General features: G+C 34.7%; 19 protein-coding genes across 30 annotated transcripts; 8 read left to right on the top strand and 11 right to left on the bottom strand.

The window, feature by feature from the left end:
• Positions 1-11762: 11762 nt before the first annotated feature.
• LOC106394464 (transcription factor PIL1-like) lies at positions 11763-13936 on the top strand. Its single transcript, XM_013835035.3, has 6 exons — positions 11763-11945; positions 12070-12577; positions 12662-12769; positions 12878-12943; positions 13044-13109; positions 13384-13936. The coding sequence occupies exons 1-6, from the start codon at positions 11875-11877 to the stop codon at positions 13765-13767; spliced, it is 1203 nt and encodes a 400-aa protein (XP_013690489.2). The 5' UTR covers positions 11763-11874; the 3' UTR covers positions 13768-13936.
• Positions 13937-16547: 2611 nt separating this feature from the next.
• Positions 16548-18780, top strand: LOC106396655 (cytochrome P450 709B2). The gene is made up of 5 exons (XM_013837114.3): positions 16548-17019; positions 17113-17336; positions 17442-17689; positions 17777-18155; positions 18236-18780. The coding sequence occupies exons 1-5, from the start codon at positions 16737-16739 to the stop codon at positions 18662-18664; spliced, it is 1563 nt and encodes a 520-aa protein (XP_013692568.1). The 5' UTR covers positions 16548-16736; the 3' UTR covers positions 18665-18780.
• A 1801-nt stretch (positions 18781-20581) lies between these two features.
• On the top strand, positions 20582-21835 carry LOC106390988. The gene has a single exon (XM_013831555.3). It carries the CDS (start codon positions 20962-20964, stop codon positions 21679-21681), a length of 720 nt encoding a protein of 239 aa, XP_013687009.2. The 5' UTR covers positions 20582-20961; the 3' UTR covers positions 21682-21835.
• Positions 21836-45468: 23633 nt separating this feature from the next.
• On the bottom strand, positions 45469-48129 carry LOC106411723 (pectin acetylesterase 3-like). Its single transcript, XM_048754383.1, has 11 exons — positions 47725-48129; positions 47431-47513; positions 47231-47360; positions 47077-47150; positions 46918-47004; positions 46595-46719; positions 46443-46503; positions 46315-46368; positions 46154-46231; positions 45980-46085; positions 45469-45901 (listed from the first exon to the last, which is right to left on the bottom strand). Exons 1-11 carry the CDS (start codon positions 47915-47917, stop codon positions 45651-45653), a joined length of 1242 nt encoding a protein of 413 aa, XP_048610340.1. The 5' UTR covers positions 47918-48129; the 3' UTR covers positions 45469-45650.
• A 6228-nt stretch (positions 48130-54357) lies between these two features.
• LOC111205827 lies at positions 54358-57755 on the top strand. The gene is made up of 3 exons (XM_048754048.1): positions 54358-55762; positions 56063-57326; positions 57635-57755. Exons 1-3 carry the CDS (start codon positions 54358-54360, stop codon positions 57753-57755), a joined length of 2790 nt encoding a protein of 929 aa, XP_048610005.1.
• Positions 57756-58081: 326 nt separating this feature from the next.
• LOC106450465 (protein phosphatase 2C 32) lies at positions 58082-61870 on the top strand. The gene is made up of 5 exons (XM_048754384.1): positions 58082-58709; positions 58834-61000; positions 61065-61178; positions 61256-61520; positions 61611-61870. Exons 2-5 carry the CDS (start codon positions 58976-58978, stop codon positions 61760-61762), a joined length of 2556 nt encoding a protein of 851 aa, XP_048610341.1. The 5' UTR covers positions 58082-58709; positions 58834-58975; the 3' UTR covers positions 61763-61870.
• Positions 61871-62460: 590 nt separating this feature from the next.
• LOC106450466 lies at positions 62461-66373 on the top strand. The gene is made up of 13 exons (XM_013892128.3): positions 62461-63004; positions 63199-63480; positions 63567-63746; positions 63989-64124; positions 64218-64552; positions 64797-64926; positions 65051-65182; positions 65270-65314; positions 65396-65475; positions 65543-65639; positions 65735-65824; positions 65905-66036; positions 66102-66373. The coding sequence occupies exons 1-13, from the start codon at positions 62610-62612 to the stop codon at positions 66252-66254; spliced, it is 2187 nt and encodes a 728-aa protein (XP_013747582.2). The 5' UTR covers positions 62461-62609; the 3' UTR covers positions 66255-66373.
• Positions 66251-68159, bottom strand: LOC106450468 (probable plastid-lipid-associated protein 10, chloroplastic). Its single transcript, XM_048754386.1, has 9 exons — positions 67954-68159; positions 67653-67831; positions 67456-67575; positions 67230-67364; positions 67064-67159; positions 66912-66992; positions 66753-66839; positions 66613-66674; positions 66251-66534 (listed from the first exon to the last, which is right to left on the bottom strand). The coding sequence occupies exons 2-9, from the start codon at positions 67791-67793 to the stop codon at positions 66417-66419; spliced, it is 840 nt and encodes a 279-aa protein (XP_048610343.1). The 5' UTR covers positions 67794-67831; positions 67954-68159; the 3' UTR covers positions 66251-66416.
• Positions 68135-70496, bottom strand: LOC106396943 (transcription factor 25-like). Its single transcript, XM_048754385.1, has 3 exons — positions 70151-70496; positions 68607-70012; positions 68135-68534 (listed from the first exon to the last, which is right to left on the bottom strand). Exons 1-3 carry the CDS (start codon positions 70331-70333, stop codon positions 68282-68284), a joined length of 1842 nt encoding a protein of 613 aa, XP_048610342.1. The 5' UTR covers positions 70334-70496; the 3' UTR covers positions 68135-68281.
• Positions 70497-71136: 640 nt separating this feature from the next.
• On the top strand, positions 71137-72536 carry LOC106391299 (uncharacterized protein C594.04c-like). The gene is made up of 3 exons (XM_013831914.3): positions 71137-71407; positions 71500-71763; positions 71868-72536. The coding sequence occupies exons 1-3, from the start codon at positions 71180-71182 to the stop codon at positions 72351-72353; spliced, it is 978 nt and encodes a 325-aa protein (XP_013687368.2). The 5' UTR covers positions 71137-71179; the 3' UTR covers positions 72354-72536.
• Positions 72537-72838: 302 nt separating this feature from the next.
• Positions 72839-76072, top strand: LOC106395793 (probable inactive purple acid phosphatase 14). The gene is made up of 5 exons (XM_013836151.3): positions 72839-73162; positions 73380-73786; positions 73894-74168; positions 74262-74437; positions 74529-76072. The coding sequence occupies exons 1-5, from the start codon at positions 72889-72891 to the stop codon at positions 74576-74578; spliced, it is 1182 nt and encodes a 393-aa protein (XP_013691605.2). The 5' UTR covers positions 72839-72888; the 3' UTR covers positions 74579-76072.
• Positions 76073-76320: 248 nt separating this feature from the next.
• LOC106450470 (B3 domain-containing transcription factor NGA1-like) lies at positions 76321-77915 on the bottom strand. Its single transcript, XM_013892130.3, has one exon. The coding sequence runs from the start codon at positions 77353-77355 to the stop codon at positions 76462-76464; it is 894 nt and encodes a 297-aa protein (XP_013747584.2). The 5' UTR covers positions 77356-77915; the 3' UTR covers positions 76321-76461.
• Positions 77916-83145: 5230 nt separating this feature from the next.
• On the bottom strand, positions 83146-85018 carry LOC106454446 (soluble inorganic pyrophosphatase 3-like). The gene is made up of 9 exons (XM_013896565.3): positions 84902-85018; positions 84693-84828; positions 84580-84608; positions 84444-84509; positions 84041-84148; positions 83886-83951; positions 83633-83753; positions 83462-83543; positions 83146-83374 (listed from the first exon to the last, which is right to left on the bottom strand). The coding sequence occupies exons 2-9, from the start codon at positions 84826-84828 to the stop codon at positions 83332-83334; spliced, it is 651 nt and encodes a 216-aa protein (XP_013752019.1). The 5' UTR covers positions 84902-85018; the 3' UTR covers positions 83146-83331.
• Positions 85019-85745: 727 nt separating this feature from the next.
• Positions 85746-88866, bottom strand: LOC106416040 (protein CCA1). Of its 4 annotated transcripts, none has more exons than XM_013856872.3 (8): positions 88605-88866; positions 88412-88529; positions 88166-88277; positions 88007-88068; positions 87342-87536; positions 87158-87259; positions 86319-87080; positions 85746-86239 (listed from the first exon to the last, which is right to left on the bottom strand). In XM_013856872.3, the coding sequence occupies exons 2-8, from the start codon at positions 88448-88450 to the stop codon at positions 85916-85918; spliced, it is 1596 nt and encodes a 531-aa protein (XP_013712326.2). In that variant the 5' UTR covers positions 88451-88529; positions 88605-88866; the 3' UTR covers positions 85746-85915. The 4 variants fall into 4 exon arrangements, with proteins under 4 accessions (XP_013712326.2, XP_013712324.2, XP_013712325.2 ...); XM_013856870.3 differs by having other exon boundaries at positions 86319-87086; XM_013856871.3 differs by having other exon boundaries at positions 86319-87086; positions 88412-88468; positions 88605-88830.
• A 652-nt stretch (positions 88867-89518) lies between these two features.
• Positions 89519-91096, bottom strand: LOC106415795 (protein CURVATURE THYLAKOID 1B, chloroplastic). Its single transcript, XM_013856585.3, has 6 exons — positions 90757-91096; positions 90539-90678; positions 90372-90458; positions 90222-90284; positions 89901-89938; positions 89519-89814 (listed from the first exon to the last, which is right to left on the bottom strand). Exons 1-6 carry the CDS (start codon positions 90920-90922, stop codon positions 89757-89759), a joined length of 552 nt encoding a protein of 183 aa, XP_013712039.2. The 5' UTR covers positions 90923-91096; the 3' UTR covers positions 89519-89756.
• Positions 91097-92400: 1304 nt separating this feature from the next.
• Positions 92401-94455, bottom strand: LOC106412248 (transcription factor bHLH70). 2 transcript variants are annotated; one of them, XM_013853156.3, is made up of 4 exons: positions 93946-94455; positions 93140-93658; positions 92749-93060; positions 92401-92680 (listed from the first exon to the last, which is right to left on the bottom strand). In XM_013853156.3, the coding sequence occupies exons 1-4, from the start codon at positions 93979-93981 to the stop codon at positions 92609-92611; spliced, it is 939 nt and encodes a 312-aa protein (XP_013708610.1). In that variant the 5' UTR covers positions 93982-94455; the 3' UTR covers positions 92401-92608. The 2 variants fall into 2 exon arrangements, with proteins under 2 accessions (XP_013708610.1, XP_013708609.1); XM_013853155.3 differs by having other exon boundaries at positions 93940-94452.
• Positions 94456-95538: 1083 nt separating this feature from the next.
• On the bottom strand, positions 95539-97600 carry LOC106411745 (metal tolerance protein 1). Its single transcript, XM_013852560.3, has 3 exons — positions 97371-97600; positions 96864-96906; positions 95539-96773 (listed from the first exon to the last, which is right to left on the bottom strand). Exon 3 carries the CDS (start codon positions 96771-96773, stop codon positions 95628-95630), a length of 1146 nt encoding a protein of 381 aa, XP_013708014.2. The 5' UTR covers positions 96864-96906; positions 97371-97600; the 3' UTR covers positions 95539-95627.
• A 561-nt stretch (positions 97601-98161) lies between these two features.
• Positions 98162-100144, bottom strand: LOC106411701 (two-component response regulator-like APRR9). 3 transcript variants are annotated; one of them, XM_013852508.3, is made up of 4 exons: positions 99768-100144; positions 99524-99685; positions 99300-99430; positions 98162-99211 (listed from the first exon to the last, which is right to left on the bottom strand). In XM_013852508.3, the coding sequence occupies exons 1-4, from the start codon at positions 99919-99921 to the stop codon at positions 98420-98422; spliced, it is 1239 nt and encodes a 412-aa protein (XP_013707962.2). In that variant the 5' UTR covers positions 99922-100144; the 3' UTR covers positions 98162-98419. The 3 variants fall into 3 exon arrangements, with proteins under 3 accessions (XP_013707962.2, XP_048610345.1, XP_022557943.2); XM_048754388.1 differs by lacking the exon at positions 99768-100144 and having other exon boundaries at positions 99516-99687; XM_022702222.2 differs by lacking the exon at positions 99768-100144 and having other exon boundaries at positions 99502-99679.
• A 4816-nt stretch (positions 100145-104960) lies between these two features.
• LOC106412218 (probable RNA-binding protein ARP1) lies at positions 104961-107182 on the bottom strand. 6 transcript variants are annotated; one of them, XM_013853127.3, is made up of 7 exons: positions 106982-107182; positions 106624-106878; positions 106399-106534; positions 106156-106279; positions 106019-106055; positions 105608-105953; positions 104961-105523 (listed from the first exon to the last, which is right to left on the bottom strand). In XM_013853127.3, exons 2-7 carry the CDS (start codon positions 106807-106809, stop codon positions 105408-105410), a joined length of 945 nt encoding a protein of 314 aa, XP_013708581.2. In that variant the 5' UTR covers positions 106810-106878; positions 106982-107182; the 3' UTR covers positions 104961-105407. The 6 variants fall into 6 exon arrangements, with proteins under 6 accessions (XP_013708581.2, XP_013708577.2, XP_013708579.2 ...); XM_013853123.3 differs by having other exon boundaries at positions 106156-106285; XM_013853125.3 differs by having other exon boundaries at positions 106156-106285; positions 106624-106874; positions 106982-107122.
• Between the last annotated feature and the right edge of the window lie 29602 nt (positions 107183-136784).

The raw sequence follows: 136784 nt of genomic DNA on the forward strand, positions 1-136784 counted from the left end.
CTCTTTCATGGTACATGGGTATCATTCTATTTCTTTATCAGTTAATTTAGTAAAACTTCATATACTCCTTAATTTAGTGGCTAAATCACAATAAATTTCATATTCAAGAGAAACGGAGACAATAAAAGTTCCGAAACTCTCTGACAATAATCATATGTTAGTTATTGATACAACTATGCATTAAAAAAAATATTTTAATATTTTTTGAATTTTTCTCAAAATCTATGTGTTAACACTTACAAAATATTCAGTTTTCCGATAAATGGTTAATATGCTGAACCTATAATATTTTATTGTTGATTTAAAATTTCTAACAAAATTCTATATTTGTGTTAATGTATTCTAAACTCTCTTATATGGTACATGGGCATCATTATATATTTTTATAAATTAATTTAGTAAAACTTCACATGCTTCCCAAATCAGTGGACAAACCACAATAATATATCTATTCTAGAGAAACGGAGACAACAAAAGTTTCAAACCTCTCTTACCATCATCATATATTAGTTCATGATACAACTATGCATTAAACAATATTTTCATATTTTTTGAATTTTTCTCAAAATCTATGTATTAACAACCCTTACAAATTGTTCAGTTTTTTGATAAATGGTTAATATCCTGAAGCCTATAATCTTTAGTGTTTTTTAAAAAAATTTAACAAAATTCTACATGTGTATTAATTTATTCTAAACTCTCTTATATGGTACATGGGAATCGTTCTATTCTTTTTAATTAATTTAGTAAAACTTCATATACTCCCCAAATCAGTGGACAAACCACAATAAAATCTCTATTATTGAGAAACGGAGACAACAAAGGTTCCAAACCACTCTTACCATCATCATATGTTAGTTCATGATACAAATATGCATTAAAACAATATTGTCATATTTTTTGAAATTTTCTCAAAATCTATGTGTTAACCCTTACAAAAATATTCAGTTTTTCGATAAATGGTTAATATACTGAAGCCTATGATCTTTAGTGTTGTTTAGAAATTTTTAACCATTATCTACATTTGTATTAATGTATTTTAAACTCTCTCATATGGTACATGGACATCGTTCTATTTATTTTATCAATTAATTTAACAAAACTTCGTATGCTCCTCAAACCATTGGACAAACCACAATAAAATCCCTATTCTAGAGAAACAAAGACAAGAAAGGTTCCAAAATTCTCTGACCATCATAATTTGTTAGTTCATGATACAACTATGCATTAACGTCATATTGTAATATTTTTTTAATTTTTGAAAAATTATATGTGTTAACCCCTACAAAATATTCAGTTTTTCGATAAATGGTTAATATAATGAAGCCTATAATCTTTAGTGTTATTTTAAAATTTCTAACCATATTCTACATTGTATTAATGTATTCTAAACTCTTTTTCATAGTACATGAGTTTCATTCTATTTTTTTATCATTTAATTTAGTAAAACTTCATATACTCCTTAATTTAGTGGATAAACCACAATAAAATTCATATTCAAGAGAAACAGAGACAACAAAAGTTCCGAAACTTTCTGACAATAATCATATGTTAGTTCTTGATACAACTATGCATTAAAAAATATTTTAATACTTTTTGAATTTTTCTCAAAATCTATGTATTAACCCTTACAAAATATTCACTTTTCCGATAAATGGATAATATGCTGAACCTATAATATTTATTGTTGTTTTAAAATTTCTAACCAAATTCTATACTTTTGTTAATGTATTTTAAACTCTCTTATATGGTACATGGGCATCATTATATATTTTTATAAATTAATTTAGTAAAACTTCACATGCTTCCCCAAACCACAATAATATCTCTATTCTAGAGAAACGGAGACAACAAAGGTTCCAAACCTCTCTTACCATCATCATATATTAGTTCATGATACAAATATGCATTAAAAAATATTTTCATATTTTTTAATTTTTCTCAAAATTTATGTATTAACCCCTACAAATTGTTTAGTTTTTCGATAAATGGTTAATATCCTGAAGCCTATAATCTTTAGTGTTTTTAAAAAAAATTAACAAAATTCTACATTTGTATTAATGTATTCTAAACTCTCTTATATGGTACATGGGCATTGCTCTATTTTTTTCAATTAATTTAGTAAAACTTCATATGCTCCCCAAATCAGTGGACAAACCACAATAAAATCTCTATTATTGAGAAACGAAGACAACAAAGGTTCCAAACCACTCTTACCATCATCATATGTTAGTTCATGATACAACTATGCATTAAAAAAATATTGTCATATTTTTTGAAATTTTCTCAAACTCTATGTGTAACCCCTACAAAAATATTCAGTTTTTCGATAAATGGTTAATATACTGAAGCCTATGATCTTTAGTGTTGTTTAGAAATTTCTAACCACATTCTATATTTGTATTAATGTATTTTAAACTCTCTTATATGGTACATGGACATCGTTCTATTTATTTTATCAATAAATTTAACAAAACTTCATATGCTTCCCAAACCAGTGGACAAACCACAATAAAATCTCTATTCTTGAGAAACAGAGACAACAAAGGTTCCAAAACTCTCTGACCATAATCATATGTTAGTTCTTGATACAACTATGCATTAAAACAATATTGTAATATTTTTTGAATTTTTTCTCAAAATCTATGTGGTAACAACCCCTACAAAATATTCATTTTTCGATAAATGGTTAATATACTGCAGCCTATAATCTTTAGTGTTGTTTTAAAAATATTAACCACATTCTACGTTTGTATTAATGTATTCTAAACTCTCTTTCATGGTACATGGACATCATTCTATTTTTTTATCAGTTAATTTAGTAAAACTTCATATGCTCCTTAAATCAGTGGACAAACCACAATAAAATCCATATTCTAGAGAAACGAAGAGAAAAAAAGTTCCAAAACTCTTTGACCATAATCATATGTTAGTTCTTGATACAACTATGCATTAAAACAATATTGTAATATTTTTAAATTTTTCTCAAAATCTATGTGTTAACCCTTACAAAATATTCAGTTTTTTGATAAATGGTTAATATGCTGAAGCTTATAATATTTAGTGTTGTTTTAAAATTTCTAACCAAATTCTACATTTGTATTAATGTATTCTAAACTCTTTTATATGGTACATCGGCATCGTTTTATTTTTTGTCAATTAATTTAGTAAAACTTCGTATGCTCCCAAATCAGTGGACAAATTAACCACAATAAAATCTCTATTCTAGAGAAACAGAGACAACAATGGTTTCAAACCTCTCTGACCATCTTCATACGTTAGTTCATGATACAACTATGCATTAAAATAATATTGTCATATTTTTTGAATTTTTCTCAAAATCTATGTATTAACCCTTACAAAATATTCAGTTTTTCGGTAAATGGTAAATATATTGAAGGCTATAATTTGAGGGGCTGTATATCTCTTGTTGACAGGAACATCACACCAAAAACTCATCGCACATTTTGAAGGTGGCATCGAGACAAAGCTGGGCAAGGCGACAAAAAGAATCAATTCTGTCAATGAGGCAAGCCCTTGTTCTAGCGCTTAAGAATCAATTATAAATCATTAAACCATCATCATCTTCAAGCAATAACCTTATTAATCGGTGTCTTTGTTTTAACAGTCTCCGAGAGGAAAGATATGCAGCTGAAGTTGATTGTTTGTGGCAGAATGTTTAAAGGATGATGTGCATAGTGAGTCTCACAGAATCAATCACACACGTCGTATGCTCATTCTCCACTTACAAAAACTTCCCAAACATTGATTACTTTCAGTAGAGGACGCGTGTCTTGGTTTCCCTTTTCTTAGTAACTTACACAGAAATCAAGGTGATATATTCTGTGCAGTGGTCTCATGAGTTCACGTGAATAAAGATAAGTAGATTCATTTGCCTCCTCGTTTCAGTATTGAGATGCTTTTCGGTGTTTATGTCAAACCACTCACTACAAACAACTTTATAACCCAACAGCCTTTGTTCATTTTATGGTGGTTACGTTTTGGTTTCTCAACAAAAAATAATTAGACAAATGCATATTATCTCTCCTACTATCACTCATGATATTTTTATACATCTCTAAACTAAAACAAAACCAGTTTTTTTTTTCCTTTATACAGATATATGGTCTATCACTTGTGAGTTATGATATTTTTTCTTTATAAATATCGCAAAGAATTTTCATTTTTCGTATAAAAGATAAGAATATTAGTAGTTTTTTAGGACATGGGTGGAATAATGCGGTCGTGTAAAGGTATAATGCACAAAACGACGAGTTTATCTTTCTTTCACGTATAAAACGACAAGAGTGGTGGTAGTTAGACTCTGAAAGAGGGAGGGGGAGACAAAATAACACAAGGGGGTTGATAAATCACGAGGCTTCACGTGAAGTGCACGTGAAGGTGGCCAAAAAGCCAAATTGTGAGTCCCATCTAAACATGCTTTTACAATTGGACCCAATCTTTATGGCGTGAAGGTTCTTTCCACTCACGTGGACCTCTTTCCCGAGTTTGCCCGTCTCTCTCACTAGCACAACTACATTATCACTGTGTTAAATTCCATGCAGTATTTTTACTATTCGCTCACTAATCTCTCTAATTAATTTATAAATTATTTTGTGTTACGAAACTCAGAAGAAAAGGGAGGAGCAGCTTTCGTTAAAAATATAAAAGGATGTGGTGTCTACTGCACTATTTGCACAGTGAAATCCTACTTTTTAACTTCTATATAAACGATCGATTCGATCGTTTATAATACACACCGAAAACACTTCTATTCTCGTTAATAAGAAACACACTCTCTCTCTCTATATCAGTGTTATTATTTCTACGGGTATAATATTTTGCCCTTATTTAAATTCCTGCGATACAACAAAATACCAGTTCTTTTTATAACACGTTATCAGCACGATCACTCTGCGATTCGAAATACAAATGGCAAAAATCGAGAAACTTTAGTTTCCGGCATTGGAAGTAACTGGGACAAACTACACGACATGGGTTACAAACATGAAGCTTCATCTAGATTCTGAGGAAATACTCGGAACAATAAAAGACGGCAATATATCAACCTCTCATGAAAAGGCTAAGGCCGTGATATTTCTGAGAAGACATCTAGATGAAAATCTTACGCATGATTATGCGAGAACCAAAGATCCTTTAGATCTTTGGAAAGCTCTGAAGGAGAGGTCTGATAACCAAAAGAAAATTACTCTCCCCCATGCACTCGATGAGTGGAAAAATCTACGATTTCAAGATTTTGAAAAAGTGGAAACGTACAATTCCGCTATATTGAGAATAGCGGCGCAATTAGATTATTGCGGTAAGCCTGTCTCGGAAGCAGAAATACTCGAGAAAACTTACCAAACGTTCCACAAAAATCATTATGTTCTACAAGAACAATATAGAAATTGTGGGTATACGAGGTTCTCTGAACTCGCTGTGGCGCTTATAATAGCGGAGAGAAATAATGAACTCCTCATTAAAAACCACAATGCCCGACCCACGGGAACCAAAGCATTTCCTGAGGTAAATGCAACGGATATAAAAAATCCGGAAAAGGGAAATTATTCCAATCGTGGGCGTGGTCGTGGCCGTGGTCACAATCGTGGTTTTGGTCGTGATCGTGGTTATCGATTTAACCGCAACCATGAAAGGAGTAACAACCCAAGAGGAAGGGGATCCAACACATGGAATCGATCTGATCGGGTAAAAGGGAAAGAAACCCAAGAAAACCCTACTCATAAAAATGAGAACGTCTGTTACAGATGTGGATCGAAGGGACACTGGTCTCAAGTATGTCGAACTCCTCGGCATCTATGCCAATTGTACCAAGAATCTATTAAAGGCAAGGCAAAGGAAGTAAATCTCAATGAACATCTTGTGGGTACAACATCGACATACCTCGAATCCTCTGACTTTATGGGAGATTTCGACGAGGCCACTCATCAAAATAATTGAAGTGCTTGTACTGATCAAGCTTAACAATGCCTAATGATGCCATAAAATATTTTGTATTTCACTTTCAAAATAATGTTGTATTTCAAAATATCTAATGTATAATTATTGTGTACTTGTTATTGATGAATAATATGTTTAATTATGAAAGTTTATTTTCTTTATTAATATTAACTGTGTGTTACAGAAATGGATAAGAAAGCAAATGGAACAACAACTAAACAAATTGGTAGAGAAGTTTGCATACCAGATAGTGGCACAACGCACACTATACTGAAGGATAAGAGATATTTCTCTACTTTAAAGTCAGTAAAAATGACTATAAACACAATATCAGGTCCTACTGACCTGATCGAAGGAATTGGCAAGGCGAACTTTATGTTGCCTAATGGAACAAAGTTTTCCATAGATAATGCCTTATATTCTCCAAATTCTAAGAGAAATTTGTTGAGTTTCAAAGATATATACCGTCAAGGGTATAACACTCAGTCTGCAACTGAGAATGGAAAGAAATATTTGTATATAACAAAAAATCAGGCAAAGACCTTGTACTGGAAAAATTTCCAGAACTTCCTTCTGGATTGCATCACACTTATATTGATGCTATAGAATCACATCTTGTGATAAAAAGAAATCCAGAAGATGTTACATTATGGCATGATCGCCTTGGTCATCCAGGCACTACAATGATGCGAAAAATCATTGAAAGCTCACATGGTCATTCAATAAAAACCCAAGATATATACCAAAGTAATAAAATGACATGTGATGCGTGTGCTCTTGGGAAATTAATCATAAGACCATCACCAACCAAAATTGACAAAGAATCACCAAAGTTTTTTGAAAGAATCCAAGGTGATATTTGTGGACCAATACATCCACCGTGTGGACCATTCTATTACTTTATGGTATTAATCGATGCATCGAGTAGATGGTCACATGTTTGTTTGTTATCATCTCGAAATATGGCATTTGCGAGATTTCTAACTCAGATAATCAAATTAAGAGCACAGTTCTCAGATTATCCAGTTAAAAGAGTTAGATTAGATAACGCTGGTGAATTCACATCCCAAGCTTTTAATGATTATTGTATGGTATCAGGGATTGAAGTAGAGCATTCTGTTGCTCATGTTCATACACAAAATGGTTTGGCAGAATCATTAATTAAACGGCTGCAACTAATTGCAAGGCCATTGATCATGAGATCAAAACTCCCAACCTCTGTATGGGGACATGCTATTTTGCATGCAGAAGCACTAATTCGGATAAGACTAAGTGCATACCATAGATATTCCCCATTACAGTTAGCATTTGGAAAAGAACCAAAAATCTCTCATCTAAAAATCTTTGGTTGTGCGGTTGATATTCCAATAGCACCACCGCAACGTACAAAGATGGGACCGCAAAGACGGTTGGGAATATATATTGGCTATGATTCTCCATCAATAATAAGATACCTAGAACCACAAACTGGTGATGTGTTTACGGCACGATTTGCCGATTGTCATTTCAATGAGAAAGAATTCCCAACTCTAGGGGGAGACAATAAACAAGTAGGAAAAGAGATCAAATGGAGTGTACCATCGTTATTACACCTTGATCCTCCTACGAAACAGTCAGAACTAGAAGTTCGACGTATCATGCATTTACAAAATATAGCAAATCAGCTACCTGATGCATTTGCTGATACCAAAATGGTAACTAAATCACATATACCCGCTGCAAATACTCCTGCTCGTATTGAAATACCACAAAATGGTGGAACGGCAGTTGATACACGTGAATCAGGAACACGTTTAAAGCGCGGTAGACCTATTGGTTCAAAGGATAAACTTCCTAGAAAACGTAAGGAATGTGAAAAGCATGATACTCCCAAAATAACAGAAAATATTTTGGACGAAGAAAATTGTGAATCTAACGACAATATAAAGCATCTTGAATCTGAAGGAAATCATGAGATTTCTATCAATTACATCCATAATGGAAAGATATGGAAACGAAATGAGATGGATGATATTGATGACGTTTTCTCATACCTTTTAGCAAAAGAAATAAATGAAAAAAACGAAGATCCAGAACCAAAGTCTGTATATGAATGTCAAAAGAGACATGACTGGATACAATGGAAAGATGCAATTCAAGTCGAATTAGATTCGCTTAACAAACGAAACGTATTCGGACCTATTGTGCTCACACCCAAAGATGTAAAACCTGTTGGGTACAAATGAGTGTTTGTCCGAAAAAGAAATGAGAAAAACGAGATTACAAGATACAAAGCTCGTCTCGTAGCCCAAGGTTTCTCTCAAAGGCCAGGAATTGATTATGAGGAAACTTATTCTCCTGTCATGGATGCAATCACATTTAGATTCCTGATGAGCCTAGCGGCCAATGAAAATTTAGAAATGCGTCTCATGGATGTCGTTACGGCATATTTATATGGATCATTAGATACTGATATCTATATGAGAATCCCAGATGATTTAAAATGCCAGAAACGTTAAGTTCCAAACCTAAAGAGTTATGTGCAATAAAATTGCAAAGATCATTATATGGGTTAAAACAATCTGGACGAATGTGGTATAATCGTCTCAGCGAACACTTAACAAAAGAAGGATACACGAATGATCCTATATGCCCTTGTGTTTTCATAAAGAAAACAACATCCGGATTTGTGATAATCGCGGTGTACGTTGATGATCTTAATATTATTGGAACTCAAAACGAAATCCAAAAGGCATCAAACTATCTGAAAGGAGAATTTGAGATGAAAGATCTCGGCCAGACAAAATATTGTCTAGGATTACAAATTGAGCATTCTCGAAAGGGTATATTTGTACACCAGTCTACATATACCAAACGAGTATTGAAACGCTTTAACATGGATAAAGCAACTCCTCTTAGCACCCCGATGGTCGTTAGATCACTTAATGTTGAAAATGATCCGTTTCGACCATCTGAGGAAAATGAAGAAATACTTGGTCCTGAAACTCCATACTTAAGTGCAATTGGAGCTCTTATGTATCTTGCAAATTGTACTCGACCTGACATATCTTTTGCCATTAATCTTTTAGCGAGATTCAGTTCGTCTCCTACGCGAAGACATTGGAATGGAATTAAACATGTCTTTCGTTACCTTCAAGGAACAACTGATTTAGGCTTGTTTTATCCTAAAAGTTCAAAAGGTCAAATAATTGGTTTTGCAGATGCAGGTTATTTGTCAGATCCACACAAAGCTCGATCCCAGACAGGATATGTTTTTACAATTGGAGGCACCGCCATATCTTGGCGTTCTCAGAAGCAGACACTTGTTGCTACTTCTTCAAAACACGCTGAGATCATTGCACTCCATGAAGCAAGTAGAGAATGTGTATGGCTAAGATCAATAAGCCGACACATCTGTTCAAGCAGTGGGATTGACGAAAATACGGAGCCAACTATTCTATATGAAGATAACGCGGCATGTGTTGCTCAAACGAAGGAAGGATATATCAAAAGCGATAGAACCAAACATATACCTCCGAAGTTCTTCTCATATACTCAAGAGCTCGAGAAGAATAAAGAGATTGAAGTAAGATATGTTCGATCATGCGAAAATGCAGCTGACCTCTTCACAAAATCACTCCCTACCTCGGTATTCAGAAAACACATCCATAACATTGGAATGCGTCATCAGAAGGATCTATGACTGCTTATTCGAGGGGGAGCTTACGTAGTTGTACTCTTTTTACCTTACTATGGTTTTTCACATTGGGTTTTCCTGGAAAGGTTTTTAACGAGGCAACAAAGACGTTAAGCGAGAGCGGATAGTGACACCGGCCCCCAAGAGGGAGTGTTACGAAAGTCAAAAGAAAAGGGAGGAGCCGGTTTCGTTGAAAATATAAAAGGATGTGGGGTCCGCTGCACTATTTGCACAGTAAAATCCTACTTTTTAACTTCTATATAAACGATCGATTCGATCGTTTATAATACACACCGAAAACACTTCTCTTCTCCTTAATAAGAAACACTCTCTCTCTCTCTCTATCAGTGTTATTATTTCTACGGGTATAATATTTTGCCCTTATTTAAATTCCTGCGATACAACAAAATACCAGTTCTTTTTATAACATTTTGTTTATTTTCCATGGAAGATACATTTTTAGATCTACTGTGAACAAAAGAACAAATATAGTGGGGAAATTTTAAATATTAAATGGTTATTTGCTGCTTGCTAGACCATACTATTTACATGTCGGTACAATTTATTATTTATGAATATGGAAAAATGGAAATATAGGTTCCCAAATTATTTTTTAGTTTACGTTGGACATTTTTATGTCATTGCATATAAAACTTCATGTTGTAGAATAAAAGTGAATTTTGTCCTAAATCTCTAAATTAATATATAGATATATATATATATATATATATATATAGGCTTCGAAGAAATTAGTTGCATTATTGTTGGAGGATCGTCGGAAGAGATTTTATGGTCCACCGCTATATATTTGCATGGTCCACCGTTATATATTTTATACATACATGTATATCATGACAAAAGTATCATAAAGTGTAATTTCTCGAGATTTAGTTATTAAGAAACCTACACAAGAAAATATCTAAAAATATTTTACAGACTATGGTTAAGTACTATATGATAAAAGCCGAATCATAACATCAGATGTGAAGAGAAATGACCTTACTTGTAACTTATAAAACATGTTTTTACAGCAGTATAGTCACAACATTTACTTTTTTATAACAAAAGACCGTAGTTAACCGGGCCTCGTGGTCTGGTGGTATAGGAACTTCAGTTGAGGTGCTCGCCATCACGAGTTCGAGTCCCGGCCACAGCGGATTTAATATCATTTCTGTTGGGGCGCTGGACCCCCTACGAAAAGATAGTTGGAAATGTGGCTGTCCAGATAACAAAATTAAAAAAAAAAAAAACCGTAGTTATAGGACATTTGCTATCATTTTAAAATGGAGAAATAAATAAAATAATAAGTTGTCAGCGTAGATTTGACTTTCCTTATTTTTATCTGATTTAAACTCATAAAAGGTTCTCTCTCGGAGTCTTTCTTTGTCTTTCACTATCGCCCATACATTCTTGTCTTCTCCCACACTATCCGAGGTCGAGGTACGTATAGCTGCAGTTACCCTTTTGGCCTTATTATATGCATCCTCTTACATATCCATTCCAATAATATTATCTAGACCTATAACTATGAGATATACAGGTACTCTTTTATTTACTAAATAATTCTACTATTGGCTAAGAGCATCTTCGTCCCCACTTTGTAAGTGGATTCTTAAGAGGTGAGCCCCACAATTTTGTCAAAACTCAACTCTTCTTCCTCTTCTGCAAGAGGCGAGTTTGATGGAGTTTTTGTACTGGTCCCACTAACCTGTGGCGACTTGCGATTGGTTAGTTTTTAATTTTTTAAAAAAAATCAGATAAAAAAAAATTTTTAAAAAAATAAAAACCCCTAATGGGCTCTTAGGATTAAAGATGCTCTAAATGTCCAGTTAATTCGAACCTCTTCTTGTTATGATTTTCTTAAAATATTATAAAGCATTCAAAGCTTCATTTAACAAGCACAAATATACCTTCACTAGCGTCGATTGTTTGTGTTATGAAAGCATAGTGTATATCGAAGGCACAAATACGGTAAATATGAAATTTATCCGTCAGAACTCAATCCTAAAGTAACGAGGATACTACTTTTCAGAAAAGAAATAAATGCTTCTTTTTATTTATTAAAATAAGAATTTACAAAAAGGGTTGCAAGTACGGAATATAAGTATATATATATATACATAAATGCACCTCTTCATGAATCATGTGAACCCCAAGAAAGAAGACCAAAGTGTGAATTCTAAATCTCTCCCATTCTGCAACTCATAAACACCAAAAAAAGCTTCGTTCAATTTACTTCAATGGGAAAAAATCTCTGTGCATCGTCCTCCCAACCAAACATGATTTCTCCATCATCGAGCTTTAAACCAACGTAAGTTTTTTTTTTCTTATTTCATCTGTACTTTTTAAGATTTCTATATGCATATACACACTTATATATGTAAGTGGTACGTACGTGAAGTGATGTTTGTATATACGTGACTCTTTTTTCGCAGATTAAACGATCAAGATTATATGGAACTGGTTTGCGAAAATGGGCAGATTCTTGCAAAGAGTCGAAAAACCAACAACAACGGCTATTTTCAGAATCAACGAAGGCAATCGATATTGGATTTGTACGAGACCGAGTACGATGAGAGTTTCAAGAAAAACATCAAGAATCTTGAAGAGACACAAGTTGTTCCTGTGAGTGGCGAACAGACGAATAATAAAAAGAGGACTAAACCCTCCAAGAATGAATTAGAGAGAGCTCTTTTGACAGGCAACAAACGTTTTGAGTCACCAACATTGAATGATGATTCTTTGAAAGGTTTAAAAAATGTTGAAGTTATCAAAGCTCCTCCTGATGAGCAATCTGAAGCTGTTGGAAGATCCACAAAATTGTATTTTACGCCTTCATCTATGCTTTCTCGAAGAACTTCTAGAGATCTAAGTATTTCTTTAAAGAAGAGGAAGTGTGGAGACAATGAAGAAGAAGAAGAAGAAACAACTTATCTAAGTAATGTAAGATTAAGTGGATGGTTCATTAGTTTTTTCTTAATTCTCTTATATGTTGGATCCTCATTTTTTTTTTCTCTTGTTATGCAGAGTTCGGATGATGAATCAGATGATGCTAAAACACGAGTTCCTGCGAGAACAAGAAAGACTATGGCTAAGAGAAAACGAAGCACTGAAGTCCATAGGTTATCTGAAAGAGTGAGTCTATAGCATTATATACACTATTAACTCAAGAAATTTCACCTTAACAAAAAAAAATTATGAATTCAAATGAAATGAAACTAATGGAAATAATATGCAATACAGAAGCGAAGACACGAGATCAGCAAGAAAATGCATGCTTTGCAGGATCTACTACCTAACTGTTACAAGGTTTGAGATTACTTAAAACTAAATTACATTACATTGTTACTTAGAGAGTTAATCTTCTCTTGGTGGAGATTTCTGAATATATGTTTTATATATATTATAGGATGATAAGGTATCATTGCTGGACGAGGCGATCAAATGTATGAGGACTCTTCAACTTCAAGTTCAGGTAATCAAAATAATACATCAATTCAGTAAAGTCTCATGGACATTCATGTCTACAGAAAAAAAAAAAACTATTTAGTACTAAAGTGTTTTTCTTATCAAATTTTCTTTTGTTTTGCGTTTGGCTTTTAATTCTAAGATATAAAAATGATTCTCGATTAAATCACTAAAAATAATTGAAAACTATAAACGTAAACACTAATGAACAATCATAATATTTTGCTACAATTTTTTTAGATGTTAGATAGTACCTAACATGTCCTAATAATCGTTTACAGATGATGAGTATGGGAAATGGATTAATACAACCATCTGTGATGCTACCAATGGGTAATTACTCTCCCATGGGTCTAGGAATGCATATGGGCGCAGCAGCAACAACACCATCACTACCACAATTTATGCCTATGGACGTTCAAGGAACCGGTTTTCTTGGGATTAACAATGCATCATCACAAATGCTAAGTGCCTTTCTTAATCATCCCACAGGACTAATACCAAACTCTCCCATCTTTTCTCCATTAGAAAGCTGCTCTCAGCAACTGGTCACTCCTTCATGTTTTCCTGAGACTCAAACTACTTCCTTTAGTCAGTTTCCAATGTCTGGGTCGACCACGAACTTCGAAGATGCTATGCAGTTTAGAGGAAGCAGTGGTTATTAATCATTGTTCGCTGAACTTAAAGATTTGTAGATAGTTGATGATGTCTATTATTTTCAAAGTGGACGTACAATGTTCAACTATAAGCTATAACTTGAATCATGGAGTGTATAACAGTCTCAAATAGAGGATATGCATTTGCATAAATAATAACAAAAAAAGAATTGCACAATAAGTGAAAACAGAACATGAATGTATTCTAGATAATGTACGTACGTCTGGTCTGATCAGAGGATAGCAGATTAGGGTTTCTAAACTTTCCTAATTTCCTCAATATGGTTTTTTTTTTCCAGTGGTAATGAAATTAAACGGCTTCGAGAACCTCGGGCTTGACGGGCTTTTTAGTGGACTTAATATTCTTTATTAAGAAAATTCTTTTTCTGACAACCTTTATTAAGAATTATGAAACGCCGAAAACAGAGGAGTTAAGTGATGAAGATAAACTCAACCATTGGAGCACAAAAAAAATTGTTTAGCTAAGTCTTTTAACTAGCTTTTAATATTTTAAAAGTCATTAAAAGACTTTAAGTGGGTATATGGGTTAAAAGATGCTCTCACAAGTCTCATATGGACATAGAATTTCTTATATTATTTTCTTGAATAAAGGCTTTCAAATTAAAAAACATAAACTATTACGAGATAAAATTATGAGTTTTATAGTTGGATAAAGTTTGCATGAAACAAGTTTCATGAATCATTGAATCTCAACCTATGAAACGACAACGGTAAAGACTAGAATAACCAATAGAACAATGAAAGACAATATCTAGTGATAAGAACCACGGCCACGGCGACCACGTTTTCCTCTCCCTCGAATAGTCTTCCATTCTATATCTTGGTATTTAATAGGAAGTTTTGTCTCTCTCCCACCTCTTGTCAAGCTGAGCGACTGGATGGCTCTGTCACAACTTCATCCACGTGACCTAACACTTCAATTTCTTATATTATTAGCGGCTGGTATATGGTACATTAATGTGAAGATTCTTTCTTCAAAAACGATGACTCCTGTTTAAAAGTTAACATGATACTCAAAGAAAGTGGATGGTTAAATCTGAACCAATTCTTTTAGAATATAAAAATGAAAAATATTAACTACTTTTAAAATATGAAGCAATGCATAGTAGTAACTAGTAACACAGGAAACGGAAAAGGGTTTCATCTGGAACTCCACATCTTTTTTAAAAAAAATGTCTATTACGTAACAAAATATGCCACAGAAACATTTTGAAACTACGCTATCTTTTATTTTTTTATTTTTTTTTATTTTTGTAACACTGAATCTACGCTATTACATACCATATATGCAAGGTTCACTTTATTTAACTAATTACTTTTTCCCCAAAATGGAAATAAACAGACGTTTCTGCTTACTTCACATGTTCACGATAGAAGTCACTCTCCTTACACTCATTTTACAAATTCAAAGTACAGGATTTATATATGCATGTATGTATGTCATGTGTAAGCGTTAGAACACTAAAAAAAAATTATATACATAACCAAAAAAGTTTGTTCTTTCAATGGAGATCATAATATCACACTTGACGCTAAATTGGCAGTACTTGTCCTGCTCCTTGTTGTTCTCAGGATATTCGATGCTTTTATGATCCTTGTTTGGCAGCCATTAATGGTAACCATAAGATTCAAGAAACAAGGAATCGATGTGTTTAGGTCACAAGAAGAGCTTAAAAAGTGTTATTCCAAATCCTTCAAAGGTTCAGACTTGGCCTATCTGCCAAGTTTAAGCACGAACAGGTAGATTACCCCACTGTTCAACCTCAGTACGGCTTACCGGCCCGTAACACTCCAGCCTCTGGATGTCTAAATGAAAGTACTTATCTCTCCCTTATGTGTATTAGAACTTAGAAGTCTTCAAATCGTTCGGCCATTGAAAATCCTAGTGAGCTTAGACCTAATCAAAGAATTGGGCTTTTGCAATCACAATTTGAAGCCTTTGTGGGATTATTAAATATTAATCTATTAAGCGTTACAAGAGTTTAGTAGTGTGATGTGTGCTTGCTTTATACTGCTAACTGATATTACTTAAAAGCTAAAGGAGAAGCAAGACTATTGACATTAACATAGATAATTGGAAACTATAGTGTTTTCATCTTGATCTTATCCTAAATAAGAAAGCAACTTGAAACTATGAGTAATTGACAATTGGTGCGCTCAAAGAGAACTTTTTAAGACAAAAGACACTTTAACTGAAATAGCAAAACTTCTTTTAACTCAAAAGTTTGTCAAATAATCAAGGGAAGTTTACTACGTTCGTAGCAAATCCAAAAGAGTTAGGTTCTACTACACATCAATAATTGTTTCAAAATAACAGTCTTTATCAAATTTTATTACAGAATAGCAAAATACCAATGTTAGTGGTGCCTAATAACCAACAAACAAAAAAAGAAGTCTGGATCGGTGCTAGTGTTTATATTTGTTTATATTAAACATCGTTGTCCTTTGGAGAGGGCGACGTCTTTATAAAATGTAAGATTCTCTGCATGTCACATAAAGCAACATGTATAACTCTGTTTCTTACTTGTAAAGCTTCGAGAAGATAAGATTATTGCATAAGCAATGACCTCATATCTATTTCCTCCACTACCCAGCCAGAATAAAAACCTATTTTTCTTTCATAAACAGCATATTATTTTATGAGACTTATTTTTTTAAAAACAATACGTAAAAATATGCATTTACTGTTTCCACCACACATTTTTTGTTATAAATTATGGTCTTCAAAATGGGAAAAATACTTTATTTTCGGATGGCCAAGGTATCACAACATATACGTGTCAAGTTCTCATGAGATGCGTTAGATTTTCGTAACGTAAATAAATAGAAGTGTTTGTGCTCATCAGAACACACAAGTCACTGACCTTCCAACACTCACAACAACAACTTCAACACACCAAACCAAACTTGGGCACTCAAATAAATAAATATAAACTTTACTTTTGTTTTGTCTTTCGATGGAGCTCTTGAGCACAACCACTCTCTTAGCCCTAGCTCTCCTGCTCCTTGTAATTCCGAAGATATACAAATCTTGTTGGATCCTTGTTTGGCGGCCATGGATGCTATCCAGAAAATTCAAGAAACAAGGAATCTCTGGCCCAAAATACAAGATCCTGCATGGAAACCTCCGCGAGATAAGGACGTTGAAGCAAGAAGCTAAGCTTACGGTTCTTGATCTAAACTCCAACGATATCTTCCCTCGCGTTTTACCTCATTTTCACCAATGGAGGTCTCAATACGGTACCGTTTCCATTTCTCTCTCTCTCTCTCTGTTTCTCTGTCTATTCTAATGATGCGTAACTCACAAGTTAGCAACGGTATATGTGTTATTAGGAGAGACGTTTCTTTACTGGCAAGGAACAGAGCCGAGGATATTCATCTCAGATCATGAACTTGTCAAACAGATCTTATCAAACAAATTTGGTTTCTATGTTAAACCAAAGACAAGACCCGAGGTCCTTAAACTTGCTGGTAATGGACTCGTCTTTGCCAATGGTATTGATTGGGTTCGTCATAGACGTATCTTAAATCCTGCCTTCTCCATGGACAAACTAAAGGTGTTTTTAACAGACTTTTCTCTTACCATATTGACTATATATATATATATAACATAGATAAATATTTACTAAACTTTTTGTAATTTTTTTCATACTACTGATCAGCTTATGACCAAATTAATGGTGGATTGTACTTTGAGGATGTTCGAGGAGTGGAGAAAACAGATGAATGATGGTGAAAAAGAGCAAGTGGTGATGATGAACGTCGAGTTTAAGAGATTAACCGCTGATATTATAGCGACTGCTGCGTTTGGAAGCAGTTATGCTGAAGGAATTGAAGTGTTTAAATCACAAAGGGAGCTGCAAAAGTGTTGTGCTGCTTCTGTTACTAATGTCTATATCCCTGGAACCGAGTAAGTGTATATATAATCACTCTTTTTTCTCGTTTATCGATCAATTCTAGGGTTTTGAAGATTGAATTTGTTTTCTTGTGCCACAAGGTACCTTCCTACGCCTTTGAATCTTAAAATATGGAAGCTTAATGGGAAAATAAACAACTCCATCAAAAGAATCATCGATGCGAGGCTAAAAGCAAAATCCAAGAACGTAGAGAAAGATTATGGAAACGATCTTCTTGGAATCATGTTAGCATCTGCAAGATCTAACGTGTCTGAGAAAAAGATGAGCATTGATGAGATCATAGAGGAATGCAAGACGTTCTTCTTCGCGGGGCACGAGACTACTGCGAATCTATTAACATGGACTTCAATGCTGCTTAGCTTGCACCAAGATTGGCAAGAGAAGCTCAGAGAAGAGGTTTTCAATGAATGCGGTAAAGACAAGATCCCTGATTCAGACAACTGCTCCAAACTCAAACTGGTAAATGCACCTTGCAAAGTGTTTCTTGCGCGCGAAGAAACCTCTTCCATTTTTAACCTAACTGCAATTAACCTATGCAGATGAACATGGTGCTGATGGAAACACTTCGTCTGTACGGACCAGTGTTGAATATGATCCGGTCAGCATCACAAGACATGAAGCTAGGAAGCCTAGTGATCCCTAAAGGCACAACCATAGTCGTCCCCATTGTGAAGATGCACAGAGACAAAGCCGTTTGGGGAAGTGACAGTGATAAATTCAATCCGCTGCGGTTTGAAAACGGCGTTTCGCGAGCCGCTAATCACCCAAACGCCTTCCTCGCGTTCTCATTAGGTCCTAGAGTTTGCATTGGCCAAAACTTTGCCCTGATGGAAGCTAAGACCGTTCTCACCATGATTCTTCAACGTTTCCGGTTTAATATCTCCGACGAGTATAAGCACGCCCCGGCAGATCACCTCACTCTTCAGCCACAGTTCGGTTTACCAGTAATGCTTCAACCTATCAACTAGTGGAAGTAACAACAACAACTGCATCCACTTTTGTATATTGATCTTCAAAAGGCTTAAAGATATTGAGCTTAATTATGAAATCATTTTGGGCACGGCCCAATAATTACCGCTACAAATTGCTATCTAATTAATATGTGTCAGGTTAGCAGGCCCATTAAAGACTAAAGTCAAAGTGACCGGTCAAAACGATCCTACGGTCAGTTTGCTTCTGAATTTGAGCTACGAGCCACCATCAAATAAATCCACATCCTACTGATAATTTAGAAATATATCGGTGTCGTAATTATATTTTGATTAGAAATTGACCAATATAATAAAGAAATTAGTTGTTAATTTATAAGAAGACGTAAATATCTTATGGGTCCAGTCTGGTATACACGTTGGTTCATGATTCGATAAAAAAAAATCATTGAAAACGCACAAGGTTAAATAATAGAATAGGTATTAATTAAATGAATTATTTCGTTAGGGATGAATAGTGAAAGAAAATAAAATCAATTAAATACAAAAATGAGGATCCACATGAATAAACTTTTGGAGAGGAGTGACGGAGAAAAGTGTAGGCCACATATGACCATCCCTGCCGGCACCACTAACTCTCTTAACATTAATTGTGATATACTTTATGTGGCCTACACCACATACTTTATTTGATGCAAAATAAGCCAAACAAATAGATACACTTGTTTAGATGTAACTATTTCATTAAATTTTCAACTACATTTATGATTTTCCAAACGGTTTTTGTGTGTGTAATTGGTAAATGCAAAGATAATATATTTTACGATTTTTGGTTTTTCTTCGCTTAATTTTACGATATATCGTGGATTTTTTTTTGGATTTAAGAACTAAAAATCACAAAGAATTAATCAGTAAAACAGTTTTGTATATTGTATAAAACATCGCACAGTTTTTTTTTTTTTTTTTGCTAAAAATTGCATATGTGTGATATTATCAAATTATTAATTGACGGATATCTTTATATAGCTACAGAATTGCCTTCAACAAGCAAAGCATATTGGTCTGGACAAAATAACCGGAACCGAAGAACCGAACCGGAATCGAACCGAAAGACCCGAAACCGGAACCAGACCAATACCCTTAAATACCCGAACGGTTTCTATATTTTTATATCCGAAATAACCGAACCGAACCGAGAACCGAATGGGTACCCGAATATATAAAAATATTAATTACATATACATATAACATCACTAAATATATATTTTTAATTTAAAATTCTATTAATAGTATTTGAAAATAGTTGAAGATAACTAAATTATTATAAAGTATCCAAATTACCCGAAAGTATCTGAAACTATCTAGATAGTTTTATCCGAAATATCCAAAGTAATCCGAAATGTCCAAACTTCTTATCTAAATCATCGTAATTATTTTATATTTTACTCTAAATAACCAATATTTTATCCAAATTATCCGAACTACCCGAACTATCTGAATCCGAACCGGATCCAAATGAGAACCAAACTTTTTCCAGATATTTTCCGGTTCCTACATTTACTATCCGAACCGAACCGAACCGAAAATAGATCAAGTACTAAATGGATCCTCTAGCTCCTATCTAAACTACCCGAAACCCGAAATACCCGAACCGAACCGAACCGATACTCGAAATGCTCAGGCCTAAAAGCATATATATATGGGACCAACTTTGCCCCAAAAAATAAAAATAAAATAAAATATGGGACCAACCTTGGTTGTGTCAAGAAGGTGGCAGGTTTGAAACTTCAAAGGTCCTAAAGAAGAATCAGCGTTATAGAAAATACTAGTTCAGATCATATGATATATTATCCATACTAACAAAGATGTATCAAACGGTCGATTACCTAAAGCTATACTTTTGGATTATGTATCTAACTACGCGTTACAAGTGTCGCTAGTTATATCGCTGAGAATGATATATTTGTAAAATGTCTAAATAGTCAGTCAGTCTAAATTATTTCATTCTGAAAAAATATTATAGCGGTCACTAATCTGGTGACGTTAAAGACCAAAAAGTGTCAAATTTTCTAAACAAATTAGAAGACAGTCGATATAAGATAAAACAACCATGGTGAGTTTCTAAGAAACTCATTCAGATAATACGACATTGATTATTTAGTATTTAAAAAATTCAAATCAAATCAACTACAGAGGGCAAATACGTAAATCATGCAAAGTCCAAAACTCCATATAAATAGGACCGTATAGATATAGCTCGAATTGACAGACAGAAATAAAAACACTCTCAAAACGTTACAAAACCTCTTCACTTTCTTTTTGCTACCCTTTAATTAATGGCGTCTGACGAGAGCATGGTGATGAACTCTTCTTCGGTTCTGGACGAAGAGTACGACGATACAGATGATGGGTTTCATTACCAGACCAGACAAAGTAGTTTGTCTAGGTTATCTATCTGCACGAGCTCCTTCCACGACGACGACGACGAAGATAACTTCACAAGTCAACCTTCTGAACTGGGTACCTTCATTTCTGAGCTGTCTCTGGAGAGCTTCGACGACGTAGGAGCCGAGGCTGACGGAGAAATCTCCGACGGTGAAGATTCAGATTCCGATAAGGAATCTTCAGGGTTCTACTCTCTCCCGACGATCATGTCTCGCCGGAGAAGAAAAGTCAACGAGATGACGAACGTCGATGGCAGTACTGTAGTTAAGCAGAGAAGCTACGGTCACGGTTTTAACGGTGTGGAGAGAGACGGAGACGGAAAACGTTACGGAGGAGAGTTGACGGTGTTAACTAATGTGAAGGGAGGAAAGAAGTCGATGAAGATGGGTTTTGAGGAAGTGAAGGCTTGTAGAGATCTCGGGTTCGACGTGGAAGTTCCGGGTCGGGTTTCAGTATCCAACGGGTCAAACCGCGAGACTCAGACTAGTAGTGGAAGCAACTCTCCAATTGGCAACTGGCGTATCTCGAGCCCTGGAGATGATCCGAAGGAGGTTAAGGCGAGACTGAAGATGTGGGCACAAGCAGTTGCTTTAGCTTCTGCATCACGTTAAAGCTTTCTTATGTTAGGGTTGTTCGTTCGAATATTTAGGTTTTTATTAGTTTTATGAGTTATTATAAGTTTTTTTCTTGAATCTGTAAGTTTGTAAATACGAAAGGTATAACTATTTTTTTTTGTTCAATGTTGATAAAAAAAAGCTTTAAATTCATGCCACCTAATCCTTTGAAATTTTCTTAGCAAGAGCATCTCCAATGGGAGGTTCAGTTCTAAACATTTATATGTGTGTATGTATATATTATATAAGTGTATATATGTGTGGAGATCATTTTTTGGGAAGAACCTCATGCAAAAGTTCTAAAAATCAGCATTGAAGGTTCAATGCCCAGGTTCACACCATTCCCAAAAAAAAATATTATAACATTCCCATTTTTATGAACTCACCCCTTGCAGGTTCGCTGCGATGAAATCAGTTCATCACTGTAACGCGGGTCCCACGCTACGTGGCGACCTGCGATTGGTCCGCTTATTTTTTTTTTATTTTCTTACAAAAATCAAACGAAAAAAATAATAAAAAATAATAAAAAATTAAAGTTACGATCTCCTAAAAATTCATTGATGCAGATGCTTTAAATCTAGGCGAAATATGGGGGGAACGGATTGAATACTATAAATGGCACATGGATATGAAACTTTTCATCGCCACGCACTAACTAGATTAGCTGATTCAGTCAAAGATACCTTAATATTGTAAGTTTCACCAACTTTCATAGAAGAAATGCATACACTTTCAAGCTTTCTGCTGCAAATCACAATCGTGTGAGACAGGTAAATGTGATGATTTTGTGATCTATTTCCCAATTACTCATTTTATTTTGGATCCTCATTTTTTTTTTTTGCATTTTCTTGATTTATTTTGTGATGATTTTGTCACTCAAGAGCCACACACTACCATCCATGCCGGCACGGCTAACTCTCTACACATTAGTTGTGTAATTAATTATGAAAATGATATCTATGATTTGTTCACACCACACACTTTTTTGATGCAAAATAGGCCAAAAAAGCACATGCTTAAATGTAACCATTTCAATAATTTTTCAACTATATTTATGATATTTCAAACCTTTTTTGTGCGTTATTGGTAAATGCAAACATAATGTACTTCAATTCTTATAGAATGTGTATGAGTTAGGGTCATGGGAGATCAATAGTGGAAATTTCTTGGTTAAAACAATTAAAATCATAAGTAGTTATTTAGAGTTTCTCCAATGGTGGTATTTAAACATATATTTCATCTTTTAATAAAAGAAAAAGAAAAAGAAAATAGGAGAGATAAACATGAAAAGTTTTTAAATAACATACTTTCGGAATCGCTTCTGAAACTTTGAGACCACTTGTCCTTCTTTCAATGGTGAACTTTTATGTAAAATAAACAAATTTAAATAAATAACATGCATTAAAATAATATTTTTTTAATGTTTAGAACTCTAAATAATCATTTTTACCGTTGGTCATGCCCTTGTGAAATCTTTTTTATAATGTATCTGTAGAAAACATCAGAAAGGCTTTAGGTGTTGGTGCTATCAAATTATCAATTCACATAACTACTAAATTGCTCCCAACAAGCAAACCATATTGGGCCAACCATGGCTGTATCAAGAAGGGGGCAGTAACGAAACTTCAGACATCCTAAAGAAGATCTCAGGTTATGGAAAATTATAGTTTGTATCATTATGACATATTATCCATACTAACAAATATGTATCAGACGGTCGGTTACCTAAAGCTAACTAATGGATTATACATCTAAACACCCTTTAGAAGTGTCACTAGCTATATCGTAGAGAGCCATAGCTTTTGAAATGTATGAATAGTTAGTCAGTCAGCTTCTAAATTATGTAATCAAGATAAATTACTAATCTGGTGAAGTTAATAAAGACCAAAAAAGTGTCGAATTTTCTAAGCAAATTAGAAGGCAGTCTACATAAAATAAAACCACCACCCATGGTGAGTTTAAGTCGTGGAGATGATCCAAATGAGGTTAAGGCGAGACTGAAGATGTGGGCACAAGCAGTAGCTTTAGCTTCTGCGTCACGTTAAGCTTCTTATGTTGGGGTTTGTCAACGACCAAATGAAGAGGATAAGATGAGGTGTTGGGCCTAGATGCAATCCAGGCCCAATATTAATTTAGTTGTTTAGTTAGGAGATTGATCAATCGGAAAGCTTTGACCAATTAGGATTAGGAAAATTTTAGGGATATATTCTTGTTTGAGTTAAAGAAAATTTGTAAAACTCTTAATTTATAGTGAATAAAAAACAAAGACACTTTTGGTATCAAACTCATTTTAAAAATAATTAGCACTAACTAAGGTTTTAATTAGGTCTGGTGGGCTTCCGTATATTAACCATTTACCGAAAAACTAAATATTTTGTAGGGTTCAACACATAGATTTTGAAAAAAATTCAAGAAATATGACAATATTGTTTGAATGCATAGTTGTATCATGAAATAACATATGATGATGGTCAGAGAGATTTGAAACCTTTTTTGTCTTCGTTTCTCTAAAATAGCGATTTTATTGTGGTTTGTCAACTGATTTAGGGAGCATATGAAGTTTTACTAGATTAATTGATAAAAAAATAGAACGATACCCATGTACCATGAAAGAGAGATTAGAATACATTAATACAAATGTCAAATGTGGTAAGAAATTTTAAAACAACACAAAAAAATATAGGTTTCAGTATATTAATCACTAGGTTAAGATCCGCGCCTTGCGCGGAATTAACATTATATATAAAAATTATTTTATGTATTAAATATTTTTACATATTATAAAATAATAAATATATATTAAATTATTAAAAGTCAGTAACTATTAAATATATAATTAAATTGGCGCAAACATATAAATCAATTTTATTAATCCAAAAAAATATATTTTTTATATTTGATAGGATATTTTATTAAATTTAAATGATACTAACATAGATAATATATTTTAGTATATTTTTAATATTAATGTCTAAATGATGATTTCTACTCATATAGTTTTTTTGATCATTTGTATCTTTTATAGAAAAAAAATTAAATTACTGATAACAAAATTTTCATTGTGGGATTAATAGTTTTAGTAATTTATAATTTAAAGAAAATAAGCTGTCAATGATCGTTCAAAACTTTTATCAAAAAAATTGTTCAAAGTAAATTTTGAAACTAAAATATTGTATTTTATATGGTTTATAGTTTAATTAAAAATGATATATATTAATCTTAATAATTAATTAAATTAGACTTTTTACTTATATAATTTTTGTAATCATTTGTATTTTGTCATAACAAAAATTTTAAACCATGGATCATAAAATTTGAATGTGAGACTTTTAACAGTTTTACTAATTTATAGTCGTTTTTAAAAATTCAAAATATAACATATACATAAAAATCTAATTTTTTTATTATACGGTTATTGTGGTTGTTTAATTTATTTAATAGTTTAAAATTAAACAAATATGATAGAACATACACTATTTTTTTATCAAATCTTTATTATTCAAAATCATTAATTGCCATATATACTTTAGCCACATTAGGCAATTCCGTAAATTTTATTTAAGGAAATAATAAAGTACATTAATGATGAATTTATTGTTAGTTTAATAAAAAGCTTATTATATAATTAGATGGACCAACATATTTTTCTAATGATTATAAGAATCATTCTAGTGATGACATGTGGCTACAAAAGAAAGTTGCAATGCTTCTCAAATAATATATAGGGGATTTACACATAGATTTTGAGAAAAATTCAAAAAATATGATAATATTGTTTTGATGCATAGTTGTATCATGAACTAACATATGATGATGTTCATATAGGTTTGAAACCTTTGTTTTCTCCGTTTCTCTAGAATGGGGATTTTATTGTGGTTTGTCCACTGATTTAGTGAGTATATGAAATTTTACAAAATTAATTGATAAAAAATTAGAACGACGCCCATTTAGCACGTAAAAGAGTTTAGAATACATTAATACAAATTTAGAATGTGATCAAAAAATTTAAAACAACACTAAAAATTATAGGCTTTAGTATATTAACCATTTACCAAAAAACTGAATATTTTGTTGGGGTTACACATAGATTTTGAGAAAAATTCAAAAAATATGATAATATTGTTTTAATGCATAGTTGTATCATGAACTAAAACATGATGATATTCAGAGAGGTTTGGAACCTTTGGTGACTCCGTTTCTCTAGAATAAAGATTTTACTGTGGTTTATCCACTGATATAGGGAGCATATGAAATTTTACTAAATTATTTGATAAAAAAAATAGAACGACGTCCATTTACCATATAAGAGAGTTTAGAATAAATTAATACAAATGTAGAATGTGGTTAGAAACTTTAAAACAACACTAAAAATTATAGGCTTCAGTATATTAATCATTTACCGAAAAACTAAATATTTTGTAGGGGTTAATACATAGATTTTCAGAAAAATTCAAAAATATGATAATATTGTTTTAATGCATAGTTGTATCATGAACTAACATATGATGATGGTCAGAGAGGTTTGGAACCTTTGGTGTCTCCGTTTATTTAGAATAGGGATTTTATGGAGGTTTATCCACTAATTTAAGGAGCATATGAAGTTTTAGTAAGTTAATTGATAAAAAAATAGATGCTCATTTACCATGTAAAAGACTTAAGAATACATTAATACAAATGTAGAATGTGATTATAAATTTTAAAACAACACTAAAAATTATAGGCTTCAGTATATTAACCATTTACCGAAAAACTGAATATTTTGTAGGGGTTAATACATAGATTTTGAGAAAAAAATTTAAAAACTATGATTGTATTGTTTTAATGCATAGTTATATCATGAACTAACATATAATGATGGTCAGAGGGGTTTCGAACCTTTTTTGTCTCCATTTCTCTAAAATAGGGATTTTCTTGTGGTTTGTCAATTGATTTAGGGAGCATATTAAGTTTTACTAAATTAATTAATAAAAAAATGAACGACGCCCATTTACCATACATTAGAATACATTAGTACAAATATAGAATGTGGTTAGAAATTTTAAAACAACACTAAAAATTATAGGCTTTAGTATATTAACCATTTACAGAAAAACTGAATATTTTGTAGGGGTTAACACATAGATTTTGAGAAATTTTTTAAAAATACGATAATATTGTTTTAATACATAGTTGTATCATGAACTAACATATGACGATGGTCAAAAAGGTTTGGAACCTTTGTTGTCTCCGTTTCTCTAGAATAAGAATTTTATTGTGGTTTGTCCACTGATTTAGGGAGCATCTGAAGTTTTACTAAATTAATTGATAAAAAAATAGAACGATGTCCATTCACCATGTCAGAGAGTTTAGAATACATTAATACAAATGTAGAATGTGGTTAGAAATTTTAAAACAACACTAAAAATTATAGGATTCAGTATATTAACTATTTACCGAAAACTGAATATTTTGCAGGGGTTAACATATAGATTTTGAGAAAAATTCAAAAAATAGGATAATATTTTTTTAATGCATAGCTGTATCATGAACTAAAATATGATGATGGTTAGAGAGGTTTGAAACCTTTGTTGTTCCCGTTTCTCTAGAATAAAGATTTTATCGTGGTTTGTGCACAAATATTATGAGCATATGAAGCTTTACTATATTAATTGATAAAAAAAAGAACGACGCCCATTTACCATGCAAGAAAGTTCAGAATACATTAATACAAATGTAGAATATGGTTAAAAATTTAAACACAACACTAAAAATTATCGGCTTCAGTATATTAACAATTTACCGAGAAACTGAATATTTTGTAGGGGTTAACACATATATTTTGAGTAAAATTCAAAATATGACAATATTGTTTTAATGCATAGTTGTATTATGAAATAACATATGATGATGGTCAGAAAGGTTTGAAACTTTTTTCTCTTTTTTTTCTCTGAAACAACGATTTTATTGTGGGTTGTCCACTGATATAGAGAGCATATGAAGTTTTACTAAATTAATTGATAAAAAATAGAACGACTCCCATTTACCTTGTAAGAGAGTTTAGAATACAATAATAAAAATACAATATGGTTAGAAGTTTAAAAACAATACTAAAATTATAACCTTTAGTATATTAACAGTTTACCGAGAAACTGAATATTTTGTAGGGGCTAACACGTAGATTTTGAAAAAAAATTCAAAAAATTAGATAATATTGTTTTAATGCATAGTTGTATCATGAACTAACATGAGATGATGATCAGGGAGGTAATGAACATTTGTTGTCTCTCTTTCTCTAGAATATGGATTTTATTGTGGTTTGTCCACTGATTTAGGGAGAATATGAAGTTTTACTATATTAATTGATGAAAAAATAGAACGATGCCCATTTACAATGTAAGAGAGTTTAGAATACATAAATACAAATGTAGAATGTGGTTAGAAATTTTAAAACAACACTAAAAATTATAGGTTTCAGTATGTTAACCATTTACCAAAAACTGAACATTTTGTAGGGGTTAACACTTATATTTTAAGAAAAATTCAAAAATATGATAATATTGTTTTAATGCATAGTTGTATCATGAACTAACATATGATGATGGCCAAAGAGGTTTGGAACATTTGTTGTCTCCGTTTCTATAGAATACAGATTTTATGGTCGTTTGTCTACTTATTTAGGGAGCATATGAAGTTTTACAAAATTAATTGAAAAAATAGAACTACGTCCAGTTACCATGTAAGAGAGTTTAGAATACATTAATACAAATATAGAATGTGGTTAGAAATTTTAAAACAACACTAAAAATTATAGGCTTTAGTATATTAACCATTTACCGAAAAACTGAATATTTTGTAGGGGGGGTTAACACATAGATTTTAAGAAAAATTTAAAAAATATGACAATATTGTTTTAATTCATAGTTGTATCATGAATTAACATATGACGATGTTCAATGAGGTTTGAAACATTTGTTGTCACCGTTTCTCTAGAATATGGATTTTATTGTGGTTTTTCCACTGATTTATGGAGCATATAAAGTTTTACTAAATTAATTGATAAAGAAATAAAACGACGCCCATTTACCATGTAAGAGATTTTAGAATACATTAATATAAATGTAGAATATGGTTAGAAATTTTGAAACAACACTAAAAATTATTGGCTTCAGTATATTAATCATTTACCGAAAAACTGAATATTTTGTATGGGTTAACAAATAGATTTTGAGAAAAAAATAAAAAAAATATGATAATATTGTTTTAATGCATAGTTATATAATGAACTAACATATGATGATGGTCAGAAAGGTTTGGAACATTTGTTTTCTCCGTTTCTCTAGAATAGAGATTTTATTGTGGGTATCCACTGATTTAGGGAGCATATGAAGTTTTACTAAATTAATTGATAAAAAATAGAACGACGTCCATTTACCATGTAAGAGAGTTTCGATTACATTAATACAAATATAGAATCTGATTATACATTTGAAAACAACACTAAAAATTATAGGCTTTAGTATATTAACCTTTTACCAAAAAACTGAATATTTTGTAGGGGTTAGTTAACACATAGATTTTGAGAAAAATTTAGAAAATATGATAATATTGTTTCAATGCATATTTGTATCATGAACTAACATACGAAGATAGCCAGAGAGGTTTGGAACACTTGTTGTCTCCGTTTCTCTATAATAGAGATTTCATTGTGGTTTGTCCATTGATTTAGGGAGCATATGAAGTTTTACTAAATTAATTGATAAAAAATAGAACGGCGCTCATTTACCATGTAAGAGAGTTTAGAATACATTAATAAATATAGAATATGATTAGAAGTTTTAAAACAATACAAAAATTATAAACTTTAGTATATTAACCATTTACCGAAAAACTGAATATTTTGTAGAGGTTAACACATAGATTTTGAGAAAAATTCAAAAAATAAGTTAATATTGTTTTAATGCATAGTTGTATCATGAACTAACATGAGATGATGGTCAGAGAGGTTTGGAACATTTGTTGTCTCTCTTTCTCTAGAATAGGAATTTTATTGTGGTTTGTCCACTGATTTAGGGAGAATGTGAAGTTTTACTATATTAATTGATAAAAAAAATAGAACGATGCCCATTTACGATGTAAGAGAGTTTAGAATACATAAATACAAATATAAAATGTGGTTAAAATTTTTAAAACAACACTAAAAATTATAGGCTTTAGTATATTAACCATTTACCGAAAAACTGAATATTTTGTAGGGGGTTAACACATAGATTTTGAGAATTGTTTTAAAAATATGATAATATTGTTTTAATGCATAGTTGTATCATGAACTAACACATGACGATGTTCAAAGAGGTTTGAAACCTTTGTTGTCTCCGTTTCTCTAGAATATGGATTTTATTGTGGTTTTTCCACTGATTTATGGAGCATATAAAGTTTTACTAAATTAATTGATAAAAAACTAGAACGACACCTATTTACCATGTAAGAGATTTCAGAATACATTAATACAAATGTAGAATATGGTTATAAATTTTAAAACAACACTAAAAGTTATAGGCTTCAGTATATTAATCATTTGCCGAAAAACTGAATATTTTGTATGGGTTAACACATAGATTTTGAGAAAAATTTAAAAAATATGATAATATAGTTTTAATGCATAGTTGTATCATGAACTAACATATGACGATGTTCAAAAACGTTTGGAACCTTTGTTGTCTCCGTTTCTCTAGAATATAGATTTTAATGTGGTTTTTCCACTGATTTATGGAGCATATAAGGTTTTACTAAATTAATTGATAATGAAATAGAATGACCCCCATTTACCATGTAAGAGATTTCAGAATACATTAATACAAATGTAGAATATGGTTAAAAATTTTAAAACAACACTAAAAGTTATAGGCTTCAGAATATTAATCATTACCGAAAAACTGAATATTTTGTATGGGTTAACACATAGATTTTGAGAAAAAATCAAAAAATATGATAATATTGTTTTAAAGCATAGTTGTATCATGAACTAACATATGATGATTGTCTAAGAGGTTTGAAACATTTGTTGTGTCCGTTTCTCTAGAATAAAGATTTTATGGTGGTTTGTCCACTAATTTAGGGAGCATATGAAGTTTTACTAAATTAATTGAGAAAAAATAGAACGACGCCCATTTTACGATGTAAGAGAGTTTAGAATACATTAATACAAATAAAGAATGTGGTTAGAAATTTTAAAACAACACTAAAAATTATAGGCTTCAGTATATTAACCATTTACCGAAAACTGAATATTTTGTAGGGGGATAACACATAGATTTTGAGAAAAATTCAAAAAATATGACAATATTGTTTTAATGCATAGTTGTATTATGAAATATCATATGATGATGGTCAGAGAGGTTTGGAACTTTTTTTCTCTTTTTTTTCTCTGAAACAACGAATTTATTGTGGGTTGTCCAGTGATATAGAGAGCATATGAAGTTTTACTAAATTAATTGATAAAAAATAGAACGACTCCCATTTACCATGTAAGAGAGTTTAGAATACATTAATAAAAATAGAATATGGTTTGAAGTTTTAAAACAATACTAAAATTATAAGCTTTAGTATATTAACCGTTTACCGAAAAATGGAATATTTTGTAGGGGCTAACACATAGATTTTGAAAAAAATTCAAAAAATTAGATAATATTGTTTTGATGCATAATTTTATCATGAACTAACATGAGATGATGATCAGAGAGGTTATGAACATTTGTTGTCTCTCTTTCTCTAGAATAAGGATTTTATTGTGGTTTGTCTACTGATTTAGGGAGAATATGAAGTTTTACTAGATTAATTGATAAAAAAATAGAACGATGCCCATTTACGATGTAAGAGAGTTTAGAATACATAAATACAAATGTAGAATGTGGTTAGAAATTTTAAAACAACACTAAAAATTATAGGCTTCAGTATGTTAACCATTTACCAAAAACTGAATATTTTGTAGGGGTTAACACTTATATTTTAAGAAAAATTCAAAGAATATGATAATATTGTTTTAATGCATAATTGTATCATGAACTAACATATGATAATGGTCAGAGAGGTTTGGAACATTTGTTGTCTCCGTTTCTATAGAATACAGATTTTATTGTCGTTTGTCTATTTATTTAGGGAGCATATGAAGGTTTACAAAATTAATTGAAAAAAATAGAACTACGTCCATTTATCATGTAAGAGAGTTTAGTATACATTAATACAAATATAGAATGTGGTTAGAAATTTTAAAACAACACTAAAAATTATAGGCTTTAGTATATTAACCACTTACCGAAAAACTATATATTTTGTAGGGGTTAACACATAGATTTTGAGAAAAATTTAAAAAATATGATAATATTGTTTTAATTCATAGTTGTATCATGAACTAACATATGACGATGTTCAATGAGGTTTGAAACCTTTGTTGTCTCCGTTTCTCTAGAATATGGATTTTATTGTGGTTTTTCCACTGATTTATGGAGCGTATAAAGTTTTACTAAATTAATTGATAAAGAAATAGAACAACGTCCATTTACCATGTAAGAGATTTTAGAATAAATTAATGCAAATGTAGAATATGGTTATAATTTTTAAAACAACACTAAAAATTATAGGCTTCAGTATATTAATCATTTACCAAAAAACCTGAATATTTTGTATGGGTTAACACATAGATTTTGAGAAAAAAATAAAAAAATATGATAATATTGTTTTAATGCATAGTTGTATCATGAAAAAACATATGATGATGGTCAGAAGGGTTTGGAACATTTGTTTTCTCCGTTTCTCTAAAATAGAGCTTTTATTGTGGGTTGTCCACTGATTTAGGGAGCATATGAAGTTTTACTAAATTAATTGATAAAAAATAGAACGACGTCCATTTACCATGTAAGAGAGTTTAGATTACATTAATACAAATATAGAATCTGATTATAAATTTGTAAACAATACTAAAAATTATATGCATCAGTATATTAACCATTTACCAAAAAACTGAATATTTTGTAGGGGTTAGTTAACACATAGATTTTGAGAAAAATTTAAAAATATGATAATATTGTTTCAAAGCTTATTTGTAACATGAACTAACATACGAAGATGGCCAGAGAGGTTTGGAACACTTGTTGTCTCCGTTTCTCTAGAATAGAGATTTTATTGTGGTTTGTCCACTGATTTAGGGAGCGTATGAAGTTTTACTAAATTAATTGATAAAAAATAGAACGGCGCCCATTTACCATGTAAGAGAGTTAAGAATACATTAATAAATATAGAATATGATTAGAAGTTTTAAAACAATACAAAAAAATTATAAGCTTTAGTAGATTAACCATTTACCGAAAAAAACTGAATATTTTGTAGGGGACACATAGATTTTGAGAAAAATTCAAAAAATAAGTTAATATTGTTTTAATGCATATTTGTATCATGAACTAACATGAGATGATGGTCAGAGAGGTTTGGAACATTTGTTGTCTCTCTTTCTCTAGAATAGGGATTTTATTGTGGTTTGTCCACTGATTTAGGAAGAATATGAAGTTTTACTATATTAAATGATAAAAAAAATAGAACGATGGCCATTTACGATGTAAGAGAGTTTAGAATACATAAATACAAACATAGAATGTGGTTAGAAATTTTAAAACAACACTAAAAATTATAGGCTTCAGTATATTAACCATTTACCGAAAAACTGAATATTTTGTAGGGAACACATAGATTTTGAGAAAAATCTTAAAAATATGATAATATTGTTTTAATGCATAGTTGTATCATGAACTAACATATGACGATGTTGAAAGAGGTTTGAAACCTTTGTTGTCTCTGTTTCTCTAGAATATGGATTTTATTGTGGTTTTTCCACTGATTTATGGAGCATATAAAGTTTTACTAAATTAATTGATAAAGAAATAGAACGACGCCCATTTACCATGTAAGAAATTTCAGAATACATTAATACAAATGTAGAATATGGTTAGAAATTTTAAAACAACACTAAAAGTTATAGACTTCAGTATATTAATCATTTACCGAAAAACTGAATATTTTGTATGGGTTAACACATAGATTTTGAGAAAATTTTAAAAAATATGTTAATATTGTTTTAATGCATAGTTGTATCATGAACTAACATATGACGATGTTTAAAAAGGTTTGGAACCTTTGTTGTCTCCGTTTCTCTAGAATATGGATTTTAAGGTGGTTTTTCCACTGATTTAGGGAGAATATGAAGTTTTACTATATTAATTGATAAAAAAAAAATAGAACGATGCCCATTTACGATGTAAGAGAGTTTAGAATATATAAATACAAATATAGAATGTGGTTAGAAATTTTAAAACAACACTAAAAATTATAGGCTTTAGTATATTAACCATTTACCGAAAAACTGAATATTTTGTAGGGTTAACACATAGATTTTGAGAAATTTTTTTAAAATATGATAATATTGTTTTAATGCATAGTTGTATCATGAACTAACATATGACGATGTTAAAAGAGGTTTGAAACCTTTGTTGTCTCCGTTTCACTAAAATATGGATTTTATTGTGGTTTTTCCACTGATTTATGGAGCATATAAAGTTTTACTAAATTAATTGATAAAGAAATAGAACGACGCCCATTTACCATGTAAGAAATTTCAGAATACATTAATACAAATTTAGAATATGGTTAGAAATTTTAAAACAACACTAAAAGTTATAGACTTCAGTATATTAATCATTTACCGAAAAACTGAATATTTTGTATGGGTTAACACGTAGATTTTGAAAAAAATTTAAAAAATATGATAATATTGTTTTAATGCATAGTTGTATCATGAACTAACATATGACGATGTTCAAAAAGGTTTGGAACCTTTGTTGTCTCCATTTCTCTAGAATATGGATTTTAATGTGGTTTTTCCAATGATTTATGGAGCATATAAAGTTTTACAAAATTAATTGATAAAGAAATAGAACGACCCCCATTTACCATGTAAGAGATTTTAGAATACATTAATAGAAATATAGAATATGGTTAAAAATTTTAAAACAACACTAAAATTTATAGGCTTTAGTATATTAATCATTTACAGAAAAACTAAATATTTTGTATGGGTTAACACATAGATTTTGAGAAAAATTAAAAAAATATGATAATATTGTTTTAATGCATAGTTGTATCATGAACTAACATATGATGATTGTCTGAGAGGTTTGGAACATTTGTTGTGTCCGTTTCTCTAGAATAGAGATTTTATGGTGGTTTGTCCAATGATTTAGGGAGCATATGAAGTTTTACTAAATTAATTGAGAAAAAAATAGAATGACGCCCATTTTACGATATAAGAGAGTTTAGAATACATTAATAAAAATATAGAATGTGGTTAGAAATTTTATAACAACACTAAAAATTATAGGCTTCAGTATATTACTCATTTACCGAAAACTGAATATTTTGTAGAGGGTTATTAACATATAGATTTTGAAAAAAATTCAAAAAATATGATAATATTGTTTTAAAGTATAGTTGTATCATGAACTAACATATGATGATTGTCAAAGAGTTTTGGAACATTTGTTGTGTCCGTTTCTCTAGAATAGAGATTTTAAGGTGGTTTGTCCACTGATTTAAGGAGTATATGAAGTTTTTCTAAATTAAGTGAGAAAAAAAATAGAACGACGCCCATTTTACAATGTAAGAGAGTTTAGAATACATTAATACAAATATAGAATATTGTTAGAAATTTTAAAACAACACTAAAAATTATAGGCTTTAGTATATTAACCATTTACCGAAAAACTGAATATTTGGTAGGGGTTAACACATATATTTTGAGAATTTTTTTAAAAATATGATAAGATTGTTTTAATGCATAGTTGTATCATGAACTAACTTATGACGATGGTCAAAGAGTTTTGAAACCTTTGTTGTCTCCGTTTCTCTAGAATATGGATTTTATTGTGGTTTTTCAACTGATTTATGGACCATATAAAGTTTTACTAAATAATTGATATAGAAATAGAACGACCCCCATTTACCTTGTAAGATATTTTAGAATACATTAACACAAATGTTGAATCTGGTTAGAAAATTTAAAACAACACTAAAAATTATTGGCTTCAGTATATTAATCATTTATCGAAAAACTGAATATTTGGTATGGGTTAACACATAAATTTTGAGAAAAATTCAAAAAATATGATAATATTGTTTTAAAGCATAGTTGTATCATGAACTAACATATGATGATGGTCAGAGAGGTTTGGAACTTTTGTTGTGTCCGTTTCTCTAGAATAGGAATTTTATGGGGGTTTGTCCACTGAATTATTGAGCGTATGAAATTATACCAAAAAATATGATAATATTGTTTTAATGCATAGTTGTATCATCAACTAACATATGATGATGGTCAGAGAGCTTTAGAACATTTGTTGTCTGCGTTTCTATAGAATACTGAATTTATTGTTGTTTGCCCACTTATTTAGGGAGCATATGAAGTTTTACAAAATTAATTGAAAACAAAAATAGAACTACGTCCATTTACCATGTAAGAGAGTTTAGAATATATTAATACAAATATAGAATATGGTTTGAAATTTTAAAACAACACTAAAAATTATTGGCTTTAGTATATTAACCATTTACCGAAAAACTGAATATTTGGTAGGGGTTAACACATATATTTTGAGAAATTTTTTAAAAATATGATAATATAGTTTTAATGCATAGTTGTATCATGAACTAACATATGACAATGTTCAAAGAGGTTTGAAACCTTTTTTGTCTCCGTTTCTCTAGAAAATGGATTTTATTGTGGTTTTTCCACTGATTTATGGACCATATAAAGTTTTACTAAATAATTGATAAAGAAATAGAACGAACCCCATTTACCATGTAAGAGATTTTAGAATACATTAATACAAATGTAGAATCTGGTTATAAATTTTAAAACAACACTAAAAATTATTGGCTTCAGTATATTAATCATTTACCGAAAAAATGAATATTTGGTATGGGTTAACACATAGATTTTGAGAAAAATTCAAAAAATATGAAAATAATGTTTTAATGCATAGTTGTATTATGAAATAACATATGATGATGGTCAGAGAGGTTTGAAACTTTTTTCTCTTTTTTTTCTCTGAAACAACGATTTTATTGTGGGTTGTCCACTGATATAGAGAGCATATGAAGTTTTACTAAATTAATTGATAAAAAATAGAACGACTCTCATTTACCATGTAAGAGAGTTTAGAATACATTAATAAAAATAGAATATGGTTTGAAGTTTTAAAACAATACTAAAATTATAAGATTTAGTATATTAACCTTTACCGAAAAACTGAATATTTAGTAGGGGATAACACATAGATTTTGAGAAAAATTAAAAAAATTAGATAATATTGTTTTAATGCATAGTTGTATCATGAACTAACATGAGATGATGATCAGAGAGGTTATGAACATTTGTTGTCTCTCTTTCTCTAGAATATGGATTTTATTGTGGTTTGTCCACTGATTTAGGGAGAATATGAAGTTTTACTATATTAATTGATAAAAAAATAGAATGATGCCCATTTACGATGTAAGAGAGTTTAGAATACATAAATACAAATGTAGAATGTGGTTGGAAATTTTAAAACAACACTAAAAATTATAGGCATCAGTATGTTAACCATTTACCAAAAACTGAATATTTTGTAGGGGTTAGCACTTATATTTTAAGAAAAATTCAAAAATATGATAATATTGTTTTAATTCATAGTTGTATCATGAACTAACATATGATGATGGTCAGAGAGGTTTGGAACATTTGTTGTCTCCGTTTCTATAGAATACAGATTTTATTGTCGTTTGTCTACTTATTTAGGGAGCATATGAAGTTTTTCAAAATTAATTGAAAAAAAAATAGAACTACGTCCATTTACCATGTAAGAGAGTTTAGAATTCATTAATACAAATATAGAATGTGGTTAGAAATTTTAAAACAACACTAAAAATTATAGGCTTTAGTATATTAACCATTTACCGAAAAACTGAATATTTTGTAGGGGTTAACACATAGATTTTGAGAAAAATTTAAAAAATATGATAATATTGTTTCAATTCATAATTGTATCATGAACTAACATATGACGATGTTCAATGAGGTTTGAAACCTTTGTTGTCTCCGTTTCTCTAGTATATGGATTTTATTGTGGTTTTTCCACTGATTTATGGAGCGTATAAAGTTTTACTAAATTAATTGATAAAGAAATAGAACGACGTCCATTTACCATGTAAGAGATTTTAGAATAAATTAATACAAACGAAGACTATGGTTAGAAATTTTAAAACAACACTAAAAATTATAGGCTTCAGTATATTAATCATTTACCGAAAAACTGAATATTTTGTATGGGTTAACAAATAGATTTTGAGAAAAAAATCAAAAAATATGATAATATTTTTTTAATGCATAGTTGTATCATGAACAAACATATGATGATGGTCAGAAAGGTTTGGAACATTTGTTTTCTCCGTTTCTCTAGAATAGAGCTTTTATTGTGGGTTGTCCGTTGATTTAGGGAGCATATGAAGTTTTACTAAATTAATTGATAAAAAATAGATCGACGTCCATTTACCATGTAAGTGAGTTTAGATTACATTAATACAAATATAGAATCTGGTTATAAATTTGAAAACAACACTAAAAATTATACGCATCAGTATATTAACCATTTACCAAAAAACTGAATATTTTGTAGGGGTTAGTAGTTAACACATAGATTTTGAGAAAAATTTAAAAAAGATGATAATATTGTTTCAATGCATATTTGTATCATGAACTAACATACGAAGATGGCCAGAGAGGTTTGGAACACTTGTTGTCTCCGTTTCTTTAGAATAGAGATTTTATTGTGGTTTGTCCACTGATTTAGGGAGCGTATGAAGTTTTACTAAATTAATTGATAAAAAATAGAACGACACCCATTTACCATGTAAGAGAGTTTAGAATACATTAATAAATATAGAATATGATTAGAAGTTTTAAAACAATACAAAAAATTATAAGCTTTACTATATTAACCATTTACCGAAAAACTGAATATTTTGTAGGGGTTAACACATAGATTTTGAGAAAAATTCAAAAAATAAGTTAATATTGTTTTAATGCATAGTTGTATCATGAACTAACATGAGATGATAGTCAGAGAGGTTTGGAATATTTTTTTTCTCTCTTTCTCTAGAATAGGGATTTTATTGTGGTTTGTCCACTGATTTAGGGAGAATATGAAGTTTTATTATATTAATTGATAAAGAAATAGAACGACGCCCATTTACCATATAAGAAATTTCAGAATACATTAATACAAATTTAGAATATGGTTAGAAATTTTAAAACAACACTAAAAGTTATAGACTTCAGTATATTAATCATTTACCGAAAAACTGAATATTTTGTATGGGTTAACAAATAGATTTTGAGAAAAATTTAAAAAATATGATAATATTGTTTTAATGCATATTTGTATCATGAACTAACATATGACGATGTTCAAAGAGGTTTGAAACCTTTGTTGTCTCCGTTTCTCTAGAATATGGATTTTATTGTGATTTTTCCACTGATTTATGGAGCATATAAAGTTTTACTAAATTAATTGATAAAGAAATAGAACGACGCCCATTTACCATGTAAGAAATTTCAGAATAAATTAATACAAATTTATAATATGGTTATAAATTTTAAAACAACACTAAAAATTATTGACTTCAGTATATTAATCATTTACCGAAAAACTGAATATTTTGTATGGGTTAACACATAGATTTTGAAAAAAATTTAAAAATATGATAATATTGTTTTAATGCATAGTTGTATCATGAACTAACATATGACGATGTTCAAAAAGGTTTGGAACCTTTGTTGTCTCCGTTTCTCTAGAATATGAATTTTATTGTGGTTTTTCCAATGATTTATGGAGCATATAAAGTTTTACTAAATTAATTGATAAAGAAATAGAACGACCCCCATTTACCATGTAAGAGATTTTAGAATACATTAATACAAATGTAGAATATGGTTACAAATTTTAAAACAACACTAAAAGTTATAGGCTTCAGTATATTAACCATTTACCGAAAACTGAATATTTTGTAGGGGGTTAACACATAGATTTTGAGAAAAAATCAAAAAATATGAAAATATTGTTTTAATGCATAGCTGTATTATGAAATAACATATGATGTTGGTCAGAGAGGTTTGGAACTTTTTTCTCTTTTTTTTCTCTGAAACAACGATTTTATTGTGGGTTGTCCACTGATATAGAGAGCATATGAAGTTTTACTAAATTAATTGATAAAAAATAGAACGACTCCCATTTACCATGTAAGAGAGCTTAGAATACGTTAATAAAAATAGAATATGGTTAGAAGTTTTAAAACAATACTAAAATTATAAGCTTTAGTATATTAACCGTTTACCGAAAAACTGAATATTTTGTAGGGGCTAACACATAGATTTCGAGAAAAATTCAAAAAATTAGATAATATTGTTTTAATGCATAGTTGTATCATGAACTAACATGAGATGATGATCAGAGAGGTTATGAACATTTGTTGTCTCTCTTTCTCTAGAATATGGATTTTATTGTGGTTTGTCCACTGATTTAGGGAGAATATGAAGTTTTACTATATTAATTGATAAAAAAAATAGAATGATGCCCATTTACGATGTAAGAGAGTTTAAAATACATAAATACAAATGTAGAATGTGGTTGGAAATTTTAAAACAATACTAAAAATTATAGGCTTCAATATGTTAACCATTTACCAAAAACTGAAAATTTTGTAGGGGTTAACACTTATATTTTAAGAAAAATACAAAAAATATGATAATATTATTTTAATGCATAGTTGTATCATGAACTAACATATGATGATGGTCAGAGAGGTTTGGAATATTTGTTGTCTCCGTTTCTATAGAATACAGATTTTATTGTCGTTTGTGTACTTATTTAGGGAGCATATAGAGTTTTACAAAATTAATTGAAAAAAATAGAACTACGTCCATTTACCATGTAAGAGAGTTTAGAATACATTAATACGAATATATAATGTGGTTAGAAATTTTAAAACAACACTAAAAATTATAGGCTTTAGTATATTAACCATTTACCGAAAAACTGAATATTTTGTAGGGGTTAACACATAGATTTTGTGAAAATTTTAAAAAATATGATAATATTGTTTTAATTCATAGTTGTATCATGAACTAACATATGACTATGTTCAATGAGGTTTGAAACCTTTGTTGTCTCCATTTCTCTAGAATATGGATTTTATTGTGGTTTTTCCCCTGATTTATGAAGCGTATAAAGTTTTACTAAATTAATTGATAAATAAATAGAACGACGCCCATTTACCATCTAAGAGATTTTAGCATACATTAATACAAATGTAGAATATGGTTAGAAATTTTAAAACAACACTAAAAGTTATAGACTTCAGTATATTAATCATTTACCGAAAAACTGAATATTTTGTATGGGTTAACACATAGATTTTGAATTTTTTTTAAAAAATATGATAATATTGTTTTAAAGCATAGTTGTATCATGAACTAACATATGACGATGTTCAAAGAGGTTTGAAACCTTTGTTGTCTCCATTTCTCTAGAATATGTATTTTATTGTGGTTTTTCCACTGATTTATGGACCATATAAAGTTTTACTAAATAATTGATAAAGAAATAGAACGACCCCCATTTACCTTGTAAGAGATTTTAGAATAAATTAATACAAATTTAGAATATGGTTAGAAATTTTAAAACAACACTAAAAATTATTGGCTTCAGTATATTAATCATTTACCGAAAAACTGAATATTTGGTACGGGTTAACACATAGATTTTGAGAAAAATTAAAAAAATATGATAATATTTTTTTAAAGCATAGTTGTATCAAGAACTAACATATGATGATGGTCAGAGAGGTTTGAAACATTTGTTGTGTCCGTTTCTCTAGAATATAGATTTTATGGTGGTTTGTCCCCTGATTTAGGGAGCATATGAAGTTTTACTAAATTAATTGAGAAAAAAATAGAACGACGCCCATTTACGTTGTAAGAAAGTTTAGAATACATTAATACAAAATATAGAATGTGGTTAGAAATTTTAAAACAACATTGAAAATTATAGGCTTCAGTATATTAACCTTTTACCAAAAAAACTGAATATTTCGTAGTGGTTATAACACATAGATTTTGAGAAAAATTCAAAAAATATGACTATATTGTTTTAATGCATAGTTATATCATGAACTAACATATGATGATGGTCAGAGACTTTTGCAACATTTGTTATCTCCGTTTCTCTAGAATAGAGATTTTGTGGTGGTGTGTCCACTGATTTAAGGAACATATGAAGTTTTACTAAATTAATTGATAAAAAATAGAACGACGCCCATTTACCATGTAAGAGAGTTTAGAATACATTAATGCAAATATAGAATGTGGTTAGAAATTTTAAAACAACACTTAAATTATAGGCTTCAGTATATTAACCATTTATCGAAATACTGAATATTAATTGTAGAGGGTTAACACTTAGATTTTGAGAAAAATTCAAAAAACATGATAATATTGTTTTAATGCATAGTTGTATCATGAACTAACATATGATGATGGTCAGAGAGGTTTGGAACCTTTGTTATCTCCGTTTCTCTAGAGTAGGAATTTTATTGTTTTTTGTCCACAGATATAAGGAGCATATGAAGTTTTACTAAAATAATTGATAAAAAATAGAACGACGCTCATTTACAATGTAAGAGAGTTTATAATACATTAATACAAATTTATAATGTGGTTTAGAAATTTAAAACAACACTAAAAACTATAGACTTCGGTATATTAACCATTTACCGAAAAACTGAATATTTTGTAGGGTTTAACACATAGATCTTGAGAAAAATTCAAAAAATATGATAATATTGTTTTAATGCATAGTTGTATCATGAACTAACATACGATGATGGTAAGAGAGGTTTGGAACATTTGTTGTCTTCTTTTCTCTAGAATAGAGATTTTAAGGTGGTTTGTCCATTGACTTAGGGAGCATACGAAGTTTACCTAAATTAATTGATAAAAAAAATAGAAAAACGCTCATTTACCATGTAAGAGAGTTTAGAATACATTTAATACAAATATAGAATGTGGTTAGAAATTTTAAAACAACACCAAAAATTATAGGCTTTGGTATATTAACCATTTATCGAAAAACTGAATATTTTGTAGGGGTTAAAACATAGATTTTGAGAAAAAAATAAAAAAAAAACAATATTGTTTTAATGCATAATTGTATCATGAAATAACATATGATGATGGTCAGAGAGGTTTGAAACATTTGTTGTCTCCGTTTCTCTAGAATAGAGATTTTATGGTGGTGTGTCCATTGATTTAGGGAGCATATGAAGTTTTACTAAATTAATTAATAAAAAAAATAGACGACGTCCATTTAACATGTAAGAGAGTTTAGAATACATTAATACAAATATAGAATGTTGTTATAAATTTTAAAACAACAATAAAAATTATAGGCTTCAGTATATTAACCATTTACCGAAAAACTGAATATTAATTGTAGGGGTTAACACATAGATTTTGAGAAAATTTTAAAAAATAGGATAATATTGTTTTAATGCATAGTTGTATCATGAACTAACATATTATGGTGGTCAGAGAGGTTTGGAACCTTTATTGTGGTTTGTCCATCAGTTCTATATAAAGTTTTACTAAATTAATTGATAAAAAAAAGAACGACGCCCAGTATTAATCATCTTCTACTAGGTGTGCTTATTTAGTCTAATAATATGTTTATGTTTAGAACAATTGGTGGTTTTCCGTTTCAGGGCGACACAATTGGATCACAGGGATTTTCATCATCAGGTCGTGGAGGTGGTGGTAAACACTACAATCCAAAAACACTAGCAAAAAAGCAGTTAATAGAGAAAGTTATGGAGAAAAGAGCTGGTAAAGGAGATGATCACGCCCCACTCATTGATATGAAGTACATTCTAGAGGATGTGCTGCACCGTGACAAATCAGAAGTATCTTGTCACAAAATCAAAATCAAAATCAGACATCACAATAGATGACATTAAGAACACAATTTCCTTTTATATCTGAACAAAACAATACAACTTCCAAATTAGTCTTTAAGTGTAAAAAAAAAAATAGATGTATCTATTATATTCTTGTAAAGTAGCCATTTCCCAATTATTCATTTTGTTTTGGATCCTCATTTTTTGCATTTTGTTGATTTTATTTTGCGATGATTTTTTCACTCGAGCCACATACGACCATCCATGCCGGCACGACTAACTCTTTGCACATTAGTTGTGTAATTAATTATGAAAATGATAGCTATTATTTGTTCACACCACATACTTTATTTGATGCAAAATTGGCCCAAAAAAAAAAAGAAATACATGCTTAAATGTAACCATTTCATTAAATTTTTCAACTACATTTATGATATTTCAAACCGTTTTGTGTGTTATTGGTAAATGCAAACATAATGTACTCCAATTTTTAATTTGTTTGTTTTTTGTATAAAATGCTGAAGGTGTATGAGTTAGGGTCATGGAAAATCAGTAGTGGAACTTTTTTGGTTAAAAGAATTAAAATCATAACTAGTTATCTACTGAAATATTTTTTTATAAGTATATTGTAGAAAACATCATAAAGGCATATAATAGGTGTTGGTACTATCAAACTATATGGGACCAACCTTGGCTGTATAAGCAAACCTAGGCACGAGCGTTTTTACGTCAACCCGAAGTGTCTATCTAAATCCGAACGGGAAAAACCGAAACCGAATTCGAACTGTTATACAAAAATATCCGAATGAGCTTAGTACTTTGGTGTTTGGTTATAACCCAAACCGAACCGAAATCCAAATTAGGATCCGAAGATATCCGAAATTAGTTAAATATGTTAATATTTTTATATATTTAAAGATGATTTAGATATTTTAGAATATTCAAAATATTTTTTTAGTTTGTTTTAATTGCTACTTTTTAGTTAATTTAGATAGTTTAACTAATTTTTAATTAGATTTGTAAACAATTTATATATTTTGGAAAAAAAATTGTCAATTTTTTAGATTTAAAAAATATATTTTTGGACGATTTTAAACATTAGTTACATCCGATCCGAACTGAACCCCGAATGAACCGAACCGAACCCGATCCGATATTTAGTAAAAACCCGAATGGTACTTCTGAGCATAACACCGAAATCCGAAAATCTGAATCACCCGGACCGAAACCGAACGATGCACCGAACACCATGCCTAAGCAAACCATATGGGACCAACCTTGGCTGTATAAACAAGGGGGCAGTAACGAAACTTCAGAGATCCTAAAGAAGATCCCGTCTAATGTCTTACGAGTTATTACATGGGTTTTCTTGAATCTGTAACTCTCGGTTTGTAAATATGAAAGCTATACTATATTGTTTTGTTCAATGTCGAAAAAGATACTCAATTTACTTGTAAATCCTTCACGTGGATTATGTGTCAGTCTGTTTTTTGGTCTGTGATCTTTTAGTGTGTAAAGCGATTAGGATACTGAATTTCAACACACAAGGGACCCTCTCAAGACTAAACTTGAGATGCTCAAGGAGTAGTTGGCTAGTGTGGTTAGGCCTTCAAATTCATATCAACTAATTTTTTTACCTAGGCTATTTAGCCATTGAGAAATGTATGCTATATCTTGGTGACATTGGGGGGGGGGGATTGAATATTATAAATAATAATGTAAGTTTCACCAACTTTTATTTAAAAGAATGGTATACACCTTCAAGCTTTCAGCTTTCAAATCCAATGCATATACTCAAACACAGATAACAAACACACGACAAGGAGAAGATAAGCATCATAAATTATGTAAAAAAAAAAAAATCAAGAAGCTGTTTGAGTTTGAGGATGTTGTTGTTTAACTCAGAAGGTGAGATCGTGACATGTTTTGTCACAAGGGTAAGAACAGTCTATGGCCTTGACTGTTTTCCTGTCAAAGTACCAATCACCAACAGATTCAGCTACCGTCTTGCCATAAAGCTTAGGAGAATCTGGTGCGAACCAAGTGTCCTGTCTTTCTGATTGGCAGTGGGCGAAGCATGAGTTTATGAACAGACCGTTGTGAGCCGAGGCCGAGAAAGTCTTTACAGCATTCACCATTTGACTCCTGAAGTCTACATTTTGAATTTACAAGAATTAACAAACCACAAATCATGATGATACATTAAGAGATGTGAGTCAAAGAAAGTCACCTTGGAAGAAGTGGATTTGAGATGAGTTACAATGGGAGTGATCTGATTTGCATGCTTTCCAAGAGCCGGTTCTGTCAGCAGATGGAGGAGCTAAGCTCTCTTGTACCTGGTGATGTATACAATTACTTCTGTTTCATGAGAATGAATAAGAAAGGGATTATTATTATTATTTACCTGCCAAGCGTCGTAAGCTGCATTTAGAAGAAACATGGGAGTCTTAATCTCCGAAACCAAGTTCTGAGGAAAGAAGCACTAAAGAAGAGGCAAAAGGATTAGGATGAAGATGGTCAAGTCATGGTCTGATGATTAGTAATTAAAAGAGTGGAGATATATACCGAAGTTGGATCCAAATGCTTTGTACAAGTAGCGGACAGTTCCTTTTGGAGATTCTATAAAACACAATCAAGATTTATAGTAAGTATGCATCATCAGGAGCAAGAACTTCTCTGATCATGAGATTTACCTGTACTGTAACAACACCTTGGAACATGTTCCTGAGCGAGTGGCCTCCAGAGACATCCACTCTACATTTCCAAATCAAAGAACGTTATTATGTGTTCAAAGACTTTACGAAGAGTTAAAAAAAAAAACTAAAACCAAGTTGAAGATACTTACGCATCCATAAACATTCCAGCATCACTTAAACATTTCACTTTGGTAGTACCGGGTAAGAGTTCCTTAAACTGATCACAGTGCAGGATGGAAGCTAACCCTCCAGCTGAACATCCAGAAAGCAGAGCCTGCGCGATAGTTATTTACTTATAAGTGAGTCAAAACCAATGTTCTAAAAATCGCTAGGCGGTGGGGTTTTATAGAGGATTATTGTTTAGGTGGGCGCTTAGACCAATTTTTTTAAAAATCGATTTGAAAAAATCATTTCGTTTATAACCGATTTGCTGAAACATTAACATGAGAGGGTAAAACAAAAGATACAATACCTGATCTGCTTTCTGCATGCCTTTGGAGAGAAGTTCTTCCATAGCTACTTGCCAGATTCTTTGTCCTCTATAGTAAAGTTGGGAACTCTACAAAAAAAAGACATTGTATAAGCCAAGAGAAAGGGAAGTGAAATAGCATGATCCTGTTTGAATACTAACCTGGTCCTCACTATCGCCTGTGAAAGAGGCGCCATCACAGTAACGCAATTTGACTCTGTTCCAGTTGAAGAAGTCTGCATCCAAAAAAATGATTATTCAGTCACTGCAAGCAAATTGATAAAAGCTCATGATGGTTCAGTTCTAAACAACAAACCAGGGTTCTCATTAGCTTTGTTGCTTAAGATTCCAGTGAAGGCCAACACTTTCTCCATGTGGTTTGATGAGCCACGGCGCGTGGTTTTCCTGAAGATACAGCTCCTCCGTGTGTTGCACCATCCTCCTCCCTAAGTCATAACCAAATCAAATCTTCTAAATTCAAAACTATAATTGTGAGCGAATAAGCAAAGACTGTACCTCGAGTTGGATGAGCCAGCGGTTAGCACCTGATCCAAAACCACGGTGTAGATGGTAACCAGGTAGTGTCCCATCCAGACACACTGCAACAAAAACAGAGCAAAGTTTCAACCTTTGACTATCAAAAACAGAGCAAAGTTTCAAGCTTTTGATTATCAAAAACAGAGCACATTCAAAGTTTCAACCTTTGACTATCAAAAACAGAGCACATTCAAAGTTTCAAGCTTTGATTACTTTAACATGTCAAGCATTTTAGAAACAGCTAAAGAGAGAGAGAGGGTAGTGAGTACAAACCAGCTCCTTTGGAAGCAGCTCCTTGAATCAAGGTGAGAGGCACCATGAGAAGCTGTGAAGCATTAGATGTCGCCATCAATTTACTTTCCAGCGACCAGATCGCATCATCAGTACTGCTAGATCCGCTCTGAACCACACACACGACAGAACACAGCCAAAGACAGCATATCACCGCCGCAAAACGCAAATTCATCTCCGCCGGCGTCGTAAGAGCTGAGCTGACGTGAGCAGAGACCGGAGCTATTGAGTTGAGCTTAATAAGATCGGTTCAGATGGAAGGAATCTTTTAAAATGCATGTATGATAGCGAGTGTGATTTTTTTTATTTATATAAATTCACTAACACTTGCATTGCTTTTTGTTTTGGTAATAATTTGATTTACGTTAGACTAAATCTTTGAATCACAATGTCTGTTCTCCCAAAATAGATATGATTCTAAATATATAAAGATACTTTCAGTCAAAAAAATAGATGCTTACCTTTTTTAAAAACAAATCTTATCTTTTATGACTTTTTTTAGAGGGATTTAGAGCATATCCATAAATACTTAAATGGATATTTTAAGCAATAAATAAAAAGAAGACAATGAAAGAAGAATATCTCACATCATAATTACTTTTGATATTCTTGAGAAATTATCAAAAACACATTAATTTTTTTAATTTAATTAAATAATTAAATATATGAACTTAATTAATATTGATTAGTTTAGGATGCCTAGGTGAGAAACTTACCAACCATAGTCGTTTACAGTTTTATAAAACAAACATGACAAGAGCGTGTCTGTAGTTGAATGTTCCTCCTAAATCCTGCCAAAGTCAATTAATAAAAAAACAACATTAATTTAAATTGTTTCTCCATTTTGTCGGTATAGCCTATACCAAAAAAAAAGACTCTCTCTCTCTCTAAAATCACCCAACTTCTCTCTAGACCTTCAAAAGCTGATATCGTTTTCCGACGGCCGGTAGGCTAATCGCCACCGGTTGCCATACTCTTTTGTGTTTTCTTTTTGGTGTATTATATTATCTTCCGTTAAGCGGATAATGGTTTTCGCTAGGCGACTTGTATTTCGTTTGACGATTTTGTTGTGTCTTTTCAAGCCAATATCGAACTTGTTCTTCATGATTATCTTGTGCTTTCGATTTGGTTTGAATAAATAAGTTTTAGATATGTCCAGAAAATCCTCTTTGCTTGCTTTAATCAAAAATCCCGAAGCTATGTTCGTAGTTCTTCTTTTCTCATTTTAGCTTGTTTTACTTCAATGGATTATAAATCTACATGATTTATGGCCACATAAACTGGGCTTTGCATGTAGTATTTCATTGTTTGCAAATCAAGAGATTGGGAGTGTCTTGGCGATGGTGAGATCAGATCAAGAAGAGTTGGGGTCTTATGGATGTCCTAACAAATGATCTATATCTCTTCCTCCTTCAACCTCCCCGGAGATATACGTGAAGATGGTGACTGAAGAATATGGTCATATGCCTAGGCAGTCTGCAAAGAGGATAATCTCAGGGGATTTCTGAAGTCTGTTGATGGTGGTAAATTGAAGCGGAGAAGACAGCGGTTTAGAGGCGGAGAAGACACCGACTTCGCGGCGGAGGATACACCGGCAATAGGCGTGTTCGGAAGTTGGTGGTAGATGCTAGATCTATCTCCTAAATGATGACACGTGGTCCTAATCTCTTTCGGTGGAAGACGCGTAGACCAATTCTCATCTCATCAATATGTTTTCTTACCGATTAAGTTTAATATATTGGGCCTTTATGTAGACTTTTAAATCCTCTGTACCTTGCCCATTGGGCTTTATGAAATGAATTATGTTGACAAAAAAAAAAAAAAGCCTATACCGTATAGGCGCCGTTTAAGACTTATCTTACACCGCATGCGCATCCCAGATTCCAGATGACCTGTAATGAGGCCCTTACTAACTACTGGGCCTATACACCGATTATATAATCCAATTCCTTATTACCTATGGAGACTCATATGATCCATTTAGAAATTCCACTTAGTTTTCAAATTTTATATTTCACGTAGTGATGTTTTATCAATTTAAAATAAATTATATTCTTTAAATATGTTATCCAATTTTTCATTTTATTTCACTAGAAATGTATAAAATTGGATGATATTTATATGTAGTACAACCTATGCAAACTGTATCAATTCACTTATGTATAATGATCATATAGCCCAGTTCCTTATTACCTCTGAAGAATATAATCCATTTAGAAATTCATATACTAAAGACTATTTTTATAACGTGTGGGAATGGCCTAAAACCCTGTCCAAACGACTACGAGAAGGTAAACATATGAGAAATGAGAAGCCGTCTCATAAATCTAATCTTGATGTAGATGAGTTTTTTTTAGACTGAAGGCACATATCATATACACAGTTACTTAGTGTTCAAACTTCATAAGATCATGATTAACGAATGATTCTTAGAGTGAGGTTCTTAATAAAATATAAAAAACGGTCTCTTAATTTTTAAGTAAAAAAACTAAGAACCGATTCTTAACTTTTTTAGTTACAAGTTAAAAGACAATTTCTTATATTCCGCTAAGAACCTCCCATTAATCATGCTCTAGAGGTTTAACCATTACTTGTTTCTGAGAAGAGTAACAGCATTGCTCGCGCTTCCATTAAACGTGTTGCATGTTCTCATATTATAGCACTATTCTTTTCAAATTTGTTTCATTTTGGGTTGCAAATTCTTTAATATGATTATGATTTTGACATATTGTCAGCAAGAGCTCTCAAACAACAGCTTCTGATGCTAATGAGCAAGATAGTTTATCAGCTGTTACTAGTACTACTTCAAACAGATACATTAAGCCATATAAATTAAATAAAATTATAATTTCAAATAGAATGGTGGAGCTACATTTTAAGGAGATGCCGATGCCCACTCCAATAACTTTTGTTTTATTCTGTGATATAGAAAAGATGTATAAATACGAATAGTTAATTTAGTGGATGGGTTTGATAATGGCTCCGGTTTCGGATCTGTGGATCATTAATGCAGATAAATAAATAAAAACAAAAAACAAACAATGTGAAACCAAAAGCATAATTTTCTTGGGCGTTGAAAGAGTTTGTCAGTAGTCAGAAAACTCAAAGGGGCAAAAGGAGATAGTGGATTTGGTTTAAGTCAACAACTTGTTTTCAATTAAAATGTGACTGCTTGTGGAGTTGGCCTCTCTTGCATGTTAGGCATCATCACAATCTTTTTTTTTTTTTTTTTTTTTGTAAACCAGGATGGGTTCGGACCTTCGGCCTTAATCTCCCCCCAGGTCCGGGACCGGCCGGCGCTGATACCGTGAACATGGCGTAAAGCACCCCTTCCCATGGGAATCGAACTAGGGGTGCAATGGAACCTACTCTAAGCACTAAACCAATCTTCCAAATTCCTTTATTTTCTATAAATTAAATATAAAAATACAGTTTATAAAATGAATAAGATTAACAAACAAAAAATATATATGAATAAGACATTGATGAAGCAATTTACCTACTAAATACATTGAGCCAGTTGGGATTTAAAATAAAATTGCTAGCCAGAATATATATGAATAAGACATTGATGAAGCAATTTACCTACTAAATACATTGAGCCAGTTGGGATTTAAAATAAAATTGCTAGCCAGAATATGATAATATATAAAAACAAGACTCACATGTTAACGAGCAAACTTCAACGTTCAAACTATATATTATAATTAACACCGGTCAAATCTTCTGAAATGAGGAGCAAGATTCAATGCAACCAATTATAAAAAAAAAACTTAAGAACATTACAAAAAGAACGAAATAATTTTCTTTAAAAAATAAGAATAAAAATCGCTGTGAATAAAAAAGGGACCCCACAGAGAAACTTCAACCCATGCAAAGGGTGTCCATGGACGAGAGAACAATAATGACGTGAATCACCTGTAATTGTATACCTCCAATCATTTGCAAACCCCATAAATATAAATCCTAAAAGCTCTCATTTCATTTTTGTAAAAACTCGAATAATAGAAAAGAAAAATAAAAACCCTTAAATAAAATTGTGTGTTGTGAAATCAGTAACTATAATAGAAGTTACTGCGCGGCGGAAACCCTAGGCGACTCCAATGGCGATTTCAGATCGTGATCTCCTTTGAGATTGTGATCTCCATCTAATCTCTCGCTCTTTGGCGTGAGATTATCACGAGGAAGCTAGCACGAGCGGGGCGTTCTTTGACATCACGGTTTGCGATACACACGTCGAAGGTCATCCCCCCAAACATAGATCCGTTTCATTGCTGATCTACAGCGGCCCTTCATTCAACCATCGATCGGAGCGTTCCACGATTACGGCTGTGAAACCTTGATCTCAAACCCTCGGGATATCACGGCTGCGATACCGACGTGACTCTTACGGCATCGTCTCTCTCATTTTCTAATGATGAATCGTGTCCATCATGGGACGCATTTACGTTCAGCTCATATGACTGACGTGAAGGGGAAAGGGATCTGTTATGAGAGGGATGATGAACCCATTCAACTCACAGATCAGGATGACTCGCCTACCATTCGTGACTACCGGCTTTCCCTGATCGGGAAGATTCTTAACCCTAAGAAGCAGTCGGTTGAGAAGCTGCTCCAGACAATGCCAGCGCAGTGGGAGATGCAGGATAAGATCACGGCTAACGATCTTGGAAATGGAAAGTTTCTTTTAAACTTTGCGAATGAAGGGGACCTCCTTTCCGTGCTACGTCAGGGGCCGTTTCACTATAACTTCTGCATGTTTGTGCTCGTTCGATGGGAGCCTGTGGTTCACGATGATTACCCCTGGGTAATCCCATTTTGGGTCGAGATTACTGGTATTCCGCTACATCTGTGGACAATTAAAAACCTTCGGAACATTGGGAATAGACTCGGTTATGTTGATACGCTTGAGCTTGAGGCAGGACGCATGCTTATAGATGTTGACTCTAGGAAACCCCTCACTTTCACCAGGAAGATAGCATCACCAGAAGGAGATGAAGTCTCCATTCAGATTCACTATGAGAAGCTGTTTAAATTTTGCAAGACATGTGGACTGATTACTCATGAGATGGCTTATTGTCCAACAAAAGAGTTTAACTTGAGAAGCCAGGTTGAGCGCCCTGGAGTCTTTGATAGAGTCCAACTCCCTACGGCTGATGTACCCCGACAGCCATCGCTGCGGCAACATCAACCTAACGATAGGCTAAATAGTCATGGACACGAGAGGATCAGTCGCAGGAGCAGATCGCCGACGAGGGGACAACGCTATGATGGTGGCTTTATGAGAGATGCGAGAGCTGCTCATCATCGTTATGATGAGCACAATGATAAGTTTCCGGGGAATTATGGTCGCCATGATAGGAAGATACGCTCGGCCTTCACGCGACAGCGCGTGCGTTATGCTCCATACGAGAAGAAAAAACAACATTCTTGGAGGCCCAAGGATCAGTCGGAGACACGTGAGGATGGTAATATGAAAAGCATTGCATCTTATGTTCCTTTACCAAGGACAGGGGATATTGGAGGTTCATCTACACAACAGGCTGATGGTATAATGATGCAAGACACCCAGCAGAGTAGTGGGAAAAGGATAGCAAGTTTGATCGTCACTCCATCTCGGCAAGCTCTTGATGATAATGTGACGAAACGACCTAGAGTCTCTCCTCGCTTGTTAACATTCTCTCCTACGGAGGATGTATTACCGGTTGATGCACAGGTTATTGGTGCTTTAAATGACATGGAAATTACAAGTAACAGTGCAGGAAGATTAAATGATGCAGATAAGTGTGAGGATGGGAATGCGGATGATTTGCTGGGAGAGGACCTGATGGATATGGAGGCTGACATTGTTAGGCGTACGGAGAGAGAGGAGGGCAATGATAAAGGTGTTCTTGAGAGATCAAAACCGTCATCATCATCCACGCGTGGTGGAAAGCGTCTAGCCCCTTTGGGTTTTCTAGGCAAGAAGGCTGAGTTCCTCCGTCGAGGTTCCCCAAAGCTTCGCAGATCATCATCTAGGGACACATCACATTCTCAGAGGCACCGCTCGGGTCCGGGGAATCATTCGAAAGGCAGTACACGCAGGGATAGGGGTTTGGAGGGATCCAAAAAATCCCCCCAACATCATCCATGAAGACACTCAGTTGGAACTGTCGAGGGATAGGGAACGACCTCACAGTTCGACGCCTTACGGAGATGTGTCAGAAGCATCGCCCAGGACTTGTGTTCCTTTCTGAGACAAAGAACAGAAGGCTGTTGTTGCAAAACATTCAGGCCAACTTAGGATTTGATCATTTGTTTACTGTTGAGCCACTTGGACTCAGCGGAGGTTTAGCTTTATTTTTTATGGACGAATTTCAAGTTAATGTTTTATTTTCAAATAACCGTATGATTGACATTGAGGCAGTCATTGATGGAATAAAAGTCTATATGACGTTTGTTTATGGAGACCCTGTATTAGAGAGACGAGATCAAGTTTGGGAACGTCTTACGCGTTTCTCAACAACAAGAAATGGACCTTGGTTCATGATAGGAGATTTTAATGAAATCACATGTCATAATGAGAAAGCAGGAGGAAGACAACGCCCTGATAGTTCTTTCCTCCCTTTTAAACAGATGCTTCATGATTGTGGGATGCTAGAGTTTCCTTTCACGGGGGACATGCTCTCTTGGGTAGGGAAGAGAGCAGGAGGAACAACCGTTCGATGTCGTTTAGACAGAGCGGTTGGAAATGCAGATTGGCACGAGAACTTTCCTCACTCAACTGTGAAGTATTTGAGGCTATGGGGATCAGACCATCGTCCGATTCTCGCAGACATACTCATTAAGCCGACTAGAAGATCAAAAAAATTCAAATTTGACAAAAGATGGTTAGATAATGAGGAGCTAAGGCAAGTCATTCTGGAGGGATGGAAATCTCCTGATCTTCCCGCCAATGCGAATATAATGGAACATATTTCCAGCTGCCGAAAAGCCTTGAGTGAATGGAGGAGACAACATAATATTAATTCAGCAAAGCTAGTAGAGGAGCTCAAGGAGAAAGTTGAGGGCCTATACGCAGACGATAATGCGACGACTGAGGAAATTGCCGCAGCGTTGAAAGAACTCTCTGATGCTCTTAAAGCAGAGGAAATGTTCTGGAAACAAAAGAGTAGAGTGTTTTGGCTGAGAGAGGGAGATAAAAATACTAAATTCTTCCATGCCCTAACGAAGCAAAGGAGAGCAAGGAACAAAATCACGCAGTTACTGGATGCAAATGGTAACATAGTTGAGGACGAGGAAGGCCTGGTAGCCATTGCTACTAGCTATTTTCGGCAAATCTTTGAGTCTTCTATTCCAGAAGATATTGAAGAGGCGTTATCTGAAGTTCCGACGACGGTCACGGGATCAATGAATGACAACCTTACAGCTCCTGTTACTGAATGGGAAGTCAAACTAGCTCTTTTTGCCATGCATCCAGATAAGGCACCAGGGCCAGATGGGATGACTGCACTTTTTTATCAAAAGTTTTGGGATATAGTCAAGGAGGATTTAACTCTTATGGTTAATAAATTCCTTTTTGATGGGACTGTGACTAATGGATTGAATGATACAAATATATGTCTTATCCCAAAGACACCTAAGCCAAATGATATGGCTCAATTCAGACCCATAAGCCTATGTAATGTCAGCTACAAGATCATCTCTAAAGTCTTATGCCAGAGACTAAAGAAAGTCTTGCCAGGATTGATATCAGAAACCCAGTCAGCCTTTGTTGCGGGAAGACAGATCTCAGATAATATCATGATTGCTCAAGAGATGTTTCATGCCCTGCGAACTAAACCGAGTGGACGTAATAAGAGGATGGCCATCAAGACAGACATGAGTAAAGCATATGATAGGATGGAATGGTCATTTATTGAAGCTGTGATGCGAAAGATGGGATTCTCGGAAACATGGATTACATGGATCATGAGGTGCATTACGTCGGTGAAATATAAAGTTCTTATGAATGGGCAGCCAAGAGGACATATTGTTCCAGGTAGAGGCCTGCGTCAGGGAGATCCTTTGTCTCCTTTCATTTTTATTCTGTGCACGGAAGCGCTCGTTAGCCTTCTTAATCATGCAGAGAACCAAGGGAAGATAACGGGGATGCGTGTCACACGCGCATGTCCTTCAGTATCCCACCTTCTCTTTGCTGATGATAGCCTTTTCTTCTGTAAGGCGGAGCCCCGTGAATGTGAAGAAGTAATGAAAGTAGTCAGGACATATGGTAGAGCATCTGGCCAATGTATCAATTTTGACAAATCTTCCTTACTCTTTGGTAAGAGGATTAATACAGCTACTAGGCTAGAGATCAAAGATGTACTTGGAATACATAATGATGGTGGGATGGGAAAGTACTTGGGAATCCCAGAGGATATTAGTGGCTCCAAATGTAAACTCTTTGCATTTTTAAAGGACAATCTTATGCACAGAGTTAATGGATGGACAGGTAGATGGCTCTCAAAAGGGGGGAAGGAGGTAATGATCAAATCCATCTTACTCGCTCTTCCGACATACGTTATGTCGACATTTCTGCTCCCATTGGAGATTTGTGAGAACCTTGCTAGTGCCATTGCACAATTTTGGTGGAGCTCGAATCCACCAAAGAGAGGAATACACTGGGCGAAATGGGAAAAAGTCTGTCTACCAAAAGAAGAGGGCGGGATTGGTTTCCGTTTGATCCATGAATTTAATCTAGCACTATTGGCAAAGCAACTTTGGAGATTGACTCAGTACCCTGATTCACTGGTTGCCCGAGTTTTGAGAGGCAGGTACTATAGGATGACCTCGCCATTACGAGAAGTCTCTGCAAGTAACCCATCATATGTGTGGACAAGCATTTATGCTGCAAGAAAGCTTTTGCTTCTCGGGATCAGACAGAAGATTCATTCTGGTTATGAGATCAAGGTGTGGGAGGACCAATGGATCCCAACGATACCTGCTAGACCAGCTACACCTGTAGCACCTGTAATGCATCCGAATATGAGAGTTAGTGACCTCATTAACCAAGAATTGAAGGAATGGGATGTAGGGCTACTAGAGAATTATGTCCACCCCGATGACATACCACTCATTCGTAGTATGGCTATAAGTTCTGCCCATCGCCGTGATACCTTCTGCTGGAACTACACGAAGAATGGCCAATACACTGTTAAATCTGGATACTGGGTTGCTCAAAACCTGATGAAGCCAGAAGAGGACAAGAAAATACTGGAACCAAGTATTACTAAACTCCAAGCCTTTGCTTGGACGTTGAAAGCACCAAGAAAGATGTGTCATCTTATATGGCAATTGATAACGGGTCAGGTGGCAGTGACGAGGAATCTCGCAAGGCGGAATATGAGGTGCGATAATTATTGCCCAAGGTGTGGAGAACTAGAGGAATCTGTAACACATGCAATATTTGAATGCCCTCCGGCTCTCCAAGTGTGGTCCTTATCAGCAACTCCTACGAGCACAGGTATATTCCCAGTGGCCAGCGTCTACACAAACATGGACTATCTATTCTGGAGGAAGAATGAAATCTTAGCGCCAGACCAAGACAGGGATCCTTATCCCTGGTTAATATGGTATATTTGGAAGGCTCGTAATGACAAACTTTTTAGGGGAATAGATAGAGACCCCTTGGAACTAGTTCGATATGCAGAAAGTGAATGTCAAGCCTGGTTCATTGCAAACGAGATGATATCGCCAGTAGTTCAGGCCATCAGCAATGAGGAGAACCAAGTCTTAAGCTTGGGTAATATTTGTCTACTAGATGGATCTTGGACAGCTTCGGATCGCTTTAGTGGATGTGGATGGGTCTGGATGGATAGCGGGGAGAACACACAACTTATGGGATCACGGAATTTCATTCGATGTGAATCAGCTTTGCATTCGGAGGTAGAAGCACTGCGATGGGCGATGGAGAATATGCTTCAACACTCGCCATGCCAGAGCTTTGGAACAGACTGCAAGGAGCTGATTTCAATGATAAAAGAACCCCATGAGTGGCCAAGCTTTGCGACAGAACTGGAGAAGATAGAAACGCTGCAGATTTGCTTCCCGGACTTCAAAATAACCTATGTGCCACGAGTGCGCAATCTGTTTGCTGATTTTTTGGCTAAGACAGCTAGGACCTTTCGTAGAGAGTTACTTTTCATTGGTTGTTCTATTCCGGTCTGGTTACCCAGACCACCTCAAGCTTGAGTAATAGAATGGCCGTTCGACGTCAAAAAAAAAAAAAAAAAAAAAAAAAAAAAAAAAAAAAAAAAAATAAAAACCCTTAAAAGACGGTCTTCACTTTTTGCATATTTCAACGCAATTGCTAGAAATTTTTACTCTGTTTTCCTTTTCCTATTTGTTTATATTTTTTTTTCTCATTGTTATTTTTTTTTTCTTACCCTCCCAAACCATTTGAAAACCCCGAGAAATAGAGAAACACACCTCTCTTTTTTCTCCTCTGCTTCACCGATGAGCTAATTAGAAATTAACAAAGCTGAAATCATCATTTTTTAGCAGTTTCAAAATCAGTTTCAAAAATCAAAACCAAACCCATTTCAGTTTCAAGCTCCTTCTTCCTCCTCTTCAGCTCCTTGGATTCTCGTTTTTTTTTGTCGATTCTGAATCTCGGTTTCTCCGTGCATCTCAAAGGAAGGGGGAAAAACTTTAAAACTACGGTTCTGGGTTTTAGCTTTTTCCCCTGAAAAGGTTGGATCTTTAACAGCTGGTCGTATCTGCATGGTTCAATCTTAATCTGGGTCTTCCTTGCTTCTTCCTTTTTAGTTTTTTTTTTTAATTTATCATTTAAAAAATGGGTACTTTTTGTCAGATTCTCATACAAATCTAAAGCTCTTGTTTTTAGTCCTTCCGATGTGTTCTATACACTCTCCCCTCTTTGCCTCTCTTTAGATCTGTTTCCAGATTCTGCTTGATCCATCTCCCTACTCAAAGCTACTAAAAAGGTCAGATCACTGTAAAGTTTCTCTCTTTTAAACTCTTTAACCTTCAATTTCAAGAGCTCTGAATCAAAGGTTTTGGCTTTCAAAAACCCCAATTTGATACTAGTTTGCGTTTTCAAATGTGCAGAGATTGAGCCTCAGATGATGCAAACGGCGTCGTATCTTTGCAGGGTTGTGTTTGTTATGTGTTGTGGAGGTGGAAATTGCTGAAACTCTTTTTGTCAATGGGATTGTGCCTTGAAGGTGTTCGTCGTATTGCCTGAGTGAATATGGGAAACGGAACTTCCCGCGTTGTCGGCTGTTTCGTGCCGTCCTACGAGAAAAACGGCGTCGATTCGGAGTTTCTTGAGCCTTTAGACGAAGGTTTAGGGCATTCCTTTTGCTACGTTAGGCCGAGCATCTTCGAGTCTCCGGACATCACTCCCTCTAACTCCGAGAGGTTCACTATTGACTCAAGCACGCTTGACTCCGAGACTCTCAGTGGATCTTTCCGAAACGAGGTCGTTCTTGATGATCCTTCCTTCTTGAATAGACACAACAGTAAAGGTTTGGGGGAGACGACATTTAAGGCGATCTCAGGTGCTTCGGTTAGTGCCAATGTGTCTACTGCTAGGACTGGGAATCAAACGGCATTGTGTTCGAGTGACGTGTTGGAGCCTGCTGCTACATTTGAGAGCACGTCTTCTTTTGCTTCGATTCCTTTGCAACCACTCCCTCGTGGTGGTTCTGGACCGTTGAACGGGTTCATGTCAGGGCCTCTAGAGAGAGGTTTTGCGTCTGGTCCGTTGGATAGGAACAATGGTTTCATGTCAGGGCCTATAGAGAAAGGAGTGATGTCTGGACCTCTTGATGTATCTGATAAATCTAATTTCTCGGCGCCGCTTTCTTTCAGACGCAGAAAGCCTCGGTTTCAGCGGTTTATGAGGAGTGTAAGCGGACCAATGAGAAGTACATTAGCAAGAACATTCTCCAGACGGTCTGGAGGTGGTTTAAGCTGGATGCAACGGTTCTTCTTGCATCCAGAGAGTAGAGTGTCCTGGCCTGGGGGGAAAGAAGGTAAACTACATGGTGAAGACCACCCGGAGAGTTGTCTAGAGAGCAACCGTCATTTGCAGTGGGCTCATGGGAGAGCTGGAGAAGACAGGGTTCATGTTGTGCTTTCGGAGGAGCAAGGATGGCTTTTCATAGGGATATATGATGGGTTTAGTGGACCGGATGCTCCGGACTTCGTGATGAGTCATCTGTACAAAGCTATAGACAAGGAACTGGAAGGTCTTCTCTGGGTTTATGACGAGCCATCTGAAGATAATCCATTGCAGCCAGACCAGGAACCTCATTCTACTACACAGGGTAACTTGTTAGTTCCTGAAACTATCAGTGAGCAGCATTCAAAGTCAGCACAAGAAGGAAGTGAAGAGGTTATGACTGATAATAACAGTAGCCTTGAAAATGCCGATGGTCCACCTGGAAATTTAGCAGGTCCTGGCAAGAAAAGCACGAGGCTTTACGAGCTACTTCAATTGGAACGGTGGGATGGAGAAGAAGTGGGACTTAAACATTCTGTAAGTGATATGACCAATCAGGTCGAAGATGCATCTACTTCAGGTGGGAATGATCCGTGTACCAACGAGAACACCGTTCTTGATGAGATTCCAAACTCAGGGCAACTCCATGGGAGTAAAAAATCACAGATAAGCTCAAAGATAAGAAGAATGTATCAAAAACAAAAGTCTTTACGGAAAAAGCTGTTTCCTTGGAGTTATGATTGGCACAGGGAAGAAGAAGGGACGACGACTTGCGTTGAAGAGAAGATCGTAGAGTCATCAGGACCGATTAGGAGACGCTGGTCAGGAACCGTAGACCATGATGACGTGCTAAGAGCAATGGCTAGAGCGCTAGAAAGCACTGAGGAGGCTTACATGGACATGGTGGAGAAGTCTCTTGAGATAAACCCGGAGCTTGCGCTAATGGGTTCATGCGTTCTCGTAATGCTAATGAAGGATCAAGATGTTTACGTCATGAATGTTGGTGATAGTCGAGCTATCTTGGCTCAGGAAAGGCTCCATGATCGTCATTCTAATCCAGGGTTTGGAGTTGAGGAAGGTATGGGGCATAAGAGTAGGTCGAGAGAGTCGCTAGTGCGTATGGAACTAGATAGAATATCAGAAGAATCTCCAATACACAATCTAACCACTCAGATTAGTGTCTCGAACAAAAACAGAGATGTGACTTCTTACCGGTTAAAGATGAGAGCTGTTCAACTCTCAAGTGACCATAGCACAAGTGTGGAAGAGGTAAACTAAGTTTATGATTTGCCAAATTCAATCATAGCTCTCTGATTTGTTTATGTGTTTTCAGGAAGTTTCGAGAATTAGATCCGAACATCCAGAAGATGAGCAGTCCATACTCAAAGACAGAGTCAAAGGCCAGCTCAAAGTCACCAGAGCTTTCGGTGCTGGTTTTCTCAAAAAGGTAAGAGAGACAAATCCTCCTCAAAACTTTCATAACCAAAGTACTTTCCGTCTCTGAATAATTAATGTTGTTTGCAGCCGAGTTTCAACGAAGCTTTGCTTGAGATGTTCAGAGTAGACTACATTGGAACAGATCCGTACATCAGCTGTGAACCGTGTACTGTCCATCACAGGCTCACTTCAAGCGATCGGTTCTTGGTTTTATGCTCTGATGGATTGTATGAATACTTCAGCAACGAAGAGATAGTTGCTCACGTGACTTGGTTCATTGAAAACGTTCCTGATGGTGATCCTGCTCAATACCTCATTGCAGAGCTTCTCTCTCGTGCAGCCACCAAGAACGGTAACAGTTTTGAACATCAAATGATCATCGGTTTTGGTTGACCTTGTGAAAATGAAACCAGCGTTTCCATGTGATGTGTGTATATTGCAGGGATGGAGTTTCATGATCTGTTGGATATACCTCAAGGAGATAGAAGGAAGTACCATGATGATGTCTCTGTGATGGTTGTGTCTCTTGAAGGAAGGATTTGGCGATCTTCTGGACAATATTATCCTGAGAGAAAACCAAAATTCAATAGATGAATTTAACAACCAGTTGAACAAAAAAAAGAAGTTAAGGTGTAATTGGGTTATTGTTTTCAAACAATCTTTCAATTTCGAAAAAGTAAAAGAAGGAAAGGTCTAAGTCTATTTATATTGCTTCCATAACCTCATCTTTGTTTTCAATAGAAGGTTAGATAAAATTGGTTAAATGTAGATGATAATTCGAAAAATTGATAGGCGGTAACTAATTGTTTTATAAAGAACTATTTACTAAGCGGATTATTTGGGGTTTAGGTGTTAACGGATATTGATATATATTTACATATATGTTAAATATTTTATTTTTTTGCTCAGTTATAAATTTGTTTTGATGAACTATAAAAACTAGTATAGAAAAAATATTTACACAAATTTATGGATTTGTACTAATATTATTAGTTAATTAAATAAATTTAGATCAGTTTTTAACTCTTTATACTAACGGATTAAACTGATTTGAATTGTATAAATCGGATATTTTAAAAATTGTACAAATCTCTTTCTATTGCTTCTGCATCCATGATCTTGTTCTCAACACAACAACTAACATCATAAAGGTTTGAGGTTTCTTATTTATTATCATTGGAGTCTCTGAGAGAGAAAGAGGGTTTATATCCATATCACTTTTGGAGTCTCTGAGCGAGAAAGAGGGTTTGTCACTCAACTTCGTCTCTTGGTCGGTTACAGAGTCAGGCGCGTATGAGTCGTTGTGAGCCGTTAATTCACGATATTTCGTCTTTATTCGTATTGACTGTTTTGGGCGGAGGAAATCAAAAACTGCCTTCTTCTCCCTTTATTCAATGGTTGCTCACCAATCTGAATCTCTCGTCTCACCATACGATTCACTATGTTGTCTCTTCGAAGCCTCACTAGCTTCGTCGCTCTCCCATCGCCAATCAATCCCTCTCCCTATTCGCGTCGTCCCTCAGTTCGCTGCCGTCTCACCGAGGCTGCTGCAGCTTTTGAAGTGGTCTCCGGAGAGTCAGACCGTGCGATTGCCAGTAGCTTGACTGAGCTCCAAAACGGCGGTGGCTGGAAGGTGGAACCAGAGCAGCTTCCTCCTCCCACGGCGGAAGATGGCGGCGAAGGAGAAGCTGAAAAGGAAGAAGAGAGGATTTCGAGTGTCCATGTTCCTCGTGAGAAGTACATCAACGTCTCCAAGTCTGATCTCGTTAACGCCGTTGTAACGACGTTACTCGATTCACAAGACGGAGACGCTGACATCTTTCTCCTCCTTGCCACGTAAGCCGACTTTTATAAAAATCCTTAAGCTAAGCATCATCTTAGGCTTCGAATGTTTTAATTCGCACGCGCCGCAGTTAACAACAGTAACAAAAATCTTTGCATTTTATAACTGTTAGAACCGCAGTTGTACCGCTTGTCCTCATTTGGAGCCTTAGTTAGTTAGTAATTTGAATCTCTCTCGCTCGCTTTAGGTGCTTGGACTCTATCCTTCACGCGGAGCACAAGAAGGTCTTAGAGCAGATGAGAGCCGATTTCGTCGCCACTCAGTCTCTCGAGAAGGTAAACATTGGTGACGATGAGAGCTCTACTACTTCAGGTAGAGAGACTGACTCAGATGATGAAACAAATAAAACTGAACCTGGGAGTGTTGTTAATGGATACGAGGGTTTATCATTCCCTCTGGCTGATGGTTTTGATATTTGGAACTTTTTGATTTCCACTGGTAAACAAGCAAAGAGACGTTCTGCTGAAAGGTAGTATTACAACCTATCCTGAGAGGTTTTGAGGATTAACATGCCATGAAAATCAAAATAGATTGGTGATATTTTTTCGAATGCAGTGTTACTGCTGCGACTCGGTTCCAGCGTTCCTTTATTCAGCTTCTCGACAGTGCCGGTTTTGAAGAGCTTTCTGCTAGGGATTTGGCTTTGACGTCGGCTCTCAACACGGATTACCTTCTTACTTTGCCTGTTTACGTTGATTGGAACAAGGCATCAGAGTCCAATGCTATTGTTTTCAGGTTTAATTTAATATCTCTTTTGATGCGTTTGTACATTTTGCTATCTAGCTTTGAATACTGCAAACCACTTCTATTACCCTCTTGGGTCTGTGTAAGAACATTTAGTAACTTCCTAGTGTCTGCGGTAGGTTTTGTGGTCCAAATTTATTTATTAATTGTAGAGCGTATTTCAGGGTTCATGTTCAGTTTGCAAACGTTGGCGTCTTGTCGGATAATCTGCTTATGAATTAATCTTTTTATAGGCGTGGATATGCAACTGAGAAGCAGAAGGGTTTGTTACTTGTGGAGAAGCTAGACTATATCCAGTCTGTAGTTCTACGAGGAATCTTCTCTACTATTTCAAAACCCCTGAGAAAAGTTGGAAAATTGATAAACAAGGTCTGACCCCTCTTAAGTGAGGCAAATAACTATGTTATTTAGTTGATAAACTTCAATAACGTTTTTTTTTTTTCTCAAAAATTTCATGAACAGGCATTAAGTGAGGCTTCCCAAACTCAAGAAATTCAAGATTTGTCAGAGAGAGTGAAAATTTGGCTCAAGGAGTTGTCTCTTTTCAAGGAATCATATCTAGACCTAGCCCAAACCTCTGATAAGTTCTTGGAAGGTGATTCCCTCTCAGATTCAGTCCTCCCCATGCGTCTAGCAGCAAAAAGAGCAGTCAGTCGCTATGAAGGGCTTCTCACACCTGTTGGTCCTCGTGAAAGGCTCTTCAGAAAGTTGCTCACGTGGATTGGTTTCATCTCTCCTGGTTATGAAACACCATTCCAGCTAGCTAATGATAGTAATGCATCAGAACCGTATCTGAGGTGTGTGTCTTCTTTATGTCACTCATCTTTCTCACTAAATCATGTTATGGTCTTTGGTTGCTGGGCATGAAGAATCTATGTGTCAATATCAGATATGTTCAGTTAGTATAAACATGTGTGAAAGTTCCTTCCATATGTATATTATCACTTAATTTATGCCGGTAAAATTTTGAAATTAGACACAAATCCCTTTCGACATGATTTTTAAACCATCAACCTGATTAGAATTACTGTCTTGACTCAGGCCAATATCCTTGTCAAGGATGACACTAGGTGATATATGGAAACCTGCTTCAAAGAAAGCCTGTGGAAATGATATGTGGAAAAGGATAAAAACTTCGATTTCCATTCTATTATCACCCTCAACGCTGCAGGTATTCTTTTTCTATGCAAATAATTTAGTCTCAAGTGCACTGTCATCATATGAATGAATCAGTGAGCCATTGATCACAGTTTTTAAGATGACTCTTGCTTGTTTTTGACTCTTTTGGTGAATAGGAGCCTGCATTTGAGGAACTAATTTTGCTTTACACGATGGATGCGGGTGAAAAAGGTGACAAGAATGAAGATGAAACCCGATCATCATTACAACTGGAGATATTTGAAAGAATTCCAATTCCTGATTTGCCTGTAAGAATATTACATCTACATCATGAGTGTCTCTTCTCATGAGCTTTTTACTGTAGTTTTCACCAACATTTTTTCTGTTTTATCCAGGTAATTTTCCCTCACAGGAAGCTTTACTTCCGCATCATAGATACAGTAAGTGTGGTTGCATGATTGATGCACTCAGTTTTACTATATCTTATCTATTTTGACTAATTACTTCAAATCTTTTGTTAGGTGCGTTTGGATATCGCCAGTATTTTGGGACTTACGGCATACTTTGTGAACTACAAGTTTGAGAACATCTCATCATCCCCGTATGTCTCCTTATACACTCTTCTCTGTTTGCGAATTGTTTCTGACTTCACATTATTTGCAATATAGGTCAGCATTCTTTCTTGATGTGATCGCCGTCACTGCTCTGGTAATCTACGCAACACGTGTGGTTTTGGGTTACAAGCAGACATGGGACAGATATCAAGTGAGTTGTTAGTAAAAACCCAAACTCATATTCTCTTCACTACAATTGGTTAAAAGTTAAAACTGTTCTGATTTTGAAAAATCTCCCTTCCTCAGTTGCTAGTAAACAAGACGCTTTATGAGAAAACCTTAGCCAGTGGCTTTGGCTCTGTTCACTTCCTTTTGGATGCCTCGGAGCAGCAACAGGCAACACCTCCTTATTCCTCAATATACCTCTATATTAAAAATCTTTTACTAATGTTTTTTTTAACTCGCTATCTGCGCAGTACAAGGAGTCAATATTGACATATGCAATTATCCTTCAAGCCGGAAAGAATCAGGTTCTACATAATGCCATGTCTTACCAGGGAGTTCAAGATAGATGCGAGAGATTCTTGTATGACAATTTCAAAATAAAGGTGAGCTCTAATAGCAACATTACTAGACCTTGTAGCTGATGACTGACTCACTAAACTACATACAGGTTGAGATGCGAGTAGAAAAAGCTATAAGCACGTTGGTGAGACTTGGTCTAGTAACAGAGACATTAATCGATGGCAAGACCAAGCTACAAGCTGTTCCTTGTCCTCAGGCTTATGTCTCTCTTAAAGAAATTTGGAACGGTCTTCTTGGTTGATCCAGTAACATTTTTTTGCTTTTGTTGTAACAATATCTCAACAGTAAAAACCCGAATAGGTTGTTTATACATAAACATAATCTACTAACATAATAAAGTTCATCTTCTCTCTTGTGATATACAGTTTGAAATCAGAGTTTTACAGATTTTTTTTCTAAATTCTCAGAGCTCGAGGGGTTGAGATTTTGTAAAGACAAAGACTCCTCCACCTCCAACAGATCGACCCAAGAGCATGTTGTTATCGAGATAAGAGAGGTAATACAATCCTCCCACAGATCTCCTGCAATAGAGAAACATCTTTTTACCATCCATAGCTCGTATGTTAAATCAGTAATGGTAATAAAGTTATCTTATCTACCTTCCTGGACTGGTTGCGGTTACTGGAATCTGAGCATTGAAAGTACGTATAAACTGCAAAATCTGAAGAAGAAGAAGAAGAAAACGGTAAGAGTGTTATTAGCTAAGGTCTTTCTAGGGAGAGAGGTGTTTTGTCTTAACCTGAAGGTTTAAGAACGAGCGTGGGAGAATTGCAGGTGCGAGAAGAGCTTGAACTTGCTCATTGATATTAATCTTTCTAACACTTATCTGCAAAAAGTTAAATTCAGATTACTACTTCTGGTGATAGACTAATACTGAAAGCTTCGAAAGCAGACCAACCTCTTCAAACTGAAGGTAGATGTTTCGACTAGAGACCTTATCGAACTTGGCAGTAACAACAAGTGTTGCACCTTCTTGCTCCTGCCATGGATTTTGTTTCATTTTTATAGCAAATGTGAAGAACTAAAAGGGGTAGAGAAGAAGCAAGAAACCTCTAACAAGCTTGGAACACTCCACTGAACAACATTCCGAATGATCCCACCGTCTGATCGATCTCTGCACTCAAACTTCTGGAAGATCTGACCAACCTGATCAAAAACCAAACAAACGATCAAAACAGAAACTCAAAACAATGTCTCTTTGATCAATCAACACCACCTGAAAGAAGGGGAATCTTGAGGCAGCTTCGAACAGAACAACAACATCAGGTGCAGATGTATACTGTAGTCTCCATGTTCCATCTAACTTCACCAAATCAATGGCTTCACCACCTTTAAACCCTTCTACAGTCACCTGAAAAGTTTCTACCAAATCCAAACTCATTAAAAACAAATCCAAACTCCATATCATACAGAAACCATCATATCTCACACAGTGACTGTACCAGAGCCTCCTCGATGACAGAGCGTTGATCAGAAGTGGCAGTGAGTCCTCGTTGAGTTTCTTGAACAGCTCTCAGTAGATCATGTTTCTTGTATTCTAAGTCAAGTTCACTGTCCACGACCTGAGTTATTACTACCGAAACATTACTTAAACCATTTGTTTCAGACGAGCAAAAGAAAATGTGCAGAGAGACCAAACCTTAGCTGCTGTCGTGTTTACTCGACAAGAAAATCTCTTTCTATGATCGGTATTGATGTTTAGGCCAAAAGGTTTGATCCTACAAACGCGAGGCGTTGACAACGCTGGGCAAGAGAACGTCGCAGACGCAATTCGGTCCATTAGAGGCAGCGAACGATCACCACACAGAACCGGATAAGCTTTGACGAAGATAAAAAAAAAAAAAAAAAAAATCAGATTTTTTGCTTCTCCACAATTCAATTTTACTTACAAGTAGTAATGTCTTTATGGAAAAAATAAATAAAGAAAATTCAGGCGATACCTTCAAAGCTCGAAAGCTAATTCGACAATGGTGAGAGAAAAAAGAAGCAAACTGTGTTTTGATTTTGTCAGTCGACTAATGTACTCATTTGCACGAAGTCGTGGCCTTATATTGACCTCACACTAAACCGGCTCGAGGTAAACTGAACCGGATAGCTCAAAAGTTTTGAACATTTAATCAATGGAACTGAAAAAATCAATGACTAGAGTAGTAAGAACATGATGATGCTTAAAGGACTAACAAACCATCAGAATGGCAATGTACAACAAAAGCAAGGACACATGTGTGTATCTCTTCTCATCATTCAGCAAAAACATTTTGTAAAAACTTAGCCATTGTTGTCTGGTTGGTGATCACCATCATCATCTCCCTCTCCAAGGTTAACCCAAGGAAGCATCGACTCTAAAAACACAGCCAACGGATTCCTATTCGCCACATCACGTACCGGTGGTGCTTGCTGTTGCTGGTGATGACCACCACCGCCTCCTCCCATTCTAGGATCAGCCACAAAGTTCTGCAAGTTGTCTGGAGGAAGAGTCGGCACCGTATCAGAGAAATCATGTATTGATAAATGAGAGTACCTGAAAAAAATGATCATCAGTTCTAAAAATCCCAAAAAGGAAACTAAAAAGAAGAAGTTGAGACACACTTACTCGTTATGCTTAGCAGGGAAAGCTTCTTCCTTCACACTCAAGAAATCCTCTGCGTCGCTCTCCTTCTCATCCAACTGCTTAATAACCAACTCAGCAGCGCTCTTGAGAAGCTTCTGAACATCGGGAAGCCTCCATATAAGGTAGTTCCTCTCCACGTAGATGCTAATAAGATGATCCAGCGACGGGTTCTTCGACTGATCAGACCTGAAGTAATAATGCTTGAGCATCTTCCCCCACGCCTGATCCTTCAAAGGCACCTTATCCACAAGCTTCTTGAGCACAGTCGGGTGAAGCTTCAACGCTTGCATCATCAGATCTAAGGAGCTCGACTTCGAACTATCTAAAGAAGCCTCCTCAGTCTTCTCAAGGTAGACTCTAGCTATAGCTAGGGAATAAGAGAAGTTCGGGAAGAGCCACAAGGAGTTCTCGGATTGATACTCCTCCGAGAACTCCTCCAGCCACGCGTACTCCTCAGCTCTCAGAGCGAAATAGTCAACACAAAACAACGCGCCAACGGGGTTATCCGTGTCCAGGGACAGCAGCAGCTTGCAAACCTCTAAAGCTGATCTATGACATCCGCGCCTGTCCATGTTCCTCATGTGCGCGAAAAGGGCCGTGAAGAAGGGCTTGTTCGCGTCGTGAGAGTACTTCAACCGGGAGGTACCGTTGAAAGGAGTGAACATTGGATGCCACGCGCGCTCCAGACCGTACAAGCATTTTCCTATTGCATCTGCGGACATCTGATGGTCTCCGGCGAACTTGAAGTAGTCTGCCATGGTTATAAGCGAGTCGATATGGTAAGGGTTGTTGATGAGGACGCTGGCTACGCCGTTCAGGTCGTGGAGGTTCTGCGCGGCTTGGAAGGCTCTCTGAGCTTGCTCGTAGGAGGATGAGTGGGCGTATCTGAAGTAGTTGTAACCGTCTTTGGTCTCGAGAAACTCCATGGAGAAAGAACGATCCCAACGAGCCCAATTCTCCATTGGAGTAATCAAAACTGTCTTTGTGATGTGATGGACTCCACGTCTTCCTCCACGTCCCTGCCTAGAGCTACCACCACCACCACCACCACTTTGACTGCTACTCTCAAGTGATCTAACAACCTTTGAACCATACATTCTCCTCAGTTCGTTTTCTAGATTGAGATACTTGGGGTCTATCTCCAACACTGGTCGTGAAGACGCAGGTTTTGTTTCCTGAACCTCTTCTTCTTGCTTAGAGTTAGCACCGAGAGAGAGTGCTTCCAAAGTTTCATCCAATGTGATCTCAGGTTTTACCACCACGTTGGAACGACTCTCTTTGGTTTTCTTCTTCTTCTTGTTCTTCGACTTGTTCTTTGAAGAAGGAGGCTGCACGGTGTCAGCTTCTTCATCCTTCTTCTTCTCCTCCTCGTCATCTATCTCTGCCTCCTGTAATCAAACCAACACAAAAAGATCATATTTTTAATTATTATGGATTAGCTTCAGACATAAAAGACCAAACCTTTACGATCACAAACATCAATTTCAATCATGTAATAACAAATTCAACATCACGATTCGATATACCTTTTCGGATTCAGGATCTTCATCGCCATCGTTCAAGAGATCAAAAGGATTAATCGAAGAACGGTTTCTCGAGCCACCGAGCTGCTCTTCATCTTCGTCTTCTTCTTCTTCTTCATCGTGATGATTCTGGAGTTTCGATTCTTCGTGTTCCTTGAGAACCTTCTTCAACAACCTCCCAGACATGTCTGCTCCTGATTCTTCGTAGGCTCTAAAGTCGATTTAAGACGGCGGAGACACGACGATATGCTTCTCCCCCCAGACTCAACTGACCTTTAGAAAGTTTCTTTCCGGTTTATTACTTAATCGATATGGTTTAGTCAGCTATACCGAATCAAATTCCTAAACCGGTTAAATCGGGGAGAACGACGCCGTTTAAGGCGCTTTCCCTTTTGTTCCACGATTAGCTGCATTAATCAAACTCGTCCATGGTGCAAGCAAGGTGTAAAGATGTAGGGTTTAACTAAAGTTCAAATTTGGACCGCAGAGAAAGTTGTTAGTTTTATAATTATTGAGAATCTGATTGATTAGTTTAGAATCCTATGCTTTCTGCTACGCTAATAATTAGAGTCACCACGAAGCACCGCTAATTATCTCCTACTTTTACTTGTATAAAATTATCTATATCACGAATTCACTTTGATTATGACTCTCTTAACTCTCCCCACGCCTTGAATTTTTATCATTAATTTGTCCTCATCTCTGCTTGACAACTTGCATTTGTAACTTTGGATTAAAGTAACCATTACTCTCATTTTTCTATATAGTTAATAGTCAAAACCATCATCATCACGATGGAAAATCATATTCCAATTGATTTGAATAATTTTGTAATCACTCTTTAGTTTATACTAGTTTAAAAATATTCCGCCAAAAGTAGAAATAAACAGAAGACACTAATCATAGCAGTGATCAAAATGGGCCCATACACGCCACACAGAACCCAGCCCAAAAGCCCAAAGCTTAAGATTATATAAATAACACTTCTCTCCTGATCATCGTCAACAACGTCCTCCAAACATCGAGAAGAAGATGAATCGGAACTTAAGAAACGCCATCATCGCATTCCTTGCTCCACTCCCTTCCATCGTCTTCTACCTCTCCTTCCTCCGTAGCTACTCTTCAACCTCCTCCGATCCCGAGCTCTCCTACATTCACTCATGGTGTTCGAATCACCCGCTTCTTCTCGCAAACCTCCTCTTCTTCTTCAACGTCAATTTCCTCTTCTGGGTCATCGGCTTACTCCAATCTAGCCACTGGGTACTCATCAATTAATCGACCCATTTCTCAAAGTTTTGAAATTTGATCACTTTCTAAAAATGTCATTTTTGTGATTCTTGAAATTTTTGTAGATGATCGATGTGTATTGGACTGTGATACCTGTAATGCTGGTTCACTACTTCGCGTCGCATCCGTTGGGGGAGTACAACAAGTGGAGATCCATGGTTGTCGTGATCCTGACATGGGTTTGGAGTGTTCGGTTGACTCATAACTACTTCCGGCGGGAAAATTGGGAGTGGGGCGCTAGAGAAGACTGGAGGTTCAACGACTTGCGGAAACAGTACGGGAAACACTGGTGGTGGCTCTCTTTCTTCTCCGTCTACGTTTCTCAGCAGGTAAGATCCACCAACTGTTCGATGAATTGCCTCAACGAGCTTTAGAGAAGAGTAGATTCTCATTTGGTTCTTTTGTTGTCTCTTTTTTGTGAAAATTTGCTCAGATCTTCCTTATTGGGATTTGTCTACCTTTATACATAATCCACTCCGTTGATGCGCCTTTGAATATTTGGGACTTTGTTTCCTCGGCCATCTGTTTGACTGGCATTGTCATGGCCTACTTCGCCGACACGCAGCTCCACGAGTTTGTAACCCAAAACCAGAAGCTGAAGGAGCAGGGGAAGCCCAAAATCCCCAATCTCGACACGGGTTTGTGGTATTACTCGAGGCATCCTAATTACTTGGGTGAACAGTTGTGGTGGTGGGGACTGGTCGTGTTTGCTTGGAACCTTGGGCAAGGATGGACTTTGATAGGTGCGTTGGTCAATACTCTGTGTTTGGTCTATGTAACAATCCTTGTGGAGCGTCGGATGGTGAAACAAGAATACAGAGCTGAAGCTTATAGAGCGTATCAGAAGACAACTTCTGTGTGGATTCCATGGTTCAAGTCTAAGGTTGCTGCTGCTGCCAGTAAAGATAAGAGCACTTGAATATTATTGGCATGATTAGTTTGTTTCAACGGGCCTTTAATTGTGTATTGTTTGCATTGGTTTTCTTTTTTTGTCTTTGTGTTGCTTCGTTTTGTCTATGAAAATTTGTATTAAAATGGGTTTGGAGATGGGTCTAAATAGTGTTATTTATATATGGAGTTTATTTAATTTATTTAGCTTGCATATTTTTTCTTTAATAAATAAGTAAATAATATTTACGATTTTGCTTGTAACCGATAATGATATTCTAGTTGTTTTTTCGTTATATATTTTCAGCAAAATTAAAATTAAAAAGCATATGCCAATAATGATATTCTAGTTGTTTTCTCGTTATATATTTTCAGCAAAACTGAAATTAAAAAGCATATGCCAAATCAGTTGGATATTGATAAACATATACATTAGAATATACCTTAAGAATATTTTATCAAATCTTCGTAGAAAATCAATTCAATGCCCTATAAAAACAGAGTCGAATGTGATCACGTCTCACTTTCATCAAGTTACATATTCACCAAATAAAAACAAACACACAATGTGGAAAATACTAGCCTTGTTCTATGTGTCTTTGATCTGCCTAGGTCTCTCGGTTTCACCGGTAGACGCCTACGGTAGAAGGCAACTCCGGTTTAATTCCAATGGCCGGTTTAAAATTCTGCAAGTGTCAGATATGCACTACGGTTTTGGCAAAGAGACGCAATGCTCAAACGTAACACCCGAAGAATTGCCTTACTGCTCTGATCTCAACACCACCTCCTTCATACAACGGACTATCGCTTCCGAGAAACCCGATCTCATCGTCTTCTCCGGTACTACACACACAAATGAACTTTGTTTTTTCAATATCATAATTCTAGTGTGTTTTCGTATCTTCAATGTACTTTTATAACATAATTCTAGTTCTATCAGTGTTATTTTAATTTATCCATGCACTGTTGAAATTTTTTTTCTTATGATTAATGAGTATATATGGTATATACATATTGTATTATTTAATTATATCATTTGTTGGTTCTCTTAACGCAGGAGACAACGTAAATGGAATGTGCGAGTCAGGTGACGCGGCAAAAACAATGAACATGGCATTTGCTCCGGCGATCGAAGCGAAGATCCCATGGGTGGCCATTCTTGGGAATCATGACCAAGAATCAGACATGACAAGAGAAACAATGATGAAGCACATCGTGAAAATGCCTTACACGTTGTCTGAAGTAAACCCTTTCGGTTCTGGTATATTCCCCATTGACGGTTTTGGGAACTACAATCTACAAATCGAGGGTCCTTTTGGGTCGCCTCTCTTCTTTAAATCCCTTCTCAATGTTTATATGCTTGATGGTGGAGATTACGTCAAACTCGATGGGTTTGCTTTTAATTATGATTGGGTTAAGTCCTCTCAAGTGAATTGGTATGAACACGCCTCTAAATGGCTCGAGGTAAGTCACAAAAATATTGTTTATTTGCGAAAAAAATGTTATTTTCTATACATAAAAATTATAATTATTATTTTTGTTTACTAAATTATTTATTTTGTTTTTAATAGATGGAATACAAGAGGTGGCCTTTTCCACAAAATAGTACGGCACCGGGGTTGGTTTACGTCCACATTCCAGTACCGGAATTCAAACAGTTCAGCGAACCGAGGCAGATGACTGGAGTGAGACAAGAGCAGACATGTTCTGCACCTATCAACTCTGGTTTATTCACCAAACTTGTCGAAAGAGGTGAGGTCAAAGGTGTTTTCAGCGGTCACGACCACGTTAACGACTTCTGTGCCACACTTAATGGAGTCAACCTTTGTTACGCTGGTGGTTCCGGGTACCAACAAATATCATGACTTAATTTGACTCAAAAGCTTTCTAACCATTCTTGTAAACCCTATTTTTTATTAATTTATGTGACACACGTTAGGTATCATGGGTACGGAAAGACTGGATGGGCAAGGAGAGTCAGAGTAGTTGAAGCTCAGCTTGAGAAGACTAAGTATGGACGTTGGGGAGCCGTCGATAAAATTACAACTTGGAAACGACTCGATGATAAGAATCATTCTTTGATTGATACTCAACTTCTTTGGTCCAAGAACACAAGTAAGGAAATATCATTTTATTAAACTAGTCGACTTTAGACTACTAAGAATTGCTTCTCTGATCTTAATTTGATGTTTTTGTTTTATTGCAGCTCTTGACGCAAATTATAGGTTTAAATGCAATAAGATAAAACAGCACTGATCATTGATTAAGCGGAGGAGTTCTTTTAGATTTATAGGTTGCTCTGGTTTTATTATTTTATTTTTGTTCATTATTATGATTTGATTTAAAATAAGATTGAAGACATTCAGCTTGTAATTTTTTTCATTTCTGCTACATTTTGCGTTCTATATTCTTAATAGATCATTTGATTTTTATCTATAAACAAGAGTCAGTGTGGTCCCTGAGGTCAAAATCAGGCTAGAATTTCAATTCATTTTAGCTCGTTTAAACGCCTAGACATTTGAATGTTTCCATCAAAGACGGCATGTTGTTTTCTGAGTTGTTCGAGCAGGACTAATCTCCTTCAACTAGGGTTTTATTTTTCACATCGTCTCAATATAACTTTTTATCTCGTTTCGAATAGTCTTCATTCACATCCACTGATCCATTAATCAAGATTTGATGTTATCTTCACCAATCTCTAACGATTTTTATAATCGACCACATCATATCAAATTTAGATAAACTCAGACACTAAATGTTTATTTACAACTCGCTAAAATGAAAATTAACATTGATGTATTTATTTAGAATATTTGTTGCACATATTTTTAATTTTAATCAATGATTTTTAATATACTATATGTGTTGGCAATCTTTTTTACCAAAAAAAGATTGGCAATTTCTTATAGATTTAATTAATTTAAAGTTGATAATCATTAGAATTCGAATTACTAAAACATGTGTTTGATGATGACATTGATAGCACGACTTAGACGTACATATATAATGACATGCATCTTTTAAACTTCACCAAGTAATTTCCAAACCTTTAAGGTAGATTTATAGTTAGCTACACTATATAAACCCTAAATTTAACGTTGACATAAAGAGTAGCTAATGTATATATGAGTTTATAACAAAACGATATGTCATAATTAATTAAACAGGGTATAGAACTAGCTGTTTATGGTATACATATGTGATAAATCTTACTATATGATCATATATGATATAGACGTCATCACATACTGTATATGAGTATAAATATAACATACATTTACATTAATTCTGTTTCTGCAATGATATCTAGATGTATATTGCAGCTTCCAGACCGAGAGACGAAAAGAAAGACCCAAAATAAATTACATACCTGACAGCAATTTTATAATTTTCATAGCCTTTAGCTTTTGTGGTATATTAATTACTACATCAGAAAAGATATGTGAAAACAGATCATACTTTTTCAATCGCCCCAAGGTGAAAAAGAAAGAAGCAAAACTCTTCTCTTTTCTCGTTTTGCTAATTCAGACATCACACAATTATATATAGAAGTACGTTTCTTATTATTGCTTTGACACTGCCCACCTCCTGCAAATCTACCTGCCTAACTAATATCCAGCAATAGGTTCAGAGAAAAGCAGCAGCGGCCATATTTACTAACCAAACATAGAAATCCCTAACCAAATTAATTGCATGGACAATAATTAGTGATGCATATACAGAGAATACACTTTTCTAAAATAGCCCATCAAACTCTGAAACTTTCCGACTCAGAGACATACAAGAGAGATATGGGGTTACACTGATCCCAATCCTAGTTCATGTCTCTTCTTACACATCTCACTTACTAGGTATTTGTATCCAATTTTTCTACTCTCTATACAGCATCGCAATATTACTTTGTATAGCAAATTAGCAATTTATATATGATATCATGAATGTAGATGCATCTATGTACACAAATCAAATATTCTGAAGAACAACTTAACAAAAGACTATTCTAGTCCATATAACTTACCTATGGACAAACATATCATTTCTCGATAAAAATGTATAATGAAATCAATACATTATATATGCTGTCATATATATTTATAGAATTTATGTTTAATTTTAAATACCAACTAATCTCATCATCATTACTGATCCAAATCAAAAGGCAATGAGGACTTTCCTTTCTTGGAGAAGTGATCATCTTCACTGCTGCTTCCAAGTCTCAGCTGAAACAAAGAGGACGACGGAGAAGCGTCGCCACGTGGCAAGCTCCCACCGGAAGATGAAGATTCTTCCTCCATATCAACTCCAAAAAGCCTCAGCCTCTTCCCGGCCGTTCCAACAACCGCCTGGCTAACTTGAGCTCCTCCGTGCATCATCACCGGCACAGATTCAATCACCAAAGGATCAGCCACCACCGCCCTTTGATCTACCAAGTACCCGTATCCAAATTCTCTAGGAATCTGAGGATAATTATAACCACTGTGATGATGATGACGTGGCTGCTGATAGTTGTAAAGATTGTAACTAGTTGCTGTCGGAAAGCTGTAAAACCTAGGAAACATAGATCCGGCAGCAAAGTGAGCAATCGATGTCGGATGGTCAGGAACTTTAAGTCTTCTCCTCCAATCGATAAACAAGCGGCTGTCTCTTCCTGAATCTCCGACACATCTCTGGAAAGAGACAATATCTCCGGCGTCTAGCTTTTTGTCTTTAACGAAACGGCTCCAACCTTTAGTCATGACATAGCTTTGGCTACTGTTCCAGTAAGAGTAGCGGAACCTCCATGACTTTCCTGTGAGATCTTCGAAGTTTAGAAGCAAACCTTTCTCGTTTGTGGATGAATCTAAAGGGAAGTATCTCTCTGCGTATTGCTTTGGGATCACGAGCCGGTTTAGTTTACCAACGTCGCTTGGAGTCACCACTTTGTCGAACATGTGCTCTCTCTCTACTTCTTCCATAGGCTTCTTGGCCTCTTCTTGTTCTTCTTCTTCCTCCTCTTCTCCTTCTCTTGTAAGAGACAAGTTTGTCATCATCATTTTTTGATTAATGGTATGGTCAAGATTTGGTTTCTGACCTGGATTTGATGATTTCAACAAAAAGCGGATGGGGGTGACTTTGGAATTGAGAAATGAGCTGAGAAGCAACAAACCCTAATTTTTGAAGGAGTGGAGGAGAATTGGAGGAGAAAAAAAGGTTAAACTAGTGATGTGATTGACCTAATTATACATAAATATAAAGTTGGGTTTTGCCTAACTGATCATCACCACGATCTCTCTTTCTCTTATCTATGTCTCACTGTTTTTTTTTTGGTATGACTATGTCTCACTGTTTTTATGCAATAGCTATATAGCTATTAGAAATTCAGAGGAAAGAAAACAAAAAAAAAAAAAGTATTGTTAAGATTTTTAGAAGAAGAATGAGAGAAATGGAGAGAAATTTTGAATGTTATGGTGTTACATGATGTGAGTGATGGAGATATGGGCAAGAGAGAACCAATTTAGAGGGGCCCCTTGAATAATCTAGTTTAGTTCATGTGACCTTATTGTTTCTTCTTTCTTTTCTCCTTGCATAAACTATTCTTTTAATCAGTTTCTCATACACAACTTTTTTAAATTTGCCAAATCTAAAAGAAATCATATGTGTCTAACGAATACATTTTGTATATGGTTGTGGTATGAGGAGAAAAAGGAGATGGTAACGTCGAGGGCTTAATTAGGAAGAAAATTCTGTTTTTTTCTTCTGAATAATTATAATTTTAAAAAAAAATAACAATCAAATGATAACAATAAAAAAAATATAACATTAATAAATGCTAAGCATCGAATGGACAACTTTTTTATGGGTTTGCTGCGCTTTTTTTTCACAAAGACAGATTAGCATGTTGATTTAGCCGTGGTAGTCTTTACTGCTGACTTTTTGTTATGGCTCCCGCCTCCTCTCTTCTCTTAATTTCTTCTTGGTGTATTCATTTATGCATAACCTAATCTGTGTGTATTTGAATGTTATATGTTTTACTACTGCCATTTGCAACACTTGCTGTATACTTTCCCCCACTTGTAAGAGATTCTTTTATTAATCATACATTTATATCTTTTACCTGTATTTTTTAAGTTTAAATAGAAACCAATCTCATACGTATATAAGATGGGCTTTTTACGCCATGGGTAGAAATAATAATTTTTTTAAAATAAAAAATATTAAAAAAATATTTTTATTAAATTTAGTTTTTCGTGACAAAAAAAAATTAAATTTAGTTTTATGTTTATTTAAAAATCAATATATCAGTTATTAGTTATGTCAGATATAATTTATATTTTATTATGTAATAATTTCTCTTCCTATGCTTTTATATATAATACATAAAATAATAAAAATTCAAAATTATGGATTTGATCATATAGATCATTCGGTAATGATACAAAAAAATATTTACAAAGGTAAGCAGATGTCTATCGTATTTGTGAGTATAGTGTGAGACTGAATTCTTGTTTTGAGTTCGAGTGTGCATGAGACTAACAATTTTACCACAAGAAAACTAGGTTCTTAATTAATCCTTCTGGTCGTCAAAAGATTAGAGAACCTAACAAATGAGCTATGACAGATATCGCGTTTGAAACATGGCGCTAAACGTAAAATGGTTATATAAAGTTTTTGCCTAAGCAATACTCTTAAGGATTCTTAAAATCGGCATGGACATATATATTATCTAGCTATTTAAAGTCAAATAATTTCTTTAAGATATAAAAAGTGTTTCAATAAGTCACTTTTCATTTCTGGATTGAGAATATATTATTTATTTTGTTGTTGTATATTTTCAAAGTTATGAAATTTTAATTAAAGGTATCTATCAAGTATCAATCGCCATCTTAATATATATGTTTGGTTTGGCCGGTTACTTTTTCTTCAAAAGAACAGGCCTGGTCAGTTTAAAATACGGTTAAACAAGCTTAATCACGTTGACAATTATATTTTATAGAAAGAAAGTTTGATTTTAAAAACAAAATATAAAGTGCATATATACATCTACAATTCTTAAACTTTCAAAATTAATTTACAGAGTAGTGACTTTATTTGTTTTCTTTATCTGAAATAGTGATTGCTTTTCTTTATAACATTATAGGATGATTAAAAATATATATAAAATATAAAACAGATCCGCAGAATTGGCAATAAAATTAAAATACATATGATTTAATATATTTCCTTACTTGGAATTACTACTAAGATAAATATAACCAGAATCTTTTTTAAAATCATGATGTTCATCCATGGGAGAGAGAAACAACAAAATATAGGAACCTCTTTAGTCAATCAAAAACTAATAAACATGGACTTGCTATAATATTGTTCTTGGACTGGCCAAAGAATCTTAGAGTTTATGGCTCAAGATATATAACTTTTCGCATAAAACGATAATCGATACATTTGTTTGTTCCAGCGCATCGTGCTAACAGCTTGTAATGACGTTTTTGTTTTATCCGTGTAACACTGTGAGTATAGTAACATTACATATGTTACTCTAGAACATGATACGTGTCAATCAGACCCTTACAATTAGTCCTTAACAACTCGATATATTAATTGTTTTCCGTAAGGTTAATCTTGTAAGGTTCTTACGTACGTGGTCCTGACAGAAACTAAGCACCCTTCATGTCCCGTTGTGCAATTTCGGTTAATACTTAACAGTAATCAACGGCTAGCTGGATACGATTAAATTAAAGTTTAGACTTTGTTAGAATGGAATTGCACTACATAGTCTATTTCATGTTAATGGACGTTACTATATATAGTCGATGACTACTTAAACCACTTTTTACTATCAGTATAAAACAGAATTTAGTTGACGGTTTTTAGCTTATTTTAAAATGTAATCAAAGAATTTGATTATAGTAAAATTAAAAGGTTGAAATTATAAAGCATGCAGTAGGTAATGGACATTCATAAACGTGGTCCAAAATCTCATCCTTAGTACATAATTGGCTGGACACAAAAAGCCTCTAGTTGATACATTGTTTTCTTCTGTTTTATCGTGTTATTGATTAGAATCTTAATGAACACTATAGGACCTTTTCGCATCTTAATCTGAATTAAAATAATGATATACCTAATTGCATTTTATGATGTAAATTTTTATATATAAGTATCTGCATGGCTTATCGTCTTTTCTTTGTAACTTACTATATACAACGGGTTGTGTTTTCTTTCATGCGCATCTTATAATATCACCACCCATGATTAATATATAACTGATTGAAACATTAGGCTGGATGTTATCAGCAAAAAGAAATACGACGGATCAAGTTATTTTCAAGATTTGCAAAAATAGTGAAGCACAACAAAAGGCAATACGATTAAATCCTTCTTTATATAAAGGAACACAATTCTGTTTGTTCTCCTTTCTGTCAATGAACTTAATATATTACCATCTCTCTATGTCCATAGTTTCTTGTAGAGAGATAGAGAGAGTAATACAATAAATATCAGGAAATTACGAAGAAACCATAACGTCGTCCTTTTCAAGGCTATGCCCTATTAGCCAAGGGGACCTCTCTATTTCTAGACACCTTCAATTCCTATCAACCTTTTTATAACTCTAAACATGAATTGAATCAGATATGCACCAACTTAGTTTTCGAACTTTTAACTTGCAGAGGGAGTCTCAGCTTTTCAAATGGTTAATGCTTTAACGGATCATATAGGTGTTATGCTATACTAAATATCAATAGCTCAAAAAATACCAATGAAGTCGTTTGCTAGTCTTTGTTTTGTGGGATTAAACTAGAATTGCTAGTGAACCAGATTAGCTTAAGATAATGATGGAGAGTAGTTATACGTATAGAGATATATATAAAGCATATGATTATGAAAGAAGGAAAAGATGGGGCTTAGGGTTAGGACCACTTTGTAATTGTATACCGAAAAATCCAGATCACTCGCACACTTATGAACTCTTTTTTTCTTGTTTAAACAAATGACCACTCGCCTGGAACACTCTTTCCCCCTTAGAGTCTTCCCCTCCTTTCAAATGGCTAGTCCAATCTATATACGTTTACCTTCCTTATTTGTAAATGAACTCAAATCCCAAGCAATCCTCTTTTTCATTTAAATAGAAGTTATCTATTAACCCAAAAAATCCTTCTATATCTACCCAACTTTTTGTAGCAACATACATAAGTAGCCAGTCTATACAATTAGTTTCATGTGTATGATTACATTATTGATCATTACATATGGCTATAAATAGTTTGATCAGTCGCTTGTGGTGACAAGAAAGCGTTGCCTTTAGAAAATTAGGGTTCCCCTATTTTTATTTTTTTTTGGTCAAAGGGTTTCCTTGTTTTTGTAAGAGTATTATGATAGAAATTAGTTGTATGCATCTTGGACCGACGCTATTTCCGTAGAGTCACTCGTGTTAATTTAAATCGACCATTATTGATTATGAAAAGGGTATGATGATGATAATAATACATATAAGATATAAGTACTTATCAAAAAGAAAAATATAAGATCGGTCGCCATCGAAGAGGTAGTGGTGAAGTGGAAGGCGGTCCAAGTTCTTAAATGAAATTATTTTGGTTAAACATAAAACTATAAATAATGGAGACTCGGTGGTACGATAATGGCAACAACATGCTCCAGTTGTCAATTTACCCCAGAGTCTACGACTATCTCTCTCTAGCCAGCCCTTTACCTATAAAAGAAGGGTTAAATATAATTAGTCTTCTAAGCATGCATCTTAAAAAGTTCATGTGCAGATGAAAATGAAAAAGAATAAATCTATTGTTCTCAACAGTATTATTATATATTGGTTTATGCGAGTATTAAACTTCAAACCCAAATAATACATATAGGAGGACCAACACCAATGTTCACAGAATTGGTTTCATAGACTCTGTTCTTCTGTTCGTATTTTGCTTTACTTCTCTAACATTTCAGTTCGTGATAGTGAAAAAGTTAGATTTTGTTTATATAAATGCAAATATATAAGGTGGGGTAGGTTTGTAGAGAAGGATGGATACAAATGAAATCAACCCGTTCAGGTTGTCTCAACTCTGAAGGCCAAAAACACTATTTATTAAAATTTGGATGCCTCTTTCTTTGCCAATTTACAAAAAAAGAAGTAAGAAAAAAACTATATGATTTTACATTATTAAAATTATAAAATTATATTATTAATAAAAAGTACTCTGCAGTAACTGCGATAGTCAGCTTCCCTGCAGCTCATATATTCACATTATAATCATTCATTCAATTCACTGTTCATACCCTTAGATCTTGATGAGCGTATACATATATACACACGTACAAATGTCGGTCCATATTATACAAATTATTTCGTCATTTAGCTGATTAAAAATAAAGTGAGGGAACCCTATAATATATAGAGTGGTCCCTATTAAAGAAAAAGTGAGGCCCAAAATAAATACGATATGATGATAAATGGAAAAGCCCATTCTCTGTCTATATATGTGCTACCTCATGTTTAGTCGCTTTCTCATTTGGATCCACACAGGCACACACACGATACGATACTTTGCCAACTAATTAAAAACTGTTTGTGTTCACTGTACTGTTTTGTATACTAGTGTACAGAGAGAGAGATCTTTCGTTAGGTATTTATTTTCCTCTATGGTTATGATTCTTTGGTATATATTTTACGCTTACGTGTGTCACTGAGTCTTAGTACGTACAATTTTACTTCCGATTCACGTATGTGGTTTTTACTTCGTTTCTAAATACTCGTTTGTTACACTGGTTATTAAAATTTAAAAGAGACAGTTTATTTGGGCCATATGAGCTTATAAAGCCCATTAGTATACAAAACATGAGTTTCAGTAAGCAACAAGGAAAAAAAATGAAAAATACAATACATTTGTCTCTGTATGAGTTTCAAATTACAAAATTCAACAAAATTGCAACATTTCAAGAAAAATAACAATTATTAAAACAATATTCTGCTGCGAGGAATCATCTCTTTCGCTGTATGGGAATATAAATGTGTTGTTGTTCGTTCATCTCCTCAAGCTATGGAGAATATACTCAGCGTATAGGTCCCTGTTTATGTAATTGAACGATTGATAAAATTCGTTACTCTAATCATTTGATAAAAGTTTGGGAGTTTAATGCTTAATGAAAGCTTACATGGAGTACTGGATTGCTTCATGTGCCTTCTCCGATGGCAAGAAATCGTTTACAGCCACCTCCTTGTGCTCGTTCTTCTTGTCTACAAACCATAACACGATACATGAAACTTCAGTATTTTTTTTTCTTTTTACAATTTTATTATAACTAAATAAAGAAAAAGGATGTTACAGTCTTCGAAGAAACGACGGATCTCTGAGAGACGGTGAGGAGCGAGTTGTTTGATGTCAGTGAAATGTTTGTACTCTGGATCATCAGCACACACGGCAATGATCTTGTCGTCCATCTCTCCCTGTAATAATATATACTAATTTAGTGGAGAAGTTTCTAAAATAGGAAATAAATCTCGTTATAAGAAAACAATATATGAAAATGAATCTTGTTAAATAAAAATGTGTGCATGTTTCATTTCAGAGGAGGAAACCTGATCAATCATGGGCATTAATCCAATGGCTCTAGCACGGAGAAAACATCCTGGAAGCACTGGTTCCTACGTACACAAGCTTAAAGAGGTTAAAAACTATATTTGGGAAATGGATGATACACTAATTTCTCTGGTGATTTTAGATGGTTGTGTACCTGCATGAGGACAAGAACATCAAGAGGATCGTTGTCTTCACACAATGTCCTTGGGATGAATCCATAGTTGTGAGGATAAACAACCGATGAGTACAAGATCCGGTCAACCTGAGATCGAATTGGATGTCATTAATCATAATTCTTGGTGGGCATGCGGTTATTACCGAACCGAAATGTTCGGTTTTCGGTTATGAGGTTTGGCTCAGTTCGGCGAGTTAACCGAACTAACCAAAAACCGAATAATGTTTGGTTTTTGGTTCAATTCGGCGAGTTTTCGGCCAAACCTAACTAATATAATTTTGAACTAACAGACTCGGAAAACCCGAGCTAACCGAACCGCATGCCTAATTCTTGGTTAAGAAAAGAAGATCTCACAATCTAGGGATCATTTCATTACACTTACCTTGATAAGACCGGTCTTTTTGTCAAGTTCATATTTCACTTTGCTTCCCTTCGTGATCTCAACCACCTGACCGGTGAAACTCTTGTTAAAAAGACTAATATAGAAATGTAATAAAATGTTTTACTAAGAGACATACCACATTGAAGACCAATGGAGCCTCAGGACCTGAAAGCAAGAGAAGTCACAAATTGTGTTGAGAATTCATGAAAAATAATAATCAGATATGATTATAAGGGTTGTTGAAGGTACCGATCTCAAGGTCGTGCCATGGATGTGCAGCTACAGATCTCTTGGAGAGAGTAGAGAGAATCCTCTCGTTGAGTTTTGGAGCAGGACGAGGAGACTCATTTGATTCCATCGTTTCTTCATATGTTTCTTCACTCATCTGTTGATCATCATGTCTTACATGTTGAGATCTAATGAATCAAGAACCAATAAGAGATTAGTATATACGTTACCTTTCTTCTCTCGTTTACAAGGGACAATAAAACAAATGTAACTTCTGAAAAACAAAGCTAACGTTTATGCATATATATACACGAGAAAACAGAGGTTCAATAATAGGATAAGGACTTGGTCAACATCATTTATTGATACCAGAGATATTCTTTCTCAGCCTTTCGATTCCTTCTTGCTTCTTTTTGCTCCGCACGTTGTTGTAATCGTGACAACCAATCGCAGTCACGTTTTATTATTCCAGAGCACGATCCCGTACTTAAATAAAACGTTTCTTTACTCTCACGTAAAGCGTTTTTAAACTACATACATTCAAAACCAAGAAAAAAACTTTTAACTTCCTTTGTTTTTTCAAGTCTTAGGACACTCTTCACCAACATACTCAACAAGTGAGCCTTCCACGCCTGCTCACTCGGCCGTAGGCCTCATTCGTTAAGTTTTAAGAGGCTCAATAGATTTGTTTAAAAAACCGTTTCTTTTAAACTTGCATACATTCAAAACCAAGGAAAAACTTAACTTCCTCTGTTTTTCAAGTCTTTAAGGCTACTCTTCACCAATTTATTTAACTTCTCAGCTAAAGTTTATGTAACGCCCCGACCCACCACGGCAAATGAACCTCCCAAGCCTGTTCACTCGGCCGTGGGCCTCATAGGCTCTCAATAGACTGGTTTAAAATAACATTTCTTTAATCTCAAGCAAAGCGTTTTTAACTTACTTACATTCAAAACCAAGAAAAAAAATAAACTTCCTCTGTTTTTCAAGTCTTTAAGGCCACTCTTCACCAATATAATTAACTCCTCAGCTAAAGTTTACATCTTTCAATGCAAGTGTTTTTTGAAGGAGGTAGAAATTAAACAGTTTATGATTTGTTTGATAATACAGAGTCAAACGTTACAAGAAGACTATGGACAAAATACAAATGCCTCAAAGACAGAAGAAGATTGTATCAGTGAGATCTTGAAACTTGAATGAAAACAGAGAAACAACAGATATAATAATAAGAGTTACAACTTTTTTCATGTTGAAGTTTGAGTTTCCAACCTAATCCGCTTAGGATCTTTCTGTTCAACACTGATGATAGGATTGGTGTTGTTGATGACTCTACCTTCTTTGGCTTCCATTGAACATCTTTTGTAAGGCTTGAAACCTGTCCTTCCTCTACTTAGCTGCTGCTTTGAAGCACCCAAAAACGCTATGTTTCTGTTCTCTTCTTGATCATCAGCCGTGGAGTTAAGATCAAGCTCCATTGGATATCTTTGTTGTTGACCCTCCTCTCTCTGATATGTAAAACTTTGTGGCAAAACTTCTCTTGCAAACAGAGCTCTAAAAGCAATTCGTCCCTGAAAAAAATACAAAATATTTTGGTGAATAAACGATTTTAAATAAAAGGAAGTTTTGAATCTTTTTAGTTTTAAGTACCTCATCAGAAACAGCCTTCCATGGATCAGCTAAGATAGAGCTACTGATTCTACTGCGTCGCGCATTAGATTCTGAAGTTTGTGGGTTGTTAGTAGTGTCCCCATCCACTTCTTTCACTTCCTCATCATTTTTACCACCGTTCTCTTGCCTCTCCACCAAAGCATCCGCCTCAACATCATCACTACTCGAAGGAGTGTTCGAGCCACAAGAAGACCTGTCAACTTGTTTCCTGTCTCTCGCTCCATCTGATCCCTTTGCATCAGTCTCAGTCGCTGCACAAGTATGATGATGACAATCTGGTTTACTCCCATTTCTAGTCTCCTCTGATTCCAACGAAGATCTAGCCTTCGAAGCCTCGGAGTGTTCTTGATCCACTGTTTTTGTGAGGGCGTTTACTTCATAAGTAGTTGGAGGGTTGCCTGAACTAAAAGGAGGAGCGCAGAGAGGGAGCATCCCATTGGCGGCCCACCAAGCACTTGCAGCTGCAACGGTGGCTGCAGCCATGGCAGCCAAGTTCCCTTGTGGGCCGCCACCAAACGTTGAGGCGAAAGAGGCAGCTGTATAGAGAGCTGGTGTTTGTAAAAGGGTCGACATGATATGTTCAGGAAAGGACTGATGACTATTCTCGTCTGGCTGTGAAGTAGGAGCATGTGATAGAGACCTTGTCCCCAATGGAACTAGCAGAGGGATAGGCGTTGGATAAGTGTGAGGTCCTCCTGCCTCTATATTCAAATCACTGTAGTTTGACTCCTTGTTATTCCCCTGTTCCTTCCCTCACATATAGTTTCATGAAAAGTACTTTTAAAACCTCAAATAGCAATTGTAAGATTGTTTCTAACCTGTTCCCGTGAAGGTAAGAACTCCCGGAAAGTGCTTGCGTTTGATGCAGCAGAGAGGTGTTGATGAGTGAGACAGTCTGAGCAGTTGTCTTCATTGGTCGTCTGAAAAAACAAAGCATACAATCTGTATCAATTACATGACATACTACAACAAGATGTCATGTTGATTGACTATGAAGTTCACCTCAGGAAGGGAAACTTTTGCTGATCCAAGGGACTCTTTTCCATCGTTCAGACCCGTTTTAGAGATGGGGAGAGATCCAGTTCCGGTCTTTCTAGGATAAGGGTTGTTTGGTTTACGTTTAGGGCGTGGAGGAGGGATAGCTATGTCTAGCGCTTGAGCCACTGGTACACCTTTAGCTTCAGCCTCTTTCTCTACCTGAGAGATGAGAGTATAGTCTTGTTACCCTCTAGACAAACAAAAAAAATCTAATGGGATCTAATGAAACTAGTAAGAACTTAAAATGAAAATGAAAATTGTTAACTCTATGGCTTATCACAAAGAACAATAAACATATCCTGCCACTAACTCAGAATCGGTAAGACTTCTAATAAGGAAGAATTTTTTATATTCATTATGTGTGAAATCGGTTTATATTGCTAAAATCCAAATTTTCAAGAGAAACTAAACATTCTTCTGAAGATACTAACCATATATGCATAACAGCCAAACAAATGATCACACTCTTTATCTCAACTAACTTGTTACCTCATCTCTAATTATTTCTCCAACTATCTTATAGCTCACATTACTAGTACGCAAGCTATCTCTTAACAAAAGCAAGAAGCAGAAAGACTTGCATGTCTGTCACAACAGCAGTTCAAATAAACCAAATTCAAAGTTATTACCTTGGAGAAAAATTTCTGAGCATGGCTTCTAATCTGCACAGCAGTTTTCGTTGCTACATGTTCTGTCCAAAAGCACAAGAAAAAAAAAAAGGCAAATCAGTTTGAAGAAGAAACAAAGCAAAAGGAATCTCTACAAGACAAGACCATTTAAAAAACAACCTTCTATCTTTTGCCAGGCTCTACCGTAAAGCCTCAAGGCATCAAGGAACCTATTATGTTCTTCCTCAGTCCATCTTTCACGTTGCTTTGTTATCGTATACGGCTTCCTCGTCTAATATTAATTTTTTTTTATTACAACAAACAAACAAAAGTTTCCATCTTTGTTTTTCAAAAAAAAAAAAGTTTCCATCTTTGGTCTTTCACCTTAACAAACATTAGCCTACTAAAATTTAAAATTATAGTTACCTTAACAACCAGATCTTCTCCAGACGAATTTGTCTCCATCACTAATCCTTTTAGAAGCTAAAACACACACACACACACACAGCTTCAGATCCTCTCCCACAAGATTCTTCGATTTAAACTAATACACAGAAACAAACAATCGATTGAGAAACTAGAAGCACTCAAGGCCAAATAAAAACAATATTGAAAGTACCTCAGTGAGAGATTCAATGGAAGATGACAACACTTGGAACGAGCTAGCAGAGATCGGAGAATAGAAGAAACAAAGCTCAGCCTGGAGTAGCTGAAGATCCCATGGTTATCTTTTGCTTCCTGATTACTCGGAGAAGAAGGGAGAAGAAGAAACAAAGACTCTCTCTGTGTGCCTTTTGATCAATGAGACCTGTGGGGAGAGATGGAGAAATCTCAGCCACTATAATTGATTTTTCAGATTTTTTATAATCTCAGATTTATTGGAGGCTCACAGAAGAAACTGCCACATGTCATTATATTAGTGGCTAGGGCCCTGATACAGCTTTTAGTGATTTTCCATTCTTGTCCATTTCATGCCCAACTTGTTCACAACCATCTCCGTATACAGGCCACGAGTTCATGACTGTCGGAAAGGTTACAAATGTCAAAGCGCTATAATATCTTGATATTGTGGGACCCGCAGATACCATATCTCTCTCCCACCAGTTTCTCGACACGTGCCTTCAACACTAGAATCATCCGTGGGGACCACTGGGAATCTAGAGAGAGAACTTCTCGATACGCGGATTGGGCGATTCACGAGCCATATACTTAAATGGGCCGGACGCTTTGATGGGCTTAATCGATATATTTATTACTTTATATTTTAGAAAATATTGTTTTTTAGATAAATTATATTAATTGTATTTATTAAACTTTCATTAGTTTTACATTATAAAAATTGAATAATTACATAATATGTATTTTATAATTATACTGTAATACATTTTTCTAATGTGCGAAAATTTTAAAACATGCATCATTTTTAAGCACATAATGTATTTGTTGTCTTCTTTTTTTAATTAGTCTATGGTCTGTCCATCTCCTAGTCCTGGACAGAGTTTGAAAGATAAAAGTCTGAAAACTCGGTAAAAATGTAACAAACATCTCATATTATATATGTAGTCTTGAGGAATTTACAACACTGACATAAATGGATGGATATGGTATATTCTGAGCTAAAAAGACCAGAGGCAGAGAGAGAGAGGACGAAAATTATTTAGTTACAACAAGGGAAGCTTGAAAGAAAGATGTGGGCTGTGTTAGATTCATTCGAAATTCATGAATGGCCCCTCTAAAAGGCTCTCCTTCTTCTTCTTCTTCATCCTCTGGTTCAGTTGCTCCCAATTATGTCTCTGTATGTGTCTTTCACCTTCTGAAACAAAGACTCCCTGAAAAACATACCATAGAAAGTATGAGTTTCATTTTCTCAAAAACACTACAAAACAAGCATAGGTTGTAGAGGAGATTGCTTGACCTGTCTGGCTTGAAGACCAGGTTCTTGTAAGCAAACCACTGTGTTAAAGAAAAAACACACGTTAAGGTCCATCGCATATAAAATAAATCAAGTTAGTCCAAGAGTCACTCATGAGAAGCAGCAATCCTTCATAAAATCAAATCTCAATACTGAAAACACCAACTTTAAATTACACACTCAAATTAGAGGACTAATCCTAAATCCAATTGTGATGATGACAATTGATAAACCGTCTAAATCCTTAAAAACAGGTTCGCTAAATCCGGTAATGATTCAAAATTATATAACAAAGTCAAAGAGATAAAACAAGTAGAAACTCACCCCTGTGTAACCAATACCAACAACTTCAAGAACACCAGGAACCAACGGAAGCCTGTCAATAGCCTGTTGCACCACAATATTCACAATTTTCAATCCAAAACAAAAGTAACAATAAAGAGTTTTGAAGATGTAATGATGAATTATCCTCACGGAGATCACACCAGCAGTTCCCCAAAGAGCCACAAAACCAGAAACTGCCAGAGAACTAACTGCATACTTATCCTCCACCTTGTCCCACTTCAACAACAAAATCAAAACAAGTTCACAACAAGAAGCAGAAGCAGAAGCAGAAAGAAGGTAAAGTAAAGAGTCTTTACAGCTTCTTGAACGGTCTTGACGATATCAGGTAACTCTGTACTCGCAGCTTCGGTATTCGCCGCAGGAGCTTCAACTTGAGTAGTGGCAGCAACTTCAACATCCGCAGCTCTCGTCAAAACGTTCCTCACAATCTTCCGACCTTTAAAGAAAAACCCATTACAAAAGTTTCCATTTTTAAAACTCTAAAACAAAAAAGGTTTCAGATTGGAGAACCGACAGTAAGCAGTGGCTTTCGCAGCACGTGTCTGAGACTGAGCCGGCTGAGGAGGAAGCGTGGGAAGGGAGATACAAGAAGGAGAAGAGGCGGAGGCTTGTCGAGAAGAAGGAAGAGGAGCTCTTGAGTCGATGATCGTCGAGGAGGAAGAGACTGAGAGTGAAGCCATGGCTCAGGTGCTCGAATCAACAATGTCGTTGATCAGAAGCAATTAGTATTATTATCTTGAGATTAGTGGAGAACAAGTGTTTGAGAGTTTGCTTGTGGTGGAGATGGTTTCTCTGTTAGATTCCACCACTCGTTTTGGGTTTCCCGATCAGGATAGTGCTGACGTGGCAGACATAGAGATGGTCTTGGTGTTCTGATTGGATATGATTTTGGTTATTTGCAAACTGGGACAGAAGTTTATATCGGTTTCTTTTGGAGGTATAAAGAAAATAATTTTACCAATTCATTACTTATGTGATTGGATTGTACAATCCTAATAAGTTATTTTCTTCAAAACAACTGCTTTCATTAAATATGAATCTGAGTAACAATCTTAATTTGTTACTTGATGCCGATAAAACCACTAAACCAAAGTTAAAACATTGTGTTATCATTATTATTTTTTGCTAAACTGTAAATATCATATAAATGATGAAAAGTTTAGCTTATTGCCTAAAACTTTTAAACTATCTAATATGAATATCATAAATTTAGTTGAAATAAATCTTATTTCCAAAAGTAGATTAAATTACATAGTTTAAATTTCATTCTAAGATAATTTACGGGTCGATAACCTTCTAATCATTAAAAATAAAAAAATGCACTATTATTACTCAAATGAAATGCTAGATGTTCCTTTTAGTATGTATGCAACATACATTAGCCTTTTGGAAAAAAAAAAAAAAAAACTGATTATTCTCTTATATCAACATACATGAATACGGTTATGAAACCGTGTAGTCACATATACAATGGATTTTGTTTATTTTCAAGTAAGTATGTTTTGTTTATATGTCTCTTTCTTATGTTTTTCTCTCTTTTGTGCAATGATGTTGTGACAAAAGAGAGTTTGATGTCGTTGAAGAAACCACAGATGATAAATTTGACAATTAGAACATAAATTTGGATATTGATCGGTCTGACCAAACGAAACTGAATATAGTGTTGGACCAGACTTTTAATTACTGGCAAACTCTCCGAGTGGGGATCGTTCCATCCATTAGTCTTTTTCACTCATTCAATCATTGATAGAAAGAAAAAGGGATTAAGTTTTCTCTCTCAAATCGATCAATTATCAGAAACACCATCTAACAAATTTTTCAATTCCGAATCTTCTTAACTCAATCTCCGACATATGAAATGCTAGATGCTCTTTTATATATTTTTGTACGACCTTAAAAGTGGTAAAAGTGAAAATTGGTTTTTCATACGTAGCTTGTTTCTAAATGACAAGAAATTTGGTTTAAACTTAGCTAAGTTACGAGTTGGAAATGTGATATGACTAGAAACATGAAATGGGCCTAGTTTGTATTAAGCACAAAGATATGTGTGGGCTATTTGTCTTTTGGACCGATCAGTTACTTGAATCTTCACAACCCAATGCAACATCATATGTTTGTCAAAAGAAAAAAAAAGGTCAAACCCCAAAAGAGAGGCAAAAGCAAAACAAAAAGACAATGAATCATGAATACGAAGGTCAAACTTGATATACATCTATCAAATGGTGTCCCCAGTACTGTAGAGTAACCCTTTTAAATAAAGTCAAAGTGCCATGCCGAGAAGACTCCAATTACATACCAACAAAACATCTTATTATTATTATGAAAGAACGTTACTTTTTTTGCTTTTTGGGTTTCTTGTTCTTAACTCAGCAGTCCAATATCTGACGAACCGCCGCCGTTATCTCATCGGCCGATGTCAAAGTACAGTCGTCCTCCATCTGAGAAATAACAAACATGAGATTGAGTTTTTGTTTTATTCATTTGTGTTATTAGTTTTCTTAAGTACCTTGAGGTTGAAGGAATAAGAGGCAGATGCATTGCATGGAGATGTAACGTTGAGATGAAGAACAGTGAACCTAAGCTTCTCTAACCAAATGATTGATCTGAGAAGCTGTCCTTGTTTCTTCTGGCACTGTATCTTGAGATTCACGTGGCTCTCTATCACCGTGGCATCGATTCTCAGTTTACTACTTTGTTCTAACGAAATGTCTTTGGTATCAGTTTGTTGAGTAACCTTTTGCGCTTCGAGTGATTGCAACTGCTGCTCGAGGAGCTTCACGAAGTCTATAGCTCCTCCTACTATTGACGCTTGGTCTCCCTATTGAGAAAAAAAAGAACAGAACACTAGTTAGTACGCTAATGTTGATAAAGGCTGAAGCTTTGTAAGTGATATATACCCTAAGGATGTAAGAAGATGGGATGAGAGAGCGGAGTGAGCTGAGATAAACGTTCATTTGGCGTCTGCGGTTTCGTTCAACCGTTATGTGCGTCATTCTCTGACTCTCCATCTCTTCTGTGTTCTTTGTTGGTTTCGTTCTCTTTCTCTTTCTCTTCTCTCTGCTCACTGATGCTGCTACCAAGTTGTTGTTGTTTCTGCGCTTGCGTTGTGGGTTTAACTGAAGTTCTTGGCTTGAGATGGCTTCATTGATTCTTTCCAGAGATGGGTTCTGATGGTAGTAGTTGGTGGGTGAATGAAACTCTGGAACTTCATGTGGGAGATAGTCTCCGAGCTCCCAAGGCGGCTTTTGGAGTGTCTGAAGAGAGAGTAGTCTTAGAAAGTTTGGGTCTTTGAATGACAAAACAGAAGAAAGGTCTTCACTTTGTTGCATCGTATCTTCCTCAAGGACAAATCTTTGATCCTCTGATGATCCTTGAACTTGTAAGCTTCTTCTCACAATCACTTTCTGATCCAAAGACTGCTCAAGGAGAAAGTAAAAAAACAGAGGAAGGTGATACCTACCATGTGAGTGTGATAGAGAGAAAATTAAAATTGGTTAGTGGGTCAGTGTAGAGAAAACAAAACTAGAATGAAAAATGGAATGTTTCAAAGAGAGGGAAACAGTTGAGAGCAGATTTGTTAAGTGTTTTAGGTATAACAAACATACACAGCATTGAATGCTAAACCATTCTGGACTCATTTTGGGAAGAAAGAAATTAAATAAAAACGTTCCAAATTTGAGATAAAGATAACACTTACACTTACAGAGAGCTTGTTTTGTCCTTGTATCTTCTCCTCCATTACAAAAGCTGAGAAACCTCTCCCTCTTATCACTAGAAATATATGTGAGGACTTTTTTAAATAAGTTAAAAAAAAAACAAGAAACTCATGTAAAGCTAAAGCCGTTTAGCTTTATATATAGAACAGTGGTGTTTAATTGCTATGAGGATGTTGAAGAAAAAATGGGAAACTGAAAGTGAGATATGAGAGATAAAGTAAACAAAGAGGTAAAACAAAAAAAGTAAAAAAAAGAGATGTTAGCCTTTTTTCAAAAAAAAAAAAAAAGAGATGTTTGTTTTAGAGGACTGAAGATGAGTTGGTGAGGGTAAGAAGATGAGAGAGTCTCTGACAGAAGAAAGGTCCCTCAGAAAAAAACATTATTGGCTGTAGCAGTTTTTGTCTGGCAGCGAAGACAGACAGTTGTGGGGACTTTGGTTAATACTCAGAAGAAGATGAGAGCTTAATTTGTGTCTTTTAAGTAAAGCTAATGAATAAAAATTGAACCTTCGAGTGTTTGTTCATTCTATCTATTAACGCGTGAATCCTGGCTTCTTATCTGCTAAGCATGCAAGTGTCTGTGCCTTGTCTTTGAGGGTACTAACTAGTGTTTGTCACTAAAATATCTTTATTTGCTTTCATCAAATTTATTATACTCACTCCTCCGTTTTTTAAAGTTACATATTCTAGAGAAAAAAGTTTGTTTAAAAAAAAATCCATTTTTTACATTTCCTATACATATTTTATTAACTAATTGTAAAATTCAAAAAACTTAATTAGTCTAATTGATTTTTTATTGGTTTAAAATTATGGAAAAAAGATAAACGCAAAAAAATATGTAAATTTAATGTGTTTTATTAAAACGTGTGAAAAATCTATAATATGTAACTTTAATGAACAGAGGGAGTATTAAATAACTTATGCATACATCATTGCAATATCTACACATTTCCAGATAACTATAGTTTGTTATCGATCAAATCCATAACTTTTGAGGACAAACAAGAACGTAGATTTGATCATCAAAGCTCACATGAACAAACCTTATCCATGTTCTAGTCTCAGTTGTGGCCTCTGTTTACCTCACGTGTTGAGTCCTAACACAGCCAAAACTAGTCTCTTTTCTCTACGAGATCCAATCCAAACACAATCTCAAGATCTCGTTTATACTACTGTATGTAATAAGAACCAGAACGGGTCTAAGCAAGTTAAAAAAGATCCAACCTTTACATAATGCTACACAAGCCTTATCATCAACTACTTGGGTGTTTTGAGATTTCATCTTTTGTGTGGTACTTGCTGATGTAACTTGCAAGTTCTTGTTACCGACTCTTAGGACAAACATGGCCCCCACTTGTGACATATCATTTAAAAACTCTAAAAAGTCAATCAGATCCTGCTTCTAAACACATTCGCAAGCCCTCCTGTGATTACTAGGAAGATGATAAAAATCTAAACTGAAGGCAGAAAAGTTGAAATGACATGACATCTCTTGTTCTAACCAAGTTGTGTCCTTTCTACACTTATGTAAAGACAAAAAAGCTTACTTGAGCTCAACCAAACAAAGATGACAAGAGAATGTGAAAAAAGATTCAAACTTTATTGATTTTATTATTGTTACTAAAGAGAATACTGAAACAAAAGACTCTTGAGATGTTTGATATGCCTTTTTAGCGTTCGATTTGTATTGTGACATGACTAATATTATACTCTCTCCGGATGTAATCAATCACCTTGTTTAACACCATATCAGCATCTGCCTCCGGTGTGATATTGACATGGCAAGCAAGCAGCACTTTCCCCACAGTGATAGCCCAAATGTGAAGCTCATGAACAGCCACAACTTCTTCCATCTCCAGCAAACCCTGTTCCAGCTTGGTAGCGTCAATCTCTCTAGGCGTGCTCTCCATCAACACCTCGAGAATGCTTCTAATCATGTTGATGGTTGTCCCCAAGACAATAACCGAGAAGACAAGCGTGCAGATCAGATCAACTATCTTCCACTCAGGCTTGTACCAAATGATGGCTCCTCCAATCATAACGCCAACGCTCTGGATCGAGTCTCCAAGGACGTGGAGGTAAGCTCCTTGCACATTGATGTTCCTCTTCCTCTTCTCCGATTTGTCCAGCAACTGCTCAGTAACATCACCATGAGAGTGATGCTTGTCCTCATCATGACTATGACCATGATGGTGATGGGTGGTAACAGTCACCCCATCATGACTCTGATGGTCATGACCATGGCTGTGTCCATGGCCATGACTGTGACCATGATCATGTCCTAACAGAACAGCCATTACGATGTTCACCAACAGCCCAAACGCAGCAACAAGGAACATAAGGAACCCATCAACCTCACTAGTCTCTGTAAGAAGTCTAATAATAGCTTCATAAACAAGAATCCCTGTAAGCAACCAAATGAGCTGGATAGAGACAAGAGCTCCGAGGATCTCAATCCTGAAGAACCCATAAGTCTGCCTTGGCGTCGCTTCCCAGCCAGCAGCCCACAGGGAGAACAAGGAGATGGCAAAGGCGGCAACATCAGAGAGGAGATGAGCTGCGTCCGTTAGTATAGCCAAGCTGTTAGCTTTGATCCCACCAAAGACTTCAACGGTCATGAAGAGAAGACATAGCACCACAGCAATGCAGAGCTTTCTCATGGAAGCAGTGCGTTCCTCGGCGTCACCAGAAGCATTGTTGAGATCACACGGTGTTTCTCCACAGACTTTAACTGCTCCAAGTGTTTTTCTTTGTTCATCAGACTTTTCTACATTAACTTCAATGATGTGACTATGTTGGGGACTTGAAGGTTCCATCTGAAAAGGTTAAAAAAAAAAAAAAGTCAAAGTAAGAATGAGACAAAACTACAGAAGACAAAACTATAAAACCATATATAGATCAGTTACCTCTGTAATAAGAATGCGAGTGAAACACAATAGGTTTCCGAATCTGTTTAAAAAAAAAAAAAAAAAACTTTATCATCCACAAAGATTAAATATAATAAGAGGTTCAAAGGACATGAATGACACTAGAAGGAGGAGGTTCTTCTAGCAAGCAAACCAATCAAATGGATACTAATATAATAACAAACTAGTCAACGGTTACACATTATATAATAATCATCATAACCATAGTCAATAAAACACACAATTTTAACCCACACATCAAAAAAATACTGATTCAAGTTTTGACCTCAAATAATATTTTTTTTTTTAAAAAAGACAGAGAGAATGGAAGCGTCATAATCAGACCAACTCCAGATGTCACAATCAGACCAATCTAGCAACCCTAACAAAATGCTTTATAAGACCGAACCAAAGTTTTAAACTATAATAATAGCAATCAATCAGACTAATTCCAGATATGATTGAAGCAGCAAAGCCTAAAGCTTTTGAGAAAATAGAAGAGCTTACCAGAAGAAGAGAGACGAGGATGAAGGTGCTTGGTTGAAAATATTCACCATTGATTCGAAAACCCTTTAGATTCACTTTTGCCTGTAGCTCAGCTAAAGGAGGAAAAGCCTTTTTATAGAACAAAGGATCGGCCGCCACCGATGGTCACGAGATTCCACCTAACCCTTTTCTTTTCTTCTCTTATCTCCAAGTCTCTGTGGTTCCCCTCTTTGACGGTCAAAGCAAGATACACGTGGCCCAACACTACTGAACCCGTCTTATTTAAACCGGGAGTGATTGATTGGGGGGGGGGGGGGGGGGGGGGGGGGGAAGATACCTAATAACCGGTTTAGTTTAAGTAATTACACATCTTTCTTAAGCTTTAGAACAGTGTTTTTAAACCGGACTGGAAACTGAACCGGATATTTTTGGGTCACGGTTCAATATAGTTCGATCGGATCAAATCTAGTTCAATAATCTGGTTTAATATATTTTTAAATGTATAAATTTAAAAATAATGTTAGTAAGTATTATACATAATTAAAATATAAATGAACTTAAAACATAAAATATTATAAATGCAAACTAGTTTTATGTTTACATGGGTGATTTATAGAGTTTAGATAGTTTTAATGGTTTTTATCAATTTAATAACTATAAGATCTAATCCAACTGACTGCGTGACCGGTTTATGGTTGAACTATTTATTAGACTTAATTCAGCTATGTAACCGGTTTATGGTTGAACCTATTCAAAACATTGCTTTTGAATCTTAGTATGGAAACTAAACTTCAAAATGCTTCATTTTGAAAGATAATAATAACAATAATATTATGGATCAGAAAACTCGAATTACAGGACTAACGTAGCTACTTTTTCATCATTTGCAGAATATATAGAGAGGTCAAAGGGTGAACATTTACCCCAGTTTCTCCAAGATTAGGTGAGAAGAAGAAACACACTCGAGTAAGTACAAAAAGCCAAACTAGATATAGGTATAACAACAACCCTTCTCTCTATTTTACATAAACCCAACAAAAGAAACTGACAAAAAGCTTCAGGCTTTTATTTTATTTAGACGCATCTGAGTTCACAGCACGCACGAACTGGCCTTTCACTCGTGGACGCTGCTCTGCTAGCTTCTTCCTGCTCTGATACCTTACCTTTTTGTCAAAGCATCGATCTTTCCTCTTCAACCGAAACTTCATCAACGCAGCCTCTCTCTGACTCCGACGCTCCTGAACACTCAGACCACAACCTTCTTCTTCTTGTTCCTTTCCTTTCACATCATTGGTGCTTTCAGAACCAACTTGGTTACGGAAGCTTAACTCATTTCGTCCGCTTAAACTTGATGATCCCATGTTCTCGTGGTTGCTGCTCGTTGTAGCGCTTCCGTGATCACATCTTAACAGCTTCTCATGTGATTCACTTGGTGTTTTGGGATCAGCTGAGCTACTCGGCTCTACACCAACGTCTGCTTTCTCTGCCGCCTGGCTGTTCTCATATCTACAAGTTAATGTAATAATGCCTACTGATTCATCGGAGAGGCTAAGCTTTTGTTGCTTGCTTTGATCTTGCTTCTCGAAACTTCCAGAGCAAGATCTTTTCAGAGAAAGACCAAGCTCCGGACCAACATACTCATCACGAGCGTTGTCTCCGTAGAAACACTCAGACCGTTTGTCAATTCCACCGATCAAATCCATTGTCACATCCTCCATTAGCTTATTGTTACCGTTGCAGCTTGTTGTAGCCTGAGCACCACTTCCTTGATCTGAATGATCTGCACTAGTTTCATCACTATCTTCAACGTTCTGCTGAGAAGCTGGTAAGCTAAGACCATGACCATTGTGACCATCACGCAGCTGATTATTCATAACCAAAAAAAACACACAATAATAAGTCTTCCATACTTTAAAAAAAAACAAACAAAATTAGAAACATTAAACTTACAGTAAGTCTTCTCCACACATGTTGCCATAGATTCTTCAACTCGTTTTTCCTCATGGGCTTAATCAGATAATCAGCAGCGCCTTTAAGCATACACTTCAACACCATCGTCATCGAATCTTGCGACGACATCACTAAAAAACAAATAAAAAAAATCATCAGAACAACAAAGACTAAAGATTACAAAAGATAATAAAGAACGGACTTTGAGGGGATCACCATCGTACTTATGACAGGAATGTTCTTGCAAGCTTCGTGCTCCATCACCAAAGCGAGTAGAGCAAAACCAGATATAGCTGGCAAATCAAGCTCCGTTAGTATAAGGTCAATCTCATGCGACTTCTCCTTTAGAGTCTCCCACGCAGCTAAGCCATCGGACACAGCTACAACTGTTTTTGAAAATTCAAAATCAGACAAGACAAAGATGGAAACTTTTATAACATTACTATAAAAACAGAGTAAAGCAATGACCTTTGTAAGAGCAGTTCCGAAGAAGGGCGGTGATGATTTGACGAGTTGAGTCGTCGGACTCGACGAGTAAAACCTTAAGCACCGTTTTGGGAAGGTACTTCTCCCACCGGACAACCTCCGAAGACTTGATTCTGTTCATCATCGTCTCCGCCATCGATTAGAGCTCGAAACAGAGGAAAAAACAGAGCGAATAAAGTCGAAAAGATATCTGATTTCGATCTCAACCCACAAGAGCAAATCGTTTCCGAACAAGGATTGAAGAAGAAAGAGAACGACTTTCGATCAGAGCTGCTCGGAGTCGCGAAAAGTATCGAAGACTTTTTGTATGTATGTTTTCAGAGGAAGACGAGAATAGAAATAAACAAATTTGGGGGAATATTTTGGGTTTCAAAAAAAAAAACAAATTTGGGGGAAAATCTAATTAACGGCGAGTATTAATGCGGGCCGTCAGTGGGCTGACGTGGCTTAATATGGGCCATTATTTTGATTTTTTTTCTCTGTATCGTGGCTGATTCGGTGGAGATGGCGGTCCATTGTCCACGTGTCGGGATTGTATTGTTTTGCGGAAGTGGAGATATTCGTCTCCGAGTTGTTGTCCCGTGGGAGATGAGAACTAGTGGTTATCTGGACAACACGTGGGTGCTCTGGTGTATTTGTGTGGCTGAGTTTGATCATAGGGATGTTGATTGGTTTCAAAAGTAGATATTTTTACTTGTAGCAGCTTTGCGTATCATTCAAATTGGATGGTGTGTTATCCTTTATCAAAAAGCATATAAATCATCTTTAATATAACTTTTTCTATTAAAAATAAAATAAAATAAAATTTTCCAAACGTATCAGAATAATATAACACCGTCATAGAATAATGGAAAGAGAAAGAAAATACAAATATGAAAAAAGTACAAATCATAATCTAATAAGGAAAATGCAAGATGCCGATTCTTTCTATCTCTCTCTCTCTCTCTTTTCACGGTCGACTCTCTCTCTCTCTAGCATTGGGCCGGTTATGGACATCCACAATATGATTTATAACACTTCCCCTTGGATGTCATAACCATACATGGAGTGTAATGCACTTTAGACGTTGCCTCATTAAAACCTTACCACGAAAACCCAGTGGGACAAAACCATGGTGAAGGAAAAAGAGTACAACACGTATTATTCCCCATGTTCTGAACAACTCGCGGTTGGCCTCATGAACAGCCAAGATCTCCGAATGGTTTGAAGATGTGGCCGCGATCGTCTGCTTCATGGAACGCCATAATATGGTTGTTCCACCATGTGTGATAACATAGCTTATTTGTGATCGAGCATTGTGTGGATCCGAAAGATAACCTGCACCAGCAAAATCAACTAAACCTTCTTTGTTTTGGTTAGTATAAAATAAACCCAAGTCTTTCGTTCCTTTCAGGTAACGAAGAACATGTTTAATCCCGTTCCAGTGTCTTTGGGTTGGACAAGAGCTTAATCTAGACAATAGATTCACAGCAAAACATATATCTGGTCGTATGACTAGCCAGATACATCAAAGCTCCTATGGCACTGAGATATGGCACTTCGGGACCAAGGACATCTTTATCGTCCATCTTAGGACAGAACAGATCAGTGTCCAGGCCGAGGGACCTCACGACCATGGGGCTAGATAATGGGTGAGACTCGGCCATGTTGAATCTCTTGAGTACTTTTATGTATATGTCATTTGATGCACAAGGATTCCATCTCTTATGTACTCAAGCTGTAATCCCAAACAAAACTTTGTTTTTTTTCAAGATCTTTTATCTCGAATTCTTTCTTAAGATATTCAACTGTTTGGGAAATCTCTCCAGAGGTTCCTAGGATATTTAAATCATCAACATACACTGCTATAATCACAAAGCCCTGGCGAATTTCTTAATAAAGATACAAGGGCTGATTGGATCATTCTTGTATCCTTCTCTCTCTAGGTACTCACTTAACATATTGTACCACATTCGGCCTGATTGTTTCAATCCATAAAGTGACGACTTATTCAACTTCATACAGTGTTGTTCTCGAGTACTCGATTTGTTTTTCAACTATATACCCTCTGGTACTTTCATATAAATCTCATTATCCAGTGTCTCATATAAGTATGCAGTTACAACATCCATTAACCGCAAGTCTAATTTCTCTCTTATAGCCAGACTTATCAGGAATCTAAAAGTAGTAGCATCCACCACAGGGGAGTATGTCTCCTCATAATCGATTCCTGGTGTCTGTGAAATTCTTTGTGCAACAAGCCGTGCTTTATATCTCACGACCTTGTCGTGTTCATTTCTTTTCCTCACAAAGACCCACTTATAGCCGACTGGTTTAACATCATATGGTGTCCGGACTATTGGTCCAAAGACATCTCTCTTCTTTAAAAAGTTTAACTCCACGTTTATACCTTCTTTTCATTTGATCCAATCTGATCGTTGAGTGCACTCATAAATAGACGTGGGTTCATGATCTTCATTCAAATCCATAAGTTCAAGTGCTACCTTGTATGCAAATATATCATCAATGTCGACATTCTTTCTGTTCCATTGTACCCTAGACAAGAAATAGTTTATTGAGATCTCATTATTATCAGGACCTTCAGTACCTTGAATCTTGGCGTCCCAAAAATCAATATTAGATACATCAGGGCCGGCCGCATCTAAGCATTCATGATCGGCCGCGATCGCTATTAGGTTTTGGGATCGGCCGCGGTTAAGTCCCGGGATTTAGGAACGGCCGCGGTCGTGTCTAGGATTTCAACAACCTCAGTTTGATTCTCTGCACCTTTCTTAGTTTTCCGAGGATTTTTATCTTTGGAACCTATTGGTCTATTGGTCTACCACGTTTCAAACGTTGTCCAACTTGATTGTGTCTTTCTTGAACATCAATTCTGATTAGTGCATTAGCAGCTGGTATATATGAATAAAGTCGAAAAGATATCTGATTTCGATCTCAATCCGCCTGAGCAAATCGTTTCCGATCAAGGATTGAAGAAGAAAGAGAAATACTTTCGATTAGAGCTGCTCAGAATCGCTAAAAGTATCGAAGACTTTTTGTATGTATGTTTTCAGAGGAAGACGAGAATAGAAATAAACAAACTTGGGGGAAAATCTAATTAACGGCGAGTATTAATTCGGGCCGTCAGTGGGCTGACGTGGCTTAATATGGGCCATTATTTTGATTTTTTTTCTGTATCGTGTCTGATTCGGTGGAGATGGCTGTCCATTGTACACGTGTCGGAGTGGTATTGTTTTGAGGAAGTGGAGGTATTCGTCTCCGAGTTGTAGATATTCGTCTCCGAGTTGTAGACACGTGGGTGCTCTGGTGTATTTGTGTGGCTGAGTTTGATCATAGGGATGTTGATTGGTTTCAAAAAGTAGATATTTTTACTTGTAGCAGCTCTGTGTATCATTCAAATTGGATGGTGTTTATCCTTTTTCACAAAAGCATATAAGTCATCTTTAATATAACTTTTTCTATCAAAAATAAAATAAAATAAAATTTTCCAAACATATCAGAATAATTGATGTCCAATTAAAAATGTAAAATTTTGAAATCAAACAGTTTTTTAATGACTAGACCGTATGTGGTTATTTTTCATACATGTATTTTGTAAGAAACGACAGCATTTGCTTCAATAATAATTTTTTTGAAGACCAAACGAGCTTCAAGATGTACCAAACTAAAGACTTTAGACCATATGTCGTTTTTATCACGCAAAGCTAAGTTTAAATTACTTCCACCTTCTAGAGAAATCTGTAAAATTTTGCTTTGGTTGGAAAATGTCCCATCAAAATAGTACTAACAAAAGAAAATATCTATTGGTCTATGATATGGACAATTAATACGCAACCCGCAATAAACAACTTGACATATGCGTGCGATCATGCGTGTTTAATCATAAAAGGCTGCAAGCTTGCCAACGTGGTCACACATGTCTACAGAGTATCAAAAGCATAATGGGCTTTGTAAAAAGTTAACCTTAGATTTGTGAAGGCCCACCTTTCTTGTATACTACCACTCATAACGTCTCCAATCTATTTTATTTGTGAAGCCATATAAACTTAGGCCTTACATTTGCAAAAGCCCATCATATTTGCATACAAGACTAACTTTTGTTTTTATCGAACACATTCATTCGTAATAAAATGTACGCTTCGTTAGAAGAGGACGAGTTTAGCAATAAGAGGGCTGACTTTGCCATCTAATCAACCAAAACATTATTCAAACGTGGAACATAAGCAAAAGAAACAACATCAAAAATAGAGCTAAAGTAGTAGATATCAAATAGAATACCAAACAAAGCCGAAATCAAATTTCTTTCCTTCAGCATCTTGACGAAGGAGAGAGAGTCTGACCGGATCATAAGAGTTTTCACATTTGACGCAGCAACATACATAACCGATGAACGGATGGAGAGTGCTTCAGCCATTAACGCAGCAGCATACATAACCGCATACAAGATTAACTTCTAAAATCATATTATTGGTAGTCATATAAAGTTAGGCCTTAAATGTGTTTGTCCATTTCCTATTTGTATTGTTGACAAAGGTGATTTTTATATTTTCCCTTCTGCTTAAAACCAAAGTTTACAAACATCAACAACCAATAAAATTTGAAAACCAAATGACCTACAAAATCACCAACAAAATAGAGAAGATCATACAAAAGCAAAAAACTTTATAAACTAATATTAATTTATAATATTAATTGGACCACAAATTATTCTCAAAAAGAATTGTTGGATTTATTCGAAACTATATAAACAAAATCTCGAATTTTTGATGCAACTGTTTTGTTTTAACATTACTATTTTTTCTTCAAAAAAACAATACTATTTCAAGGCTATTTAAACAATAACATTCATGAAATTTTATCATAGAAGACAAAGATCCGTTTTCTTACAACGGTCTTTTGACCGGTACTTTTGTCTTCATAAGATCCCCTTTGGAATCCAAAGACAATCATCATTTTACACTGACAACCGTTAAAAGAAATAATCATCAAAATTCAAATTAAAAAATTAGAAAATTTCGATTAGAAAATAAAGAAATAAATTAAAGAGCAATGTTATATCAACTTGACAGAAAAAACAAGGAAATTCCAGCTGAAAGTGAACTGTGAACTGCTTTTGTGTTTCCCTAGAACCAACCAGATTAAAGATCTTATCTTCAAAATGTATAGTCATAATAGTGAAGAACAAGAACAAGCAATGAGATTTGAAAGTAAAACCATTTCAAGAATTACAAATGTGAAAAGGGAGTTTCGAGCTTATCCAAAGCTTTAAAATCCTGTTTGGGGTTCAAAAGAAGACATAAAACATTTCTTCTGAACCTGAAAAATAAATCCCCAAATAAATGTAATTTTTGAATGATGCTTTCTGCATCAATCCAAGAATCAAGAAAAGGCCACCAATGCCTTCTATTTGATTCTTTAACCTAAAATGCAATGTGAATCCTTGAAAAATAAATAAAGCAAAGAATGTGACTGATGGTTGTTTCTTTCTTCTGCAGCTTCCTCCTCCTAGGTACTACTGATTTAGATTCTAGAATCCTAAAAACGATATGAATAAATGTTTCTTGAACATGGTGGAGAGATTGATGATGAGTTAGTCCCTTTCTCCGCTACTGTGGTACTGAATCAATCCTCTATCTTGATGGATGATGATGTAACTGCTTCATGACCATCTTTGTTGCTGCTAGCTTCAGCTTCTGCTGTTGTAGTAATAACCACTGTTTTGGTTGCAGTTGTTGCAGCTAAAATACAAAACAAAACAAACAATCAACAAACCAAGGATGATTTGAAAAACAAGAAGGATTGAGTAGTTAGTTAAATCAAACCTGAGGTGGAAGCTGAAGAGGATGAAGATGGAGCTGAAGATGCTAATGATAGAGCCAAAGAGGTTGGAAGGGAGAGGATTGGAGGTGGAGGAGGCTGAGAGCTGAATTGCTGATGAGGCAAGTAAGGGTATTGTAACACAGGAGGAGCAGGAGGAGTAGTGTATTGAAAGCTGAAACCTTGATGATGAGTTTGAGCTTGAGCTGGAGCTTGATTGCTGCTTTGTGCTGGATTGTACTGAGGATAGTAAGGATAGTAACCATGGAACATTCCTGTTGATCCTGATGATGGAGGTCCCATATATGGTGAAAACTGCTGTCCTCCATAGAGATGATGATTGTAGTAATTCTGCAACCAAACAACATTCAGTAAAAATGTCAACATAGTGAAAAGAGCAGTTAAATTTAACTAACCATTGGGTACATTCCCTCTTGAGGATAACCAGAGAATCTGCTTAAGACAAAAAAAAAACATTTTGTCACAAGAAAACAAAAATAAACAGGATCATTGATGTTGTTGTTGTTGATATGATGATGATAATAATACTAACCCATAAGCAGAGTAAGGGATTGGGAATTGCCCAGTGTGTTGAACAAAAGCAGAGGAAGAAGAAGAGCCTCTGAACTGAGGAGAAGGAGAAACTAATCCTGCTCCTCCTGGTGACCTAAATCTACCTGTTCCTGCCATCAAACATTCATCAAAAAGACATCTTTACGTGCTAATCAAGTAACAAAAGAAAAAAAAAAGATCCAAAGAACCCTTAGCATTCTAGAGAGAGAGAGAGAAAAAAAACCATGTCTAGGAGAAGTAGGAGGACGAGGTTTGTGAGCACCAAGAAAAGCAAGATTGCAATTAGCTCTTCGTCCATCAATCACAGGATTCATATTCTGACAAGCTCTCATCGCTGCTTCTCCTTCCTTAAACGTCACCTAATCAAAACCAAATAAACAAAAAAAAAATCATAAAACATTTATCTAAAAGAAACAGAACAGAGTAAGGTAAGGAAGAAGAACATTACAAAGCCATAGCCTTTGGATCTGCCAGTGTTCTTATCAGAAATAACGACAGCTTCAACTATTTCACCAAACTGCTCAAAGTAACGTCTCATTGTATCTTTCTGCGTCTCCCAAGCCAATCCTCCCACGAAGATTTTCGTCAGCTTCGTATCACCCATCTGAAACTGTTGTCTCTGCTGCTGAGCCATCTCTCCTTAAATCAAAACCCACATCAAAAGTTTCAACCTTTCTTCTCTCTTTGGTTCCCAAATATCTGACTACAAATTAAAAACTGTAACTTTTAAAATAAACAAAAGCCAAAAAAAAAAAAAACTAACTCTTTAGATGCAAAGAGTGAAACAACAGAAGAAGTGCAGAGACCTCTGTTTGTGTCGATTGGAGAAAGAAGCCAATGGAGATGGAGAAGACAGGAAAGCTGCTAGTGGGATCCCACGACAATGGCTAGAGAGAGAGAGGGAAGGTAATTGAAATAATGAGACTCAACTTCACCTTTTTCGCTGTATATATATATCAACATGGGGTCCTCTGCAGAAACATTTGCTTCGCTGTCTTCAACCTCTTCTCTCTCTGTCTCTTGAAATCTGCAATTTTTTAGTATATATAGAATGAAATACTAATAATTAAACCAAAGCTTTGACCGTTCGTCTCCGAGATTTATATAATTAATTAACCGTATTAAAAGCTTTGAAATCTTCTTTTTTTTTCGTGCTTTTTTGGTCCGATCGATTCGCATTTTATAGTTTTATTACACATAAAAAGGTTTTCCAAATTGGTTAAAAAAAAGGTTTTCCAATTTTTGTTTTGTTTTGTTTTAGTTTTGTGAATATCTGATTTATTTCAGTAGTAGAGATGTTTGTAGAACCAAATTTTTTTTTTAAAAGAATAATGTGAAATCTGCAATGTAAATGGATTATTTATTTATTTGTGTACAACTCAACTTTGTGTCACAACCCTAAAAATTCTATCTTTTCTTTTTCGATTTTTAAAATTTTTTAAAAAAATGTAGGAGTATTTTTTTGGGAGCAAAATAAGAGTGTATTATCATAAACATTTTAAAATAATTACAGTTGTAGAACCTATTTTTGGGGACAAAAGATAATTATAGTTGTAGCCTTGTAGGACACAACCTGGTTTAAACACACACAGAACCAAAGCCAGGTTGTCTTCTTCAAAACATTTCAGAATTGCCCTTCTCAGATATTCCTTCTAATTTTATTTCAAATTAGCTTATACTCTATTTTTAATATAAAGTATCTTAGGACTACTACTTTCTTGTTTATTCGATGTCAGCCGTCAAATGGAGTACTATTAAGAACTAACGGTAAATTGTGGAAATACATGCATTTTTATTTTGTTTTCCATATTATAATATTAGTATAAATTATTTAGCTGGATATATGTTCTCAAATTTGGTGGAAATGTCTCAAGACATGGAATGGTCGATATGTCCGTCCACCAATCGTTACCCGTTCTATTCAACGGGCTGTATGATATTTTTATAATTCATAATTCAAATCTTTTTTTTTTTTGAATTAAGGGCTTTCAAATTAAAACATAAACGGTTACAAGCGAAGACCTAGGTCTTATAGTTTGATAAAGTTTTCACGAGACAAGCCTCATGAGCTTTTTACCCCAAACCAATGCAACAAAGGTAAAGGTAGAGAACATAGACCAGTAATGGTATGAAAACATAACCTAATGAGAGGAACTTCGGCCACGTCGACCTCGATTACCTCTCCCTCGGACCGTTTTCCATTCCATATTGTGGTATTTGATAGGAGCCTTTGATTCCCTGCCACCTCTTGTCAAGCTGAACTCGATAGAAGGCTCAATTTCATCTTCGTCCACATCTCCAAGTACCGTAAAATGTGAAGGACTCTCAAATGCACAGTGAACCGGTGATGTGACAAAGGCACCAACATCAGATGATCCTAAGACCGCGTTCTTGGTAATGTTTGATGGAGAAGTCTCCATAATCTGTGAATGAGTAGGAGTAGATTGCGAATCTACTAATGGAGAAGGAATGGTAACAAAGATTAGCGTATTAGCGGGCTCCTCATGCTGTGAATGAGAAGAAGGTGACCGAATTCCAGATAATGTGTTGCATGTTTCCTGGTCAAAGCCTGAACAATAGGAGTGATTCGCAGAGACGCCATGGTCAACTACTAGGAGTTGCTGTCTGGTCTCGACAATATTTTGATCCTTTAAAACCTTAGTACCCTGAGTCACAACAGTATCAGATTCTGCAGTAGAGATAGGGAGGTTAGCTTTAACCTTTGGTTTCATTGGGTTGGCAGTTGGTGAGGATTTTGCGGTTTTTGGATCCCTTTGTTGGAGAATAACATCAATATCCACCACAGGAATGTCAGAGCGGTCATGTTGTTCTTCTTGCTGCTGCAAGACATTCTCCAGTTTAGATGTCAGAAGGCACCGCTTCTCTTTGTGGCCAAGATTTCCACACCTTCCACAAGTAGACGGTATCCACGTGTATTCAACCTCAACAAGAAATATATTACCTTGTTTATCATCAAGTGTAATAATCTTCGGGAAATCTCTATCAAGCTCCATCTCAACTAATACTTTTGCTTCACCCATTGTAGTAAGATCAAGTCGAGGTTTGTGGGTAAGGATGGGTTCGCCAAGGCCTGATGCCACATGACTTATCCCCAAACGAGAGTAGCAACAATCTTGGATGTTTTTGAGGTTGACCCAGAGAGGAAGGGTGGAGATTTCTGTCATTTTGAAGGAGTCTTCTGGAGTCCATGGCAAGACGAAAAGCAAGCAGTCATCGATATGCCAAATCCCTCGCTGAATTACCCAATGGCGAGTAGGTTCATGGGGAATATGAAACATGTAGGTCGACTCACCGATCTTCTTACAGCTTATTTTACAGCTTCTTCCCCAAATTCGGTTAGCCACTGCGTGAACCAGACCACCTGGTGGTAGAGAACACCTATGGAACTTTCCTATGATATACTCATCCTTATTCTCAGGACCAAGCTTTAGCACCTTCGAAAGAATAGAGATTTGTGGCGTACCATCAAGTCTGTACGTCGGAGTGACCGCACGATATAGATTTCGAGATTGAGCGCTCAATCTCGCAGCCCACGGGAATCGGACTTTACCATCAGCATTTAACTCTGGAGGTGGAAGCTTCTCAACAGGAAGCTGGAGAGTACGGGTTTGGTGGCTACTCTTTGGTTTCTTGTTTAAGATCTCATCATTCAAGGACGGCCATAGAGCAGCTAACTGATTCCCAACAATTGCAGGGTCATAATCCCGAGGGGTACTAGGTTCAGACGGGGTGGCGGGATGTTTAAAGAGAAGTGGCTTTGCCCACGCACCTAAGGTGGCTACAAATTTAGGTGGTTCTTGCATTCCATTTTCCAGGGACAAGGTTTGTTGACTGAAGGTAACATTACATTCTTCAGGATGAGAAGAGACAAGAGTGATATTGGTTTCTGAGACAATGGAGCTCTGGAGCTCTGAGATCGTGTTCTTCACGTCCGATGAAACCGCAGTTGAATTCATCGAAGAAGAAGAAGCGAAAGTCAACGTAGAAGATGTCAACACAGGTGACGAAGATGGAGGGTTGATGGAGACCGGAGAGCTGAGACTCGTGTCCACCAGCGCTAAAGACGACGACGATGACTGTGCCTGGACGAAATCAGGGGATTCATTACTCGCAACCTCCATCGCCAACGAAGTCGTCAACGGCGAAGCAGTCATGGTTGACGACGAAGCAGAGGTCATGGTCGACGACGACGTCGGAGCCGGCGGAAGAGATTCAACGGCGAGACCACATGAGATACTTTGTATTTCCGAGGACGATGATGGTGGAGGAGGAATGATTCCTGACTCCATGGAAGCTTGTAGAGATAAGGTGGAGGAGAAGAGTGGAGAGGACGTCGGAGCTGACTTATCGACGACGATTCACTCCCGATTCGCCGAATTTCAGTCGTATAATTCAAGTCTTTCACCGTGAAACATGCAAAGAGAACAATTAATACGTCTATATTGTAAAACTAGTATAATAAGTGAAGAAATATATGAATTTAAAGTATCGTGAATATGAGGCTATGACCATTGTAGCACACTCACATGCATTGTCAGATCAATGTGTAAAGTCAACTTAACATTTGAGAATTTGCCAGCCTCAATTTTTTCCCCATATATAATAACATCCGTCAGAGAATACCGGATTATCACCTTCAAAATAATATGTTCTTTAGCTTTATTTTGCACCAAATAACACATTTTGCATTAGTAATAACTAGTTTAATTTTGAAATATATATACTTCTAAAAGGAACGTATGTTTTCCTATAAGGAAGTGTATATGATAATGATACTATGAGTTAATCTGATGATGGATAGTGTGGCACTGATAAATCCACATGAAGGCTGCAAGATACAGGCAGGCATGCACATGTTTGTGGTCAGCCACTTTGCAATATTATTAAAAAAAAAATTAGATGGATTTTTTTACTTCTCTACTTGGACAAGAACCGTTAGATGTATCGCACAAATTGCATCCAACGGTATAAGAGATATTACTTTCTCACGCGTAGTGTGGTCCCGCATGCATGCGATTATTAATCTCAGTGATGTTATTTTTTTTATAAAGGAAAAAGAGTAATTGACGCGTGACGTGTCCAGCGATTTTGTTTCCTTAAAGTCTGAAAAACCGTTAGAAACGCTGTTGATTGGTTTCTTGTATCGTTGTGGAGTTTGAACGTGACAGCGTGTGATACGGACTCCGTTGTTGTTTTGACCGTCAACGTCTCGTGCCAAGTGGTGGAATATTACTTCGCAGATCGGAACTTTAATAAAAATGGGAAATTCGTTTATTAAAAAAAAGGAAGAGGCTTTATATGGGCTTCAATCTATCTGTTATTACATAATCTGAAGCCCATTTAATTAGAGTTACGCTGATTTAAGATATTTTATGCATGTATATTCACACCGTGCACAAAAAAAAGCATGTATCACACACTAGGCCCGTTACGTTAGTTAAAGACCCGTTTGTAACTTTGATTAATACATTTTATTAGGGTTTCAGTTTCACTTACAAAAATAGTTCTCTTTACCACACATTTTTTTACACAGAGCCAGCATTACTGGGATGTGAGATTCAGAAAAAAAATCCATGCATGAAATGCGACTAGAGTACAAAAGTCGCTTTTAAAAAATTGTTAATATATATTGGCGCTTAAAGCTCTAATTTACTAGAGTTGATTCATTTAATTAAGATTGAGTAAAGCTATAGGCTAATTCTAGCCAAAATCATTTAGGTTAAGTTTGGTTTCATTAGAGTTTGGTTCCTACTTTCAGTTGTGTTTAATATGTTGATAGACTAAAACAAAGAGCAATGTAAGTGTAGATATAGTTAGATGAACACGAGTAAGATTAATGTGTGGTAAATAAAATATTCGCTTGCAACAAAATTTTATGATCAAAAGATATACAAAGTAATACTTTGTTGGTTGGATTCAAATTTTTAATCACTGATCGTAGAAAAGCCCCAATTTGTGTGTGTGTGAAACTAAATACACCGGAGATAAATATATCAATCAATGCAATGAAAATAGCTCCTTACTTTGATCCTAATACATTCAGATAACTAAAGACTAAAGTGTGCCCATGAGGCCATGACTCTATAGGTGAACGATATCGACTTCCATGAAATGTACATTTTGATCATTAAGGTTTACGCCTCGACCAGAATTAGCAAACCGCAATGCTCTAGCTTAGGACACCTAGTTATACAAAAGTTACTATATTTTGCCAGCATATAGGGACACAATCATCACGAAGAGACAAATATTCTTTCTTTTTTTTTTTGAGCAACATGAAATTCATTCATAAAAGGAAAATTAGAAGGTTTCATGGACCTTAGCTAAATGGGTCGAAAGACAAGCCTTTGCGAGCCCATCAGCCGGTCCATTACAATTACGTGAAATAAAAACAAAACGACAAGTTAAACGGAGAAGTTGGAGAAAAGGCGAGATCGTCAATATCGGCGAGAGCTCCGTGGAGCTCCGGCAGGCGTCGGCGAGTTGAGATTGCTCGAGCGAGCACTTGGGAGTCCGTGCGAACACATATATTGGGGAGGTTAAGGGAAACCGCGTGAAGCAGAGCTTCTCTAATAGCTAGGGCTTCTCCCATGCAAGGAGAGGATACGAAATCCTCGATAGAGTTCTTTGGATGCTTGGTTGAAGAAAATCCATGCTAAACCCGATGCTTTATCCGCCTTTCTCCAGGAAGCGTCGGTATTGCAGAAGACTTCCATTGATGAGAGGGCTTGATCTCGGGGGAGAGAGGTCGATCTAGAGGTCTTTGGTGGTTTGAAAGGCTGGGCCACTTCCCATTCCTTGAGAGCGAGGATCTCTTTCCCAAAGGTGTCCTTCGGTGATTGGGATCGATTCTCAAACAATTAAACATCGCGTGAAGTCCATAGTGACCAACAAATCCAAGGGAAAGCATTCCCAGTGAAGCCATAAGGTGGAAGGGGTGTGAGAAACTGAGATCCACAGAGTGTGTCTAAGAAACGGGCATCAAGAGGGACATCCATGGTTGTATTCCACGGGCCTAGGTTCCATACTTCCATCGCGTGGGGGCAGTGGAAAAGGATATGTGAAATCGATTCAGCTTCTCCACACCTAGCACACATTGTATTATGAAGGATACCTCACTTCTGTAAGTTCTCCCCCGTTGGAAGAGCATTGGATCCCACCTTCCAGAGAAAAAAATAGCTTGGGGGAGGTAACTGATTGCCATATTAGCTTTCTCCATTCTCTTACTTCTAATACCAAGAGTCTTGACGTCGATTGGGATTTTACAGATTGGATGGCATAGTAGCCCGACTTGGAAGTGTAGTCCCCTGATTTGTGTAGAGACCAGATAAAGGAATCTTGAGCTCCCATGCATGAGACTCGGACGTATATAGCGTATACAAGAAGAGAGTTCAGGTAGGAGGTTCTCCACACGGGCTATGTTCCATTCCTTTGTTTCTCTCGTTAAAAGGTCCGAGACCATAAGATCTTTGTCTTGTAGGGATATAGGACCGAAGGGTTTTAGAGAGGCCTCTGGACAAATCCAAGAGTCCTTCCAGACCGAAGTTGTCTCGCCATTGCCTATTGCCTTTCCCAAATGTTGTAGTAGCAGGTCCTAGTCCAGGATGATACCTCTCCAACTATGGAAGCAATTAAAAGGCAGTTGGGCTTTGAGGATATAATTATTCTATGGGAGACAAATATTCTATACGACTATAAACCATCCAATGGATGGTGATATAATTAAGAAATGAATGCACTATATAATATGCTGAAAACGTTTACCCTTTAGCTTTGGAAAAAATTGAAAAAATACCTTCTTATGAGTTTATATTTTGAAGATTACACTATGTTTAACTGTTTTTGGAAACTACGCTTATTTATAGATACAATGAAGAAAATATCCAATTTATATGTATTCTAATATTTAAATTTGAAGTGTTTATAAAGTAAATCCAACAACAGACTGGTTTTATATTTATCTTAATATCTATATAAGATCTCATTTAATTAATTACTAGGTGATAACCCGCGCCCTGCGCGGGGTATTTCACTCGGTGATTTAATGTTTGAAATCAAAAATAGAGTATGTATTTGCAATATATAATTGATGAAGTAGGACTTTATAACAACGGAGGAAAGTTTCAAGAATGGTAAAAGCATATTTAAACAATAGAAGAACTCTCTTATAACTAAAAAGCTCATTTATTATTAAGATGCATAATTATAAAATTTATCATAATAGTTCTTAAGTAATATGTTGAAAGCCAAAACAAAAATATAAATGTAAATAGAATACTAATTAAACGAAAAAATCTTCAATTTAATAGACACTCCAACATTAATTTCAATTTGCCGGCATAGGAATTCTGTGACCATAGAAGCAGAAGAAGATACAAATTAGGGCACTCTATTTTCTTATCGCCAACCAAGAAACACATGCAAGTATTAATTTAGAAGATACTTACTTCGATCTGAAGTTTTGTATTTCTGTCATGTCCTGATCAAATAAGACTTGAGAAGAGCTTTCTAGGTTAGTGATATATCTGAAACCACCTAAATAAGAAGTATAAAATACATAAGATATTTTAATCTGCAAAATATGCAATATTAGATAGCTAACCTTCTCCCCAATGGATTCTCCATGATCTCAAAACACAGACATTCACTGGAGCACGTGAGTTAAGGTTGTATTCATTCAAAGTCACTGCTTCCTTTCCATAGGCAACACACTTTAAGTGTTTTAACTTGTAATTCATTTGGTGAGTTAGCATATTGATATATATGAAAACTAATATCTGTTTCTCAAAACAAAATATGAGTAAAGTCAGAAGTTCAAACTCTGTGTTAACCAAAGTGAACTCCATCCTGGTATTCTGATAAGAAAATATCTCGTCAGGTCCTAGTTCTTCAAGTTGTTGCACTCCCCTACAACAACCATAGCTCCACAAAGGTCTACACAAATAATGGAAATAAGATGAAAATTGTTAGCTGAACCATCTTACACGGCCGAGTTAAGTAACTAATCAAAAACGAAACAAACTTATACATAACATACCAATACAGTACAGTGGATGTGACAACCCTTTCAGTATTGTATTAAAGTTCGCAAGGATAAGAAAATTAGAATCACTCGGTATCTAAGAATATTATGTTTCTAAATAATCTATATAAAACATTAAATTTAATGATCTTTGCCATAACTGTAATCTTTATTAAACTTATGATACCATGTGAGAGAAAGGAAATAACTAAATGTGAAAGTTTACTTCGTATTCAACATTTTGCGAATATTGAACATTAATATTTATATAGAAACACTATATATCCCCTATATAAATTCGGAAACAAACGAATTACAGTCTTTCTAACAAAATATAAAAAAAAACATTATATACTCGGCTCTTTGCGAAAAATGTTTCTCTTTATATTGGCTTTAAGAGAAATCAGAGGGAAGGAAACATAAGTTTAATTTTCTAACTGTGATTATACATGTTTTTATGATATAACATAAACAGTATATATCATAAGGATCCCATAATTTTCATTGGTTGAAACTATATAAATGCGATCGTAAAAATAAGTGAGGATGGGAAAACAGTATATATCATATACACTTGAATAATATATGAAATTTGATTTTTGTGTGCGTCTATGTTATTTTTATGATTACATTTTTAGGAAATACGACTAAAGCAATGAGATGACATTGGTCAAAAAAAAAACAACTAAAAATCTCAGACGCATAATAGTCCGTATAAGGCAACATAGATAAGTTTAGAACGGAACCAAACTTTTTAATAAACTTCGCTCTAATAAACTTTGTTGAATGAAAAAATGTCTACTTAAAAACATGCACAGAGATCCTGCAATCTTGAAATTACTGAAAAGTAGTTGTATAAATGGTATACATAGCCGCTTGAAGAGTACATATAATTTTGATGCGCATAACTTCAGTTGGTTTGCCTGCAAATTGTGTGTGTTTGAGTTGTCGATAGGTAATTGTCCCTGCAATTACTTATATTAACTGTTTGCTTTAAAACATGAGTATTTACTATATAAAAGTACGCAATCGGCATACCTTCCACGTTAAAACACTTGTTCTTGCACAAACTTGCCGCACAACCTCTGTTAATTAAACATAAAATATTATAAGCAACATAGACAATATATAAAAAATTTAAGACTTCTCGTAAGAACATATAATACCATAAGCAACACAGCAAATACTTACTTATATGTCTTTTTCTTCAAACAAATTCTGAAAAACTTCTTTGTAAACGACATTCATGGTTGACCTCTGTGGCTTCCCAACTTTGTCTGTAATTAAAATCTTTAACCCTTTCCTGGATTTCACTTTGTGGGTTTTAACCAGGGTTGACCTTTGTGGCTATTATGTATTATAATATTAAATATGTTTTAATATCTTTGAAAGTGATGTCTCGTTATAATGGTTGCATGAACTATAAAGCGTATCGTTATAATGGTTGCATTATATTTAGTTTTGAAAGTGATGAGTACATCTTTCACTCTGTGGTGACGTAGTGGATCGTGATGCAAACCCCCCCCCAGCGATGTGCACGGACAGAGCACAACCGTCTATGGTTTTGAAAGTGATGAGTACATCTTTGAGATGAACGGTCATGTCTCGTTGAAATATGATACAGATTGTGCTCTTCTTCAAAGTGTTCAGGATGAGTTCTTCATTGAGATGAATGGTCATGTCTCGTTTAAAGATGATACCGAGGGACTCGTCTTGAACCACGACGTGTCTAAACGTTCCGAGCCTTGGGGTAACTGGGTCGTGGTTTCCTGAGTCGGGGGATACGTAGAACTCCGAACCTTTCATTAAAAACAGTGCGGTTGAAGTAAAAGGTGGGTAAGAATGAAGAAGAGACAAATCCGTAGCATTAGCTTTACGTGAGAACTCCAAATCATGAGTTGGTTACTTATTTTTCTAGAGTAAGGAAACTCTTTAAGAAATCCGCTAATAGAAAAATCAAATAAAGAAACTAATTTGTGAGAGTCTCTCTCCAATAGACACGTGTCCTAATTGGTGTGAAAGCATTAACTCCAATGCTCCTCTTTTAATATATAAGAGATTCGATGCCACAATGTTTTATTATCTCGTAGAAGAAGTTCCATGTCGTCATCATCATAAACATATTACACCAAATACTATAGAAAAAAAATCTAAAAGCAGTGCAGAAAACATATTAGATCCCTCACGAGAATTTAACTAAGAAAATAAATCAATTATACAGAATCTAAAAAGTGGCAAAAGCTCGACTAGCTCCACTGTTGCTTCCGAAGCAAAAATGCTTTGAAGTTTTTCATCACAATTCACCATATATTATTGTTTTTAGGATCCTTTTAGAACAAAAACCAATCAATCAAGATATAAAACTTCTTTAGCAAATACTAAATGATCCCTTGAAGTTTTTCTTGTCATAGATATAAGACCAGACACTCATGAAAACAATCAAAAATATATAAAAGCCAAACGGTGCCTTGATGTATCTCTTTTCTTTATGTTACAGTTTATTAGTTACTGTAACTTTGTACTTAGATTATATTTATGAACTTTGTGAATATGGGCTCATAAAAATTCGTGGAGTTGCAGTAAATTTATGACATACTTTTCACAATTTAAAAGAATGTAGTTCCCTGTCTTTAATGATTGATGAACTTGTAAAGCAACATGGTTTAATCCATTTCGTGAAAAACTAAACCCCAACAACATTACGTATTTATCTCAAACTTAATTTTCACACACACGAATAATAATAATATTTTCATATTTACATTTTGGTTATTAAAACGTGTAATATCATATTAGAACCATGGTAAATATGTCTTATCATATACAAGAAAGTGTAATTTTAAAAAAAATATATTTTCAAATTTTAAATGATAAATGGTGTATTTTTCAAATTATCCATTTAGCTTTTGATATCATTTTACAATATCAATATTTAAATACATGTTTTGTAATAAAAAGACAAAACTCGAACATTTGACCATGCATGGTTCAAAATTTTAAATAGAAACGACACGCATGCACCTTCCTCTCATATGCATTCAATTAATTACTACCAGGGCGTCAAGAGATACCAATACGTAGAAGAACACAAATATTAGACGACAAAGATTTTATTAAAAATCTAACAATCTAACAATGATTCGGAATCAGGTGCCGCACCAGCATCATCAAACCAGCAAACTTTGAAAGGTAACGAAGCTCCCTTATTATAAGTTTTTCGTACAAAAAATAATCTTTAATATACAAGACCAACTCAATGGTGTCACAGGCTGGGACAAAAAAAAAATTTAATTTTCAAATTATTATTTTTCTTTAAAAAATCTGATAGATATATGTTTCTTTTCAAAATACCAAAAGTATTTTTAAAAATAAATCTATGAAAATAAAAAATATTTTCATATAAAAAAATCTGAACCCTTTTTCTTATTTTTAATATAAAATACATGTATTTTTTAAAAAAATCGAACATTTATCTGTTAAGAAATAGAGGGACAACAGATTGGACCCGAAACGATCGCATCGTTCACCCCCTATCTAAGCCGGTCCTGTTAATATATTATTCAAGATTATCAGGACAGTTTTTACCTAATTTGCTTTTTAAATACAACACCGTTAGTTAAGTAGACAACTCTATTTTATCTTTACTATTTTAAGTTTTTTTTGGATAAAATGAAATATATTGAAAATACTGAAAATCTCTAGTCATTTATTTTTTATTCTCATGATATTTTAACATAATATAAAGGGTTATTAGTTTCAAGGGTGTATATCGTTTGATTATCAACTTCTATACACTTTTTGGTAAAATAATACAAATAATAATATTTTGTAGTTATCTTGGAGTATTCATGATCTATGGAAAGATTCAGATTAATTTCTAAAAGAATGTGCAGTACACAGATTGACATTTTTCTGGGTATTCAAATAATTTCTAAAAAATGGTCCATATCTAGTAATCACCTGATGAAGTGTAAAAGGATACTTTCGAACTCATGTTGTTTAGCAATCCAAAATTTAGTTACCATTAAACCCAGTGGTAGCTTGTAAGCAAGGGGATCACATGACCCACATGGATTTTCTAACAAAATAAAATATATTTGAATTTGACTTCAGTAAAACAAGGGGATCTTATGAAATATTGAAAATTTGTTACGAAAGTAAACAAAATCGGTCACCGTAATGTTTGAAATAATTAAAGATGTGGGTCCCGCTGCACTATTTGTACAGTAAATTTTCTTCTATATATACGAACGTTTGCGTTCGTTTATAATGCACACCTAAAAAACACTTCTCTTCTATTCTCTCTCTGTATCAGTGTTATTTCTTTTTACGGGTATAAAATTTTGCCCTTATTTAAATTCCTGCGATACAAATAAATTCCAGTTCTTTTTATAACACGTTATCAGCACGATCACTCTGCGATTCGGTAAAATTTATTTGTATCATTTATACCCTGTTATAATGGTCGGTATACCGCCTATATTATTTACTAGTAATTTAATTTATTTATTGGTCGGCAGAGCCGCCTCATATTCTGTTTATTATTAATTGGTCGGCCGAGCCGCCGTATAATTTATTTATTACTCTGCATTGATCGGCTGAGCCGTCGCATGATTTTATTGTCATATTTTTTTACTTTTATGAAATTTTATAGATTTGATTGACCGTTTAATACGATATTTTCAGACTAATTTTTGGTGCACTCGATTTAACCCCAACGGTCACAAAGAAATTTTTTCAAAAATTTTCCCTTTCTCCAACGGTTATGAACAGTGTTTTTCACCTATAAATACAACTCATTTTCACTCCATTTCATCATCCAAAACATTTCATCTTCTCTCAAAAATTTCAAATCGCTCTCCTCCGATTTTCCATTTCAAGAAAGATGATTCGCGCACTTTTGTTTTTATGTGTCATTTTTATTTGTGTTTCTATTTATGGTTTATTCGTTGGAGAATTTACTCCGAGTGAATTTAAGATGAATATCGGTTTAATTTTCTTTACATCGCTTCTCCTTGTAATTGCTTGTATGATTAATGTAAACGGTTTTTAAATTATGAAGTTCTAATGAAATTATTATTTTGTGTTTTAGAAATACAAATGGCAAACATCGAGAAACTCCAGTTCCCGGCTCTGAAAGTAACCGGCGAAAATTATGTCAGATGGGTCACAAATGTGAAACCTTATCTTGTAATAAAAAAGATAACCGAAGCGATAGAAGTCGGTAACAAATCGCCACCCGAGCATATAGCCGAAGCGATTATCTTCCTGAAGAAGCATTTAGATGAGAATCTAACTCACGACTATGGAGACGTTGAGGACCCAGCCGTACTATGGCAGGCCTTGAAAGATAGGTTCGATAATCAAAAGGAAATCAATCTCCCTCACGCTCTTGAAGAGTGGAAAACCCTGAGGTTTCAGGATTTCCAAAGGGTTAGAGATTACAATTCGACTATCTTGAGGATAGTTGCACAATTAAAATATTGTGGTAACCCTGTCACCGAAGCAGAAATGCTTGACAAGACATATAATACTTTTCACAAAGAACACAACGTCTTATCCCGAATTTACAGAAAATGTGGGTACACCAAATTTTCTGAATTGATGGTAACACTCATGTTGGCTGAAAAGAACGATGAGTTACTAATCAAAAACCATAATTCCCGACCTACGGGAGCCAAGGCATTTCCCGAAGTGAATGCTACGGCGGTAGAATATTCGGGAAGGAGAAACCAGACCAACCGAGGTCGTGGTCGGCGTTTCAACAACAAACGTGGAAAGCCTTACTATCCTAAAAGTATTAGATCTAACAAATGGGTTAGATCTGAACAACCTCCTAAAGGCAAAGAAACCGAAGAGGATACCACAAAGAAAAGTGAGACTGTATGTTACAGATGTGGATGTAAGGGACATTGGTCCCGTACCTGTCGTACTCCCCCACATTTGTGCAAGTTATATCAAGAGTCCATAAAAGGAAAGGCTAAAGAGGTGAACCTCACAGAAAATGTTGAAGGGACTTCATACCTTGAATCCTCCGACTTCGCTAATGAGCTGGACTAGATTACTCCTGAAGAGAATCGAAATGCCTATGATAAGAGTATTGAATAGTTTTCAGTATTACCATGTATAATTATTACATTTCTTGTTTTAAACAAATAATGATGTTTTAACATCACCTTAATGTATAATTATTGTGTTTTTCCTTATATGAATGAATTTTATGTTTCCTTTTACATTTATGACAATTTCAGAAATGGATCAGAATGGTAATGAAGCAAAATCCAAGAAACGGATTCGTGAAATATGCATACCAGATAGTGGAACAACGCACACTATTCTGAGACAAAAGAGATATTTCTCTGATATAAAACCAACAAGAATTGTCGTCAATACAATATCAGGTCCTGCAGACGTGATTGAAGGAACTGGTAAAGCAAACTTTACTTTACCGAATGGAACAAAATTTTCCATAAATAATGCTCTATATTCTCCAAGTTCTAAAAGGAATTTGTTGAGTTTTAAAGACATATATCTTCACGGATATGATACTCAGTCTGCAACTGAGGATGGAAAGAAATACATGTATGTAACTTCTGAGAAATGTGGCAGAAAACACATATTGGAAAAGTTTCCAGAGCTTCCTTCGGGGTTACATCATACTTATATCGATGAGATCGAATCAAATCTTGTAGTAGAACGGAACCCAGAAGAGTTCACGTTATGGCATGATCGCCTTGGCCACCCAGGAACTACAATGATGCGTAAAATCATAGAAAGTTCACATGGTCATCCACTGAAAATCCAGGAGATTTCTCAAGGGAATAAAATGACATGTGTTGCATGTTCTCTAGGAAAATTGATCGTAAGGCCATCGCCAACCAAAATCGATAAAGAATCACCAAAGTTCCTTGAAAGAATTCAAGGCGATATATGTGGACCTATACACCCACCTTGTGGACCATTCCACTATTTTATGGTATTAATTGACGCATCCAGTAGATGGTCACACGTTTGTCTATTATCATCTCGAAATGTGGCATTTGCGAGATTTCTAACTCAGATAATCAAACTGCGAGCACAGTTTCCTGATTATACTATTAAAAGAGTTAGACTAGACAACGCTGGTGAATTCACATCCCAAGCATTCAATGACTATTGTATGGTAATGGGAATTGAAGTTGAACATTCGGTTGCTCATGTTCATACGCAAAATGGTTTGGCTGAATCTTTAATTAAGCGTCTGCAATTGATTGCAAGACCATTGATCATGAGATCAAAACTTCCAACCTCTGTATGGGGACATGCCATTTTGCATGCAGAAGCACTCATTCGGATCAGACCGAGTGCATACCATAAGTATTCCCCACTACAATTAGCGTTTGGTCGAGAACCAAACATTTCCCACTTTAGAATCTTTGGTTGTGCGGTATATGTGCCTGTAGCACCACCACAACGTACAAAGATGGGACCACAAAGAAGATTGGGAATATATGTTGGTTTTGATTCCCCATCAATTATAAGATACCTAGAACCACAGACTGGTGACGTCTTTACAGCACGTTTTGCTGATTGTCATTTTGACGAAAATGTATTCCCAGTTCTAGGGGGAGAAAACAAAAATGTTGGAAGTGATATAAAATGGAGTGTACCATCATTGTTATATCTTGATCCTCCTACTAAAGAGTCAGAACTAGAAGTTCGACGAATTATGCATTTACAGAGTATAGCTAACCAGCTACCTGATGCATTTGTAGATACCAAGACGGTAACTAAATCTCATATACCAGCTGCAAATGCTCCTGCTCGTATCAAAATGCCAAATGAACAAGAAAAGGAGGATGACACACGAGAGCCAAAAACACGCCTGAAGCGTGGTAGACCTGTTGGTTCTAAGGATAAGAATCCTAGGAAACAGAAGAAAGCTGAAATATATGATGCACCCAAAATAGCAGAAAATATTTTGGAAGAAATAAATGATAAGGATTCTGATGAATCAGAGCATCATGAATCAGAGCATCATGAATCGAAAGATAATCATGAGATTTCTATTAATTACATCCATAATAAAAGGATATGGAATAGAAATAAACAAAATGACCTTGATGATGCTTTCTCATATATTGTGTCAAGTGAAATAAATGAAGAAATCGATGATCCAGAACCAAAATCTGTCTATGAATGTCAAAAGAGACATGATTGGGAACAATGGAAAAATGCAATACAAGCTGAACTTGATTCGCTTAATAAACGAAAAGTATTTGGATCTATTGTGCTCACACCTGCAGATGTGAGACCAGTTGGGTACAAATGGGTTTTCGTTCGAAAGCGAAATGAGAAAAATGAGATTACGAGATACAAAGCTCGTCTAGTGGCTCAAGGTTTTTCTCAAAGACCTGGAATCGATTATGAAGAAACGTATTCTCCAGTTATGGATGCCATTACATTTAGATTCTTGATGAGTCTAGCAGCTGATAAAAATCTAGAGATGCGTCTCATGGATGTTGTTACAGCTTATCTATATGGATCATTAGATACTGATATCTACATGAAAGTTCCTGATGGATTTAAAATGCCAGAAGCATTAAGTTCCAAACCTAAAGATGTATGTGCAATAAAATTGCAAAGATCATTATATGGGTTAAAGCAATCTGGACGTATGTGGTATAATCGTCTCAGTGATCATTTAACAAAAGAAGGATATGTGAATGATCCTATATGCCCATGTGTTTTCATCAAGAAAACAATATCCGGATTTGTAATAATCGCGGTATATGTTGATGATCTTAACATCATCGGAACTCAAAAGGAAATACAAAAGGCATCAGACTATCTCAAAGGAGAATTTGAGATGAAAGATCTTGGACAGACACAGTATTGTCTTGGCCTACAAATAGAACATTCACAAAATGGTATATTTGTGCATCAATCCACATACACTAAAAGAGTGTTGAAACGATTTAACATGGATAAATCAACTCCTCTTAGCACCCCGATGGTCGTTAGGTCACTTAATATTGAAAGTGATCCATTTAGACCACCTGAGGAGAAAGAAGAGATACTTGGTCCAGAAGTACCATATCTAAGTGCAATTGGAGCGCTGATGTACCTTGCAAATTGTACACGGCCTGATATATCATTTGCTGTGAATCTTTTGGCAAGATTCAGCTCATCTCCAACTCGAAGACATTGGAATGGGATTAAACATGTTTTTCGTTACCTCCAAGGGACCATTGATTTGGGCTTATTTTATCCTAAAAGTTCAAAAGGTCAAATGGTTGGTTTTGCAGATGCAGGATATCTTTCAGATCCACACAAAGCCCGATCGCAAACAGGATACGTTTTTACGATCGGAGGCACTGCTATATCTTGGCGTTCCCAGAAACAAACGCTCGTGGCTACTTCTTCAAATCATGCTGAGATAATTGCACTCCATGAAGCAAGTAGAGAATGTGTATGGCTGAGATCAATGAGCCGACACATCTGTTCAAGCAGCGGGATTGGCGAAAATACGGAGCCAACTATTCTATATGAAGATAACGCGGCATGTGTTGCTCAAACGAAGGAAGGATATATCAAAAGCGATAGAACGAAGCATATTCATCCGAAGTTCTTCTCATACACTCAAGAGCTCGTGAAAAGGAAAGAGATTGAAGTAAGATATGTCCAATCATGCGACAATGAAGCTGACCTCTTCACAAAATCACTCCCTACCTCGGTATTCAGAAAACACATCCATAACATTGGGATGCGCCATCAGAAGGATCTATGAATGTTCATTCGAGGGGGAGCTTACGTAGTTGTACTCTTTTTACCTTACTATGGTTTTTCCCATTGGGTTTTCCTGGAAAGGTTTTTAACGAGGCAACAAAGACGTTAAGCGAGAGCGGATAGTGACACCGGCCCCCAAGGGGGAGTGTTACGAAAGTAAACAAAAGCGGCCACCGTAATGTTTGAAATAATTAAAGATGTAGGTCCCGCTGCACTATTTGCACAGTAAATTTTCTTCTATATATACGAACGTTTGCGTTCGTTTATAATGCACACCTAAAAAACACTTCTCTTCTATTCTCTCTCTATATCAGTGTTATTTCTTTCTACGGATATAAAATTTTGCCCTTATTTAAATTCCTGCGATACAAATAAATTCCAGTTCTTTTTATAACAAAATTTAACTTATTGACACCCCTGTAACATGTAGTTATTATTAAATTGACTTCGGTAAAACAAAATGCTGCCTCCGCCACTGATTAAACCCATCATCTGGTTACAAATAATAATACTAACTGTGCTAAAAACTAAAAGACGACCCATTATATAGTTCTTTTTCCATTTGGTGCTAGCTATAATATATATTATGCAAAAAAATCCATTATCGAAGTACAAACTTCAAGTTTTTAGTGATATATTACTCGGTATCGTGAATTTTTTGTTTCGGACAATAGTAGAATATTATCATTCTAGGCAATTAGATCATCCGTCCACTTCACATATTATTCCCCCACGATTTGCTCTACGTACTGTTCCCTTTAATTATTCACTTTTGTTTTGTGTTCTTTCGGATTTACCCAACAAATTATACATTTTGGACGGTCCTCTCGGCTCAGCCAATCCGCCAATTATCAACAGCGGAACACAAAATCAACAAAGAAAAGCCATTTATTTTGATAATCATTGTGTTAATCGTTGTGGATTTTTATATCTTTTGTATCTATATGTTTATAGTTTAAAGTCATCTTCTGATCATGCATGTCTGTATGATCTTTGATATAGGCACGTAGCGAATTTAAATTCATATAAATTTCTCTCTTTCATATTGTTGAACATAGAAATACTGTATCGTGTAAGTCTAGATTTATTCCCTTTATTCTTTTGGTTTATCTTATTACATATTTACATGTTTGAAGGGACAATAAGGACTGATCAGATTGATGAATTTAATTAACGCATTATTTCAAAAAATAAAAAGATCGATATATTGGTCCTGTTCCGAAAAGGTAAGTCTAGATGCTTAAAGACATATAATTGGTTTTTCGTACTTCAGTTCTTCTCATTACAGGAATTCAGCTCTTTAATTTGTGGAAAAATTGCTTCTTCAGTTTCAAGCAAATAAAAGAGAGAACATTCCGATTTAAACATAGCCCGGATCGTCTCTTGGAACATTCCAAAACAACCCAAAGTTGTACTTAGACACAGTTGGTTTTGTGATTTCGAGAGTTCTGTTAGAAATTAAAAATATAAGATAAATTTATTTTGTTTTAATTTTTCTAAAAATATTTTTGTTCATTTTTAAAAAACAAAGTTTAGTTTAAAATATTTATTTTTGGTTAAAGAAAATAAAAGTTGTAAGTTTTAGTGACATAAAATATATTTTCTTATTTAATTATAATATTAAATTTATTTATTTAGTTATAATAACAAAAAACTATTTTATATATGTAACTATATTAATATATATACACATATATGTAGATGATGCATTGCATTAAGCTAGCTAACCAATATTCTCTCTCTCCAAACACTTTCTCTCTAATTTTCCGGCGAGAATAGTGTCTCCGGCCGATGGGATAGGCTCCCACAGCCTCCGTCGGTCCGGCTTTTGGTGTATTTCCTCTCCTTTTCTCTGTGTATTTTATCGTTTACTTTTTGATTCTGGGATGGAGAGACTCTTAAAGCTCTGCTGTCGCCAGCTTTTGTCTCTCGGGGGTGGAGGTATCCTATGCTCTGCGTCGCCGGCTTCGCCAAAAGTTCTACCGTCTTTCTCCTTTAAAAACAAAAGTGGGTGGTTTTGTGGTTCTCGGTTTTATTACCGATTAGTGGTTCATTCTGAGTTTCTGTGGAATTGGGAGGGTAAAGACTCTTCTAGCTGTGTTTGTTTTCTTAGGGCTTCGGGTGAGATCTCGACTGTCGATTGATGCTCTCCGAGGTTCGAAACACATGCGACGAAGGTGTATGTCTTGAAGATGGTGGGTTCGTTTGATCCTATTCCCGGCAGGTTTCCGATGGGTGTTGTTTAGTTCCGATGACGACTTAATCGGTGAAGACATGGAGGAGGAGTTATGCGTTCGACGCGTGTCCCTTCATTCTCTTCTTAGTGCACCTGGTGTTTACGTGTCCCTGGGTGGTGGTTTATGTTTTTTTTGGGCCTTTTGTTTAGGCCACGTCTGTGTTAGTTTGTTTATTTTTCTTAGTTGTTCGGACCTGTTCTAGGCTTTGTAACTCCTCTTTGTTTAATATTAATACTATCGGAACAAAAAAAAAATATATATACACATATATTTTTCTTAAATTGGGGGCCCCACAATGATAAGGAGTTTCACAAAACTTCCCTCAAACCAGCCCTGCTTATGGATTAGGTCATGGATGCATACATATATATATAAGTTAGGGGGTGTCCGCGCTTCGTGCGGAATATTGTTTTTATTATTGTTAAGAACATGGTTTTTTGGATAATATAATTATGTTGTCGTTTTTATTTGTTAAGATCATTATTTGGTGTTTTTAGTGTGTTATGTAGTAATAGATGATAGTTTAATATATTTTATGTTTGTTTTTTTGAATAATGTGTTGTTGTGTGTATAATACTTGTTAGTAGTGAAATGAGCATCTAATGTAAAAGAATATTGAATTTCAATAAATTTGTTGATTCTAAGATTAACGGTTTCAGCGTCAAAATTGTATTATATTTTTCATATTTTTGAAAATTATAACTTTTAAGATGTTTTTTGCCCTCTTCCTATATTTTGACCTTGAGCCATCACTGTCTATGTATTTCGTTACCTTTCTGGTGTGCGGTGCTTCTCACCATCACCGGAAAAAGACTTACATCTTTCTCTTGTTCTTCATTGTCTTCTTCACCTGTGAGATTATATGGTATTTGTTGTAGATCGGATGTATGAGTTTTCAGTTTTTTGGTTGATTCTCACGGCATTGTAGATTGTTCCAGTCAATATTTACTGCTCCTCTTCTTTCTTAGATTTCAGCTTATGTTAGAAACTGCATCTTCTTGGTTGGGTCAGAGTTTAGTCGTTTTTGATGTTGTATTCCTCAACGTTGGCTTACCGTCAATAGTATCTGCTCATCTTGGTTTTCAAGATCTAGTTTTTGGTGTTCTGACTTCTATGTTCTCTTTCATAGCTCGAGGACGGCTTCATAGTTTGCTGATTTTGTTTCGTCTCCCTTTCCCTCTCTATTCTCGCATCTCTTTGCAGCTTTCATCGCATCTCTGGTGGCTCTCCCTTTCACCATGTTTGCCACTCGAGGTTTGGATAATGTTTTCGTTCGTGCATGTTATATGGGCTTGGAATGTTATTTATGGTCTCAAGTTTAGTCTCTGATTTCTTGGTGGTTGTCTTCCATTCTCTTTCCCTCAAGTTGTTTCTTTTCTTTCCATGTTTCCTTTGTATAGGTGTGCGGAGTTAGTCTCCTTGAGCTTTGGTCCCTTCTATCTAGAATTTTGTGGTTTTTCACTTGCATGGCCGTGTTGTATATTCTTGTTTAGTTTGTGAGGCGTTTCTTATCTTTTAGCTACTGATTGTGATTCCAGTGTTTTAGGCATGTATGTTCCTGCTTCTTGGTGGCTTTGGCCTTTTGATTATTATTCTCTTTCTGACCCGCTTTCTTGGTTATTTGCGTTGGTGCTCTAGTTTCTTATTCTTAGTTTGATTATCTTATGATATTAATAGTGAAATAAGTATATAATTTGTAAATGAAATAATAAATTAGTAAAAATAATAAAATGGTGAAAGTTTATGTTATTTTTAATTGTAAATAAATTAAATATTTTAAATCTATTTTTATTATTTTATTTATTTCTTGAATTTTAGAGACTAATAGTGTGAGAAGGATTAAATAGTACATAATTAGAAATTTATGGAACAAATTACAATAATCTAAAAGAAAAAAGATTTTTTTAAAAAAAAAATATATGAATACACATGTCAACAAACCCTTCTTCCACATGTCATAAGAAGAGAAAAAACCAATTTTATATATATAGATAGATAGATATATTTAGAAGTCAAGGTTAGACAAGTTTTTTTGTTTTGTAAATAAATCACAAATCTCTTTTTTAAAAGTGGGTATGTAAAAATATTGTTTTTCTCAAAGAAATATTTCTTATTTAAATTTTAAACTGTTACTATATTTCTGTCAAATCAATGTTAGCTAATCTTTAAAGTTGAATCCTTTAGTACAATAAATATTAAACAAAACCATGTAAAAGAGTATTCCAAGTGATATGAAACACGTGGATATCATATATGAAAAGGTCCATATTCTATAGAAAACTATAGATTCGCCCTCTCGCCAGTCGCCATTAGAGAAAAGAGTGTAGAGTCATGACATCTTACCATTAAGGCCTTAACAAATTTTGACGAAATTCACCAAACTCAGATTGCTTCCCATGCAAACTTTCTTCATCTTCTATGGAGTTTTTAATTTTGTCTTTCCATTTTCTTTCGTTATCATTTGCCACCAAAAAAATCACTGTGTATAATGTATGGAATAGTATACCAATTTTCTCTCTCTTATTTTATTCGCATTTACTCATCCAACCCATTATAAGAAAAAACACTTAAATTCGTCCATAGCACTTAAAAGATGAAATCAAGACAAATGATCCACAATTTTCTCACATTTTCCGGCAATTCTTGTTTTACATGTAAAATCATCTACATGGGATCCCAGCTACTGCGTTGGAGAGAGATAGACATGGGATCCCAGCTAGACATATATAGTAGTATATATTATGTTATCCATGGTAAACATATACATTTTCACTCAAGGTAGCTTTGCAAAACTAGCTTTTCTAAACAAAACAAGTTTTATTAATTATTTCATTGCTTGTATAATACAAGCATGTTCATTCATTTCAGGAGGATTACTTAAAAATAATTTATCTTCATTCCATAATTAACCGGAAGTCAATAGAACTCTGTGTTTTATCATCTATCAATAATTCCTTAACATAGTAGATACTAAAATATCATTTTAAAAAGAGAAATCATAGTTTGGAATAGAATGAAAAATAACGGTGTGATCAAGTAAATATTTGAATATAGCGGTGCGTCGTTGGACAAACTTTTATGGGCGCGTCTCGTTGAGAACGAACATGTATATAATATAACTATATATAATATGCATGTGATAAATTTAGAACATGACTTTCTGCGACGACATCAACCTGTAAGCCAAATAATTGACAAATGCATCAAAGAAACTACAATAATTAACGTGCCTATGGAAAAAACACTAACTCTATAATCTATATACGTAATGCTCCAAAACCTACCTACGTAAAGATACGCATATCGACGGTTATATAAACTGAGGTTTCAATATGATTAATTATAAACTAAGTTGGTGAAGTCATATATCGACGGTTTTAAAAATTTCAGGCAGAATTAATTCAATAATTTGTAAATACTTATAATACATGTCTGATGCGGCCAGTATCATGTATTTGTAGTAATAGTTTTCTGTTTATCTTCCATTTATTATAAAATTTGGTTTATCAAAGTTATATTTAGGTATGTCCATTTTACTCGGATCTGAAAATCTGAATTCGAACCGATCCAAAAATATCCGACCCAAAAATTACAAATATTGAATTGAGCCCAAAATTCCTCTATCGAAAAGAACTAAAACAAAAAAAACGATCCTAATAGACTTCGATAACCAGATCTAAATAGATTTGACCGATAAAAACCAATCTATACCGACCTAAAAATAAATATTCAAGACTATGAATTCACGTGTTTTCTTTTCTACATTTAATATATGATTTAGTTGTAATATTTTGTTTTTTAATTATATTGATAAAACATTTACAATTGTAGCTGATATCTTACTATGACTTGGTCAATCATGAATAATGGGAGTTCTGAGCTAACTTTTGTTTTATTTTTATAGCATTCTCAAATAATATGATATTTTAAATTTCTAGTTTCAATTATTAATAGTTTAGTTTTGGTTATTTTCAAAATTTTATATAAATAAGATGGTTTGCAGCTAAGTTTTGACGAATTTTGGATAAGAAAATTGAACCGAACCCATTTATATTCAATTTTTGGGGTATTTATAGGTACAAAATATTTAAAACCAAGCCAACCGGACACTGAAAGAAATCTCCCAAAACCAAACCAAAATATATAATATTTAGATTAGTCCAGATTTTAAGATCCGAGAGACTTAGACTCGATGGAAACTGACATGAACCCGAACTGAATATATGAACGCCCAAACCTAGTTATTATAGTCATTAACATTATCTGGATATATGGTACCAAAATTATTTTTAAAATTTGATTCAAAATATAATAAAAATAAAATTAAGAATTCAAAAGAAAAGGAAAACATGTTAACATACATAATTTTAAAAACATGTTTCACAACCTTTTTATTCATCTAGAATGGCTACTTTTTTTATAAAAAAATTGGATACTTTAACCTAATTTAAAATTTTAAAATCCACTTTTGAATTTCTCAATTATGAGTGTCAATATATAACCTTTGGATAATTTAACGTGAATGTTAAAATAAAATCTAAATATACAAATGATAATCATATGAGTTATTGGTTTTAGATTTCAAATATTTGTAAATGTATATCAGAGGGATTCTAATCTATCTTAGTATATAAATTTGAAATAAGTAATATGGTCCGGATAAGCGTCATGCTACCGATTAGATTTTGAAACATATGAAAAATACTTTTAAATTGAAAATAAAATTATTTTTAGGTTTTGTAGTTTTTATATTAATTAATTAGAATTTAAGAACTTTATAGCTCACCCGATGAACACATGATACACACAAAAAATCGGGTGCAATGTCATTATTCAGGCCAAAAATAATGATTAGAAGCATGGAATTCCGGAGTCGAAACAAAATGATTCTGGGTTCAGAAAACTGCAAAAGGGCCTCTTAACTAATCTAAACAAAAAGTCTAGTTCCAACCCACTGTTAATAATCGTATTAACACTACTTAACTCCATTAACTTTGTTTTTAGTTAAGTTTCTACTTTCCACCCGATAAGTAAGTACACGTACTAAACTTTACAGTGTTTGTGATAACTGATAACTACGAGACTTTTGACGTCATTGTTACTTTGCAATAACCTCACCTTTACGTAGCCTTCTTTGGTTTTAGAAACATAAATAAACTTTTGAAGTGAAGCGTTTAATTATAAATTTATAGGTGAACAAAGGCACATCTTCCAGACAAGATGGAAACTTATTAACATGCCACATCCCGACTTTTTTGTAAGAAACATGTGTGCAGATAATTCGAGAGCTCATTTACAATTACAAATTACAAACATCAATAAACTTGAAGAGAACAAAAAAGAAAAAGACGAATGCATTACTATTACGATGACTGTAGGTTGTTAATTTGTTTAAACGGAGCTTTTCTATATAGATTTTTAAGGTCGAGGGTCATCGTTAGGATGTGAGCTTGCTTCCTACAATCTAGTTGCTTATGGACCCTACTGTTTCTTTCCTTCTGATAATTACATCACCTTTTTTTTCTTTTCCATATTATTATTTATTTACTATATTTCCAATCTCTGATACCATATACGAAAGGAGGCTGAATATTTTATTGATAGGTATTTGTACAGTATTTATACATAATACATAAGGGATTAGGTATTCACTAATTACAATAATAACCCTTAATGATATATCTCCTATAATTTACTCATCGCCATAGATTGAAATAGATGGAGATAATAATTATATCATGATTTTTAGTTACTTATTTCGATGGGTTTTTTGCAAAATTAACTCAAAACTCAAAGTCAACCACAAAACTAATCTATGTTTTTTTGAAAAATTTCATTTGTCTTATTCACCCCACAAGTTCAGATTATTCACGAAAATGCCATTAATTTTTTTCTTTTCGAAAATAGTCTTTTTACTCTCCCAACCTCATCATCTTCAAGTATTTACAAGATTGCCATTGCCATCAATATACCAACCACCATGAACAACCAATTTGAAGCTCTTAATGCACCTCAAATCAATTTACACTCTTTCTTTCTCAATTCTTATGAACTAAAAACAACATATTTTTCACTTTCTCTCCGTATTCATCCAAAAAACCCAAGATTTTAATTCTAAATTTTTTATTGTTCATAGAGCCATTGAAACTTACGATTCTTGGTGGGTCACTTTTCTTTGAGATTCTTGGTGCTTGGAGAAGAATTATGTGTGCTAAACAAATTATCTCACTGGTTGAAACTATGAAATCAATTTTTTTTTTCAGATCTGTTCGCCCAGACGACTTCCGGGTAAGTCTTCTGGCTGTAGACGACTTACATGGAAGTCTTCAGGTCAGTGCAGAGGTTAGTTTTTCAATTAAATTTTAAATGTGTTTTTAGAGATGACTAACATGGAAGTCGTCCATCTTTGTTTGTTAAAACAAAAATCTCGAGACGTCTTCCATGTAAGTCGTCTAGGGTAAACGGGTTAGTTTTGCATTTGACTAGATTGTGTCAAGAATTTGACTTTTCCTAGACGACTTACACATAAGTCGTCCAGTAGAAAATTAAAAAATCAATATTTTGTTATACCTAGACGGCTTCCATATAACTCGTTTCAGGTTAGTTTTGCAATTGAAAAATAAAACTTAAAAATTTAACTTTTTTCCAGACGACTTACACGGAAGTCGTCCATTAGACAACTTACACGAAAGTCGTCCATTATTTTATTCCGAGATTCTGGTCAAACTTTTTTTTATCTTGGACGACTTCCAGGAAAAGTCAAATTTCTGACATGGAAGTCGTTTAGAGATTTTTTTTTGACAAAAAAGATGGACGATTTTCATATAAGTCTTCTAGGTTAAAAATCAATTGCAAAACTAACCTAAATGGACGACTTTCCTAGAAGTCTACCACAAGACTTCTGTGGAAGTCGTCTACGTCAATGTTATGAACTTTTATTTTCTCTAAAACTATAAAAAAATTTTAACAGTTTCTTGTTAATTCATGTATATTAGTCGATATTTAAGCTCCTGAATGAAATTCATAACTTAATTGGTTTTAATTATGAGTTTACCAACATTCATGTGTATTAATGTTTCCAGCTAATTCGAGAAGACTTCCATGGAAGTCTTCTACATTAGTTTTTTGTAATTTTTTTAAGGAACTATAAGATATGTTTATTTAATTTTCAAAAGTGTTAAGTAATTTCAAGAATATCAAGTAATATGGTTTAATATGTCTTCTTAGATCATAAGATATACTTTTTAAGTTTCAAGAAATTTGAAATTTCAATTTTCACTTAAAATTTTTGAGTTTCTCGCTTAAATTTCCCGCTTATATTTCAATTTCCCGCTTTAAATTTAAGTCTTCCAAGAAGACTTCTAATGAAAGTGTTCTATCTTTGAACTTATGTAATGTTTTATCTTTTGTGAATTTGACTAAGTTTTCTTGAGAATTCTTCTCCCTTAGTAGTAATAAATTTGATTAATTTTTTGTGTTATTGTGTTTTGCTATTGAAGTTGTATCAATAACTTCAATTATGTAAAGTAATTTTGGCAAAATAGTATTGTGGACAATGAACATATTTACCAAATTTTTTTCATTAATATCTCTTCAAATTTACAAAAAAAATCACAACTAAATGAGTACACATGCAAATCACAAATCAAACCACAAACAAAACTATTATAGATCATTACTCTACAAAAACAAGCTTGGACTCCACTTGATATGGAAGAAGACTCTGTCAGAAGACTTCCCGAAAGTCTTCTAGCTCATTATATTTTAGAAGACTTCCCATAAGTCTTCCAAAGTCTGATCCAGATCTGAAAAACATGTATATCAAACTCAAATCTGAAAAACATGTATATCAAACTCAAATCTGAAAACATGTATATCAAAAAACGTTCAATGGCTTAAAAACAGAGAAAATGAATGGAATATTAGATAAATATTTTTTTATAGAACACAAAAAGTACATATCCAAGTGGAAGATGAGAACCATCTGCTTAAAAATCTTCAACAAAAAAATATATATTAGTGAGAAAGACATGAGACAAAAATGAAAAAAATCATATAAATTGGTGTTTTCAAGCCAAAGAGATTAGAGTGTGTTTGGAGAGTTTTAGTTTGGAAAAAAAGGTAAGAACTTTATGCAACATGAGGTTACCAAATAAAGAAAAATCAGACATAAGAACTTACCAAAACACTCAGATCTATTATGAAATTGAGACATAGGATAAGACATAAAAACTTCCTGGAAGTCTTCCAGAGGACTTCCTGGAAGTCTTCTAGCGCATTATATTTTAGAATACTTTCGAGAAGTCTTCCAAAGTCTGATCCAGATCTGAAAAACCTGCATATCCAAAAACGTTCAAATGACTTAAAACAGAGAACATGAGTGGAAGATTAGATATATCTACCTTTATAGAACACACAAAAATACATATCTAAAATTAATAAATCTACCTTTAAAGGAGTGCAAGATAAGAACCATGTGATGAAAACAAGATAAATTAGTGAGAAAGACATGAGATAAAAACAATAAATTGATATAAAGTTTGGTGTTTATAAGTTCAAAGAGATTAGAGAGCGGTTGGAGAGTTTTAAAATGAGGAACATTACATTTTTGTTGCACCCATTTGAGAGGAGGAGAGAAAATGTGTAAATTTTTCTTTATATAGAGAGACAAAAATTCGAATAAGGTTAAATATTTTCGATTCAGAAGATTTTCAAGTAAGTCTTCTGATAGGAGACTTCTTAGAAAACTTAATTGTAACTCACCCAGAAGACTTCAATAATTTTAGCGGGAAACTAAAATATTTTTGGCGGGAAACTAAATATTTTTAGCGGGAGTTAGAAGACTTTCAGAGAAGTCTTCTAACCGATAATACTAATCAACAGACGACTTCTCTGTAAGGCGCCTAGACCCTAAATATAACCCCTAAACTAAATTAACTAACTAAACACTTCATAAAATCAAATTAAACTTAAAAAGTGTTTACTATACACAAAAAATAAACACATATAGGTAAAATTTTAATTTTTCAAAAAAAACATTTAAGCTTTCCAAAATATAACCCTAATAATACATAAAATATTACAACATATGTTGTCAAACCCTATTCCAAAGAATATCATGATTCACTACTTTCATCCATCTATGTTGAAAACAATTCAATTTTAATATATCTTAATTTATATCACTTAAAACTGTGAATAGTTACATGATTTCAATTTTTAACTTATCCAAATATTTTTTTACAAAATTTATAAATTATTTTTAAGATCATCTATACCAGAAGACTTCCTTAGATGTCTTAATGTCTTACAGACGACTTACGGTATCTCAGAAGACTCAGAAGACTTTCTGAGGTTATTTTCGTAAAAATGAGTTTTTTTTTTTTGTTTGGTCAGAAGGGACTCGCTGTAATTTCGTAAGGCTATTAGGTTAGTTTTGCAATTGATTCAAGTTTGGGTATAGTTTTGCATTTAAAATCAAGTTTTAAGTTATATCTGGTAAATCTCCCTATTTCTATTGATGTTTTAATTTTTTTAAGTCATAGAAAAGAAGTATATGGA

The sequence above is a fragment of the Brassica napus genome, chromosome C4, assembly GCF_020379485.1.
Source record: "Brassica napus cultivar Da-Ae chromosome C4, Da-Ae, whole genome shotgun sequence".
Lineage (NCBI taxonomy): Eukaryota > Viridiplantae > Streptophyta > Magnoliopsida > Brassicales > Brassicaceae > Brassica > Brassica napus.

Coding starts and splice junctions, on each gene's coding strand:
- LOC106395793 (XM_013836151.3), top strand. CDS start 72,889: ATGTGGAAAATACTAGCCTTGTTCTATGTGTCTTTGATCTGCCTAGGT. Junction 73,787..73,893: donor ACGCCTCTAAATGGCTCGAG/GTAAGTCACAAA, acceptor TGTTTTTAATAG/ATGGAATACAAGAGGTGGCC. Junction 74,169..74,261: donor TGTTACGCTGGTGGTTCCGG/GTACCAACAAAT, acceptor GACACACGTTAG/GTATCATGGGTACGGAAAGA.
- LOC106450468 (XM_048754386.1), bottom strand. CDS start 67,793: ATGGACCGAATTGCGTCTGCGACGTTCTCTTGCCCAGCGTTGTCAACG. Junction 67,160..67,229: donor CAAGATTCCCCTTCTTTCAG/GTGGTGTTGATT, acceptor GTTTTTGATCAG/GTTGGTCAGATCTTCCAGAA. Junction 66,675..66,752: donor GCTCGTTCTTAAACCTTCAG/GTTAAGACAAAA, acceptor CTTCTTCTTCAG/ATTTTGCAGTTTATACGTAC.
- LOC106450465 (XM_048754384.1), top strand. CDS start 58,976: ATGGGAAACGGAACTTCCCGCGTTGTCGGCTGTTTCGTGCCGTCCTAC. Junction 61,001..61,064: donor ATAGCACAAGTGTGGAAGAG/GTAAACTAAGTT, acceptor ATGTGTTTTCAG/GAAGTTTCGAGAATTAGATC. Junction 61,179..61,255: donor GTGCTGGTTTTCTCAAAAAG/GTAAGAGAGACA, acceptor TGTTGTTTGCAG/CCGAGTTTCAACGAAGCTTT.
- LOC106391299 (XM_013831914.3), top strand. CDS start 71,180: ATGAATCGGAACTTAAGAAACGCCATCATCGCATTCCTTGCTCCACTC. Junction 71,408..71,499: donor TACTCCAATCTAGCCACTGG/GTACTCATCAAT, acceptor AAATTTTTGTAG/ATGATCGATGTGTATTGGAC. Junction 71,764..71,867: donor CCGTCTACGTTTCTCAGCAG/GTAAGATCCACC, acceptor AAATTTGCTCAG/ATCTTCCTTATTGGGATTTG.
- LOC106454446 (XM_013896565.3), bottom strand. CDS start 84,828: ATGAGTGAAGAAACATATGAAGAAACGATGGAATCAAATGAGTCTCCT. Junction 83,754..83,885: donor TAATGCCCATGATTGATCAG/GTTTCCTCCTCT, acceptor ATATTATTACAG/GGAGAGATGGACGACAAGAT. Junction 83,375..83,461: donor GAAGCAATCCAGTACTCCAT/GTAAGCTTTCAT, acceptor TTACATAAACAG/GGACCTATACGCTGAGTATA.
- LOC106411723 (XM_048754383.1), bottom strand. CDS start 47,917: ATGAATTTGCGTTTTGCGGCGGTGATATGCTGTCTTTGGCTGTGTTCT. Junction 47,514..47,724: donor AGCTGCTTCCAAAGGAGCTG/GTTTGTACTCAC, acceptor TTTTTGTTGCAG/TGTGTCTGGATGGGACACTA. Junction 47,005..47,076: donor CAGGCGATAGTGAGGACCAG/GTTAGTATTCAA, acceptor TTTTTTTTGTAG/AGTTCCCAACTTTACTATAG.
- LOC106415795 (XM_013856585.3), bottom strand. CDS start 90,922: ATGGCTTCACTCTCAGTCTCTTCCTCCTCGACGATCATCGACTCAAGA. Junction 90,679..90,756: donor TGCGAAAGCCACTGCTTACT/GTCGGTTCTCCA, acceptor TTTTCTTTAAAG/GTCGGAAGATTGTGAGGAAC. Junction 90,285..90,371: donor GAACTGCTGGTGTGATCTCC/GTGAGGATAATT, acceptor GTGGTGCAACAG/GCTATTGACAGGCTTCCGTT.
- LOC106396943 (XM_048754385.1), bottom strand. CDS start 70,333: ATGTCTGGGAGGTTGTTGAAGAAGGTTCTCAAGGAACACGAAGAATCG. Junction 70,013..70,150: donor AAGATCCTGAATCCGAAAAG/GTATATCGAATC, acceptor GTTTGATTACAG/GAGGCAGAGATAGATGACGA. Junction 68,535..68,606: donor TTCCCTGCTAAGCATAACGA/GTAAGTGTGTCT, acceptor CATTTTTTTCAG/GTACTCTCATTTATCAATAC.
- LOC106450466 (XM_013892128.3), top strand. CDS start 62,610: ATGTTGTCTCTTCGAAGCCTCACTAGCTTCGTCGCTCTCCCATCGCCA. Junction 63,005..63,198: donor ATCTTTCTCCTCCTTGCCAC/GTAAGCCGACTT, acceptor CGCTCGCTTTAG/GTGCTTGGACTCTATCCTTC. Junction 63,747..63,988: donor TCCAATGCTATTGTTTTCAG/GTTTAATTTAAT, acceptor ATCTTTTTATAG/GCGTGGATATGCAACTGAGA.
- LOC106416040 (XM_013856870.3), bottom strand. CDS start 88,450: ATGGAGACAAATTCGTCTGGAGAAGATCTGGTTGTTAAG. Junction 88,069..88,165: donor AGCCTGGCAAAAGATAGAAG/GTTGTTTTTTAA, acceptor GCTTTTGGACAG/AACATGTAGCAACGAAAACT. Junction 87,260..87,341: donor CAAAAGTTTCCCTTCCTGAG/GTGAACTTCATA, acceptor TTGTTTTTTCAG/ACGACCAATGAAGACAACTG.
- LOC106396655 (XM_013837114.3), top strand. CDS start 16,737: ATGGAGCTCTTGAGCACAACCACTCTCTTAGCCCTAGCTCTCCTGCTC. Junction 17,020..17,112: donor CCAATGGAGGTCTCAATACG/GTACCGTTTCCA, acceptor ATGTGTTATTAG/GAGAGACGTTTCTTTACTGG. Junction 17,690..17,776: donor GTCTATATCCCTGGAACCGA/GTAAGTGTATAT, acceptor TTGTGCCACAAG/GTACCTTCCTACGCCTTTGA.
- LOC106394464 (XM_013835035.3), top strand. CDS start 11,875: ATGGGAAAAAATCTCTGTGCATCGTCCTCCCAACCAAACATGATTTCT. Junction 12,578..12,661: donor AAACAACTTATCTAAGTAAT/GTAAGATTAAGT, acceptor CTTGTTATGCAG/AGTTCGGATGATGAATCAGA. Junction 12,770..12,877: donor TCCATAGGTTATCTGAAAGA/GTGAGTCTATAG, acceptor TATGCAATACAG/AAGCGAAGACACGAGATCAG.
- LOC106450470 (XM_013892130.3), bottom strand. CDS start 77,355: ATGATGATGACAAACTTGTCTCTTACAAGAGAAGGAGAAGAGGAGGAA.
- LOC106412248 (XM_013853155.3), bottom strand. CDS start 93,981: ATGGAGGAGAAGATACAAGGACAAAACAAGCTCTCTGTAAGT. Junction 93,659..93,939: donor AAAACAAGCTCTCTGTAAGT/GTAAGTGTTATC, acceptor CTCCTTGAGCAG/TCTTTGGATCAGAAAGTGAT. Junction 93,061..93,139: donor CATCTTCTTACATCCTTAGG/GTATATATCACT, acceptor TTTTCTCAATAG/GGAGACCAAGCGTCAATAGT.
- LOC106390988 (XM_013831555.3), top strand. CDS start 20,962: ATGGCGTCTGACGAGAGCATGGTGATGAACTCTTCTTCGGTTCTGGAC.
- LOC111205827 (XM_048754048.1), top strand. CDS start 54,358: ATGCTTCATGATTGTGGGATGCTAGAGTTTCCTTTCACGGGGGACATG. Junction 55,763..56,062: donor AAGAGGACATATTGTTCCAG/GTAGAGGCCTGC, acceptor GGATTAATACAG/CTACTAGGCTAGAGATCAAA. Junction 57,327..57,634: donor GACAGGGATCCTTATCCCTG/GTTAATATGGTA, acceptor GATGTGAATCAG/CTTTGCATTCGGAGGTAGAA.
- LOC106411745 (XM_013852560.3), bottom strand. CDS start 96,773: ATGGAACCTTCAAGTCCCCAACATAGTCACATCATTGAAGTTAATGTA.
- LOC106411701 (XM_013852508.3), bottom strand. CDS start 99,921: ATGGCGGAGACGATGATGAACAGAATCAAGTCTTCGGAGGTTGTCCGG. Junction 99,686..99,767: donor TCGGAACTGCTCTTACAAAG/GTCATTGCTTTA, acceptor TTTCAAAAACAG/TTGTAGCTGTGTCCGATGGC. Junction 99,212..99,299: donor ATGTGTGGAGAAGACTTACT/GTAAGTTTAATG, acceptor ATGAATAATCAG/CTGCGTGATGGTCACAATGG.
- LOC106412218 (XM_013853123.3), bottom strand. CDS start 106,809: ATGGCTCAGCAGCAGAGACAACAGTTTCAGATGGGTGATACGAAGCTG. Junction 106,056..106,155: donor ATCCCTTACTCTGCTTATGG/GTTAGTATTATT, acceptor TGTCTTAAGCAG/ATTCTCTGGTTATCCTCAAG. Junction 105,524..105,607: donor CTCTTCAGCTTCCACCTCAG/GTTTGATTTAAC, acceptor TTTGTATTTTAG/CTGCAACAACTGCAACCAAA.